Here is a 144,179-nt window from a genome sequence, read left to right as displayed (position 1 = left end):
AGTTCCTTGGTCACATTGTCTCAGTGAAAGGAGTGGAAGTTGATAGGGAAAAGACTCTTGCTGTTTAAGTTATCCGTATGAAAGCAGCGACAGTACAGTTTCTCAAACGCGTCCTAATTAAATCTAATGTGACCACACCCACGCGTGCAAGAGCTGTTCAGATGCTAATGATCCACGCGAACGCGGAGCTGTTAACTTCACCTCAAAACAAAGAATTGGAGACTTGGTCAGTAACTTACTCCTATCTGCTTTTCATCGAGTTTGGATGTGTTTGTGCTGTGTTGTTTCACTTGGATTTATTTACCTCAGAAGAATTAGAAGAACGCGATTTGAAGATGAGAAGATTTTTAAGGTAAGACATTTTAAACTTGTGCCAGACTAAAATGTACGTAATGAAATGAAATTTGAGTAAAAAGCCTAATGTCGTACATGTATGTGTATCTATATGTAGACAGAAACATATTGAAATGTGAACTAGACTGGTCGGCAACCTTTCAATGCTAAATGTAGCCTATACATGTACCACACGAGGATATTTTTATGTTCGATAATAAAACAGCATGATAAAAGTAGGCTCGCGAGTGTTTACTCTAACATGGTGAATATTATAATGTTTAGACCCGTGTTTACTGTTAAATACTGTGTTTGTGGATATCTGCTCAAACCCCATATGTATTATGGTAACAATAATGTTTAATAGTTTGGAGCGACTCGATCGCTTCAGTAAATGTTCTCTGCACGCGCTGTGAGTTTAAGTCAGTTTGAAAGCAAAACGCGACAAACAGTAGGCTTTATGTTTTTACTCCAAATGTTTCCATTCGTTATAATGTTATGAAATGAGATGTGTATGTATGTGTGTGTGTGCATTTTGTACATTTTAAAAAGCAATTTTAACCAGATAATATCTAAAATGTATTCCCAAAATCGTGCAGCCCTATAGTTTCTCTGGAAATCAGCATGTTCACAGCTGGTGTTTTTTTTTATTTTATTTATTTTTTATACAGGGACCAGATGCCCCACTGATGAGTCCTGCTGACTTCAACATTCACATGAGTCTCTGTACATGAACATGGTAAAGTGAAAAATCAAACACCTTGGAAATGACAGGTATGTACTATGTTTCAATGTCACACAGGTGTGTGACTTTTCAAGTCTCTGTCTTTAGATCTGTCTCTGTTCAATAATGTGCTTTTTTTGTCATTTGTTGTGTTGTAAATAAATCCAAACAATCTAAAAGCCATTCTTTTTTAAGTCTCCTCATTCTTTGTGCAAGGCTCCTCATGATGACAGCACCCAATAGGGCCATTAGGGGAGGGTCTTTGTCTTTCTCAGGTGTGAAACACTATATATTAATGGATGGTTAACAGTGTTGGGAGTAACGCGTTACAAAAGTAATGCATTACAGTAACATATTACTTTTTGCTGTAACGCAGTAGTGTAAGGCATTACTAATCAATTTTCAGTAATATTTTACTCGGTACATGTTCAGTAAGGCTTGCGTTACAACAGACTTTTAGTTTTAATTGTAAAAAAAAAACAAAAAAAAAAACAACAACAGCAAGACCGCGAGACATTAACGAATGAAAAATGCAAGTAGGCTAAATTACCTGTTCGTGGTCAGTCAATAGCCGCGTGTGGTGTCCAAGTCTGTAAATAAAGACTAAATGGCAGCATCTGATATATTTGTATAGCGATTTATTTTTTACAGGAGTGCCGTGAAGTATTTCGGCCTCTGTCCTTGCGCTGGCCAGTGGAAAAGCGGTTAATGGTGAAGATGGCATGAACGTCCATCTCGCGAATGTATAGTCTTCTTCATCATGAAGAAGACTATACATTCGCGAGATGGACGTATGCGCATTATGCTATTCGTTCTGTGTTTCCTTTCTAAACAGTTAGGCTATGTTTATGTGGTATTTTTCATGTTTTTATCACGCAATCATGTTTTTGATGCGGTGGTGACGCGTTCATGTAAGGGCGGCGGCGCTGCCGATAAAGCACCTAAAAGCTGTCACAAAGAACCGGCAAAAGCAATGATTATGAATATGTCAAATATAGCAAGGAGACATTTTAATTGTTTATTAATAAAGTCAAGATGAAGTTGACGATGCTGACTCGCGATCTTCGCAGCTAGTGAATGCACCAGAGAGAAATGCACATTTCATTTCATAAGCAGAGTCTGTTTTCTTTCGTTTTGAATTGTTCTGTTTACAAGTAGACATTTCAATATAGATATATTTTTCAGGTCCGTGAATAGGCTACCTTATACGCTGAGTTTCGGTTCATTTATGAGACGCGCTCCAGTTCACCTCCGTGTCGTGATGGCCTATCTATAATTGTCTGCTATTTAGCCTACTTCTTATTTATTAAATCCAACTTATCCAAGTAATTGGTTGATGAAACATTGATTACAATTAAGATACAATTAATACAAAACGAAATTCACTTTAAAGAAAGGCTTTTGTGTCTTCTGTGTAAGGTCTCTGTGAAAGTTTTAAAGCAGTCTTTTAGTGCCGCTTCAGCGGTCGCGTCCGTAATGGAGAACTGTCACGTCTGTAACATTGTTTTTTCCTCATAAATGCGAACACGAAAATAAAATAAAATGAATATTTTATGTTCTGTGGAGAGCCAACCCTTCTTCATCCGATTTGCGCAGTGAAAAAATCGTTGCCTCCTAGAAGTTTTGTCACGCATGACTGTCTATTTCCCTAATATTAAATATAAAACGCATGTGTAGACTGATATTTTTCTAATGTCTGGACTCCTTTCAGGGAGGAGCCTATGGATAAACAGACGTTTCAATATTTTGGTATTAATGCATTTTCTGAGAATTTATATTTCAAGTTTTGACTGCAAATGTCATGTCCATAACGCTGGAATTCCCAAATTTTAAATAATTTATCCTCAACTAGTTTTGTGGTGTAGGTCTACGTATTTTATAATGTTAAGTTAACTTCAAATAATACTAATAGTAATTTAAAGATGTGGTAGCATTGGATCTGGAAGGTATGGATAACGCTGGGAGTTGGAAGAGTGTCGCGATTTCTGTTTCATATCGCATAAATATTGTCAGGGCAGATCACACAGCCTTGCGGGGGAGGCTCTAAATTTTGAAAATGCAAATCGTTTATGCATCTCTGTTCCAACAACTCACTCAAAACGATTGCCAAACTCCTGTCACAGTGTTTGCATTTATTTTTATAAATAACTTGTGTAAAGGTGAGGGAGACACTGATAGACTGGTTCTGCTTCTTTGTTTACTCATACCTTCAACGACCAGGTGAGAAAGATTTTTTTTCCTATGATTAAATCAAAATACCGGCTTACAGTAAATGCATGATTTAATTTAAATACTGTAAATTCTTTTTCTTTTTTTTCCAAACCAAACACAGGGTAAAAGAGTGGATAATAAGAATGGAAATAAGAATGGAAGTTTAACTACATGGTTATTTTGTGAATTTATTGGACAACATTCACTTTTATATGGTGACATTATAAATGTGTGTTGGCATTGTGTGTACACCACCACACTATAATGGTAAAAATCCAGCAACTCCTCTTTTATCCCCATAAATCATAAGTAGTGTCTCAAAATAAGCCATTTGCAGTTTCTATGTCTTAGTTTTTCACAGAGTTGTACAGGCTCCGCCCTCTTCTGGAAAGCAGGGAGCAGCAGCTCATTTGCATTTAAACATACATGCATGAAAACAGCATGTTTTTCCTTCCACTCAAAAATGAAAAAGAAAAAAGCGCGTGGCGAATGGAGTTTTATAACACGTTTTTTTTAGTCTCCTCAAGCTGCCTTTTGTTTTTGTTTAATATACCTGTCAATATACCAGTTTGCCCTAAGTTTTATAACACTGTTTATCGTTTAATTGTTGCTGATTGCAGCAGTGTGTTTAAAGCTCTCATTTTTACACATTTAAAGTAATAATGACTTCCAAGAACCACTCGAAGGCCACGCAGCAGAGCAAAGATGGCGACGTCACGGGTGATTCCCTCCACTCAGCTACCGCCAGTGCTATACTTGCTGCTATCGAGACACAAGGCAATGATTTGAAGCGGCTGATTGAGGACACCAAGTTATCCATCAACACTCGTCTTGATGCGTTGGATGCCGTGCTGGCTAATGTTCAGGCTGAACAGTCGGGTGTCAAGAAAAAGGTTGAGGAGTTGGAATTAGTCGTGATCGGCTATGATTCGTATTTGGAAGTAGAGAGAATCTGTGAGGAATTGTGTTCTGACAACAAATTTCTCCGCACTAAGGTGAATGACCTCGAGGGCCGTTCTCGTAGGCTTAATTTGAAATTTGTGGGGATAAAAGAAGGAGCAGAGCAGGGTCATCCTACTGCATTTGTTACTGAGCTGATCTCCACGCTATTCGACCAAGACAAATTTCCTAAACCTGTCAAAGTGGATTCCGCCCACAGGTCGCTGCGTCCGAAGCCTACAGATGATGAGAGTCCGCGTCCGATTATTGCGAAACTACATCACGACCACGACAAAGACCTAATCCTCTGTCTGAGCTGCGACAAAGCTTTGTTGTATTAAATGGGGAAACCGATTATACAGCGGAGGTGGCCTCGAAACGACACGCATTCAGATCAGCACTGAAAGCTTTCAGGGAAATGTCCAGGGTGTCCTGCTCTCTTCTTTTTCCTGCAAGATTGCGAGTTAAACACAAGGATTCCATCTCAATGTTCGACTCGCCAGAGGAAGCACGAAAATTTGTGGACTCTTTATCTTCCAAATTACTTCTTCAGTGAATCTGGACTGCTGCGTTGGTCTGATTAGGGCGGACTGCAAGGGCTCCAGCTAAGATACTCTGATTTATTTTTGAACTTGATGGCATTTTTGTCTATGTTTTGTATATTGTTATCAGCAGGGGAGCTTGATTGAGATTTTTTTTCTCCACTGTTTTTGGAAGCAATATTCTTTGTTTTCTCTCCCTGAGTCCGCTACCTTCCTGGTGATGGGTGAGTTTTGCTGAATAACACTTGTAATAGATCAAAAGCAATACACACTTAGATACAAATAGTCTGGCAAACCCCATCAAGACGTACCCCCCACCCCTTATCGTTTCCCCAACCGAAACGGTAAGGGGTGGGGGGTAAGTTTTAATGGGGTTTGCCAGACTATTTGTATTTAAGTGTGTGAATTGCTTTTGATCTATTACAAGTGTTATTCAGTTTCAATGACAATGGTTGATGCATATAATTCTGTTGGGTGGACAAATATCACATTCGTTTCCTGGAATGTTAGTGGTATGGGACACCAGATTAAAAGAGGCAAAGTATTTGCACATCTTAAGTCTCTCTCTGCTGATATAATTTTCTTTCAAGAGACCCATATTACAAGTATGGGTATAAGTACAAGTATATCAGTCCTCTTTTTCTTCAAAGGCTAGGGGTGTTGCCATTTTATTTCGGAAATATATCCCATTTCGTTTGTCGACTGTTATCGCCGATCCTGCTGGTACACTCTCAGAAATAAAGGTACAGTGAGGGTACAATTAAGTACTGTAAGGTACAAAATTCACAAATGTGCCAGCAAAGGTACAAACATGTATCCAGCTGAGTACCAAAAAGTACCTTTCCAAAGAAAAGGGGTACACAATGAAATATGCATGGTGAAAGGTACATATAGGTTCCCTTTGAAAAGGTACATTGTCATATATAAAGTAATAGTTAAGGTACAACATTCACAAATGTACCATTTAAGGTCATATCGTGTTGCCATGGGGTACTAAGAAGTACCTGTCAGGTACACATCCTGTAGGGTACAAAAAAAGTACCTTATTCAAGTCATAGGGTACACTTCATGTGGGTACTAAGAAGTACTTTTCAAGTGACAGGGTACACAATCCTCTGAGCTTATGCGTGCCTTTTCTAAGACTGATAGAGCCTTTGTCATAATTTGTAAACAAGTCTGCCGAAGAGAAACGGGTATTTCTCTCTCCCCCACCTCTGCCTGCTGCTCTGTGGCCGTGTGTGTGTGTGTGTGTGTGTGTGTGACGATCGGCCAACTTGAGGAGTTTAATTCCGAGAAGACAGTTAACCACAGGTTCCCGTTAATATGTGTTGTGATATTTAAACAAACGAACCGTCAACGGTGAAATAAAAGGTACAAAGCAAAAACTCCAGTGTTAAATGAACTCTTCTGTGTTCAAGTGTGTTAAAGTTAATGAGCTAATTAAGTGATTCATTGAGTGATGATTGACAATTATTGAAGACACCTTATGTTAACAAGCAGAATCAATGAAGGAGAAAATCTCATTTTTTAAGACACCGTTATGGTGATCAGTGTTTGCTTTAGTTGGGCTCTTGACTTTTAAAGTGATTACTTTAAATTTTGTTCAGCTGTTATAACTGAGTTATAACTGCCAAATGAACAAAGAGAATTGTTGATCAGATGGTGATGGTAGATGTTTTGACATAACCATAATTTGATCTGAATCACAAATCTCATTTAGAGAGTTTTTACCTTGTTAATTACAGTAGTCTTTGGTTCTACAGCAAATGGTTTTTAGCATTTTCAATATAATCATTTTTTTTTCTGATTACATGACTTTGAAAATGTCTTTATTTAGACACATTGACATCAATAATCAGCCTGTGATTCTCAACAATGGTGACAATAATAAAGCATGTTGCAGTGCATTCTGGGTGCCACCAATCAAAACTCATTCATGGCTCCCATCATGCATTGCGGTATGAATAAATTATTATCTGAATTGGCTTAGTAATTTCCTTTCCCTAATTGAATATTCTGTTTGTCACCATTGTTGAGACTCATACAGTGATTATTGATGTCTGTGTGTGCCTAAAAGGAAGATTTTGTTTTAGAAATCTTTTAGATTATTTTTAGATCATAAGGTTTTACTGTTTAGTGGTATACATACCACAGTTCGGGAACCACTGTGATTTACTTTAACTCTATCTGTGAAGAGTGGGGATAGTGAGAGCTTGTGTGTGTGTGTGTGTGTGTGTGTGTGTGTGTGTGTGTGTGGTGTGAGGGGGTGCATGATGTGAATGAGTGTGAGTGCGTGCGTTGAGGTTTTTCTTGTATCTTGTATTTTGTATCTACTCTGTTGTTTTGCTTTTCTATATTGTTTGGACATGATCCTGAGGACCACCATGAAAACGAGATGTTTCATCTCATGGGGCTGATCCTCTAATAAATGTTCATAAATAAATAAATAAATAAATAAATATTTAGAAATTTCTGGATCTTATGCTGTAGATCACAGTGATGCTGGAACAGGGGCGGCTGGCCAATAGAGGGCGCAAGGGCACCGCCCCCCCCCCCCCCCCCCCACATACATAAATAAATATATTAATAAATAATATATACAAATTGTCAATATTTGTGTGTTTGAGATATTAAATGCACCCAGTATATGTGGAAAAATATGATAGAAATTCAAAATCTCTGTTTTTTCTACACGTCCCCTCCAGCTCTGTGCACGTGATCAGCTCTGGGGCGCTGGAGAAATCGCCCCAGAAAGGCGGGTCTCTGGAGCAGTTTAGCCAATTGCTGATTTAAGATATAAATGTTTGACATAAACTGTAGCCAATCAGCGTGCTCAAATCAGGTCAGCTATGGGCGATTCTTCTAGCGCCCCAAGCTGCGCGCGCATCTCTATCAGACTGCGGACTATCGGAGCTGTACACTAGAAAGGCCTGGCTAGCTGGACGCGGTCATGCTAATGCCTTGTTTTGGTTATTAATTTTTAAAACAACAGTGACAGATCCAGCATGGACAGTTACCGGAGTGAGGGAAGCAGCACCTATCTGAAAAAGTAACTAAACAGTTTGAGTTAAATTTCAAAAGCAAATGGAAAGTTTGTGCAATTTGTTTGTTTTTGTGCAAGAATGCCTCAGCCTTGTAATATGGCATTAAATAATTACTGACTTTATCATAAAGCACTGGTATCATGCAGTTTGTGTTAAAATGTGTTTGGGTGGTTATTAATAATAATAATTATTATTATTATTTGTATTTAGTGTCTTTCCAACACCCAAGGTCGCTTTACAAATATATGTAAAGGCAGTGGTTCTCAAACTGGAGTATGTGAGGAGGTGACAGAAGGGGGAACGGGAACAAAATGCTGAATTTTGCCGTTCATTTAATTCTATACCTCACCTTAAAATAAGATTTAAACTGAGCATGTTTTTCTATCAGGTAAAATTCTGTACATAATATATGACATCCTTGTGCAGATTGCTGCCATGGCAAATCACACTATACTACTTTTCTAGACAATGTACCTTTGTTAAATAAGGGATTTAGCACTAACATGCAGAACAAATATAGACACAGGCTGTGCATGGAGATCGATATAAGATTCAAACTCTCTTCGATACAGACACATTCCCTGTGTGAATGGCGGTTTTAATTAAATATTTAAAAGAATCACTTAGTTTTTACCATCATTTCACATTTCTCTACTGATTTTTTTATTTTATTTAAAGCATTATTTATTTTATAAAGGTATTTGTAAAGATGAAAAAAATACTGGAAAAATCGATTTAAGGGGGCAAATATGGTCCCTTACTGAAAAAGGTGTGACTGAAGAGTTGGGGGTACGCAGAAGGATGTCAAAAGCCTCATGGGGTACAACTCTAAAAAGATTGAGAACCACTGGGACTGGGTTAAGGAATGGAACAATCAACATCAAAGCACAATACACATACCAAGGGCAGAAAGTAGGCCTAATATACAGAGGTCACTTATAAAGTTAGGTTAAAGATACGAACAAAGAGGGATTCAAACAAATAGCATATCAATAACAATGTATAATTTACAGACGAGCTGAAGAGTAATATACAGATAAAATATGTGTTTTTGAAGGAGAGAAGGGTGGATGTTGGCCGGATGTCTTGATCGAGGAAGAGCATTCCACAACCTTGAAGCCACTACACTAAATGTAGACTATTATACTACACTCCCATGTAGACTATTGAAACCGACAGAATATGACACAGCCCCACCTAAGATATTTTTTACCAGCCGCCACTGTGCTGGAATCAACAATATACATTTAAGTAAGAGATTAGACTCTAAATGAGTTGATGAGGGATTACGGTCAAATTATGATTATGTCAAACTATAACCAACAGATCAACTTTTCTCTTTCTTCATCTGGCAGTTATTACTCAGATACAACAGACAAACTAAATCTAATGTTAACAGTTTAAGGTCCAACTAAAGCAAACACTGATCACTACAACGGTCTCTTACAAAATTAGATTTCTCCTTCATGTGTCTTCAATCATGGTCAATCTTCACTCAATGAATCACTTAATGAGCTCATTAACTTTAACACTCTTGAGTCTGGAGCCATATTTAACACTGGAGTTTTTGCTGTGTACAAAATAAAGAGACAGCCTCTGCTAAGCCAATTTTTGTGCCTAAAAGGCACAAACCGTAGGGGTACTTCTTTGTACCCATTAATATGGTACAAGTTTGTTCCCCTTGTGGGTACTGCCCCAGCGACGAGCATTTGTACCTTTTTTTACTTTTCTGTACCTTTATTTCTGAGAGTGTATTTGGCGCGCATGCGCGCAGCAGCGGTCGTTCAATATGAAGATTAGCAGCAAAATGGATACATTTGCACGACTTTCTAACATTTACAGATGGAGAATATAACTGTAAAATGTAATTTTTGGCCTGAGCGGGAAAAACATGTCACAAACGCATAAAACAGCACAAAATATACGCTGTTTGATGGTGGATCGATTTGATCCACGATCGACCTCTAGGGCTGCTTCAGAAACGCGTGCACACGCAATTATCTAGACTAGATAAACCTGGATCAAATTAGTGAGATTGCGTGAACTTCTATTACCTTTTATGGAACCACTTTAGCCCAAACTTATTTGTTAGGCTCATTCAAGTCCGGTTTTGGAGTTTAATCCCCACTTTTCTAAGCTTCATTTATGGAACAGCCCCCTGGTGTCTACTACAGAGGACATTCTCTAAACAATGTAATGACATGACAATATTAATAAATAAATAAAAAATTGTATTCTGGTTCTAAGGAGGATATTTTTTTAATATTTATTTTAGTTTATATGCTAACAGTGTTTTCACTGTAGCATTTTCACTCTGTTTTAATTTACATATTTTTTTCTGAGAGTACTTGTTATTTTTTTGTTTTGTTGTTTATAGTTTAAAACAACCCAAATCTTGACAGTATTGTAAAGTAATAGGGAAAAGATCTTTTATGTATGGTTCTTTTGCGTTGCACTCAAATAGAAAACAAGTTTATAAAATTTGCGTCCTGATTGGCTGTGTAAGGGTGGATTTCCTGCAGGGGTTCAAGCTGCAAGACTGCCGAATGACTAAAGAAATGTTGTCAGCAAGATGGTAGAAAACTCTACATTTCTTGTGTATTCCACCCACTGCTACTTATACCAATGACGGAAATAAGCGCAGTTACAATAGCTTAATATCTGGGAGAGTGTTGCTATAGAGAGTGACAATATTGTATTGCAATAAGTAGAACTTTGAAATCAATACCAAATCAGAACTAGTTAGCACATTATTTGTAATTGAAAAGGTTTAAACTACCTTGACGATTTGTTGGTTATAGCCCAATCAGAGGAACAATTGATAACTCACAGATCCTGGCTCCTCGACCATTTAGAATACCTAGGGCTGAGGATCAACGCTTCCAAAAGCACACTGTCTCCCAGCCAGAATATTTCTTTCCTGGGAACAGTGATAGACTCCATACAAATGAAAGCTCGCCTCACATCAGAGCGTGTGCTCACTATTCAGCGTCTAGCGGCATCCTTCAGAGCTGTCAATAAGTGCTTCCTGCCTTGAGTTTGGTCCTAACGACTCCAGGGTCGTACTTAAGTCAAGACATGGTTATGTTCCTAAAGTGCTCTCAACTCTGAAACTGAAAAAAGCACAAAATGTCAGAGCAAGTCAACACTTTACCAAGGCCCAGAAACATCCTCAGACCCCAGAGGGTTAAGTGTATTTTATTAACTATGTACTAAAATATTAATTTATCAAGGCGTATCACTGAAACCCACAACTGTATTGTAGGCAGATATCAAAATTCTTCCTACACTCTAAAAAAAGATGGTTCTTTAAAGGTTTAAAGGTTCGCAGTAACAGTTCTATTTAGTACCGTATCGTCCTGACGAACCCTTTATATGCTGAAATGGTTCTTTGTGTTAGAGTTTAGGGTTCTTTATCCCGCCTTTTTGTTTTTTAAATCTGTAACTGTCAAAGCCTCCTCATTACTGATTTTCTGGAGCTCAGCTAACATGGTCAAGGGCTCATTCGGTCCATTTTTGCTCATTTTGGCCTTGTGAGAATGTAAGGGAATGCAACTCTAAACTTAATTGTTATTTCAGATGCTGTCACGTACCATAACCTCATCATCTGCAGAGAGAAGCTACCATTCAGAATACACATACAACGAAGGACGTAAAGACATCATAGGGGATTGTGAAGATATTTCACTGGAACTGGGTCTTCATTACATCTAAACCGTGTTCAATGTCAATAACACCATTAAGGTCCTATATAGCACTTTCAAAGCATGGTTCTTTATGGAACCTTATAAAATGGGTTCTATTTAGCACAAAAAAGGGTTCTTCTATTGTTACAAGCCGAAGAACCCTAATTTGGTACTGTTTAGAGCCATTTTTCTTAAGAGTGTAGTTTACTTCCTTGTTCTGGAAATATAGAAATATATATATTTATTTATAGAAATATAGTCCATATAGAACACTTACTGTTGACCCACATTCCAGTACACTGAGGGTCCTTTCACACAGAACATGATTTTTCATTCCTCTGCGTTGTTTCCATGGTTTTTCAGTGGAAACAAGAGACTTACTGTTACGAGTTCCTCTTTTTGTGTAATGTTAATCAGATTTCAAATGTAACCAAGACACATTTCTGCTCCCCACATGGTGAACACAAGACATGAACAAGTCACCTGTTAAACACTAGAGGTCAGTGTTGCCCGATTTTAACAGTCACATTACCTGTTTGTATTGTAATACAATTGTTATCATTAAATAATTAGCATGCATGTTTTACATTTTAATTTAATTCAAATTTCATGAAAAAGTACATGTTGATGGCAATCATGAAAATGTCATTAAACCATTCAATAGCCAACACAAGACCTGACTGGGGAGAAGTGAGCTGTAAAAGACACACACATTTACTTAGCTCTCTAAATTGGGACATTCCATAAACAACTAATGTTTTCATATACAGCTATAAATACGTTAACTTAACCATAACCCTAATCCTAACAGAAGACTTTATGCATTTTTACAATAAAAAACCTTTCATTTTATCTTAATAAAATCTTACAAAACCTCTCCCATGTCACGTAGTTGGTGTGTGAAGAGCGCACAAATGCAGGAAATTAGAAATAAAGGAGTATTTAATATAATCCACCAACATAAACTTTAATATGCAGATGAAACAACGTGTAACATTGACGTGGCATATTGACATATATTCTATCCCCTAACCCTAACACAATCCCTAAACATAACCCTCATGGAACACTTTAGGGATTTTTTTAATTTCCATAAAGCATTCCTTAGTAGGCCTATGTTAGTTTCAAGATGTTTGAATTATGTAGTAATATTGAAATAATAATATGTAGTATTATTACAGAGTAATAATGCCATGGAACTATAGCCTATATGCAATTGTCCTTGTAAACCATGCATACGTACAAGCACACACACACGTTACATTACATTTACATTTGAAGACTTCAGATGCAAAAGCCTCTAAATCCGTCTAACGTTTTTCTTTAAAACCCATAAGAACCCGCTGTGACGTGGGTGTCACAAACACTGGTGATTATCTGGAAAGGTTTTTTTTAAAGCATTATACCTCACTTTCAACCCAGGAAGTCCCTAAGGGACATTTAAGGAACATCCAGGTTCAGTCATGTGACAATGTGTGCATTTTTGTTGCCATGGAAACATTTCCAAAATGGTGGCCTGTCTGGTGTGCACATGTTGCAGTGTCAGCAATTTTTAAAAACAGTTGTTTTTGTTATTAAAGGTATGTTTCAACCCATGTTTACTGATGGGTCTGCACCTGTATCATTATACACCTGCGCCTCGTTGGAGTCGTTTCGGATCCACTATAATAAGGACGCTGAAGCGGAGTATGGCAGGAGAGAGGAGAACCAGCAAACAAGTTTATATTCTTTCTTTGCGTTTATTTTATTTGAATTACTTTGTTGACCGTCCTGTTAAGATTTGTTACCTTCATATTATTTGAAGTGTATTATTTTCCTTTATTTGTGATACGTGTTTCTTGAGTTTTAATAAAGTAGTAAATGTCAACGCAGCGCACTCGAGTCTCACGTGTCCTTCTTTATGTTGTGAAACCCTTACGTAGCCACTTTTAACAAAAAGGGTTCGTAACATAATTTGGGGGCTCGTCCGAGATTTCGGATTAATTTAATTTTGTTTGATGAGCAGATAAAGATAGTGCATACCTGCCAACCTAAAAGAAATTTTATGAGTACAACCGCGCGCCCTTTTATTAGGGCCCAAGCCTTGAAAAGGCGAAGATTTATTGTTCAACATTACTTGAGTATTTTATCATTTGCATGGCTGAATGTCTTCCTCTTATCTGAGTTACCATGAATGAATTACGGAGTATTTTTTTAAATAATCCATGCGATCACTCCCGTCCCGTCTGATGACCAATCCATTTTAAAATGAACTCAAATACAATATTTCAACTTTCCACATCCACCCCAGCCCGTTTACCTTCAGGAGTTAGAAGTACCGTGACTGTAGGCCGACTGTCCTCGCTTAAATCAGTCAGATGGCGGGCGCGTGCGAGTGGAGCGTGGATCGAGAGGGATTCTTTATTGGTGTCGATTTTCAGTCTCTTTTTAATTACGCATCTGTCAATCATCTCCGCTTGCAATGTGGGGAATGAACCCAGCGCTATGATTGGTCGAACTCTTCTTCTTTTGCTGTTGCTTGATTTGAGGACTGCGCATGCAAAGAGGCGTCACCAGGTTTTTGCGTAGTTTAGAGTGACAAATCGTACCAGCGTACTTTGAGGTCAAAATGCGTGCCCGCTACGCAAAATGCGTACATGTTGGCAGGTATGATAGTGGTGCTGGGCGATCTCCGGGTAGGTAGAGTAAACCAGGGGGGCAGTGCTTAGCACCGGTTCTCACTACGGTTTACTATTTATTGTTTTCTTTATTATTTTAGTTTGTTGTGTTTGGAGGTACTCCGGGGGAGGCTTGCCTCTCAACTGGTAGGCCTACCCTCTGAAGACTAGAGAGGTTTTAGTTAGTCTTGGTTAGATAGGTTTAGGTCCGGAGTCGTTTGTAGCCTACTAATTTATTATATTTGTGTTTTTGCTCGTCAATTTATTATGGCGTCGTTTGATTTAAAGGAGTTTATAAGTCAACCTAGCGTTGCAGTGTTAGAAACATGTAGAAAGGACGATTTGTTCCTTATTGCTCGACATTTTGAAATATCTGTTTCTAAAACATTGCTTAAGAAAGACTTGAAAGCTTGTTTGTTAACTGGTTTAATTAATGTTGGGGTGTTGCCTTCGTTGGAGGATGTTCCTGAATCAGCAGAATCAGTTGCAGCTGTTATGAATGAGGAACAACTCCCGCTGCATTCTTCGACCTCACTGCGTCCTCTCGCTGGCAATCCAGTTACGCCGGATGCCGGTGGTGGGGCGAAGGTAGGACCACCTTTTTCTTTGCCTAAGTTTGAGCCTTTATCTCTCTCTACCGAAGAATCACCTGTACATCAGGGAGGTGTGCGGTTGAAAGTACGATTAGCTCGCTTACAGCTTGAGACGCAAGACAGAGCTCAAGCACGGAAGGATGAGTTTCACCATCAGCTTGAATTGCACCATATTGATGCGGAGATGAAAGTTAAAATGCGCCAGTTAGAGTTACAATCTGTTCGAGATGATCCAAAAAGAGTTAAAAAATTTGCATGTGAAGATAGACCTAGTTCGGAGGTTGAAGCTGCTGTATTAGTGTAAAATATTCCTGTGATACCTACAGTTAACTCTCTACCTGTGTTAACGGATTCTCTTGATCATTCGACTTCATTTAATGTAGCGAAAAATATTGTAATTGTTCCACCTTTTCAGGAGAAAGAGGGTGAAGCTTATTTTCAGGCATTTGAAAGAATAGCATCTGCTTTGAAGTAGCCAACAGAGGTCTGGTCATTAATGTTACAATGTAATTTAACAGGGAAAGCGCAAGAAGTTTGTGCATCTCTTCCGTTAGAGGAAAGTGTTCAATATGAGACCGTAAAAAATGCGATTCTCCGTGCCTATGAGTTAGTACCTGAACATTACCAGCAACGTTTTCACTCAACGAAAAAATCCGCTTCTCAGACATATGTCGAATTTGCCCGTGAGAAGGGTATACTTTTTGATCGATGGATAAAGGCGTGTAAAGTCGCGGATTATCAATCTTTGTGTGAACTTTTGCTCATTGAAGAGTTTAGAAATTGTGTTCCTGAGCGTACTGCTTTATATTTAAACGAACAAAAGGTTACTACTGTGCAGAAAGCAGCTGTTTTAGCAGACGAGTACGCACTTATACATAAACCTGTGTTCTTAAAGCGTGCGAGTGATTCAGGTTACACTCCACAAAGAGAGAATGAAGTTAATTCTTCTGATTTTAAAATCAGGCCTGGTCCATCTAGCCCGAAAATGCATAAAGAGTGTGGCTATTGTCACAAGGTTGGACACATTATTGCTGAGTGTCGAATTTTAAAACGAAAACATGAATGTCAGGATTTTCCCGCTCAACCTCTCGGTTCAGTTTTAGTGAAAACTGTGTCTCCACAGACCATGATTTCAGTAGCTCCTGATGAGTGTTTTCAGCCTTTCGTGTTTGACGGTTATGTGTCATTGACTGGTCGTGTTGAGGACCAGAAGGCTGTGAAGATCTTACGTGATACGGGAGGATCTCAGTCTTTTATACTGTCTGACACTTTGCCTTTCTGTGCAGACTCCGAATGTGATACTAGCACAATCGTGCAGGGCATAGAAATGGGTTTCATCACTGTACCTCTTCATCGCGTCTGGGTGATGTCTGAATTAGTTTCTGAATGTTTTAATGTAGCAGCTCGTTCTTCCCTATTGTGAAAGGTATTCATTTTATCATGGGAAATGATCTTGCTGGAGGGAAAGTAATGCCAGTTGTACATGTTATTAATATTCCAGTTACTGATCAACAACCAGATGTACTCGCCCAACATTTTCCAAATGTTTTTGCTTCTAGTGCAGTTACGACACGCGCTCAGGCGAAAAGTCTCACTAAAGAGAATGAAGTGAATCTAGGTGAGTCTATTTTTGCAGAGGTGTTCGAGGAAAAAAATCTTGACAGAGCATATGGATGTTAATTCGATCCAGGAATCTGTTTGTCCCGATCCTGACGTGTTTTTGCCTATTTCGTGCGATGTTCTTACTGCGGCTCAGCAAAGTGATCATACGTTAGAGAAATGTCGTTTAAGTGCTGACAGTAAAATGTCACCTTTGTACAACCATCAGTTCTATTGGAACAACACTGTGTTGATGCGTTGCTGGAATGCTTGGTTATCGAATGATGAAAATTCGGATGACTGGAACGTGGTCCATCAGATTGTGGTGCCCTTGAAATTTCGACAGCATATTTTAAGCTTGGCACATGATCATCCTTGGTCTGGGCATCTTGGTATAAATAAAACTTACTATCAGGTGCTCCAGCATTTCTTTTGGCCTGGGTTGAAAGCTGATGTGTCTCGATATTGTAAGTCTTGTCATATGTGTCAAGTAGTAGGAAAGCCCAATCAGATCGTGCCACCTGCTCCACTTCACCCTATTCCGGCTGTAGGAGTACCGTTTGAACGTGTCTTGGAAGATTGTGTCGGGCCGTTGCCGCGAACTAAATACGGTTCTCAGTATATTTTGACAATTATGTGTGCTGTCACACGGTTTCCAGAAGCAATTCCGTTACGGAATATAACTGCCAAAAGTGTCACCAAAGCTCTAATAAAGTTTTTCACCACATTCGGATTGCCGAGAACTGTTCAAACAGATCAAGGTACTAATTTCTTGTCTAAAATATTCCGAAATGTGCTGAAAGGTTTGAGTGTGTCGCATGTCACATCCAGTGCCTATCATCCTGAATCGCAGGGGGCACTGGAGAGGTGGCACCAGACATTGAAATCTGAAATTACATTTTTTTTTAAATTACGTTGAAATTACATTTTAATTATGCATTGATATATACAGAAAGTTTAAACAAATTTGGAAAAGAGTTTTTTTTAATAAAAATCCTACCTACAATACCTTTAATTAATATTGTTTAAGAAATAACAAGAGCAATAGATGAAAAGAAATTCACAATAGAAGTGTTTATTGATTTGAAAAAAGCATTTGATACTTTGGATCATGATATTTTACTTTCTAAATTAAGTTTGTATGGAATGAGAGGAATGGCCCTTAATTGGTTGAGAAGTTATCTGAATAACAGGAAACAATATGTACAGTTAATCTGTACAAATACAAATCTGAATTTATGGAAATTAAATGTGGGGGACCACAGGGTTCTATTTTGGGAACTAAACTTTTTCTTTTATATATTAATGACATTTGTGATGTTTCCAAACTATTACAGTTTGTTTTATTTGCAGATGATACTAATTTCTTCAGCTCTGGAAATAATATACAGAAATTAGCAGAATCTATTGAACATGAATGATAAAACTGAAGAAATGGTTTGATGTAAATAAGTTGTCATGGAGTTTAGAAAAGATAAAATTTATGGTCTTTGGAAATAGGAAAATAATCGAATCTGTAGCATTATCCATAGATGGAGTTGATATTGAGAGAGTGTTTGAGTTTCGTTTCCTTGGTGTAATTATGGATGATAAACTGCATGGGAACCTCACATAGCACACATTAAAATAAAAATTTCCCAAAATATTTTGGTTTTAAACAGAGTGAAGGAGGTATTAAATAAGGAAACAATGAAAATACTTTATAGTTCACTCATCGTACCATATTTGATTTATTGCAAGTCTGGGGGAACACATATCAGACAAATATAGAACCTTTATCTATTCTACAGAAGAGAGCTATAAGAATTATTCATAAGGTTAATTATCAAGAACATACAAGCAAATTATTTGCTAAATCCAGAATATTAAAGCTAGAAGATTTGGCTAAGTTTCAAACACTAATAATATTGTTTAAAGTAAGACTTAAAATCTTACCAGAGAAAAAACAACATTATTATCAGATAGAAAAAGAGTACAGTAGGAGAAGATATAATTTTAAACATCAATTTGCACGTACAACAACAAAACAAATGTGCCCCTCAGTTATGGGAGTAAAATGATGAAACTCATTGCATGATAATCTTAAAAGTTGTAGCAATATTGGTCAGTTTAAGTATAAGTATAAACAGAGTATATTCAGTCAGTATTAATATGGTGAGGTTTATGTTGCTTTTGGATTTGTTTGGTTTGGTTTTGTTTTGTTGTTGTTTTTTGTTTTGTGTTTTTTTTTTCTTTTTTTTCTATATTCGGTCTAATAATATCGGTTAGTATAAGAAGAGATATAAACAGAGTAAATTCGGTTAGTATTAATATGGTGAGATCTATTTTGTTGGTTTTTTTTTTTTTTTTTTTATATGTATTGGATTATTTGTTGTTTTGCTGTCTGGGCATTGCCTGATTTATTATACTGTATGAATGATGTTATTTTAAACCAACATTGTTATTTTTGTCAGTGAAATTTTTGCTGTAATCTGCTTAAGAAAGGTTATTTTGTTTTTTGGAATAGGGGACAGATATTATAAGATTTTATCTTCTTTCTGCTCCCTTTTGCACATGGGAATTTAAATTATCTAAAGAAGAAAATGAAATGTTTTGTGTTTTACCATGGAGCAATAAAATAAATGAAATGAAATGAAATGAAAATTAAATTTGCAATGAGCGGAACCAATAAGTGGAATCGTTAAGCAGGCATGTTAACGGTTCTAAGGAATTGGTTCACTGGGCACCGGTTCTGAAGAAGATCCGGTTCTCGGTTCCCATCCCTAATTACAATAGTCCAGTCTGGATAGAACAAGTGCTTGGACAAGGAGTTGTGTAGCATTCTTTGATATGAAGGGTCTGATCCTCCTAATGTTGTATAAGGCAAATTTGCAGGACCGGGCAGTTTCTAGCAATGTGGTCTGTTAACCCTTTGATGCACAACATGGGTCTAAATAGACCCGACTGAGTTTTAATTGTCTATATCTTTGCAAGAAATTAATTTCATCATTCAGTATTCCAGGTATTCCTCAATTAACTTGTTTTTGATCATCACAAATCCTTATTTTTATTTTTACTTTCTTACTTTTTGAATAAAAATAGTTTTTGTATCACAACCCTTCTAATGCGCAACATGGGTCTAAAAAGACCCGTATTCATTTCCTATGTTATTTCAGTGATGGCTGAGTGTTTTCTTTGCTGAATCTTTAAAATATATGTATTTTATCATTTGTTATTCCAGGTATTCATTAAATATCTTGTTTTTGATTTCCACAAATCATTATGTTTATGTTTCCTTTCTTACTTTATAAACAAACACAGTTTTTGTATTTCTACATCAATTTTACATACACGGGTCTAAAAAGACCCGTATTCATTTCCTATGTTATTTCAATCATGGCTGAGTGTTTCTTTGCTGAATCTTTAAAATATATGCATTTTATCATTTGTTATTCCAGATATTCATTAAATATTGATATTTATGTTTTCTTTCTTACTTTATATACAAACAGAGTTTTTGTATTTCTACATACATTTTACATACATGGGTCAAAAATGACCCATATAGAAACCTTTGATATTTGCACATATTTGCAAGTAGGAACATATTTACTGCATAAATACTATTACTATAGTATTATTACATAATACTATTCACCTGCCACACATTTCACAACTCAACACTGCTGCTTTTGTATATTTGATGCAAGTCTTATTTTATTTTAACCACAGAAAATATTTGATATTTTGTAAAAGATAACTGGACATAATATTTGAATATTAGGTTACTTGACCATGAAATCCTAGTGAGAAATTACTTGTGAGAAAGAGAAACATATCCAATACTATTAGCTAGCTAGCTGTCGACCTATTCTATTCTAGCTAGCTAATGTTAGCTACACTAAAAAAAGATGGGTTTTTAAAGGGGAACTCAGCAACTCTAGCTATTTCTTCGCTGATCTTCACTTTTGTTGTCGCATGTTTTCTCAACGAGCTCCCCCTACAGCTGTGGGACGTATATTTCACAACAATGTTGTAAAAAAAACTCACTTGCGGCCCCTCCTCCCCCTTTCTACCGCTGCTCATGTGCATTTGTTATTATCGGAGCCGGCCAACTTTATCGTGTGGAGCTATACCGAGGTGGGTAATACATCATACACAGTGAGGGCGGCGTGTGTGTTTATGTCGAATTGCCATAAAGCATTTAGCGTTTCTCACTCGTTCTCGCTTCTCACAAGACTTCCTGTTTCCAACTTACTGGGACGTTAGTCCCCATGTTGCAAGGTTGGTTTTCCGCCTAGGAACGTTGGGGGGAGCAGAGAAAGTCACCATTTTCACCAGAACAGGTTATTAAACCATCCAAATGATTTCTAAACGGTTTTATTAAGTTGAAATAGTTGCCAAATGCCCCTTTAAAGCTTATTTACATGTAATAGGCCTAAAAGTTCTATTAAGAACCGTATAGTCTTGAATAAGCCATTATGCTGAAATGGTTCGATGTGTTAAGAGTTTAGGGTCCTTTTTTCCCCGCCTTTTGATTTTAAAATCTGTAACTGTCAAAGCCACCTGAAATAACATAGGAAATGAATACGGTCATTTTAGACCCGTGTATGTAAAATTGATGTAGAAATACAAAAACTGTGTTTGTTTATAAAGTAAGAAAGAAAACATAAACATAATGATTTGTGGAAATCAAAAACAAAGATATTTAATGAATACCTGGAATAACAAATGATAAAATGCATATATTTTAAAGATTCAGCAAAGAAACACTCAGCCATGATTGAAATAACATAGGAAATGAATACGGGTCTTTTTAGACCCGTGTATGTAAAATTGATGTAGAAATACAAAAACTGTGTTTGTTTATAAAGTAAGAAAGGAAACATAAACATAATGATTTGTGGAAATCAAAAACAAGATATTTAATCAATACCTGGAATAACAAATGATAAAATACATATATTTTAAAGATTCAGCAAAGAAACATTCAGCCATCACTGAAATAACATAGGAAATGAATACGGGTCTTTTTAGACCCATGTTGCGCATTAGAAGGGGTATCCATAGCTTGCGCATCAAAGGGTTAAGGTCAATTGATCAGTTATGGAGTAATCAGTAATGGATAACGAACCTAGCTGAATGGAGAAGTTGTGGTGTTTTGGGTTGGCCGGGAGACATGGTCAATTGGTTCGTTTTTGTCTATCTCGACGATATCTTGATCTTTTCTCAAAATATACTTGATAGTGTCCAGCACATCAGGTATAGAGCCTCTAAAGGCAAGGCAAGGCAAGTTTATTTATATAGCACATTTCATTCACAATGGTAATTCAAAGTGATTTACATAGAAGAAATTAATATAATCAGAACAAATAAGAATAATTAAAACAGTTTAGAAAAAAATATAAAATAAAGTACAGTAAAAACAGTCAGACGAACAGTGGCACAATGCTCATTCAGTAAATGCATAGCTAAACAGATGTGTTTAAAGTCTGGATTTGAATGTGATGACTGTAGGAGCACATCTGATCTCCTCTGGAAGCTGGTTCCAGCATAATAGCTAAAAGCAGACTCTCCTTGCTTAGAGTGAACCCTTGGTATTTCTAGCTGATGTGATCCTAATGATCTGAGTGATCTGTTAGGTTTATATTCAGTGAGCATATCTGCAATATATTGAGGTCCTAGCCCATTGAATGATTTATATACCAGTAATAATACTTTAAAATCAATACTATAAAATCAATCCTAAATGTAACTGGGAGCCAGTGTAAAGACCTGAGGACTGGTGTGATGTGTTCATATGTTCTGGTTCTGCTCAGCGTTCTGTATGAGCTGCAACTGTCCTATTGTCTTTTTAGGAAGGCCAGTGAGGAGTCCATTACAGTAATCCACCCTGCTGGTGATAAAGGCGTGCACAAGTTTCTCCAAATCTTGATTGGAAACAAAGCATCTAATTCTTGCAATATTTTTCAGATGATAGTATGCTGATTTAGTTATTGCTTTGACATGATTACTGAAACTAAGGTCTGACTCTAGAGACACACCAAGATTCCTGATTTGATTTTTAGTTGTTAGACCCCCTAGCGTCAAGGTATTCATTCACCTTGAGATCTTCATCTTTGTTTCCAAATGCAATGACTTCAGTTTTGTCTTTGTTTAACTGAAGAAAGTTTTGGCACATCCAACTGTTTACTTCATCAATGCATTGGCACAGGGAGTCAACGGGGCTGTAGTCGTTAGGCGATAGGGCTAAGTAGAGCTGTGTGTCGTCTGCATAGCTGTGGTATAAATTTGGTTCTTTCTCATTATTTGGCTCATTGGGAGCTTATACAGGTTGAAAAGGAGTGGCGCAAGAATTGAGCCTTGAGGGACTCCGCATGTCATGGATGTCCACTCAGACTTATGGTCTCCCATACCAGACTGATCTCATGAAATGGCGTATGTATGACACGCCAATTCGTATTTCCATTTTTGGCGTGCTATCAACACGCATAATCGCTTTTCAGCGTGTTTATCAACGCCTTTGACTTAACGTTATATTACTGTATTATGTATATATAGATATATGACCTACCCCAACCCCGTCCCTAAACCTACCCGTCACTGGGGTTAATACCATTTATGAGTGTTCCCCTACCATCCTAGGAAAAGAAATATCGCTCCACAGATTTAGGTATAGATTTTGCTTCGTTTCGCTCGGACATTTAACGGCGTACACATACACACGGAATCACTCGGACGTTTAATGGCGTAGACATACACGCAAAAGATTTCGGCGTGGACATACACGCGGATAGCTCAAATTGCGTATAGATAACACGCCACTTGACTTGAAAGTGGCGTGTATGTTTACGCAAAGTCATGATGTCATGTTGCCCATACTCACATAATAACCTCTCCCTTCTAAGTATGACCTGAACCATTTTAGGACTATCCCAGAAAGTTTTCCAGCCTGTCAAGAAGTATGTCGTGATCGACAGTGTCAAATGCAGCACTGAGGTCGAGTAGTACCAGCACTGATAATTTGGCTGTATCAGTATTTAAGCGAATATCGTTTATTATTTTTATGAGCGCTGTCTCTGTGCTGTGATGTGATCGGAAACCAGATTGAAAATTGTCAAAGTATCCATTCAAGCTTAAGAATGTGTTCAGCTAATTGAAGACAACTTTTTCAATGATCTTACGTATGAAAGGAAGGTTTGAGATCGGTCTATAGTTGCTTAATATGGTCTTGTCCAGATTGCTCTTTTTAAGGAGGGGCTTGACAACTGCAGTTTTTAAGGGAGTTTGGAAACCTCCCAGAGAAAAGTGAGGCATTTACCACTTCTAGGAGATCTGCTTCTAAGCTTTTTAACACACTTTTGAAAAAAGATGTGGGAAGTGCGTTAAGGGGCGCAGGTTGATGTTTTAAGGTGCTGTACGGTTTCTTCCAAAATGTTGCCTTCAATTTCTTCGAAAACAGACATAGTAACTACTTTCTCAGGTTGTGGGCTGATCTGTCTGACCCCAGCGCAACTCAAGGATGTGCTGATCACCTTTCTGATATCTGTCCTTCGGATGAGACGTTAAACCGAGGCCCTGACTCACTGTGGTCACAAAAAATCCCAGGATGTCTTTCGAAAGAGTAGGGGTGTAACCCCGTTAATATCCTGGCCAAATTTGCCCAGTGGCCTCTGTCCATCATGGCCTCCTAATCATCCCCATGTGTATATATACCAATTGGCTTCATCACTCTGTCTCCTCTCCACCAGTAAGCTGGTGTGTGGTGGGCGTTCTGGCGCAATATGGCTGCCGTCGCATCATCCAGGTGGATGCTGCACATTGGTGGTGGTTGAGGAGATTCCCCCTTCTATGTGAAGCGCTTTGAGTGTCCAGAAAAGTGCTATATAAATGTGATGAATTATTATTATTATTATTATTATATTATGGATTTTCTCAGAGAAGAAAGAAGCAAACTCACAGCACTTGCTGTCTGAGAGCATTTCATTGGGAATATGGCTTGGGGGGTTTGTCAGTCTCTCTACAGTAGCAAAAAGAGTGCGTGTGTTGTTTAAGTTTCTGTTTATAATATTCGAGAAGAAAGTCTGTCTAGTTTTCCCTAGTTCCATATTAAAAGCATGGATGCTGTCTTTGTAGATGTTATAATGGACTGCAAGTTTTGTCTTCCGCCACAAGCACTCTGCTTTTCTGCATTGTCTTTTCATATTTTGCACTGCTGTTAAGTTTCTCCAAGATGCTTTTTGTCTACCACTCTTCTTCCTGACTTTCACAGGAGCAATATCATCAATTACACTTTTAACTTTTGAGTTAAAAGAATCAAGGAGAAAATCAACAGAGTCAGCAGATATACTTGGTGTAAAAGATATAGCCTTCATAAATAGCACACTAGTGTTCTCATTTAAGCATCTCTTCTTGACAGACACAGATCTAGCTTCAATGGCAGGAGAGATCAATATATCAAAGAAAATACAGAAATGATCAGACAGTGCTACATCCTTAATAACATGTAATGTTATTACTTTTTTGCTTTCATTATCAACAAAGCGAACAAACACATTGGCCCTCATTTATCAAAAGTGCGTACACCAAATTTCCAGCGTACACCCAAAACCACGGTGACTTTGAGATTTATCAATATGGACGTTGGCGTACAGCACGCTAAAATCCTACGCAAGCTCAGGAGGTGGTGTACGCACGTTTTGAGTTAGTGCGGAAATGCACAGAAAAACAATTCCTAACACCACAAAACGCACTGACAAACTAAAAGATATGGTATATTATGACCAACAACAACAACATAGTAATTATAAACTTCAGTGTTTATTTTTGTGCAACATGGACTTCAATGTTTAATTTGTGTGACTTTACCAAAGCATTTGATTTGTAGCCATATGTATTCTTTCAGTTGCGAGCCTGTGCGCTTTACCCTGACGTTTCATGGTTAGACCCGGCAGGTGCGCACGGACTGGGTTCAGTAATGAAAGGCTTTCAATGACCAAAAAATAATTCAGACTGACAAAATAATAAAAAATACATTCTTCTTCTTTTAAATAATAATAATAATACAAATAATAATAACGACGTTCTTCTTCTAAATAACAATAAGCGTCATTAATAATAAAAATCATAATAATAAGAAGAATATTACAAATTGTCATGCAATTATTAATGTGAATGAATGGTACTCCACATCACATAATCATCATCACTATTGTACACCCCAATACATGTGACGTGATTCGAAATTGAATGCTAATTGTTTCAAAAGACGTGCTGTAAAATAATGCATTGTGATAGGTCATTTCGCCTCCACATCGGAGAAGTTTCTTTTCTGTGCCGTCTTCCGTGTGTACATGGCGTAAAATGAGGGCGTGGGGGAAGCGGAGACTTGAATATATAGGGGCGTGTTATTGTAATGACAAAGCCGTGGGATTTATACTGTGGTATTTCGTACACCTAGTTCCCTTTCGAGGGAACTCTACACTGCGTCGAGAATCAACACTTTGGGGACGCTCCCTAAGCGTGCGCCTCTGAAGTATGAATGAAACTAATCCAATCCTGATTGGTGTTGCGTCGTGACGTAACATGTGACGGCATATCCGGAAGTATAAAAGTGACGCTGTCACAACACACACTAGCTTTCGCTCTTCAGCAAGCGCTCTGTGTTGAAACTGTCTGTATTATTTGGTGTTGTTTGTCTCAGTTTGATTCAGAAAATGCCCAGCGAACAATTTAAAGGATGTGTGCACCCCTGCCCTCGTTATATCACGGGTGGGGACACACATGCTCGTGCTGTGGCCAGACTTAACATCAGCTGGCCACATGATGAGCAAGGAACGCAAGTGAGAAGCAAACTTGATGAGCGTTTCCTGCAGCACGTCACAACCTCAGCGCCGGGGTTTGCCGTTTTTTCCCGATCTCCAAGAGATCTCGAGATCGTGGGATAAACCGCACTCGTCCCGTGTCTCCAATCCCAGTGTGGTGGATTACAGTAATGTTATGGGGGCACGGGACATGGGTTATGGGAAGATGCCTAAAGTGGAGGAGGCTCTAGCGGGTTATCTTTACCCTGAGTCGGCATCTTCCCTAAAAACCCGGCGCTGAGAGATACATCTGCATTAATAGGCAGGGCTTACATGGCGGCAGATCGGGCTGGTTCATGTCTGCACTCTATGGCTATCTTGCAGGCATACCAGGCCGACCTCCTGAAAGATTTAGACGAGGGGGAGGGGCCAACTCCTGAAGATATTGCAGAGTTGAGGAAAGCCACAGATCTGTCTCTCCGGGCCACAAAAGAGACGGCCCGCGCCATTGGCCGCTCTATGGCAGCTATGGTGGCCACGGAGAGACATCTTTGGCTGAATCTATCTGGTATCAAGGAGAAGGATAGATCTTTTCTGCTGGATGCGCCGCTTTCGCCTTTTGGCCTGTTCGGCGACGCCGTTACATCGGTCGTCGACAGGTTTCAGGAGGCAAAGAAACAATCTGTGGCGTTCCAGCAGTACCTCCCCGTAAGGCGAAGTCTAAATCGAGTAGGGTGGGGCCAAGAGATAAGCCCCAGCCATCATCCAGCTCCTCACACCGAGCAGAGCAGAGAGAGAGCGTTTCCTCTAGAGCCCCTCCTCCTGGAGCTTGGCAACAGAGGTAGCGCTCTCAGAAATCGAAGTCCTCCAGCCAGAGAGGCGACCTGAGGGACGTCATTCAGGCTAGGAGGGATTCGGGGAAGAGGTCCTAACCAAAGTGGTAGGATCTCTGAGGGCTGTCCCCTCCCCTGCAGGGCAACCGAGGTTGTTCTCGCAGCGGAGCCCTCTAGGAAACGATGTATGTTTCCCACCGTCAACGACGCTTCGGGCCGCATCTCTTTCCAGCGAAAATATTCTAACAAAGAAAAAGCATCAATTATGGTCACAAGAACCGTATCGACTACAGCCTGCCGGTATTCCGCTTCAGGGAGTCGAGAAAGATGCTCGAAAAACACCAGAGGCCAGTCTCGAGAGGCTGGTACCCCTAGTAGATTTTGTAGAGGCATGGTATCATCTTCCCAACATATCTGCATGGGTCCTGCATATAATAGAATCAGGTTACAGACTGCAGTTCGCGCACCGCCCCCCTAAGTTCTCTGGGGTGGTGCAGACTACAGTGGTTCCAGAGCAGGCTCAGGTGATGGAACAAGAAGTACAGACTCTGCTCCTAAAGGAAGCCATAGAACGTGTTCATCCTTTAGACAGGGAGTCCAGGTTTTACAGCTGGTACTTAATAGTTCCAAAGAAGGATGGGGGGTTAAGGCCAATTCTAGATCTCAGGGTTTTGAACCGATCTCTGAGGAGGTTCAGGTTCAAAATGTTGACCATTCCTGCAATCGTGAGTCAGATCAGATCCGAGGACTGGTTTGTCACGATAGATCTAAAGGACGCATATTTTCACATCTCCATCCTTCCATGTCACAGACATACCTGAGGTTCGCTTTCGGGGGCGAAGCTTACCAATATCGGGTTCTTCCGTTCGGCCTAGCACTCTCTCCCCGCACATTCACCAAATGTTTGGACGTAGCTCTTGCTCCACTGAGACTTCAAGGCATTCGTATATTGAATTATCTCGACGACTGGCTCATTTTGGCTCAGTCTCAAGAAATGGCAGTTCGGCATCGAGATGTCGTCCTTGGCCACATTCAGAAATTGGGGTTGAGACTCAATACAAAGAAGAGTGTGCTAGAACCATCCCAGTGCACGATATTTTTGGGAGTCGTGTGGAACTCGATTACGATGCAGGCACGAATGTCTCCTGCACGTATCGAGTCAATTCTGGCGATGGTATCCGGGTTAAAGCTAGGCCAGGCCATCACTGTAAAGCTATTTCAAAGAATGCTGGGCCTCATGGCAGCGGCATCCAACATCATTCCTTTGGGCCTTCTACACATGAGGCCCCTTCAGTGGTGGTTAAAAACCAAGGGGTTTTCTCCCAAGGGAAATCCGTTTCGTATAATCAGAGTAACGCGCAGATGCCTTCGTTCTCTACAAATATGGAAGAAACCTTGGTTCCTATCCCAAGGGCCAGTGTTGGGAGTGTCATGTCGTCGGAAAACCGTTTCGACAGACGCCTCCCTCACTGGCTGGGGCGCGGTCATGGACGGCCGCTTTGCCAGGGGTCTGTGGCAGGACCATCATCATTCTTGGCATATAAACTGCCTAGAGATGATGGCTGTGTTCAGGGCTTTGAGGGGCTTCCTCCCAGACATCAAAGGTTACCATGTCTTAGTACGATCAGACAATACGTCAGTGGTAGCCTATCTGAACCGACAAGGGGGACTCAGATCGCGCCCTCTGTGCAGACTGGCGCATCAGATTATTATTTGGTCCCAGGGGAAAATACTGTCTATCAGAGCAATGTATATTCCGGGGGTTCAGAATCAGGGAGCAGACATCCTATCGAGGCAGGGGCTGAGGCCTGGGGAATGGAGACTTCATCCAGAGGTGGTGAATTTAATTTGGGAGAGGTTTGGACCGATGGAAGTGGATCTATTTGTGTCTCAAGAGACATCCCACTGTCCACTTTGGTTCTCCCTCTTACATCCAGCCCCACTGGGGTTGGATGCCATGGTACAGGCCTGGCCGAGGCTTCGCCTGTACGCATTTCCCCCGATCGCTCTGCTCCCGGGAGTCCTGGAGAGGGTCCGTCAAGAGGGCATTAGTCTACTTCTGGTTGCCCCAATGTGGCCGACCCGAGTATGGTTTTCAGACATAATATCACTCCTGATAGCTCCGCCATGGCAGATTCCTCTGAGGAGGGATCTGTTGTCTCAGGCGGAGGGCACAAAGAAGGGGGTAAGGAAAGCGCAATGAAAATGGTTGACCATCCTGTCAAACATTTGGACATGTTTCTTATGCTCTAAAGGTTCTAAATGCTTCTAAATTAATAATGATAAAGAATGAGTAGATGTGTCCAATCCTCTGATTAGTAGTGTATGTTGAAAGAAGCATAAAATCACCTGGTTGATGACAACAGCAAGGTTGTTGCTCAGGTAAGCCGCATTGCCGTAAAAAGCACTTGATCTGATACTCGATCGCTGCTTAAAAAAAAACAGATTATGATGTAAGAAAGGCTGAGCTGAGCTGATGTTTGCATATGTTATTATAATTACTGTCACTTCATTCTTACTTTGAAATTTTCTCTGTATGAACTTGTGGAACTCTAGAAAACACACATAGCAGAAACAGTCCATCACAAAACCAATGGAATGACCAAAACTTTGGAAACTTGCTGTGGTTGTAATACTCACTCTATGTATTGAGCGTCTGAACATCTGGTCGGTGAAGACTGGCTGTGCAGCTTCCTGTTTTTTTATGTATCACCTGGATATTTTGAAGCAACAAGAACGAGAAAAGTTACATCTTCTGTACAGTATATGATAGCAAACAGGATGCAGAATTTCACTTTAAAGGAGTAGAAATAAAATTGAACTGCTTTTAACTGTATTTTGACCTGAATTTTTCAGTTTGAATTACTCATGAACAATTAATCATAAACATAACATACAGAAACATTTCCAGAAATATTATTTATGTTTGAAATAATTTTGAAAGATAAATATTATTTCCCAGAATGCTCTAATTAACCCCAAAGTCAAACATGAAGAGCTTAATTGTTACTCACGGTTTGTGATGTGACCTTCTGGCTTGAATTTACATTTGTAGACACATTTATTCTAGTATTTACGTTGGAAGAATCTGTGGTAACACTTTAAAATGCGGGTGCACTAATATGCATTAATTCATGTTTAACTAATGCATAGATAATCATGAGTTAATGTATGATTCATGAAGAACTAAACCATTAATTAATGATTACTGCATCAGCAACTAATAAAGAGTCTATATGGTTAATAGATTAAGTAATACATGAATTGCTATTAATTCAATGTGTCATTGTGTATTAATTCCTTAATAACATATTTTATTAACTAATAGTGTAAATTAATGTGTTAATTACCACAATTAGTCAAAGCTATGCACTTCAACTTCCAGTTGTCTGCTTTAATTAATCATTAGCTAATGATTTGCAATACTTTACTCTTTAAAATAAGGTTCGCTTTATTATTTGTTAATGAATTAGGTAGCATGTACTATGAACAATAGTTTTTACAGCATTTTCAAATCTATAAGGTTAATGTTGTAACATTTTATTTTACAGTGTTTCTTATACATCACATTACTGTAATTATATTATACAAATAACATAATTTCAATCTTGTCAAAAAATGTCACATCAAGTAGTAATTCTTGAGCATCAAATCAGCATATTAGAATGATTTCTGAAGGATCATGTGACACTGAAGACTGGAGTAATGATGCTGAAAATTCAGCTTTGATCACAGGAATAAATTACATTGTAAAGTATATTACAATAGAAAAGAGAAATTACCATTAAATGAACAAATGCTGTAGAAGAACTGTTCATTATTTCATGTTATTACATGATGTTGACATATGTAACCTTGTTATAAAGTGTTGCCTAAAACTGAATAAAATGCACCAATTCAAATATTACTGAAGGACCGCTACTGTGGGTTGTGTAATGAAATTACCATGCAGTCTGTTCCTGGATTTTCCGTATTTGTTTTGATGAGACGACCAAAGCCATCATCCATTTCAATAAGTTGTAAGGGTTAACAGGAGACTGAACAAAAACATTGTTGGACAGTAGGAAGCTATTAGTATTAGCATGTGCAAGTGGAAGAGGAAGAGGAGGGTAAGCATATAGCAGGAGTTCTGGCCACATGTGAGCAAGGGCTTGTACTTGAATTAGTACTTGATTCTGCTCAACCATAGGCAACAATGTGTTATTGTCCCGCTGGCAAGGAGGTCAACTGACACCATCCCATACCTCTCCCAAACTGATCAAACCACTGCTCTGTGGAGACACCCATCCACTTAGCTCAGGCTGCAGCGAGAAAGGGAATCCACCACACTCTTGCTCTGACCAGGAATATGCATTTCTCTAATTGACAGGTGGTGTCTGTCTGCAAGAAGCAACAATGCTGACGATTGATGAGAAACACTAATATGGTTTTGTCTGTTTTCACTAGTACCTGCCTTCTGCAAGTCCCTGTCTGAAAAGATAAAGGGTAAGAAATACCACCCATAACTCAAACAGATTGATATGACATACCCTCAGCCGTGAACTAAACCTCCCCTGTATGCCACAATTCTGCCACAGTTCTCCCCATCCTGTCAGAAAAGCATCTGTGGTTTCCACTTCTCTGCATGTGGGAGGCGGCCCCACCTACACACTACGCCAGAGAAACCGCGACTGTGAACGGCTGACAATCACCTGGCTATTAACCAGCATTGAAATGGCTGCAGGTGTAACTGTAGCAGATGAATAACTGCTGAGGCAGCAGTTCAGTCATGGGAATCTGATATAGTTAGTATAGCCTTAGTATAGTATAGCCTTTTGTTCACTGCGTGAGTTGCCCTCATTGATCTGGAATCCAGGTGCATACCCAGAAAATACATTGACTGATAAAGAACAAGACAGCTTTTCTGCAGATTCATCTTCAGCCCTAAGGCTGCAACATGCTTCAGTAGGTGCAGTGTGTTGTTGTTGGCTGCTTGTCGATGTGTAGAATCCCACTCGTCCCACTGCAATGGTAACTTCCAATGCTACCTGAATACATTGTGTGAACGCACATAGGGAGAGAGAAAGTCCAAAGGGAAGGACCCAGTATTGGTATGTTCTGCCATGTAATCTGGATGTGCAAATATGCATCGTTTAGGTTTACGAAGGTGAACCACATGCCGGGTTCAACAGCAAGCAATACATCTACCACACAACATAACATGCAGAAAGGAAGATGTTTGAGGTGACTGTTCAAGCATCTGAGGCCAAGGATTGGTCTGAAATTCCCATCCTGTTACTGAACAATAAAGTATTTTGAATGGAAGCCCCTGGGGTGGATCTGAAGCAAGAGCCTGGCAAAGGTAACAAACTACTTTCGGCCAATACAGGTACACAACAAGAGTCTGTTACTGACTTGAAGACAATAACCGTTTTCTATGTGTATCGAGGAGCTGCACAATGTTTGTAATGTTTTCCTGTAGCTGTATAGTTTTCCTGTATTGCTACTGTAGCTTTCCTGTAGCTCAAACAGTAGAGCATTGGCACTTGCAACGCCAAGGTCATGTGTTCGATTCCCAGGGAAAGCAAGAACTGATAAGAATGTAACTGTGTGTAGCTTATAATGCATTGTAAGTTGCTTTGGATAAAAGCGTCTGCCAAATGCAAAAATGTAAATGTAATGTCCCTCCAATGTTGCATCTGAGAGACTGAAAAATGGACTGTCACAGACCCTGCGGCATCAACGGTGGTGAGGGGCATTTCTCCTATATACATGAACACATGTATTAGAAGGAACAAAAAACAAGAATCACCACTTGACAGGGAGGTCCAAATGTTATCACAGCAACCAAACACAATACTCTGGTAAACCAGTCACATACAAACACCACTAGACCCAGTAAGATGGTAATGAGAACTAATAAGTTCTACTAACATTCACCTCAATACTGTTGGATATTCCCCTGACCAGAGACCCTAAATAACCAATGAGTCCTTTAAGTCAAATAAATCCGTGCACATAAATCCCCTGCGGGGATTGCTGAACAATCTGTGCACATTCGAGCAAGATCATTTTGTGAGAATGACAAAGCAGACCATGATAAACGGTAGCATATATGGATTCCAGTATGTCATTGATTAGAGTCACGTGTGACTGGATCGACATGAGATTCTCATAAGTGTACACTAGTGCACACACTTTTCCACTATGATTCACCATCTTTGGCAGTCTGGAACAATAAAATAGATGTGTATTTCTCAAAAGCATATGTCATTCAAAAACCGGTTTCTACAGGTTTCCACAGCATTTTTGTTGTTGTTTTACCACACCTTTAACCCTCTGGGGTCCTTCGGCCCAAATGGACCCGAAGCATTTAAATATATATATTTTTTTTAAATCATTGCTTTATCGGAATGGTCAGAAATTTGGTGACTTTGTTGGTACTTGGCATATGAACACCCCAAAAAATTGGGGACAGGATTTGAATAGTCTAAGTGGTTGTAAAAAAAATAGTCACACTCAGGACCTTCGGGTCCAAATGGACCCGCATAGGAAATGAATGGGAAATTGGCAAAAATGTGAAAATACAGAGTTATTTTGTGCGTACAAACTACAAATCAGCCACGATCCAGAAAAAAAGCACACAACAGTGAAGGGATGAATCTATAAAACATCAAGAGTGCAAAACAGACACATCCACACACACACACACACACACACACACACACACACACACACACACACACAAACACACTTTTATACACATACACACTAATAAATTCAGATTACATATGGGTTTTGAATTTTTAAAATGCTCAGTTTGTCCACCAGATGGCATCCATCTCATTTCAAAAATTGCTTTCATGAGGCCTAGGCTTGACTCTAAAATGAAATACAGCTTTAAAAAAAAAAAAAAAAAAAAAAAATATATTTTTTTAATTTCTATTATATTCAATGGGGAAAAAATGGGTCATAATTATTGCATTGATATTAATTATAAATCATTTTTATTTTTGAAATTATCTCAAAACACCAAAAAAGAAAAGAAAAAATATTATAAAAAACAAGTAAAAAAAAAAAAAAGATGATTTTTTTAAAAATAAATATTAATCCCACCCTTCCGCCCCATTTGGACCCGAAGGTCCTGAGTGTGACTCTGAAATGAAGGACCCCAGAGGGTTAATGGTTGGATTGATTTGTACAGAAGAATGGGTTTTTAATATGTTATGAAACTGTTTGCGAAATCTTTCATCACCTATTAGGACTGTTAATACCATCAAAACATTTTAAATCACTGCATTACCAATGAAGATCAGAACTGTAAGAACAACGATCCAGGCTGTAGCAGGTCCCATTTGAGCCATCCGAGCCATCCTGACATGGCAGTTGGGAGCGATAGAGCAGTCACACACTGTGACCGACAGGTTTTGGATGGAGGACAATCCCTGCTGGTCTAATATTTTGAATAGATAAGAAAAACTAGGAAGCCGGGTGTATTTAAGGCGCTGCCGTTACTGTTTACATTGCGTGGAATGGTGCGTTGTGATTGTTTGAGAGTGGATATGTCGCATTCTGCAGAGAAGGTAGACTGGCGTTTGTCGCGGTTTGGAAAGAAAGGGAGAAAACATGACAGAATAACACGGCGGATATCGCATTTTACTTAAATTTAAACATTGACTTTTCAATACCAACCAGATACAATACTGATTTTTGCAGTAACTATTTTTTTTTTTTTTTAAATGGCGTTTATCGCGTTTTGGAACCAAACTCTTATAAAGTATTATTTTTTTAAAGTAGGCCAATACATTTTATTATACATATTTCAAAGTAAAAGGGACACTTCACCCATTTGCATTAAGCTTTCCCATGTGAAAAAAAGTGCACTTTAGTGTACTTTTATAAAGTGTACTTATTACACAAATAATATACTTTAAAGGTGTACACTTAAGGGTGAATTAAATGCAATGTTTTCGCCGCACTGAATGCACATTAAGTATAATTAATTTCAAATATATCATATATTAAGTTCAAATAAAATGCAATAAGTTATCATTTAGTGTGCCAAGGTCAGACTGGAAATGACTTTAGTAGAGTCACGCGACAAATGTGTAAGGGAGGCAGCTCCTGTGTTAAAAACTGATAGAAAGTGGTCAGCAAAGAAATCTGTAGTAGAGGCAAAGGCTGACCTTCAAATTGGGGGTATCGTGGGACAGGTACAGCATGAAAGAGGGGGTTTTGGGCTCAGTTTAGCTCTTCCTAAATGGCACAAGGCAGGCCCAGCTCAAAGGAGGAAGCTGGCAGTCAACTAGGTGCGAAAGCAGGAGGAGAGGATGAGATGGGACAGTGTGGAACAATGCAAAATGGGCTGGCAAGACCTTTGGTCAATGGAAGAGAGTAGGATCAGTGTCCTTATTAGGTCAACATATGACGTTCTCCCATCACCGCACAACCTAAATCTCTGGGTAGGAGTATGTCTGTAAGCGTAGTATGACCAATAAGTTGCCGCCTGTTCTAGCAAAACATTATACGCAGAAGACAATATTCCTCCGCCCAGGAGCAACCACCAAGAAAAGGTTCTAACACCAATTCTCGCCCAGGACAACTGGAAGCTGCTAGGGACTGGAAGATGCTGGCTGATCTTGATCAACGGCTTATTTTTTCCACCTGAGATTGCCACCACTAACCTATGACCAGATATTGTTTTGTGGTCTGGATCAGCACGCATTGTTCAACTGATAGTTAACAGTGCCATGGGAGGATGCGGTAGATGAGGCATATGAGAGGAAGAAACTGCGGTATGCTCATCTGGCCACTGAAGCAGAACAGCGAGGATGGAGAGTCCAGGTTTATCCAGTGGAAGTGGGTTGTCGAGGTTTTGTGGCCCACTCTACGACCCAGTTCCTCAGAGACGTCGGATTCAGCGGCCAAGAGTTGCGTCGCACAGTAAAGAACTTATCTGAAGCAGCAGAAAGGAGCAGCAACTGGCTGTGATTGAGACGGAAAGATTCTAGCTGGCTGCGTACAGGCCGCCACGCTACGGTTTCGTAGAATTCTTGAAAACTTGAAGAGTCTGTTGGTTTATTTGTATAGGTTGTATAGTATTTACAGTCATTACGTTCCTGTGTATATTGCGTGAATGACGGGTTGTTGGGCAGATATTGTGTTTTGCGGTAGGTGGTATGCCATACGGAACTGTTGCCACTGAAACTGCATATTAACGCACCAGTGGGGCTCGACAGCCTTAGTCAAACGGGTTGGCGCGTATGGTCGGGTTGCGGAGAGATTGTGAGATTGTGGTTAGGTCTCAGCAGCAGGAGGGATGTAGAGGTCAGTAAGCTGGGCTGAGTTGAGTGGGGGACGGAGGGGGGTGACTCGGGGACGCCAGAGTCACTGTCGAGCCCTCTTGAGGTGTCGTGGGCTAGTCGACGAAACACTGAGGACGTAAGGTGCCCACTTGAAGACCCTAGAGATGTCCCCTACTTGGCTCAATCCAGACGGTTGTCGTGCTGGTCCACTAGGGAGACCACACGGTAGTTGCAGCCGTCGTGTGCGCTGACGCGCCAAGTACACTGCAGTCGTTAACGCCGGACAGAAGGGGAGTCACACCACCATATGGAAAGAAGCGTAAATGGGTGAAGCATAGTTTACTGTAAAGCTAAGTCTTAGTGTTGCTTATCTTGGCGAAAGCCAAGTACAAATCAGCATGACGTTTTAACATCTACTCTCGTGTAATGGAAATCATAATTACACATTCTTATGGTTCGTTTAACCTGTTAAGCTTCACCAGAGCGTGGGCGCTCTGAAGCGTTTTTTTTTTTTAACCCTCTGGGGAAAGATTGGGCGGTACCGCCCAAAATGGCATACTTTTACAAATGTGTAATTATCTTAAAAACTATTAGTGATAGAGAGGTGCGGTCTTTTTTACCATCTTCCTCAGATTCCGCTGAAAACAGTGATAACTTACCCGGCTTGTAAATATACACACTTCCTTGTTGCGCAATACCACTATGTAAAAGGCCAATGAAATCGATGTTGTTTGGCAGATTGCGCGAACAACAACCAATGGAAAAATTGCCAATGGAGAAATATTTTTCTTACCCAATCAGAGGAAGGTTACCATGACGTTTCTAGCAAATCAGAGGACTCTGTAGCCTTGCAAGGGGTGGTACTATACAGTTAGGGATATGACGCAAACAGCGTTGAATGGAGAGAAGGAGAGATAGCGAACGGAGGCTTACGGAGCGGATTATCAGAGATTTATGAGAGAGAGACAGAACAATTATAATATAAATATATATATATATAGGTATATATATTAGTGCTGGGCCGTTATCGGCGTTAACGTGCTGCGTTAACGTGAGACTCTTATCGGGCGATAAAAAAAATATCGCCGTTAATCAAAGTTGGGTTGGGATCATAAATAGCTTTTTCGAATATCGTTATATTTTCGCGCAATTCTAATGTGTAGTAGGCTATGACGCCGCACCTACTGTCACAGATCGCGCAGTAGGGTATTTTCCTGTCAGGGACACTAGGTGTACTTTTACTTTGTTACGTTGGGGCGACGTTCCTCTCGTTACTTTATTTTAATGCAATACGTTGTTAAATGAGTTTATTCCAAGCGCGGTGTGTCCTTTGTATGGGCATGAGCGATGCTCATTTACAAATGAATCACTCTTTTGAGTCGATTCTGTTCAAAGACTTTATCAAACAAGTTGTCAGATGATCTGTCTAAATCGGTTCGCGAATCAGTTGATCTGTTCAGTTCCTCGCGCATTGAATCGTCTGAAGCGCTTTCAATTCACACTCGGAGTCGAAACAGGAAGATTTAAGAGCATCAAGAGCGTTGGATGAAGTGGCCGATCTACAGTACAGTCTAGTGAATGCAAATCTGCAAATGCATCATATTTTTGCCAGCGATGAAGATCTTTATTAGTTGAACATCTTCGTAAGCTGTCTGTGAATGAATGATTCCACAGGACGATACATTCGATTTCATTTCATTCAGGTAATACATTGTGTGTGTGTGTTGCGCGTGTATTGCGCAGTGGCATAATCACACGAATAGTTTACATTGATTGAAACTAATTTGTTTAAAAATGAGGCTATTGCAGTAACAAGGCAGGTTCACATAAAATTCTTATGACATATGATGACATTATTTTTTGATCTAACGAGCATTGGCGATGCAAAAACGGACTTTCGTGCGTATTGTTTTTTTTTCTTCTTCCAATTAGCCTACTATGTTAAAAAAAAGGACGAAAACATGTTACTTGTTCAATTAATAAACAGTTTGTTTGATGACAAATCGCTAAAGATGAAATTGGCCTCCCTTTCTGTCATTGCGTTTTTTTTTTTTTTTTTACGATATTCGACTTTTGCTCCTCGATTGTCGAATGGCATTTTTGGCAGAAATGCACATCCCTACGTGAGGCAAACTATTCTCAAAGACTTACTTTTAGTCATTATTTGGGTAGCACACATATTCTGAATGCCTTCGGGAAAATTCAAATGAGCCATTTTAATCTAGATTAATCTAGATTAATTTCAATATTAATCTAGATTAATCTAGATTAAGAAAATTAATCTATGCCCACCTCTAATATATATATATATATATATATATATACAATTATAGCATTATTTATTGTTTTAGCACTTTTATGATGGCAAGCAGTAAACGATTTACGGTGGAACAAGCTCTGGAACAATTACTGGAGAGTGACGAGGAGATCACATTGCTTAGAAAATTCTAAGCATTCCTAAGAAAAACGCCTAGGACTATTTGTAAATAAAGTTACATTTTTCATTGTTCTATACACATTTTATTTAACAATTACACATGTCTGTCAAGCAAAGGCTTTCACAAATATATTTTTTGTTCAAAAACTGTTCACTATTGTTGTGTGATGTGTGATTTTCAGAAATAAATGACTAAAATCTAATTTCCGTTTTTGAAATTCTCTAGTTTATAGTACATTTTTCACTCATACTTCCTTTATAAACACATTGCATGCATGCTTATGTTAGCTTAGGGTCTTCTTAATCCATAGATACCAAACACAAAGTGTTCCATCTCCATTACATATGGTTTATAAGCCCAAATGTAAAAATAGAGAAAACGGACCAAAAAGGGCTTAGTCCCCAAAGGGTTAAATAGTTCAAAGTTACTATCATAATTAATGTTATTAACTTGACAAATTTTACATCATTAAAAAGATATAAGACTCAAGTTTCAGTATTTGACCACTATTGTATTCTGAGAAACTTATAGTGACAGTTATGTCTTAATTTGTGTCAGGAGTTATGAAATTAAAAAATGAGCTGTTACCTTTAATATGAATTCCCGTGCGATCGTCATGACAGCGCTTGACAAAACAACGTCCCTCAGGGGTTTTAGCTTTTAAAAATATTGATAGATTCTCATAGGTTTACATCAGATTTCTATAGACAGGTATAATGTTTATTGAATTTATACCCAAATGCGTCGATGTAATCATTATGAGCGCTGGATAGTCTGATGTACTGTGTTTTCAATTCATACTGGCAGTCTGAGGGCGCTGTGTGTTCAGTAAAGTCCATAGCAGTTCCGCATCACAATCCGTACACGAAAACTCGCTTCCGGGCACGTAAAACGTCAGTGCGATCCTTACCGGATTAGACCAATGAACTTTTGATGTGTCATTTACTGGGGGAGGGTCTTATCTTCGTTTCTTAGCTTTGATTGGTTTATTTTTGGCCTATGAAATGCTCATTAAATGGTGATTTGCTTGAGGCTGTGCTGGGTGGGGAACTATGTTACACGTCACAAGATTCCGTACAGTCATTGTTGGGAGCGTAACATGAAACCGCACAACGGGGCATCATGGTTGCCTCATCGTGCAGGGTGTCTTATAGTAGTTAGATTTCATTATGACACAATTTACTTCACATTTGACTCTTTGGTTGACTTTAAAGTCCTTACATCGCTGATTTGCTAAATATTGTTCATTACGAAAAATGGCGCGTTCAGTCACCACAGGTCGTTTCCAAGACCTCGTGAACATAGTTTTTAAACGCCGTTTAAAATGGGGTTTTATTAACCTTATAACACACATTTTAGGTTAAAAATGTTCAACACCAATAACCATTACGTTTAACTTCAATACTATAGACCACATGACCAAAACTTCTTTCATTTCATTTGCTGACTCTTTTCCCTCCTTCACCGGAGTCTACACGAGATCCCTGCCCACCGCCATTTTTAAATATCACTCGGGTGTCATTGTAAGTTCCGCTGAAATGTCGTCTTCAAAGGGCGTGGACTTCGACAATGCGTGAAGAAGATCAAAGATGACAAAACACAGTTTCCAAAGGTATATATAACTTTATTTGACCTGGAAGTGATTCATTGTACATTTGATTCAAAGGGTCACTGTACGGATTCATGTTACGGAAGCGCCGCTGTACGGATTGTGATGCGGAACTGCTATATGGATCACATGAAGAAGAGCCATAATCATGTGACAAGGAAGTCTTGCTACAACAAAGCTTCCAGAGATCGCTGTAAAGTGCAGATAAAGATGTTTTGAAGACAATAAACATGATTGCAATGATATTTGAGTTACCTGTGTTCTTCAAGCCATGCCAGGTATTTCATGATAATATATTATATTTATAATGTAATGCTAATCGATATAGATTTCATCATCGTGCAGAACACTATAAATAATACATTTTCTGTCGGATTTTTTTTTTTATCTGAAGCCAAATCAGATCACAGACGATTATTTAAAACACTCGACTTGCGTTATAAAGTAAGTTTGGAGAACAGACATGGTTTTAATCTCATAAATGGTCGTGTATTGATGGTGTGCTAAGCTAACATGCTAGCTAGCCCAGGTGCACCTGCTATACCAGCCGTTATTGTTTTATGATTTTTTTTCTAAATAGGAATGCTTACTGAAATGTTTCAGTGCATTTGATACCAGTTTCAAATATTTAGTGAGAACTTTGATAAAAGAAATTAGGGTTTGAAACCCTATGAATAGCCTGTGAATAGCCAGTCGTTAGTAGCTATAATGCAGACAAAAGAAATGCATATTTAGAGCCATAACCAGGCTGGAGAGGTGTAAATGTGTGCAGGGGAGACTGACACTGAATGGGGCTCGTTTTGGACCACAAAAACAATAGAGGCAATAGACTTAATAGATGACTAAACATCAGTTTGCATTGAAGATACTAAATCAGTCTAATCAAAATAAAGTAATTTGACATGATCTTGAAAAACATTTAACTAAATACAGAGTTTTATACTTATCATTTTCAGATTTTAAATATAAAATGGTCACACATATGGCTTTAGCTGCAGTGCATTTCTAGATTGCTCCAGGGCCAACTTCAATTTTATATTCATGAAGATGTTTCATAAAAATACATTTCTAATAACTTTACAAAACTTTGAAGCTATTTAAAAAAAAAAATCATTATGACAATAATTAATTCTACATTTACAATAAACTACCAGGTGTAAGCTTTCAAATGAGATCATACTTGTGCTTTTAGTGCAAAGGGTTCATGAACTGTATCCGTTTCAGTTTGGGAATGCCATTTCTAGGGATTTTTCGAAAGTGGGCTTGCAGTTTAACAGGTTAATACTACGATAAAATCACAGATATCCCACTATGACGGGAGCAAGCAGGTCCACCTAAAAACATATCAAATATATCTCGGTAAAGTCTCTAGTCTATATGAAGGAGGTAATGACAGATTCACGTGTGTGCGTTTTTGGAGTGAGCTTTCTGGCCGCCTGGCTCTGAGATACTCTCTTTGAGGCTCGGACCCCTGGCTGTGAGTGTGTGTGTGTATGTTTGAGTCTTTGTTTTAAAGGAGAACTCCGGCGCAAAATGAACCTTTGGTCTAATTACACATTGTTACCTAGTCAACCGTTATCTGAGATTTGTTTTCATGATTATCGAATGTAAATAGTTGTATCTCTAAAAACAGTTTAGCCTATAAAGCTAGTATAACGCTAGTATATTGGGCATAGTGTAATGACAAATGAAAATCGCTTGTTAATACCACTAACAAGGCTCAAAATAGCCCCACACTAACACGGCAGCATAATGAGGGTCACTACCTTCAAACCGAAGCATTGAGAACTTTGTCAGTGTCCAGACAGTTTAATAAGAAGATATTTTAAACATACAGTCAACTTCGCGTATACAGGCAGAAGCCATCTTTGAAATACAGCCTTTACCAGTCGATCTACGAAAGCCGATCCAAGCCTGCTGTTTGCGCTCACCTTATCACAACTTATAGCTCGTTCACATCTCACCAGCGCACTTGGATCGGCGTTCGTAGATCAACTGGTAAAGGCTGTATTTCAAAGATGGCTTCCGCCTGTATACGCGAAGTTGACTGTATGTTTAAAATATCTTCTTATTAAACTGTCTGGACACTGACAAAGTTCTCAATGCTTCGGTTTGAAGGTAGGGACCCTCATTATGCTACCGTGTTAGTGTGGGTCTATTTTCAGCCTTGTTAGTGGTATTAACAAGCGATTTTTTTTGTCATTACACTATGCCCAATATACTAGCGTTATACTAGTGTGGCGATCGGCTTTCAGAGAACAGGTACACTAAATAATTAAACCAACTACGCCACCCTGGGGGCTCACTACCAGGGAATTGCCCTAGACACTTGGGAGCGCACAAGGCTCACAGGTTCGTTTCAGTTGGAGTCAGGCATGAGACATGGGTGAAAGGTACAAACAGTAAAATCAATTTTATTAAATAGAATGATTCAAGCAATCACAAAAAAAACCAACGTCAAAGATAGTCGATGTTAAACAGCCCGGACGACGGAATATTGGGGGTCGACAGCCGAAAGCACTCAACCCATAGGGGCCTCTCTATTCTCCTGAGAAAAGAAACAAAGAGAACCACACACACACGTGCACTCACACTGCACTCAGTCAAACACCTCCGTGTGGCACAGCAAGCACTCCAAAGACACCACCACCAAGATGAGGAGGGCTGCCGCCCCTTCTTTTCCTTGCCGCCCAGGCCTACAATGAAGAACACACAAACACATAAAACTCAGGCACCACAATACACAATTTACAAAGTAAATTATATATATATATATAAAAAAAGAAAAAAAAGAAAAGTTACACAACCACAATCGCTGGGTCCAAATGCACAGTGTTATCTCAGAATAGTCAAACATGCATAACAAACATTCTCACAGATATATGCACCACTTATATTCAGGATACTCCTAGAGAATCCAGTTGGATAACCACATCTGGAACAAAGTCAGAAACATACAGACCAGGTGCTGGTGTACATCGACGAGGCCACAAAAAGCGCACTTGAGTCCAAAAAAAAAAGAAACCAACAAAAAAAAGAAAAGAAATTAACATTCACATGACACAGACATAAACAATACCACACAGAGTGACAGCTTAAATCAACAACTACTATAAACAGTGGTGACAGAGCAATGAGCATCAAAAGGTCCCACTAAGCACATCGTTACATTCTAGGCAACCCATGTCGAACCCAGGACAATGAAAGCATCCCCAGCAGTTACGGTTAGTGGTATCGTAATCAGGTGACGTCGTAGAGCCGTTTAAGGCTAACTTGCATAGCACCGCAGCGCCGTAGCGTCACAGTATCTATAAAAGCGAGTCAGAAGAATAGCAGTCACAGAATAAATTTGGAGTCAGACAGCAGCTTATGTTGGATCGGGATCTCAGTTTCCAGTGTCTCGTAGCTGACCACAGCAACAAACAACCCACCACAACGTTAAACAGGTATATGGAAGACACCTGAAACGCCGTCTTAACGCACCGCCGAACTCATCCACTTTACCGGAAGTTTCGCACTAGGAGCGCAGCCGAGTGTATACCGGTTAATTCCCCCGTCCACTCTCTAGCTCTTGCACACCACACCGGAATGACAACCATGACATGACGTCACGTGTGATGCCCTCACAGCTGACGTGCACTAAGCATATTTAAAGTCCTCGTAACTAGCGTTAGATCACCCTCCAGCCGGGCGTCAATAGGTAGCGCAGATGCATACTGCTACAGTCTACCCCCTCAACCTCTCATCGTTGTCCCGACGGTGAAACAAATACCTAAAACTCCTCAGGGGACTTACTGCCATGGTCGAAACAAAGCCACAATGGCATGGGACCCTGATATTGGGATCTCAGCCACCCCAGGGTTCACCCTTCCAACTCCTCGTGGGAGGTGATACCTATTGGAATGTTCTCCAGCCCCCAAACGTCCCGTTCGACGTGGGACTGTAACATCAAGTGACGTCGGAGGTCCAACCAGTGGCAGCGATACTTGACTCGTATCCTGACCACCACTACCCTCCTCAAGCGGTATACTGGTGAAGGTGTCATCAGGTGGGGCAGCAGCAGTCAATACTCCCCCCACTAGAGTACCTGCCGTAGTCCATCCACGGGCCACTGGAGGAACTACAGGCACCACACAACCCAAATCGACATCCTCCAACTCTTCCTCGGCCACTATTTTAACTGGTGACTCTATCAAAAGGTCAGATAGTTCCCCAGACACTTCGTTACAAATCTGAGGTTTCAATAATGACCGGTGAACATGACGGATCTTACTCAGATCCTCCACCGGAGCCACTGTATAAACAGTGCCCCCAGCTTCTCGGGGTGCCCTTATGACTTGGTAGATAGTCGAACTCCATAAGTCCTGAATCTTGTGACGGCCCCGTACTGAATGATCACGAAGGTATACCCGTCGCCCCTCCTGCAACGGTAACTCCCGCACCCGCTGATCATGTGTCGCTTTACGCCGAGTAGCCGCCACCTTCAAACGGTCGCGAGCACCCTCAAATGCCACTTGTAACCGAGCCCGATGCTCCTCAACCCAATGATGCACCCCACCCGCAGCTGGCTCATGCACACTCCCCAGCAAGAAATCTATCGGCAATCTTGGCTCCTGTCCGAACATTAAAAAGTAAGGGCTCTCACCGGTGGCTTGATGGGGAGTTGTATTATAACAGAACAAGACCTGTGATAAACAGGACGCCCAGTCTCTCTTCCTTCCAGTATACAAGGTTCGTAGCAAGTTGTGTAAAGTACGATTGAATCGTTCGCACTGGCCATTACCGGCCGGATGGTAAGGAGTGCTGCGGGACTTGGTCACTTGGTAAAGACTACACAACTGCTGAATCAAGATGGCCTCAAAGTTGCGGCCCTGGTCGGAATGAATCCGGCCAGGAACCCCAAACTTAAAGAACCATTCCTCCACCAGAACTCGGGCAACAGTTTCTGCCCTCTGGTCGAAGGTAGGAATAGCCACAGTGAACTTACTGAAGACATCAGTTAGTACCAATACGTTCTCTTGCCCTGAACGTGACGGCTCCAAGACAGTAAAATCCATGGCCACAATTTCATTAGGCCGAGAAGCCAAAAGGTGCCCCATGAAACTTCGAGCAATCGGGGGAGCCGCCTTGGCCAACTGACACCGCTCGCATCTCTGGACCCAGTGAGCCACATCAGCGGCCAGGCCTGGCCAGTAGCATCGCTGTCGCACCAATTCCAAAGTGCGTTCAATGCCCTGGTGCCCATGCTGTTGATGGAGCTGTGTCAGTACCTCTGATCTCAAAACTCTTGGCACCACTAACTGCAGTACTTCCTCTCCGCCATCTGGACGAAACACTCTTCGGTATAACAGGCCCTTTTCCTCCACCAGTCGGTCCCATTGCTGGAGAAAGGTTAACGTGGACTTGGACAACCGTCGTCGCTCGTTAGGCCCTGGACGGCGTTGCTGTCGCCATAAACGCCACACCTGCTCGATGTCGGGGTCCGCCTCCTGCAGTGCACTTATATCTGCACCGGAGCGGCTAGGCAAGGCCTGAATAGCCCCAGACTGAACCACCCCTATAGGTTCCGACTGTGCAGCTCGCCTCAACAGCTCTGGTACTACCAAACCTGGAGACCAGCCGTGTCCTCCCTCCTGGGTAGCAGAGTGCTGGCGGGACAACGCATCTGCGTTCTGATTGGTTCGGCCAGATCGATATTGGATCTCAAAATCGAACACCGCTAATTCAGCTGCCCACCGCTGCTCGGTAGCGCCAAGCTTAGCGGTGGCCAAATGGCTCAGCGGATTGTTATCAGTTCGTACTACACACTTGTTTCCTAAAAGGTACTCGCGAAACTTCTCAGTCATCGCCCACTTAAGGGCCACGAATTCCAATCGCATAGAACTATACGTGGCTGTATTACGTTCAGCAGGCCTAAGAGAACGGCTCGCATACGCGACAGGGCGAACCTTGCCATCCACTTCTTGCGAGAGTATCGCACCCAATCCCATATGGCTGGCATCCACCTCTACGATAAATGGTTTTGTAAAATCAGCATACGCTAACACGGGTACTGTTGTAAGCCGGTGTTTAAGGTTCTCAAACGCCTCCTCGCACTGCGCAGGCCAAACCTCGATACCTCCTCGCTTATTTTTCTTACCTGACTTCCCCCCAGTCGCTTCAGCTACCAATTTATGCAAGGGCGCCGCTAACTTCGCGAACCCTTCCACGAAGCGCCTATAATAGCTCACAAAGCCCAAAAAGGTCCGCAGCTCAGATACAGTGGATGGACGAGGCCATTGAGCTACAGCCTCAATCTTACCCGGGTCCGTCGCCACCCCCTGGGCAGAAATAACATGCCCCAGATATTTAACTTCTTCACGAAAGAACGCACACTTGTCCAATTTGGCCTTCAAATTCTCAGCCTGTAGACGACTCAGCACTACGCTCAACCGCTGCAGATGTTGCTGCACTGATGAAGAAAATACAATTATATCATCAAGATACAATAAAACTGTTTGATGTCTCTGATCCCCAAAAAGTCGCTCCATCAAGCGCTGAAATGTACTCGGGGCGTTGCACAGGCCAAAAGGCATGCGATTCCACTCAAAGAGCCCGAATGGAGTACAAAAAGCGGTCTTTGGTCGATCGGATTCAGAGACAGGGACCTGATTGTACCCGCTGGCTAAGTCCAACGTGGAGAACCAGCGAGCCCCTGTCAACGAATCCAACGTCTCCTCGATCCTTGGCAGTGGAAAAGCATCCTTACGCGTCTTAGAGTTAAGTTGCCGGTAGTCGACACACATGCGGAGGCTGCCATCCTTTTTTTTAACTAACACGATGGGTGACGCGTAAGGGCTACAACTCTCTCGGATGATTTGGGAGTCCAGCAACTGGTTAATATGAGTTTTTACTAACTCATACTCCGAAGGTGGAATTCGCCTATAGCGCTGTCGGACGGGAACGTCATCAGTTAGTGGGATCTCATGGGACAATAATCTAGTACAACCCAGATCTCCCTCATGCATTGAAAACACATTCTGGTATTCTAGAAGTAGGGCCTTAACTTGTAACTGTTCCTCGACCAATAACCCCCCCAAATCAACAGCTTCAATTTGGTCGAGTATGGGAGTACCTGAAACGCCACCAGCAGCAACCTGTGCGACCACTGAGGGAACCTCAGCCACTCCAACAGGCAAGTCTGTCAAATACACTTCCCTCAACTCGCCTATGACAGTGGTGGGGTAAAGCACCACATCCGCAGTGCCTACATTGACCAAAGGCACATAAACCGTACCTGCGACCACCTGTACCAAGGCGGGAGAGGCCAACAGGCCCGCAGGAAGACCAGTCTCTGGGGGCTCGAACAACACAGTGCTACCCCCATACAACGACGAACATGTTGCTGCAACTAGCTTCATGGTGCCCCCTGGAACGCGACACACCTTGTGCCCCCGCACCCTTACGTCACCCCCATGGTTGGAAACTCGAGTTGCCCTTTGGCAGTCTTGAAATGCCTGCACAATACTAGGGTCACGTGTTACAAACGGTAATTCGAACAAGGCGGATCCGTGCTGTCCGAAAAGCTCCCTATAGCAGCGACTGAGTACATTCATCCCCAAAATGCCGGGAACGTCGGCACTCCAGCCACTAGGGGGATTTCGGACTACCAGCACCCCGCAGTTAGAAAGTACCCTACCACAAAACTCAACATCTATTTCCATATAACCGATATATGGAATGTCAAGCCCATTAGCCGCTCGGAGCTGCAGCCAACGACACGATTGCAAGTGATCCTGACCCCATGGTTCGAACTGCTGCTGAAAGCAACGCTCTGTAATCGTCGACACCATGGAGCCAGTATCAATTAAACAAGACACCGGGACTCCCCCAATCTTAACAATGGAATGTGGACATGCGGAAACCAACCGGGACACCGACTCGTTACTACATGGGAATTGAGAGCCAAACGCACCCCCAACCGAGCTGTGGCTCTGCAGCCCAGTGGGTACTAGTTTCCCGAAGGTGGCAATACCTGCGACGACCTCGACTCAACAGCCGAAGGGACAGCAAGGGGCCTCGACGGAGGGCAAGGGGGACGACGTTCCCCATTGCACTCCCGAGCAAAATGGCCCGGTTGCTGACAACGCCTACAAATCAACTGATCGGAACGAGGATATTGACGATGAAAACGGGGTAATTGGTTATGGGCGAGGGCTTGCGTGAGTTGATTTATCTGCTGTTGTTGATGCTGCAACATTTCTCGTAGCTCCCTCAACTCAACCGATGGGTTCCCATGACTCGAACCTGAGCTAGCCCCCCCTTGTACCCCAAACTGAATTCCACCCAATGATGGAACTGAATGACTCCGACCTCTCGCACCGCCCGGCGTTCCCTCTCGTTCCCATCGAATTGCCTCCCCCCGAACCTCTAACAACGTCATGGTGGGTTGTCTTCGAATAAGCTGCTTGAGCTCCCTACGAAGAGCATTATCGGACACATACTCAACGAATTGATCCCGTACAACAACGTCAGCATTTGCAAACAGGTGTGGGGACCGATCTTTTACTTTCTCTAGGAGGCTCATCAAGGCTAGGGAAAACTCTAACAATGTCTCACCAGCCTGCTGCCTCCGAGAAAAAAAGGCTTCCTGTAAAGCAACGTACGACTCAGAACATCCGTACACTTCACGCAACGCTGAAATAATTTTAGTAGGATCATTTCTTTCAATTTCTGGCCGAAACTTTATCTCTTCGCGAGCTTCACCTTCAAGATGGTCAAATAGAAAGAAAGCTTGATCAGCAAGAGAAAGGTTACGTACGCGCATACATGCTTGGGCTTCTTCTACCCACTCGTTAATACGAACACCAACGGTACCACTAAACTTAGGACAGCGTCTATCTCGTGGTATAAACACTAGTCTCTCCGTCACCCCAGTCCCGACCAACTGTGGTATAACCGGTGGTACCACGCTAGAAGAGGCTGCTCCAGGATCAGGCAACCCAACTGGCTGCCGCTCCTGCAACAGTCTCTCATTATCGGCCTTCAATTGGGCTATTAAATCCCTCATTACTTGTAACTCGTCCTCCATAATTCAACAGAGGATGTACTTACCATGGGGGGCCAAGAAAATACTCACAAACCGGTCACCACCGTTCTACAAAAGAAACAAACCAAAAAACAAAAAAAACTTACACCCTTGTCTCAACCTTTGACCACACAACCGAACCCTGCCGACTGCGCCAGCTTGTGGCGATCGGCTTTCAGAGAACAGGTACACTAAATAATTAAACCAACTACGCCACCCTGGGGGCTCACTACCAGGGAATTGCCCTAGACACTTGGGAGCGCACAAGGCTCACAGGTTCGTTTCAGTTGGAGTCAGGCATGAGACATGGGTGAAAGGTACAAACAGTAAAATCAATTTTATTAAATAGAATGATTCAAGCAATCACAAAAAAAACCAACGTCAAAGATAGTCGATGTTAAACAGCCCGGACGACGGAATATTGGGGGTCGACAGCCGAAAGCACTCAACCCATAGGGGCCTCTCTATTCTCCTGAGAAAAGAAACAAAGAGAACCACACACACACGTGCACTCACACTGCACTCAGTCAAACACCTCCGTGTGGCACAGCAAGCACTCCAAAGACACCACCACCAAGATGAGGAGGGCTGCCGCCCCTTCTTTTCCTTGCCGCCCAGGCCTACAATGAAGAACACACAAACACATAAAACTCAGGCACCACAATACACAATTTACAAAGTAAATTATATATATATATATAAAAAAAGAAAAAAAAGAAAAGTTACACAACCACAATCGCTGGGTCCAAATGCACAGTGTTATCTCAGAATAGTCAAACATGCATAACAAACATTCTCACAGATATATGCACCACTTATATTCAGGATACTCCTAGAGAATCCAGTTGGATAACCACATCTGGAACAAAGTCAGAAACATACAGACCAGGTGCTGGTGTACATCGACGAGGCCACAAAAAGCGCACTTGAGTCCAAAAAAAAAAGAAACCAACAAAAAAAAGAAAAGAAATTAACATTCACATGACACAGACATAAACAATACCACACAGAGTGACAGCTTAAATCAACAACTACTATAAACAGTGGTGACAGAGCAATGAGCATCAAAAGGTCCCACTAAGCACATCGTTACATTCTAGGCAACCCATGTCGAACCCAGGACAATGAAAGCATCCCCAGCAGTTACGGTTAGTGGTATCGTAATCAGGTGACGTCGTAGAGCCGTTTAAGGCTAACTTGCATAGCACCGCAGCGCCGTAGCGTCACAGTATCTATAAAAGCGAGTCAGAAGAATAGCAGTCACAGAATAAATTTGGAGTCAGACAGCAGCTTATGTTGGATCGGGATCTCAGTTTCCAGTGTCTCGTAGCTGACCACAGCAACAAACAACCCACCACAACGTTAAACAGGTATATGGAAGACACCTGAAACGCCGTCTTAACGCACCGCCGAACTCATCCACTTTACCGGAAGTTTCGCACTAGGAGCGCAGCCGAGTGTATACCGGTTAATTCCCCCGTCCACTCTCTAGCTCTTGCACACCACACCGGAATGACAACCATGACATGACGTCACGTGTGATGCCCTCACAGCTGACGTGCACTAAGCATATTTAAAGTCCTCGTAACTAGCGTTAGATCACCCTCCAGCCGGGCGTCAATAGGTAGCGCAGATGCATACTGCTACACTAGCTTTATAGGCTAAACTGTTTTTAGAGATAAAACTATTTACATTCGATAATCATGAAAACAAATCTCAGATAACGGTTGACTAGGTAACAATGTGTAATTAGACCAAAGGTTCATTTTGCGCTGGAGTTCTCCTTTAACTCACGTTCGCAATGAAAGTGTCAATGAACGCTATTAGGAACAGACTCTGTGGTGCCAGGCCTGAGTTACGGATAGGAGTCAAATGTTAAAAGCATTTTCACATGTTGGACTGCATGAGTCACGCTGACACGGTCTAGAGACCCTACATCAAACTCACAACAGGTTTTGCAAGAGAACTCAAAAGTTTTGCGAGAGAATGCAGTTTCTCGGGGGAACGCAAAAATACCATATTTTTTTCACCACCATGTCCCTTTAGGGTCTCTGTACATCAGGAAAGAGCACTTCAACGGCTACTAGATAACTGTTTGTCAAGGCAAAGAAGTGTGAGTTTCATGTACAGTCAGTTCCGTTCCCGGGGTTCTTTCTCTCACCTGATGGTCTCCGAATTGACACGGCCAATGTTATGGCAGTTGCTGATTGGACAACTCCAGATACACGAAAAGTGGTCCAGTGCTTTCTGGGGTTTGCCAATTTTTACTGGTGGTTCATTCAGAATCAGTTTGTCACTTTGTTTCAGCCCCATTCTTTCTAATCCTGACCCCTCTCTCGTGAGTTCATGGTGGAGGTTGATGCATCAGAGGTGGTGGTAGGGGCCATTTTGTCCCAGAGATCTCCCTCGGATAGGAGGATGCACCCCTGAGTTTTTTTTTTTTTTTTTTTGCTTTATGTAATATTTCTATCCCTGCAAAGTGCCCAAAGGCCTGTTATATGTTTGTGATCCAGTCCAAACATTGGATGCACTGGATGTTATAAAACATTATTTTTCATGAATAGTATTTTTTTCATAGGTCATTAAATTAAGTGTCTTAAACTACTATGTGGTTGCATTTAACTTAATCATTTGATAAAATGCACTTGTTGTGTGCATACATGTTTTACATTATACTTATATATTATAAAATACCTGCATGTATTTACAGCTGTAATTCATTTCTGTTTGTACATCTATTATTATGTTGTCCCTTACACCTTAACTCACCCCTAAATAGAAGAATAGAATAGAATCTTTAATTGTCATTGTACAGTAGAACCATACAACGAAATTTGCTTGTGCAACCTTTAAAACAACACTCACTTTCATAAACACACTCATACAATAAATAAAATAAAATAAGAAAATATATTAAAAAACCGAAGTCCCATTGCATAAAGTCCCTATCTAGAAAGTGCAGCTGTGCGACTGGGGGGTGGAGGAGCATGATTGTTCTGTAATGGCCCTGAGGATAAAACTGTTCTTCAACCTGGAGGTGCGTGCTCCAAGAGCCCGATACCGCCTGCCAGATGGAAGCAGGGAGAAGAGATGGTTTGAGGGGTGTGTCTCATCCTGCAGAATATTATGCGCTCTGCGTAGGCAGCGGATTTTAAAGATGTCGGCCAGTGGATGCAGTGGAAGTCCAATGATTTTTTTCTGCAGATCTTATAATTCGGTTGAGGGATTTCCTGTCCTTCTCTGTGCAGTTGGCATACCATGCAGTCATACAGTATGTTAGAACACTCTCGATGGAACATTGATAGAAGGTCTTGAGCAGCTCAGCAGACAGGTTGCTCCTTTTGAGTATTCGTAAAAAGTAGAGCCGCTGTTGCGCCTTTTTGACCATGGAGTTTGTATTTATCTCCCATTTTAGGTCCTCTGAGATCATGATCCCCAAGAATTTAAAACAGGAGACCTTTTCCACTTCCTCGCCATTCATGATGAGGGGTTGAGGTTCCTTCTTACACCTTCTGAAGTCAACTATAATCTCCTTTGTTTTCTTGACATTCAGGGTCAGATTGTTGTCTTTACACCATCCTGTCAGTCTATCAACTTCATCTCTGTAGGCGTTCTCGTCGCTGTTCGAGATTTCTCCCACCACAGTTGTGTCATCTGCGAATTTTATCATTGTATTCGAGGGGTGGGTGGGGATGCAGTCATACGTGTAGATGGAATAGAGCAACGGGCTCAACACGCAGCCTTGAGGTGCTCCAGTGCTGAGGGACAGGCTCGAGGATTGGTGTGGGCCCATTCTCACTGTCTGTGGGCGATCTGTCAGGAAATCCTTGATCCACATACACAGGTTGCTGCTGAGGCCCAAGTCAAGGAGTTTGGTGACCAGCTGGTTAGGAATGATGGTGTTAAACGCCGAGCTATGGTCTATGAAGAGAAGTCTCACATATGTTTTTCCCTTGTCAAGATGAGTCAGCGCTTTATGGAGGGCTGTAACGATAGCATCCTCAGTGGACCTGTTTTCCCTATAGGCATACTGATGCTGGTCCAGGTTGAGGGGGAGGGCAGATTTAACATGCTTCATCACCAGCCTCTCAAAACACTTGGCAACAATGGGGGTATGCGCCACAGGTCTGTAGTCGTTCAAAGTGCTAATATGGCTTTGCTTGGGCACTGGAATGATGGTTGTTGTTTTGAAGCAGGTCGGTACAGTTGCTATGGCCATAGACATATTAAAGATGTCTGTAAAGACATCTGCAAGTTGATGGGCACATTCTCTGAACACTCTTCCTGGAATCGCGTCAGGTCCCTCTGCCTTTCTAGTGTTCACAGACCTAAAGGTGCGTCTCACTTCCTCTGGTGTTACCATAAGTGTGAGGTCTGTATCAGCAAGGGGAGGAGCGGCTCCGTTATCTGGTCCAGGTGTTTCAAAGCGGGCGTAGAAACGGTTGAGCTCCTCTACCAAGGAGGCATTGATGTTTGTAGGTGGTTCACGGCTGTTCTTGTAATTGGTGATTTGTTGTATTCCTTGCCACACCCGTGTTGGGTCTTTGTTGGTGAAGTAGCCCTCAACCTTTTCCTTGTACACAGCTTTTGCCTGCTTGATGCCATTTTTCAAGTTGTGCCTGGCTGTGCTATATACTACTCTATCCCCAGATTTAAAAGCTATGTTGCTCTCCCTCAGGAGGGCATATACCTCCGCAGTCATCCAAGGTTTCTTGTTAGGGTGAATTCTGATGCGTGTGTTGATAGTAATGTTTTCAACACAGGTTCTAATGTAACAGAGAACAGTAAAGGCATATTCATTCACATCCTGATTAAAAAACAAGGTCCAGTTTGTTCGTTCAAAGCAGTCTTGTAGCTGTAGAGATGCATCAGTTGGCCCAGTTGTGCAAGGGGGAAGGCTCTGTATCCCTTTTTAATATTAGAGTATACACAGTCCAGTATATTATTCCCTCGTGTTGCGCACTTGACATGCTGATCAAAGCTGGGTAGCACAGTTTTAAGATTAACATGATTAAAATCACCAGCCACAATAAACATGCCCTCAGGGTAATTGTTTTGCTGTTTGTCTATAGCTGCTAGTACATGGCCCAGTGCTAAATTAGCGTTGGCGTCTGGTGGAATGTAGACCGCTGTTACCACAGCAACAGTGAATTCGCGTGGCAAATAGAAAGGTCTGCATTTAACTACTAGCAGCTCCAGGTCAGGTGAGCAATGCTTATTGATAACAGTAGAATTTGTACACCAGTCCTCGTTCACATGAATGCAAAGTCCACCTCCACGGCTCTTACCAGAGTCCTCTGTTCTGTCGCTTCGATGTAATGAGCGACCCGCTAGCTCAACTGCTGCGTCTGGGATCCCCGGGTGTAGCCAGCTTTCAGTGATAATTATCATGGAGCTATCTCGTATGGTTGACCGGCTTGCTATATCTAGATGTAGTTCGTCCATCTTATTCCCAAGGGATCGGGCATTCGCGACGAAAAGACTAGGCAGTGGTGGTCTGTTTGGAGCCCTCTTTAGCCTAGCCAGGACGCCTGATCTGCAGCCCCGCTTTTGTTTACGTTCCCTCCTCCGTCTCCGGCGCTTGTCGCTCGGTGAAGCGATCCATGGAGACGCCGGTGCTCTGGCTATTCCCGGTGGAATGCTGTGCGAGTGTTGGAAGGCACTCGTTATAGGTACTTCGCATGTTCTCCCGATATACAATAATTCCGTTTCTTTGTAAAAGATATATGGTTTACCCCAGCTGGTCTTAAAAACAAAGAATAATACAAACAGCAACCACATACAGCATTGTTTTAGGGAGCACTGAGCCGCTGCGACTATGCGCGCCGCCATAAACATACCCACATCAACAAACTTGTACCTAACATTACCCGTATCCCACCTCAATTTCAGCACAAGTGTTCTGCAATACAATAAAGCAATAAGTACTTTAAACTGAACAATTTTTTTCATGTACTGAAAGTGTGACCATTGCATAGGTTTTAATTGAAGATGTTATGACATAAAAAAATAAAAAATAAAATTCAGAGACAAACACTTTTCACAGCACTGTATATCCAGCTGTTTTTTTTTTTTTTTTTTAGGTTTTTTACGTTTTCATTGACATGATTTCAACCCATGGCTGAATTGTCTTCCTGCAAAATGTCTGATACACACTTTGTTTTGTTAATGGGCCTTAGTATGAGACTGGATTGAACCTGGTTAAGTGGCACTCTAAAGCTAGCACTAGATTATGTGAAGTGTTGTCAGTTTAGTGGTTCAAACACACCCCTAAAGGTTAACAAGTGACAGGTAGGAAACTAGCTGTATGACAGCAAAGACGTGCAAATATGTGTGGCAAGTAAAAGTGCTGCATGTTGGGAATAAATAGGTTGAAAAACAGGTTGAACAGTTCAAGGGACATGTCAAAATAAAACATAACTTTTGCAGTTCCCAAAGAATGAAACCATTCATTCTGCTTTTAGTAGATTTTTATTAAGGATTTATTGTCTCGCATATGTCTATGTACATATAAAAAAAAAAGTGTCACAGTTAAACATTTGGTAACACTTTATATTACGACCCGCAAACAACTGCGTAAGTAAACTGAAATTACGGTGTACGTTTCTGTAATTATAGTGTACTTCCGTGTATGTATAAGGTAACGATATGTTAAGTTTTGGGTAATAAATGGGTAACAAGCAGATATACAACCTGCAAAGAACTTCGTAAGTAAACCAAAATTATGGTGTACGTTTCTGTATAGTGTACCTCCATGTAGGTATAAGGGAACAATATGTTAAGTTTTGGGTAATAAAGGGGTAATAAAGGGGTACAACCAGATATACAAGCAAATTATATATGTAATTATTTTAAAACTAACAGGTGCCTATTCTGTTAATATATTACAGGCAAAAATCGTACGTCTGTTGTATATAAAAGTTTTATCACATTCCTGGCAAAATATGTTCTTGTGCAATGTAGTTACAGGGTAATTTTGACATCTGTGGGTTGTAAATTAAATGTGTGTGTATATGGCTGTATGTAAGCACAGTATGATAAAAAAATTAATTTATTGGCTTTTCTTACTAAACTACTTAACATTAAGCCAAAAAAAAAAAAAGTTTCTGCTATGATTTTAATTCAGAACGTACCATGTAGTACTTAGTACTTCCCTTATCACATTGTATTGCAATGACATTTAAAAGTCAGGGCAAATGTGTCAGGGTTCTGTCACTTCTGTCTAGTCTATTTCTTGGTTTTGTGACAGAGCCCTGACACACCTGTTTTATCTTGTCTGTGCCTTGTTTCATGTGCTTTCGTGTCTTGTGCTGTGTAGCACACAGCTTGTGTTTTACACTAGCTGTGTGCTTTCATGTTGTCATGTTTTGTGTGAACACGTGGCTTATGAGTGTTTTCATTAGCTGCGTGTTCATGTCTCATTTTGTGTGAGCACATGGCTGGTGATTGGTTTTACTGGCCATGTGCTTGTGTTCAAGTCACGTTTGGTGTGAGCACATGGCTTGTCATGTATGTTTCCTTGTGCCATGTGCTCTCCTGTTGATTGTCTAGCCCCTCCCATCTTGTTACCTGATTATTGATTTGTTTGCCCCACCTGTCCTCCCTCATTACCTGATTGATTAATTTGCCCCACCTGTCCTCCCTCGTTACCTCCTTTGTTTGGTCTCCCTATTTATTCTCCCTGTGTTTGCAGTCCTGTGCTGTTTCGTTGTCGTATGTACCTGGTGTGTTACCCCTTGTGTCAAGTCAGCCAAGTCAAGTCAGTCAAGTCATTTGTTTCCCCTACGGGGTAGTTTTGTTTGTATTTTTGTTTTGTTATTATCATTAAAGAACCCATCATCTCTGCACCTCGCTCCTTTCACCTCCACCACACCTGACAAAATTAAATTAAAATCACTGTGTAATTAAAAGTTTTTTTTCCGTTTTTTTCTTTTCATAATAAGAGTACATTTTCTCTGTAATTACTGTGCAAATAGTGTTGTTTCCTATTGTTACATGTAAGTAGTGTTTGTTACCCCTTTCAACTGTGTATTTACAGGGTAAGTGTAACTCCTGCGGGCTGTAAATTAAAGTGGTTTGTTACCCTCTTGTTCTGTGTAGTTACAGGGTAAATACAACATTAAACCAGTATGCTGAAACAGACAAACCTAGCTTCACCATTAGCATTATCAAACAAATTTCTAAATTAGTACTTGTAAAAGAACAGTAGCACAATTAAACCAAAAATATTTATTAAAACAAGTTTAACAATAAACAATCACAATGTCGAAATGACATTAACACCGTACAAACTGTAAACAGAACAGAACTAATCTTAGTACTTTTTTGGGTATCACATAAACAGTGACGGCCCTATCATACACCCGATAAAAGCATTACTGAATTTTTTTATTTTTATGTTAAATGTCTGCAATTATTAAAACACATTTAACGTACGGACTCCATTCAAATGTATGATTTATACAATAAAATTCAAGTTTTTAAAAATTCAACATATGTAAAACATTCAAAAACAGCGAAGACATCATCATAATATTTCAGATCATAATATTTCTTTCTGAATTATATATGTTCTCCTGCAGCCGACAGAAAACAAGACGTGACGCTGAGAGTCACAACAAAACATTTATTTACACTGACCCAAAACGTTTAATCCCACCGGTCACAATAGTGAACGCATCTTTTTTATTATTTCTGGAAGCTCAAAAAATTTTGGTATTGACTTTGGGCAATAAATTCAACTTGATGATGAATTATAAAATAGATTGTCTTGAATAAAATCTATTAATGTCATGTGACTAGTGTGAAAGCTCACATGACCAGATCAGTTTAATTCCTGCTTGCACATCTACAAGAAGATGTCTTCCTCAGACTACTACAAAAAGAAGTGTGTAAAACATCTTAATTAACAGATAGAACTATCATATTTTGTACATATATTCTTTTAAGGGTCTACTACTAATATATTTTGAGAATTATACTCCTGCATATACAGTATATTTTGCTCGTAAGACGTGTACATTTGTTAACGGTCACAATTGTGACCAGTAACACAGTGCTTCAATTGAAAACACAGTTATTGGCTGTTAATCCTACACTGAACGTATGCCACACCTGTGAGTAGGGCCGGAGTGGGACTAATTTTCAGCCCTGGAGTTTCATACCTTAGACCGCCCCACTTTAGTTCCCGATCGACTATATTAAAATAATGTAATTAAACCCTCAGTATATAAGTCTGCAATAGTGCACTGTTCTGTACAGCCTTGTAATTCATTGTATTTTTCAAAAATATAATTTTCTATTCAGTGCAATAGCCGTACACAGGGTTTTATAAATACAAAGGTCCCAAAAGTGATCTGGGTTCGGGGGCATATTATTTTTCCACTGTCATTGGCAAAGAACATGTATATTTGTGTTAAAAAGGAATCCATTGTAATAAAATTATTCTCCTTCTGGGCACAGTATGCAATGGGCTATTGCTCTTCCTGCTCTCCTCTCTCATCTCCATCTCCTTCTCTCATTCTTCTTCTCTCAATCTCTTTATCTTTAGGTTACCTGTAAATCTCCCCTTCCCGAGGCTGAGCTTTAATTGATACAGTCTTTGCAAACTGATTATTTATTTTGGTCGTTTAAAACTTCTATCGTAAAACAGCTTTTTAGTTGAGTTCCACTTGCTAATCTCTTGAAGTGTCGCGTTAGGATTCGCGCGCGGCCGCGGCTCGTGCTTCTGTTAACATAAATCCCGCTTGCTTTGATCGGTCATCTCAAACATTTTGCCATTGCCGACGAGCGGTGTTGAGTAGCAAAGGAGAAGTGCTCACTAACATAGATTTAGACAGATTTGTGAACAATATTTGAGAGAAATAGGCCTTTTGTGTACATAGAAAAGGTCTTAGATCTTTGAGTTCAGCTCATGAAAAAAAAACAAAAGTGTTGCGTTTTTAATTTTGTTCAGTGTAGTTATCGGTATCCCAGAAACTTTCAATGTGTTGGACCTTCTAGACATACGTACGTGACTATGGTGTTTCCCTGTTTTTTAAAGTCAAAGTTTGAGTGTTGGGGATCAGGTCTAAGGAGTAAAATGAATGTACTCAAATTGCAAGAAAAAAATTGGGATTAAACGGGTTAACACTATTATACAGTAGACAAATCTTTGAAGACCCTCGTTCCATTTGTCCTGAATGTTTGACCCAGCATCCCTTATCTTCCAATATTCTGTATCAATATTTCATGTTTTCGTTCAGTATCTCGTTTTCAAAAAAATCTGCTACACTTCTTGAGATAACTGTTACCTTTGCATCAGGTCAGGTCTGGAAATTATTGCTAGTTGACTGAACCTGTTGTCCAGATTTATAAGCATCTTTGATTCAAAGTCATTCTCTGGAATAGAGAGTGCATCCAGTTCGGCATTGTCCATAGCTTGTCCTTCATCTGCGTAGCAGTGCGGCTCATAGACAACAAACTCCTCATCACGGGTTTGGAGAGCAAGTAGTTTCTGAAGAGAAGAAGGGGGGAAGGAAAGCCCATGGTTGACCATCCTGTCAAACATTTGGACATGTTTCTTATGCTCTAAAGGTTCTAAATGCTTCTAAATGAATAATGATAAAGAATGAGTAGATGTGTCCAATCCTCTGATTAGTAGTGTATGTTGAAAGAAGCATAAAATCACCTCGTTGATGACAACAGCAAGGTTGTTGCTCAGGTAAGCCACATTGCCGTAATAAGCACTTGATCTGATACTCGATCGCTGCTTAAAAAAAACACAGATTATGATGTAAGAAAGGCTGAGCTGAGCTGATGTTTGCATATGTTATTATAATTACTGTCACTTCATTCTTACTTTGAAATTTTCTCTGTATGAACTTGTGGAACTCTAGAAAACACACATAGCAGAAACAGTCCATCACAAAACCAATGAAATGACCAAAACTTTGGAAACTTGCTGTGGATGTAATACTCACCCTATGTATTGAGCGTCTGAACATCTGGTCGGTGAAGACTGGCTGTGCAGCCACCTGTTTGTTATGTATCACCTGGATATTTTGAAGATAATATAAAAGATAATAAAACAAAAAAAGTTACATCTCCTGTATATGATAGCTAACAGGATGCAGAATTTCACTTATAAAATTGAACTGCTTTTAGCTGTATTTTGACTTGAATTTTTCAGTTTGAATTACTCATAAACAAATAATCATACACATAACATACAGAAACATTTCCAGAAATGTTAGATGATATTATTTATGTTTGAAATCATTTTAAAAAAAAAAAATTATTTCCCAGAATGCTCTAATTAACCCCAAAGTCAAACATGAAGAGCTTTATTGTTACTCACGGTTTGTGATGTGACCTTCTGGCTTGAAATTACATTTGTAGACTCATTTATGCCAGTATTTACGTTGGAAGAATCTGTTTTCTGAATGCCTATACTGGAAGGAACCTTTATGAAGACATCCTGATGATTTAAATTAAAACAATCATTCAAGGCAACAATGAATGTTTTATATAAACATGAGTTACCAATACTTTACACTTTACAATAAGGTTTGGTTAATTATTATTTGTTAATGAATTAGGTAGCATGTACTATAAACAATAGTTTTTACAGCATTTACAAATCTATAAAGTTAATGTGGTAACATTTTATTTTACAGTGTTTCTTACACATATCACATTACTGTAATTATATTCTACAAATAACAAGCTTTGCATAATTTCAATCTTGTCAAAAAATGTCACATCCAGTACATTACTAGTTTTATTCAGCAAGGACATATTAAATTGACCATTCGTATCATATTAGAATGATTTCTGAAGGATCATGTGACACTGAAGACTAATGACTAAGAAGATTTATGATGTAATGATGCTAAAAAATCAGCTTTGATCACAGGAATAAATTACATTGTAAAGTATATTGCAATCGAAAATAGAAATTACCATTAAATGAACAAATGCTGTAAAAGAACTGTTCATTATTTCATGTTATTACATAATGTTGACATATAGTTGTAAAGTGTTGGCTAAAACTGAAAAAAATGCACCAATTCAAATATTACTGAAGGACCGCTACTGTGGGTTGTGTAATGAAATTACCATGCAGTCTGTTCCTGGATTTTCCGTATTTGTTTTGATGAGACGACCAACGCCATCGTCCATTTCAATCGTTATTTTATCTGCCTTGCAGGAGATCAGAAGGACCATCAAGCATATTGCTGAAAAAAGAGAGAATTTATGTTTACCTTGATACAACCGTGGTTGGATTAACAGCGGAAGACTGCCAGAGATGGTTAGTCATAGTGGAAAGGTTGAGTGTTTATGTACCATACAGAGAATCTTGCATTGATTCAATCAGTACCGGAGCCGCATGGGGTCCAGACACACAACTTCAATCTCTCCGGAAATGGGTGCCATATTGTCCCATCCATCTGAGTCAATAGGTCTCTCTGAAGGGGCAACAGATGAGGTGGAGCAGTTGTAAGGGTTAACAGGAGACTGAACAAAATCATTGTTGGACAGTAGGAAGCTATTAGTATTAGCATGTGCTGTCTCTCCTGCACACGTCTCAGAACCGCCCAGATCAGTGGAAGAGGAGGGTAAGCATATAGCAGGAGATCTGGCCACATGTGAGCAAGGGCTTGTACTAGTTCACTTTTTTGAACTAGTACTTGATTCTGCTTAGCCATAGGGAACAATGTGTTGTTGTCCTGCTAACAAAGAGGTCCACTGACACCATCCCATACCTCTCCCAAATTGATCAAACCACTGCTCTGTGGAGACACCCATCCACTGAGCTCAGGCTGCAGCGAGAAAGGGAATCCACCACACTCTTGCTCTGACCAGGAATATGCATTTCTCTAATTGACAGGAGGTGTCTGTCTGCAAGAAGCAACAATGCTGACGATTAATGAGAAACACTAATGTGGCATTGTCTGTTTTCACTAGTACCTGCCTCCTGCAAGTCCCTGTCTGAAAAGATAAAGGGTAAGAAATACCACCCATAATTCAAACGGATTGATATGACATACCCTCAGCCATGAACTGAACCTCCCCTGTATGCCACAATTCTGCCACAGTTCTCCCCATCCTGTCAGAAAAGCATCTGTGGTTTCCACTTTTCTGCATATGGGAGGCGGCCCCACCTACACACTACGCCAGAGAAACCGCGACTGTGAACGGCTAACAATCACCTGGCTATTAACCAGCATTGAAATGGCTGCAGGTGTAACTGTAGCAGATGAATAACTGCTGAGGCAGCAGTTCAGTCATGGGAATTCGATATAGAGTTTCTGGGAACTTGGAACCTTGCTACCACCTTTTGTTCACTGCGTGAGTTGGCCTCATTAATCTGGAAACCAGGTGCATACCCAGAAAAAAACATTGAAAAGACAGCTTTTCTGCAGATTCATCTTCAGCCCTACGGCTGCAACATGCTTCAGTAGGCGCAGTGTGTTGTTGTAGGCTGCTTGTCGACGGGCGGCAGTGGCTCAGTGGTTCATGTAGGTTCTCTACAAACCGGAAGGTTGGTGGTTCAATCCCCGGTTCCACCTGACCAAGTGTCGAGGTGTCCATGAGCAAGACACCTAAGCCCAGCTGCTCCCGACGAGCATAAATGCATATAAATGCAGTCCACTACAATGTTAACTTCCAATACATTGTGTGAACACACATAGGTAGAGTAAGGACACAGTATTGGTATGTTCTGCCCTGGAATGCCTGAATTAAATCTGGATGTGCAAATATGCATCCTTTAGGTTTACGAAGGTGAACCACATGCCGGGTTCAACAGCATACAATACATCTACCACACAACATAACATGCAGAAAGGAAGATGTTTGAGGTGACTGTTCAAGCATCTGAGGCCAAGGATTGGTCTGAAATTCCCATCCTGTTACTGAACAATAAAGTATTTTGAATGGAAGCCCCTGGGGTGGATCTGAAGCAAGAGCCTGGCAAAGGTCCCAAACTACTTTGGGCCAATACAGGTACACAACAAGAGTCTGTTACTGGCTTGAAGACAATAACCATTTTCTAGTCTATCGAGGAGCCACACATTGTTTGTAATGTCCCTCCAATGTTGCATCTGAGAGACTGAAAAATGGACTGTCACAGACCCTGCGGGATCAACGGTGGTGAGGGGCAGTTCTCTTATTTACATGAACACATTTATTAGAAGGAACAAAAAACAAGAATCACCACTTGACAGGGAGGTCCAAATGTTATCACAGCAGCCAAACACAATACTCTGGTAAACCAGTGAGCGTTCTTTAGATCAGGCCTAGAAATCACATACAAACACTACTAGACCCGGTAAGATGGTAATGAGTACCCTGGTTAACTTATAAGTTCTACTAATATTCACCTCAATAGTGTTGGATATTCCCCTGACGAGAGACCCTGAATAACCAATGAGTCCTTTAAGTCAGATAAATCCATGCAGATATATCCCCTGCGGCGATTGCCGAACAATCTGTGCACATTCGAGCAAGTTAATTTTGATAGAATGACAAAGCAGACCATGATAACCGGTAGCATATATGGATTCCGGTATGTCATTGATTAGAGTCACGTGTGACTGGATCAACATGAGATTCTCATAAGTGTACGTTAGTGCACAAACCTTTCCACTATGATTCACCATCTTTGGCAGTCTGGAACAATAAAATGGAAGTGTAATTCTCAAAAGCATATGTCATTCAAAAACCGTTTTTTACAGGTTTCCACAGCATTTTTTTTTGTTGTTGTTGTTGTTGTTGTTGTTTTACCACACCTTTAATGGTTGGATTGACTTGTACAGAAGATGTGTTTTTAGTATTATGAAACTGTTTGTGAAATCCTTCATCACCTATTAGGACTGTTAGTACCATCAAAACATTGTAAATCACTGCATTACCAATGAAGATCAGAACTGTAAGAACAACGATCCAGGCTGCAGCAGGTCCCATTTGAGCCATCCGAGCCATCCTGACATGGCAGCTGGGAGTGATAGAGCAGTCACACACTGTGACTGATAGGTTTTGGATCGAGGAAAATCCCTGCTGGTCTAATATTTTGATCTGGAGGAGGTGATGACCTGAATACACACTGTGTTCTTTTACAAGACTCACTGTTGTGCCTTCAAGAGAAAAGATGTGTTAGTATTACTGCTAAAAGATATAGAAACACAACCTTAAAGAGGTGGTGGAAGAGTGCTGTCTTTCTAAGAGATCTCTTGCATTATTTGCCTAGAGTAATGTAACATAACACTGTTCATAACTTATTTTACTTAGATGGTGTAAAGTAGATGGTGGCATTACCATGGGTGGGTTCAACTCTCCATTTGTCTTTAACATCTCCTAAAAGCTCATAGTGAAAAGGTGAACTGTATGGAGGAAGGTCCAGGTCTACAGCTGTGATGTTGGCCACTGTGGGCTCTGTATCCAGGCACATGTTGAGTGCGGTCACTTCCAGCATTGGTACATTATCATTTTGATCATTCAGGTGAATAAATAGAGTTCCAGTGCCTGTCAGCGGTGGGACACCTGCCAATCGGAGACATGGGGAAAAAACAGAAAATCATTTGGAGTACAAAACATGATAATGTCATCCATGATCATTCATGAGATTAGCTTTCTTCATGATGATAAGAGGACAGTTGTATCACCCTAACATTTCTGACACTGACTGCTACATAATGTCCTGCAATTGGCGACAGACCTTGTGCAGCACATTAAGTCTGGTTACACAAGACTAACTGGATAGATAATTTTTTCATTCATTTTCTGCTAGATAGATGTTAATGTTGGACCCTGTGTGGTTAATTACATAATTGGATTTATAATGTTGTATAAATAATGTTAAAATAATGTTGTAAATAAAATAACTTCTTTGTCCAGGTATACTTCAGAATATGAGAATATCTGTAATAGTTAGAAGTACACTACTGTTCAAAAGTTTGTGGTCAGTCTGTTTTCTTTTAAGTCTGTCATGCTCACCAAAGGTACGTTTATCAGAAATACAGTAAAAGCAGTAGCATTGTGAAATAATATTCCAATTTATCCCTGTATTCAGTGTCACATGGTCCTTCAGAAATCATTCTAATATGAATATTTGATGATCCAGAAACATTTATGATTATTATCAATGTTGAAAACCGTTTGTTACAGTTTGACTCTTTGTTCCCCCTTTTCTTAGTATTTTGGTTTAGTCCTGTTCAGTTTTCCCGCTCCTCATTATCCCTCAGTTAAATCACCTGTGTCTAGTTAATTATCTTCATCTGTGTCACCTGTGCCCCAATTATGTTCCTTTGTCTCCCTGTGTTATTTAAGCCCTCTGTTTCTCCCTATTCCTTGTCCGTTCTCGTTTATGTAAAGTGTGGTTCCTGAGTTCTAGATAATAAATTCCTGTCTGCAGTTATTCCTATTTACCACGTACCATGACACCGTTAATAAACTGCCTACTATTTTTGTGGGAACAATGATAACTTTTTCATTATTCTTTGATGAAAAGTTAAAAAGAACAGCATTTATTTGAAATAGAAATATGTTGTAACAGAAATGTCTTTACTGTCATGTTGGATCAATTGAATGCATCTTTGCTGAATAAAAGTATTAATTTCTTTAAAAAACATCATCTTACCATCATCCACAACATATAGGGTTGCTCTATATGTGCTGTTTATCCCAAATGGCGACTCTCTGTCCAGAATTTTATTTGTGGATACTAGTCCAGTCTTTGCATCAACAGTTATCCATCCATCAATATCTTCACCTTTAACAAATCTGAGAATCGAAGAAACACCAGATGAATTCACCTTTGTTTATATGTGATCCTGTACATCCAATAAACTACAGTGGCATTAGTTTTACACATATTATTAGCTTCTCGTACTTAAATGTGTTTATATGGCTTCCGTCCATGTCTTTAGCAGTGAAGGTTGTAAGACTTGTTCCTGCTGCTATGTTCTCCATTATGTGGACATGTTTAACAGAGGGTATAAATACCGGAGGGTCGTTGACATCTTCAACATAAATGGTCACTGGAATGGTATTATAGAGGTTTTCAACACTCATGCCAGAGTTTGGGGGTATTTTGTCGAGCTCCCACATAGCATTCGGTACTTGCTTTTTGACCTTACATGAAAAGTAAGGAATTTCGTTCTGCACCCTGATGGATAGATTTTGGTATGGTTGCTCCTCATAGTCCATTTGCTAGGTGTTGGAATGTAGGAATGAGCCAAAAAATTAAGATAGTTTAGAGAAGTGTCAACGTGAATGTATTCATAATATTTTTCATATCTTTTTTTAATAGTTCCTATCCCAGCAGAGTCAACAATATAACGACAAGGTCTTTCAGTGCAAACTCTGATTCTAACACGATGAAAACATTTTGCCTACCTTAACAACTGTTAAAATCCCCTCGTTTGTATTAGGGTCTGTTTCAATTTTGAACTGCTCTTTTTTATCTCCATGGATAGTGTATTGGGCTTTCCAGGCTTTTGAACCACGGGTGTCTTTGTCTGTTACTTGCAGTCGCAGAACTTCAACACCAGTTTCTCGCTCCTTGACCTTCCCAGGTCCCTGAAACACAAGTCAAATATTTGGTTGGGTTTTATAGAACAATCTGTAAAAAAAAAAAAAAAAAAAAAAAAAAAAACATTTAACAAGAATATCACAAGCATTAAAACTTGGAAACTTCCAGTCCAAAATGAAACCTACTGTTTTGCCAGAGAACCCTGGAAGATTGTTGTTTTCGTCCAAAATATTGATTATCACTGTACTTGTACTTGACAATTGTATCTTTTCCCCTTTGTCCTTTGCTTCAACAAGGATTGTATATTTCTGAGCTTTCTGGAAAAGTTTAATTTAGTAGATTTATTGTGTAGGAATGGAGAAATATGTATAAAGCACAAAAAGGAATGCATGTTATCTGAATGTAATAACAGGTAAATCATTGTTACCAATGAAAGAAATTAGTTTCATACCTCATAGTTCAAACACCCTCTAAAATAAACTGTCCCGGCAGTTTGTCCTTTTTGCTGCTGAATATAAAATTCAACATTATCTGGTTTTGGTGTGAAAGACTTGATTGTTAAATCAAACGTTCCATTGTTTGTACTTGAATCATCTTCATCAGATGCCAGTACTGTCAGTACATCTTTACCTAGGAAAAAAATGTGCTACATGAATGTAAAGTTATTTCTTTTCCCTCAAAGTATTTATTTAATATTGAAGAATATTTCACCCAGTCCTTATTTATTCTCCCTTATGTTGTTTCACACCTGTATGCTGTTATTAATGCTATACTACAGAATCCAATCCTTTCTGTGCATACATGATTTTACAATTTACATGTATGTATATTATTGCATACAATTGCATAATATTAGTTGTTCATAACAACGTATATTTAAATAAGTTGTTTATTCATTGAAAATCCTCCTCACATATATTGTAATAACCATGTTACAATGCCTCAAATTAATTAGTAAATAGTTGTGTTGTGTGTAACAATTCTAATAATTTATAAATGTTTCCTTTTTTTTAATGAGAAAATATATATAGTGGTCTGCAACGACATTACATTTTTTGTGTATTGTTGTGAACTAATCATTCAATTTTACAATTTCATAAATAAAAGAGTGAAGTGCAAACTATACTGGGTTACCTTGAGCATGTGACTCATCCACATTCACTTGATAGACCGGCTGCTGAAATTTTGGAGCGTGATCATTTATGTCCAATATTTGGATATGGACCCCGAGTCTTGTATCCACTTCATTGTTTGAATTGTTTATTGCTTCAAATGTCGACTGTAATTGAGTCCAGCGCATGTCAATATACAAGCCTTTTTTTGCAGTGTATTTACAAAAATTTCAATGCTATTATGAAATGTGTGATTTGTTTATTAGGGAGTACTTACTTTGAGAACTTTAATTCCTTGCTTATTTTCAAAGTCCACCTTTCTATATACTGAAACCTTACCATCTCCATCAATACTGAGAATACCCTTTGGCTCTTCATCCACACCCTGACCCTTTAGCTCGTATCTGACTAAATAAGACTTTTCAAGTTTAATCTGAAACACAAACAACATGCACACTTAAATGTTCACATAATCATGATCATCCAGTACTTGTACACATATGTAATGTGAAAAAAGCTATACAAATGAAATGGAATTGAACAACAAAACAGCTAAATGTTTCTAACTCCGCTCACCTTGCCTAGTGTATATGGAAATGGACCAGGGTGTTCTTCCTCAATAGTGAAAGACTCGATGATCCATGCGCGCTTCTGTCTTCCCCTGTCAGCCCACACACACACGGTCCAAGTAAACTGAGATAAAAAAGAAATCGTCATGTTATGAAAGTTGTTATCAAGGTTATGTCAATGCGTGAATCTCACGGATTCCGGCCATTGCATGTCCTATTTTATCTACATTTTCATTACCTTCAGTGCTGGGTAGATTACTTACAAATCGTAGTCCTATCACTAAATACAAATTACATAAAAAAATGTTTAATTAGTAACGTAATCACATTACACGTAATATAATCTGATTACTTTTAGATTACTTTTGACCTAACTCATTTATCACATTGATTTGAGTAAAATCCTTTATCATGTTGATATAAAAAAATATATATACAAAGAGTGCATTAAATACAACATTAAGTGCATTAAACATTACATTATGTCAGGGTTTCCTAAACTAGGGTTTGTGAAGAAACGTCCTGGTTGCGTATGAAGGAGGGAACGGAGGACGTAGTCTGCGTCGACTGAAATGGAATCACGCTAGGGAGCCTATTGTCTTCGAGTATCTTAGAACGAGCCAATGCACATTGGCGTGCAAGATATGCATCTCCCACTCCACCCCGCGGCGCGGGTATAAATACGGAAGTAGATGCACGAACCATTTGCTTTTCGCTGAGGAGCTGAGCATAACTCGGAGTCAGCGGTGGTCCAGCGGTAGTGGCAAGAGGACTATGTCCTCCGTTCCCTCCTTCAGGGAACGGTGGGTTGCATACGCAACCATGACGTTCCCTTTCAGTCAAGAACATCAGACATAGTCGATGTCGACTGAAATGGGATCAACCTTTGAAATCGCCACTAAAGCTGCCACCTTCCAGAGCTTAGACAAAAGCCTCCTGATCCCCCTGCAATTTAAGGCGGAGAAGGGACAGGGCTTTAGGCCAGGGAAGTCATTGCTGTTCCTACAGGCTCACTGGGAAAGCTCTCTGACATGGAAGGAAGGGAAGCTGCGGAAGCCACATTCTGCCCGAAGGGAGGTAACACTAATGAGAATACACTAATGTACTGGGCGGAGACCGGGCAGTACAACATATGTAAGGTCACTGGGGGGGCTCCAGCCTATGACAGGGGGAGACTCAGTGCTCTGCCGAGGGAAGACACGGGCTCACCGTAGGGAGCCGTACCGTGGAAAAATACACATATGGGATCACTGTAGGGATCACAACATATGTACCCAGCCTAACACAGGTTCCACACTGCTTACGAGTGGTAGGCCTAACACTGGGCGTTCCGCCACGTCTGATGTCGGAGGGGTCCGGAGGAACTCAACAGGGTTTGGTTAAGGAAACTCTACTGGAGCAAAATGGCGCAAGTATCCACTCCGTAGGAGGGGAATGGTGCAGCAAGCCGACACTTAGAACCGGGCTCGCAGTGAAACTGGCTTCATGAGAAGGGAGCCCACGGGAAGCCGCGGTTCGACTAAGGTGTCACCCAGCCCCCAACTCTAGAATATCTGTCAGCAAAGCACTCTATGTCAACGCCTAGGTGGGAGCACACACTCATTTAAGAGGAGCTCACCACCTAAGTGGATATGTGCATCTCGGGATTTTCACCAAGATGAAGGCAACCACATTCAGTGAGCCAACATCGCTTGGAAACAGGCTTCCCTTTTTGCTGACTTCCTTAACAGGTAAGAGTTGGTCTGAGGTCAGGGATTAAAGTGAAAAAAATTCTTCTGACTGAATTTTTTTTCAGGCCAAGTCATATTCCTGTAACTTTATTTAAATAGTCGAGACTAATAGCGTTTTAAGGGGAGTTGTTTTAAACCGCTTTAATATTGCCAGTGTGCGTATTTTAAAAGCTATTTTAATCTATGAAAAACAATTACTTATCTTGACAAATAATCAACCATCTACATAACTTTTCAGTGCATGTTTTTATTTATCTTATAAGACCAAACAATGCTAAACTATGTTAATATATAGTTTGTTCCATGGCAAATCGTTTTGGCTGAGGGCAAAGTGAAGTTTCATAACTTTATATATTTAGGCTATTTAACTTTGTAGCCTATTAGAGAGCTGACTTATGTTTGACTGAATTGTTTGCTTTTATTTCTCATTGTATAGCTTATTATAGCCTACCTATTAGGCTACTTATACTTTTGAACGGGATATTATTGATCATTAAAACTGACATTTAACAAAAAGAGACAGGGTTGTGTAATTTTATATATTCTAAAATATTCTTTATATATATATATATATATATATATATATATATATTTACTATGCATTACTTTCACTGTATGTGTACATGCATAATACAATAAAACGATACAACCCTGTCTGTTTGTTAAATGTCAGTTTTAATGATCAATAATGTTTCATATTTTTTAAATGAAAACAAAAAGAAGCAGGGTTGTGTTTTATATTTCGTGTTGTTATAAATATATGAAGTGTGAAGATAATCAATGTGCGTTGCCTGAACCACATTTGTGTGGCCATTAATATGTTTATGATAATATGTTCATTTATAAATGAAAAGAGGCAGAGTTGTATTTTATACCATATTTCGTTTTATGGTTGCCTAAAATATACATAAAGAGATAACCGGAGTAGCCAGAGCGAGCTGAGTGACGCGATCAAGAACGCACTGTTCCATTTGCAGAATAACCGGACTCGCGTCCTCTCGTCCTCGGGAGTTCGTTCTCCTGAGTCGAACTTGGCAAGTCCGAACTACCAGGACGCAAGTCCGAAGTTTGCGTAGGCTACTTGGTAGGCTATTGAGAAACGGACAATATTGACCCGCGTTCTGTTTTCTATCATGCGCCGTGCACGTTTGCGCGCTCGGGCTCGGACCGCAGCAAACGAGCTGTAGCCTGACATGCACTTCTCCAAAGATTAATTGAGTGAACACGGAGCAGTTTTTCCCGTGAGCGGGAATTGAAAACCCGGAGTGGACCGTAAGCGAAGTGATAACAGAATGCTTAGAGTGGAGAGAGGAACGTGCTTTCGCTCCACTCCAGGCTTTGATCACATCCCCCTCAGCAAGGTGAATACACCTCGTCTCTCCTTAATTTAAGACCTATTCAAACTGTTCAAACTAAAATTAAGACATTTATCACACTATTTGAGAAATGAAAGCCTATTTACGGCCTTAAAATTATGAAAAGTTAATTTAAGACATAAGGACAGACGGGAACCCTGCAATTGACGGAAATCCGTCATAGACTCGCTGCAATTAACGGAAATCCGTCGTAGCGACAGAGAACTTTAATCCCTGTCTGAGGTCCTATGGCTTGCGTTCTGTACACGTATAACCGCAATGAAGCGGACGGACAGAGAAAGCCAGAGAGAAAGCTGGGTCTGCCTCGTCTGGGGCAGCACTTGCAGGCTCACCACCTGGTCCCAGTTTAAGGGAGAGGTAGGTACCTTGGGCACATATCCAGGCCAGGGTCTCAACTTGTGAGAGTAGCCGGCCCAAATTCCAGGCATAACTCATTGACCTAAAGCGAGCAAGTCCCTACCATCTAGTAGAGACCATGCGAGCAGGAGAACTGAATTTTTTTTATTTTTTTTACTCACTGCCTGCAGTGGCTCAGGGGCGGTCTCTGCAGTGCAATGGCACCAGAGATAAGGCCCAAGAGGATAAAGAGGGGCGCAAGGCTTTTTTTTATATCATTGTTCCCTCAGGAACCTGACGATCAGGATGTGCTTCCCATGCTTCTGCATCATGATGTGCGTCAAGTAATAACAGAGGCACATCACTTTGAGGGTGGAGGAAAACAGCCTACTCCAACCCATCTTGCAGGAAAGAGAGCACTGAAATGACCGAACGCTCTCAGGATCTTCTCAATGGAGAGAAGACTCACTCAACTAATAGGTTCCACTTCTATTTGGGCATAAGCAGTGGTGTAGTCTAGTTTTTTGTAGTGAGTATACTGTGAGTATACCCACACGCCCGCCGCCGCTGCCACCACCACCAGCCATTTTCTACTGTTTAGTGTTAATCGCCATCTAACTCAGCCAGTAAAGAGGTACATTTAGCCTTAGATGTTATATGAATATGGTCCCTGAAGCACAGGTTTTATCAGCTGACAATTAAAAGACATAAACATTATAAGCACAAATAAAAATTTACTTTTTAAAAACTTGTGTGATATTCCTTTAAAATTATGTTTTATTAGATTTGATTATTATTATTTTAAAAAGTAAATCTTACTATGCAATTTCTTTCATAATTCCCTCGAGTTACTTTACAAACTTTTATTTTGGTGGGTTGTAAATTAAAGACATTTGAGCTTCTGTGTCTTTTAATAAACTATTATTATTATTATTATTATTAGGCCTACTTGAAATATACTCTACTGTGCAATAGTAATATATTTCTGTTATATTTTCTTCAAGTTATACAAAACTTTGATTTTGACAGGTTGTCATGAGGACTTTAAAGTTTGTGAGTGTGTATATGATACGAATGAATGACGATAGTTTTATCAAATGAAAGGGTAAAATTCTTGTGAAGTGACTCTCATAAAAGCTCTGCAATGAAGTTAAAATGTGTGCATGTCCTCCTCATAGACGCTGAAAACACCACGAGTGTCACGCGCGCGTCAGTGTGTAGTAGAGCACACATCGAGCGCTCATTCACAGAAACACGCAGACCACCACACTCACTAATGCATACAGTGTGCAACTACATGTGATTGAGAGCATTCTGAAAGATTCTGCTTATGTGTATATATCAACATGTCAGCCAATGACATTTACAGCTGGGGAGACTGGACTGATTTTCTATTTTACTGTTTGCATAAATTAACCAGTTAAAATTTGTAACTTGATCTTCCTTTTATATTAGCCATTGACTTCCATAGTAGGAAAAAAATATATTATGGGAGTCAATGGGTGCCATCAACTGTCTGGTTACCAACATTCTTTAAAATTTCTTCTTTTGTGTTCAACAGAAGAAAGAAATGTATACAGGTTTGAAACAACATAAGTGTCAGTAAATGACAACAAAATTTTCGTTTTTTGGGTGAACTACGCCTTTAAATGCATGAGAAAGCATCCAGGAACTGCTACAAGACAAATAAGCTTCAAATAAGAAAACACAAACAAGGTTAATTGAGTCACTGACTTTATGAATTCAATTCAATTTAATTCAAATTTAATTGTATAGCGCTTTTCACAATACATATTGTGAAAAGCAACTTTACAGAAAGTGCATTGCAATTGTTTATATCAGCTTTGCATGTGTGCTGATATCTACCTAACTTTCTGTCCCTCCACTCTAACCAAGGATGCTTGTTTTTAAATTCCCTAGCCTGACTTTCAGTCCACAAGGCTGGCCAGGAGTTCTCACCAATCTCATCATCTGTAACAAGGAGATATAAACATTGTATTCTGTTTAGTGTTTACTGCACACACACACACACACACACACACACACACACACACACACACACACACACACACACAGTCTATCTCTCCCCTAGTGAAGTAAGCTCAATCTAGATACAATTCAATATACCAACAATCCCCTGCTGTTACAGTTACGTTAATGATAATGTTAATGATAACGTAAATGCTATTTTTACTTACCAGGTAACGTTACAGTACCATCAGGCTCGTTTTCTGTACCACGTAGGATAGCATCTGGCTCATTGTTAATGTTCGTGTCATCTGCTGCAGCCGCTGCAGTGTCACCCGAGGCGACAGTAGCTTCAGGGGCAGGCTTACGAAAACACTCAAATAGTGTGGTTTGAGTTTGCTTTCGTTTCATATCTCTTTTAGTGATTCACATTAGATTAGCAAATTTCAAACTTGCACCAAAAATGACTGCCAACCAACTGTGTTGTTGCTGCTCTGTGGTAGGTGACGTCAGATCCAGATCACAGGCCACGGAAGCCCCAATGGTCCAAAATTCAGTGCTTCGCAAAACAGATAGGGAGGATTTATGAATGAAAGTGTGAAAGATCTGTCATTAATCGATGTTGTTAAGTATCCTAGTGCTTTTTTTAAGTGGGTACGGAAATCCTTGACATTTCCTAGTGGGTATACGGCGTATACCTGCGTATCATGTAGACTACACCACTTGGTATACGGTAATCCTTGACAATTCCTAGTGGGCATACGGAAATCCTTGACATTTTCTAGTGGGTATACGGCGTATACCTGCGTATCACGTAGACTACACCACTGGGCATAAGCACCTGATTCCTATTTTCAGGGAGTGCTCGCCGAAGTGATGGTAACTACCACATATTCCTGCAGAAGCCACCTGAACCTCCACATCCAGTTAGGACCGGCCTAGAATCTCTCCAGGGGTAGAACGCGGGTGCCATCATGCCCCAACCCTGAAATGTACTCAGGGGAAGTATGGAAAGCTGTCGAGGGGAACTAGGTCTGGTTGGTATCAAGACCTGTTCCACTCCTGACTTTAGCACAGTAGGTGCATGCGCGCACAAGACAGGAGCACTGCTCAACACTACATGTGAATATCACTGAGCCTCAGGGGCATCTCTGCTCAACACTTGAGTGTGATAAGTTCACTGAGCTCAGGGCCATTTTTGCTCAACACGTGAGTGTGACGAAAATCACTGAACTTGAGCCTGCGCACAGCGATAATGAACCACATAGCCGCTTTCTTAGAAGGCTCACTGGGGAACACATTTCAGAAGCTTCTGACTCCAAGGAGAAGGTGACGGGTGAGTTGTGACATGCGAGGGAAGCTTAGTTGTGATCTGCACACAACGGTCGCGATGTTGTCTTTTCAGACCAGTACCAGCTCGCTGAGCAGCGGTGGCTCAAAGCGAGGTGGACTGCAACAACTCAAGGCACGAATGCCCACGCAGTCGGAGGTCGCCCAGGCCTCCGTTAAAGCAAGCCCTTTATACATGGCCCCTCAGTCGGTGAGGGTTTGGCAGCAGGCCGGGGTGAACTGTTGTCACACAGGGCGTGCTGCTCTGCCACAGTTACCTCGGAACTCAATCATGAAGCTAGTGCTGAAGAGGTCTTCATATGGAGGAAGCCAAGCGGCTGCGGCTGCGTCTGCCATATGCCCCAGGAGCCTCTGAAAGTTATTTCAGTGGGACCCTTTCTCACTTCTAAATAGCACCAGCCAACACACTCTCTTTTTGAAGAGACGTGTTGGACCGCGTCCTTCTCCAAACTGAAAAAGAGATACTCAGCACGTGGGCGTGATAGCTCTCTCCCAGTTGACCTGAGGACACAACTGGCTAGGGAGCACTGGAAGGGTAGGACTTTGTACTGATACTTCGAACCCTTGCACGCAACACACAGGATGGCCCGTGGTGCGGAAGGTAGAGATCTGAAGTACAAGCTCAGGTCAGATGCTGCAGACCAACTTGGGCTAAGATGGTCACGACCCACCACATACTGGGTACCATGAAGGACGAGTTTAAACAACTGGCCTTCATATCGGCTGGAAGGAACGGCTATATCAAGTCCTTCGCCAGTAGGACATAGATAAGCACGCATAGGAGCACTGCTCAACACTAGGTGTGATGAATATCACTGAATTTTCAGGAGCACGTCTGCTCAACACGTAGTGTGATGATAATCACTGACTTGAGCGGAGCCGAGCAATAGCCGAGTCTGATGGTCACAGACTGGTCTGGATTGGTCAGAAGCTCTTTCTGCTTCTACAACCAGACCAGGCCCAGACCAGGCCCAGACGTACCCAAGGTGGGGCAGCAAAGTGGAGAACAATGGTGTTAGTGTGCAGTGCAACACTTACCTGTCTCCACTGGCGGCAGGGGATGCGTGAGAAGGCGGATGACCGGGTCCTCGAACCGCACCAAGCTGCCTGCTGGCAACCAAGAGGGGGCTGAGGGGTGTAAGGCTTTTATACAGGGTCACACACTGCCAGACTGGCCCTCTTGGGGACCCAGGAAAAGAGAAGTTGGCTCCTTTTATAAAAATGTGGGTACAGACACACATAATTAAAAAACTCCAACCGGCCCTCCAACCAGCTGGAGGGATGGGATCGGTGGCCACTCCAAGAGCAACTTCTCCATCCACCGAACCTTGTCCGCATCCGCCATCTCAACCAGGCTGAGCCAACGATGGCGCTCCTGGACCATTAATGTGGACATCGCTAGACCGACCGCGCATGCTGCAACACTCGTGCCCCGGAGGGCGAGGTCGGTAGCAGTGCGGAGCTCACTCATGAGCGCACGGTCTAGACTACCCTTGTGCATGTCCATGAGTGTTTTGGCCTGATAGACCTGCAACAACACCATGGTATGCAAAGAGGAGGCGGCCAGCCCGCAGGCCTTCTAAGCTCTGACCACCAAACCAGACGCGAGCTTACAGGCCTGCGAGGGGAGAAAAGGATCCCCCATATGCAGCGACCGTCGGGCACAGGTGCACCTGTGTCACGACAGAACGCTCCACTGGAGGGATAGCCTCATAACCCTTCACCGCTCCTCCCTCAAGGGTAGCGAGGGGGAAAAGCTATTCAGGCAGTTTCTGGCAGAGAAAGGTGCCGTCCACAACCTGGTAAGCTCTCCATGCACTTCGGGAAAGAAAGGCACTGGGGAGGCGAGCTGAGAACCAGCACAGCCCGCCCCGTGATACCAATCCTCCAACCGAGACTGGAGGATTCCATCGAGCCCGGCAGCCTCGGCGGCCCGTTTCAGCATAGCTGATATTTCTGGATCTGGCTCGGGCAATGTTACACTCCCAGAGGGAACACAACCGAGTCGTCATCTCCAGAGGCCAGCTCACCCTCCGATGCTGCTATCGACATCTTATCCTCTAGGGGAACCCCAATTAAAACGGCTGATCGGTCCATTACAGACTGATCAGCACGTTCAACAGGAATTCCATCGGCTGCAGTGTGATGGAGGAGTGAGGAGCCCACAGGGAATAGTTACCGGGCTAGACATCCATCACTATCCTCCTATCACCCATCTCACGCGGCACCCGAGGGCGGGGCGTGGTAATGGGGACTCGCGCTTCTGATACAACACTGATACAGGAATGGTGCAGCCTGTATCAGTGAAGCACTCACTTTCTCCGGCCTCAAACGGCCGTCAGACAAACAAACACAAACAGAAATTTGGTTGCTGTGACAACAGCAGTTGGGAGCTCGGAAGCTCGAGATCACCGCTGCACTCCGCTGTAAACACCGACAACAGGAGAGACTTCCAGAAGAAGCACGACACACTCGCTTGTTGTATAATAACACTCTTCAGAAGACCTGAACATGAAGCTCGGCTCCGAAGTGAAAGGCAAATGGTGCGTGCATCTACTTCTGTATTTATACCCACGTCGCAGGGCAGAGTGTAAGATGCATATCTCGCACGCCAATGTGCATTGGCTCGTTCTAAGATACTCGAAGACAATAGGCTCCCTAGCGTGATTCCATTTCAGTCGACATCGACTACGTCTGACGTTCTCGACTGAAAGGGAACTGCAGGGGGTTCGTAAACTGATGATAAGTTAATAACAAATTAAATCTAAAACATGTTAAATTAAAACATAAAAAGAACAATTAAGGAGAATAATGAATTTTGAATAATTTACTGCCATCTTGTGAATATTAAGTAATCATGTAATCAATAAAAAAGTAACTAGTATTTTAAAAAGCATATAATCTAATTCTCTACAAGGATTTCAATTTTGGAATGACATAAACCTTAATACATTCTCTCTCTCTCTCTCTCTCTCTCTCTCTCTCTCTCTCTCTCTCTCTCTCTCTCTCTCTCTCTCTCTCTCTCTCTCTCTCTCTCTCTATCAATTTCAATTCAATTCAAAATTGCTTTATTGGCATGACTGTATATCATACAATATTGCCAAAGCTTGGAATACATAGAATAATTATAAAGACATCAAAATAGTAAAATATTATAACATACTTAAATCTAAATGTACAAATTAAATTAATTGTACAAATTAACAGTGTAATATATATATATATATATATATATATATATATATATATATATATATATATAACAGTTTATGAACATTTAAAAATTCTGTGAAGAATTTAGAATTCAGTGTGCAAGTTTTTGTGTTTGGTGTATGAGCGTGTGTTAGCCTGGATGCCAGCCCGAACCCCGCCCACAACATTTTTTGGACTGGAAGTTCGGTCGGGACTCGATCCACTGAGGAGTAATTATGATCGGTTCAGAAATCGTCGGGCCAATCAACTATGCGTAGCTCAACATACGTCACTTACTGCGTTGCTCTGATTGGTTGTAGGTCTATCCAATTGAGTGCAGAGGTTTTTTCTTTCCTGGTTGGGTTCAGACACGAAGTCAGACTAAGCGTGTGTGTGGGCGCATCACTGATTAGTCGTCGACTCTCTCTTTTTGTGACAAGCATCAATGTATCTGGCTGCTAGTATGATAGAATCTCTTTTTTTTCACATAATAGATGTTGAAATTGTGTTTTGTTGTTTAATTTTATGAAGTTAGGGCAAAGTATTTCAAATTTTGTATTAACCCTCATGTGGTGTTCGGGTCAATTTGACCCGGAGAAGATTTTCTTATTCCCGAAAATACTAGTTAATGTTATCGCTTTGGACTGAAACTTAGTGACTTTGTTCCCAAACGGTATAACTAAATCTCAGTGTTTTTTTGAAAATTTTCTTATTTTTTTGTGGGAGTATTGTTACCTTGTTACACTTGTGGTGTACACTTGTGGTGGCCTGTGTGTGTGTGTGTGTGTGTGTGTGTGTGTGTGTGTGTGGTAATGTCAGATGGATAAATGTATATTAGATGCAGGTTAGGGTAGGATCAAATTTCTCTCTGTGGAAAAGAATGTGTGTAATATTTAAAAAAGTTTGTGTGTTTTAACATGTGTGTGTCTGGGTAGCGTGTGTATAAATGTATCGATACATGCACAGGTCCAAGGGCTCGATGTTTGCAAGCACACATGCTCATATGTGTACATGAAAATAATTAACATGCTCCTGAAAACTAAATTGTTCTGTTATTTTCAGTCTCTCCCATTCACTTTCAATGGTCGGCCATTGTGACCATTTTTGACCATGCCTACTCTCAGATGAATGAGGCCCACGATTAATCAGATGCAAACAGAAATATAAAACCAGTCCTAATTGAAAGAGAACAAGTTGCCAAAAAGATTGAATCCAAGATTGGGTGAAAATATGGTATAATGAGTGACTTATAAGCGATTTTTTATAGGCCGGTCATTTTTGACCGGGAACACCACAAGTGTGACTATGTGCCATATTTTTTACAAAACAAAAGTTTCAAAACAAAATTCCTGGTCAAACATTAGAGTAGACAAGTGTGATCAACAGTAGCCATTTTTTTCATTTTTTTTTTTTCATATTGCCAAATGTACTCATAAATTATTTGTTTTTTACTCAAAAAATTAGATGCCCACTCTCAGATAAATGAGGCCCACGATTAATCAGATGCAAACAGAAATATAAAACCAGTCCTAATTGAAAGCGAACAAGTTGACAAAAAGATTGAATCAAAGATTGGGTGAAAATATGGTATAATGAGTGACTTATAAGCTATTTTTTAGAGGCCGGTCATTTTTGACCGGGAACACCACAAGTGTGACTATGTGCCATATTTTTTACAAAACAAAAGTTTCAAAACAAAATTCCTGGTGAAAATGTTAAGTTGACTAGTGTGATCAACAATACCAATTTTCTTCAGATTTTATTTAATATTTCCAAAATTATTCAAAAATTAAAAAAAAAAAATACTCAAAAAATGAAATGCCTACTCTCAAATAAATGAGGCCTATGATTATTCAGATGCAAATCAAAATATAAAACCAGTCCTAATTGAAAGAGAACATGTTGACAAAAAGATTGAATCCAAGATTGGGTGAAAATATGGTATAATGAGTGATTTATAAGGTTTTTTTTATGGCCCGGTCATTTTTGACCGGGAACACCACAGGTGTTATAGGGTTTTGAACACCACATGAGGGTTAAAAGTCCCTCTAATGTCCTCATAGTTGGGGCAGCTGGTGAGGAAGTGTTGGTGTAGTCTCTATTTAGGGCTAAATAACATTCAAGTTTACTTTGGTTTTCTGTTGTTTCAGTCCAAAGGTCAGGTCAATCTCTCGTTGTGCTTTTATAATGTGATTGGGCCGGATTGTGTGGATGAGGGTGTCAGTGTCCTGAGGCTGATTATTGTTAGTCTCGTTAGTCTGGAGTTAGAAACTCTGGGTTTTTTTCTAAAATCACTTTATTTATGTTGTTCTGTCGGATTATAATGTCGATTTCACTGAATATGATAAAAAATGTTTCCGACGGCAGCTTTAATTCTAATTTAATTCTAATCTAATTCTCTTTTGATTTGAGGTGCTTTTCAATGCCATACTGAAAGGCCTATATTTTATTTTGCCATTGTTGTCACGGTTATGCTGTGCTTGGATGATTTACACTAGTTTGTCTTTCTTCAGTTTTCTGTTTCCTTTGTGGATTGTTTGTTTTATTTAATAATTAATATTGTTATTTCAACCTTTTGCGAAACTTATTCAACTTATTCATTCTAGAGTGACAGTTATTTTACATGCAGGAAATCGTCTCAGGTTACGTATGTAACCATGGTTCCCTGAGAGGGAACGAGACGCTGCGTATAGCACTGCGGGAACGCCCCTGCGTGATTGCGTCATGAAGCACTCGTGAAATCAGTCCAATGGCGTGACGGGACGTCCTAGGCGGGTGACGTCATTGACCAGGAACCTATAAAGCACCCCTGGACCGAACAAACACTAGCTTCTGATAGGTCGAACAAGTTGGTCACAGGCATGCTGGGAGTATGGCAAAGCGACGCAGCGTCTCGTTCCCTCTCAGGGAACCATGGTTACATACGTAACCTGAGACGTTCCCTTTCAAGGGAACTCAATGCTGCGTATAGCGCTGCGGGAACTGAATACCCACGTCGCCATAATCTTTAAGTGCCTGTATATGTGAAATCGTCATGCACATTATACTAGAAACACCCGAGAACCTGGAGTAGAAGCCACATCCAGGTTATAAAATTTGACAAAGGTGTGTGGAGAGGACCACCCTGCCGCATCACATACCTCCTGAAGTGAAACCCCTGACAATAGGGCCATAGAAGCAGCCATACTCCTAGTTGAGTGGGCTCGGATCTTTAGTGGTGATGGATGACCGGCCGACTCATATGCAAGTGATATAGCCTCAACTATCCACTTACTCAAAGTCTGCTTGGATGCGGGCTTCCCTTTACTCGGGGACCCAAAACACACAAACAGTTGATCAGATTTGCGCCACAGGGCAGCTCTGTGGACATATGCATCTAAAGCCCTAACTGGGCAAAGTAAGTTCAATTTCTCCTGGTCCTGGTCTTGGAACGGAGGCGGAGAAAAGGCCTGCAACATTATTGGACCCGCCACATTAGTGGGGACCTTCGGCACATAACCTTCCTTCGGAAACAGGAACGCTTTCACCATACCAGGCGCAAACTCAAGACACGAGGGAGCAACTGACAATGCTTGTAAATCCCCGATTCTTTTAAGAGAAGAGATAGAAAGAAGAAACAAAGTTTTTAATGTGAGAAACTTCTCTGGAACCTCTTCAATGGGCTCAAAGGGGGCCAGGGCTAGACCTTCCAATACAAAGGCCAAATCCCAAGTCGGCACCCTCGAGCGTGCCGCAGGCCTTAGCCTCAAAGTACCACGGAGGAAGCGAGTTACCCACGGGTGTCTTCCCACTGACGCACCCTCTATAGGAACGTGATAGACGGATATAGCTGACACGTATACTTTCAAGGTGGAGGGAGACAACCCCGAAGAAAACTTTTCTTGAAGAAAATCTAGTACTGAACCAACTGGGCAGTCAACTGGATTCACAGACTGGCCTGTACACCAGGCAACAAAAACTCTCCATTTTAGGGCATAGAGCCTCCTCGTGGAAGGACCTCTAGAGTGTAACATGGTCTCCACTACCTCAGTAGAAAGACCTGAGTCTATGAGCTGATCCCCCTCAGAGGCCAGGCCCACAGTTTCCATAGCTCCGGACGCGGGTGTAACACCGACCCTGCCGCCTGGGAGAGAAGGTCTCTCCTGACCGGAATTTCCCATGGAGGACCTTCGACGAGAGACACAATGTCTGAGAGCCACACTCGGCCCGGCCAGAACGGGGCTATCAATAAGAGCCGAACCCCGTCCCGGCGAACTCTCTCCAGAACTCCTGGTAGTAATGCCAGGGGGGGAAAGGCATACAGACGTAATCTCGGCCACGTCTGTACCATGGCATCCAACCCCAAAGGGGCTTGATGCGTTAGGGAATAATATAGGGGACAGTGCGTTGTCTCTCGAGACGCAAACAGATCCACCTGAGCTTGCCCGAATCGACTCCAAAGGAGCTCCACCACCTCGGGGTGGAGTCTCCATTCCCCCGGCACCACTCCCTGCCTCGACAGAGAGTCTGCCGTCTTGTTCATGTAACCCGGAATATACAGTGCTCGAACTGATAGCAACTTCCCCTGGGCCCAAACCAGAACTCGATGTGCCAATTTCCAAAGTCGGCGAGATCGTAAACCCCCCTGACGATTTATGTAGGAGACCACCGCTGTGTTGTCCGTGCGAACCAACACATGGTGGCCCCTGAGGTCTGGGAGAAAGTGTCTGAGTGCCAGAAACACGGCCATCATCTCCAACTGGTTTATGTGCCAGGAAAGATGATGGTCGCTCCACAGACCCCGAGCTGAGTGACCACTCATGGTCGCCCCCCAACCGATGAGGGAAGCATCCGTCGTTAGCGTTAAGCGACGACAGGGAGCTCCCAGCACCAGACCCTGGGACAAGAACCAAGGATCTTTCCACATAACTAAGGCACGTAGGCATCGCCGCGTGACCTTGATCATGCGAAAAGGATTTCCCCTCGGGGAGAACCCCCTGGTCCTGAGCCACCACTGTAAGGCTCTCATGTACAGCAGGCCAAAAGGAATCACGTTGGACGCTGCTGCCATCAAACCCAAAATTCTCTGAAACTGTACTACAGTGAGTGACTGGCCTAGTCTTATCCTGCGCATGGCTTCCAGGATCGATTTTATCCTGGCGGGCGCCAAACATGCTCTCATGGTCTTTGTGTCCCATATTACGCCCAGAAAAGTGGTGTTCTGTTGTGGAACTAACACGCTTTTCTTTACATTTAGCCTTAACCCCAACTTCTTCATATGAGCTAGCACAGCATCTCGATGCTGGACCGCCTGATGTTCTGACTGTGCCAGGATGAGCCAGTCGTCTATATAGTTCAGCACGCGGATGCCCTGGAGTCTCAAAGGAGCCAGAGCTGCATCCACGCACTTTGTGAACGTGCGGGGTGACAGTGCTAGGCCAAACGGAAGAACCCGATACTGGTACGCTTCGCCCCCGAAAGCGAACCTGAGGAACTTCCTGTGTTGCGGAAGGATGGAGATGTGAAAATATGCATCTTTTAGGTCTATTGTGACACACCAGTCCTCGGACCTGATCTGACACACAATCTGTTTCAACGTGAGCATTTTGAATTTTAACTTCTTGACTGCTCGACACAGATCTTTAGTCGACGCAGATCTAAGATGGGCCGCAGCCCCCCACCCTTCTTCGGAACTATGAAGTATGGGCTGTAAAACCCTGACTCTCTGCTGTGGGCAGGAACCCTTTCTATAGCCTCTTTTTGCAGAAGTGTCCTTCCATCACCAAAGCCTGCTCGGAGTTTACTACCGTGTGTACTACCCCGTTGAACCTGGGCGGGCATGACCCGAACTGAATTCTGTACCCTTTTTTTACTGTGTGCAGGACCCAATCTGAGACATTTGGCAGAAGTTTCCACGCTGCCAGATACTCTACTAAGGGAACCAGCCTCTCGAGGCTAGTCTCTGGTGTTATTTGAGCGGCCAGCTCGGTGACCTGAGACGGCGCACCGGCAGGAAGCAACCGAACTGACCCACTTCGAACTCTCCTCGGAGGGTGCGAGCTTCCCCACGCCGCAACGTTTCCGGGCGGACATGGAGATAAGAACTCGCTGGGGACCGCTGCGTCCTGAAACACCAGAGGTGGCAGGGTTGGCAGCACGGCCCCCTGATGGCAGCGAGAGGAAACGGGTGCCTCGACACACCGATTCCCCTCGGAGGGGGCTACCATCAGAATCCTGGCGCCCTTGGCGTCAGGACTTCTTCGCCAAAGCCTTCCTGGAGATAATCACAGTCCTCAGATCTGCTCTACCTCGGGAAGACCTTGGCTGAGCGCGTTGTCCCGACCCCCAGTCTCTCTGTGGGGGGGCACGGACAGCCACGCTCACCTTTTGCTGGGCTCTATGAGAGGAGGACATACTCGGCTGGGGCTGCTCCCGCCCAGCAGCCCCAGAGACATAGACCTTACGGGGAAGAAACTTTTGAAATGCAGCTGCCTGCTTTTTCGCTTCTTGAAATCTTTCGACGACCGAATTTACTGAATCGCCAAAAAGACCGGTAGAGGAGACAGGAGCATCTAACAAAAATCTTTTATCTCTCTCTTTAATGTCAGAGAGATTTAGCCAGAGATGCCTCTCCGTGGCCACCAGAGCTGCCATAGAGCGGCCGATAAATTTTGCCGCTTCCCTGGTGGCCCGAAGAGATAGATCAGCTGCCTTCCTGACCTCCGCTATTGTATCTCTCCCCACTTCCTCACATTCATCGTCTATGTCTTTTAATAAGTCAGCCTGATATGCCTGTAGGACCGCCATAGTATGTAAACTGGCAGCCGCCTGACCTGCTGCCGAATATGCCCTACCCACTAAAACCGATGTTGTTCTTACTGGTTTAGTGGGCAGCTGCGGGGCTTTCAGCGACAATGCAGACTCGGGGGAGAGATAGCTCGCAAGCGTCTCTTCCACCTGAGGCATCGCCGCATAACCATGTTTCTTTAACCCTACTATATTCGAATATTCAGATGTCGCTGGGTTAAAAACTCTGAATGATGCCGGTCTAATCCATGACCTCGATACCTCAGTATGGAGGTCAGGAAAGAACGGTAAGCCCCGCTTTGGAGGTTGCGATCTAGATGGCAAAAATCGTTCATCTAATTTACTCTTTGATCGACATGACTCCTGTTCACCGGCTGGCCAGTCAATATTTAATCTAGCAACAGCGCGAGTGACAACCTCCAAAAGCTCCTCTTGTGTGTGTGTGACTGTGTGTGATGCAAAATCCTCATCTCCCAAGCTCACAACATCCAGTTCCTCGGAACTGGAGTGCTGCTGCACTTGCGCTTCAGCGCGAGCAGAAGAAACCGCAGCGCGTGCTTCTGACTCGTGAACTGAAGCGTCGGATTCAACGGTTAAGGGAAGAGATAGGGGATCACCCGTCTCTAACCCCGCCGTTAAATCCATTTGCGAACCCCAGGACGAGCGTCTTCGCCGTGCCTCAGCAGCAGCGGGACCCGAGCCCTGGGGAACGCGAACCGAAGCACCCTCCTCGAAGAGTGCTCGGCGGGACCGGAGAGTTTTCATTGCCAGCTTCTCACAATGCTCACAGCCAACTCCCTCAAGAGCTGACTGGGCATGCTCCAATCCCAAACACATCACACAAAGCTCGTGTGTATCCCCACCCGTGATGAAACGAGGACAGGGAGTGACACACTGCTTAAATTGCTGCTTTTCCATAATATATAGAGAGACAAACACACATCAAATAGACAGATACGATTTCTCATAGAGCGCTTGTGAAGACACAGAAGCTAGTGTTTGTTCGGTCCAGGGGTGCTTTATAGGTTCCTGGTCAATGACGTCACCCGCCTAGGACGTCCCGTCACGCCATTGGACTGATTTCACGAGTGCTTCATGACGCAATCACGCAGGGGCGTTCCCGCCGCAGCGCTATACGCAGCGTTGAGTTCCCTTGAAAGTGAATCTCATTTTAGTAGTAAGTCAGTATGATTCTTATAGAGGGGTGATTTAGTCTAGCAGCTAAACATGTGGGTTATTAGCCAAAAAATGTCTTGGATTAAAAAAGGTTTAAAGGCCCTAAGAAACAAACACGTAACTACCACGTTCTTCCCCTTGAAAAAAGACAATATCCCAAGGTTGCTTGAGGAGGATTGTTTCTGTGACTTAAGGTTGTAATGTCGTGTAAAAGTCAAAGAAACAAATTTGAATGTTTTTTTGGAAATAGAAACACAGTAATAAATTGTTGAGGATTTACTTTGCAACAATATTCACAACAAAATGCAATAAAATGCAATAAATTTCACAAATAATGACAAAGAAACGGTAAGTAACATTGAATTAAATGTGAATTTAAGTTAAAAATACTGAAATAGTATTATCTTTGTTTTATTTACAACTTTGATTTTTATTTTACAGTGCAGTTGGTTTTAAATTTGTAATGCAGTCCCCAAATTGCATTGACTTTAAAAATAACCGTTTTGCTGAGAAGATTTTGACAAGCTTATTAAAATCATTTAAATGTATTGCCATAGTCAGGACAATTAATATATATTTTGCACCAAAGGACAACTTGTGAAGAGTAAATTATGTTGCATAAAGGATTCTTTATTATGTCAAGTTAAAAGTCCCTTCATTTAGTCTGGGAGGGATATTATTATTTTTGGCCAGCATTCACATTAACAAATCAAACTTTCTGTGATGTTTCCCTTTCTAACATTGCTTGAGGGCATACGCTTGCACTGCTTGACATTCCCTTATAATGTCAAGCAAAAATTAAGCTCACAACTGTACAGATTATATAGAATACTATATTTAACGAGCCCGTTCTCATTCCAAGGCGTCATATACTGACGCTTTTGCCAAAGCGTCTACATCCAACGCACATGGCACCCTTTAGCGTCAATATGAGACGCAGATATATGTGCCTCCTAGTGGTCTAACCCTAACCCTACCCCAGACCTAAACCTACCCATAACCGAAGCGTGTTATATTGACGCTAAAGGGTGCCATCTGCGTTGGATGTAGACACTTTGGCAAAAGCGTCAGTATATGACGCCTTGGGATGAGAATGCGTTGTATTTAACAGATAGCTACAGCCAATGCACATTTGACTGAATTCACATAATTATTAGTTTTACTAATAAGCATATTTGAGAGTACCTTAAGGCGTGAACGTACAATTCAAACCATTCTTAAAGTGCATGCTCATGTTCATGTGTCATGAACTCAAAGACGTACAGGAATGAAAGACACTTTCATCCACACCCAATAGTGTGTAGCTACTACGGAGGTGACTATGTCACCTGTGGGAGAGAAAAAAAAAACAATCCGTGCCGACGGTTTTGCAATCCGTTCGTTCAGTTTATAAACCGCACTCACGAATTCTCAAACTGTTAACTGTAAAAAATCGTGCCCACAAATTAATAAACTGTGCCCACGCTTTCGCAATGCGTTCCCACGGGTTTGTAAACTGTACTCATGGATTTGTGGCCCGCCCTCATTTTAGAAGAAAAGCAGGAGGTACGTTGTTAACAAATCTTATATTGTAGGCCTATATTGTTTTCTTGTGTAGCTATTAAGTGGAATACATCAAATTGTCTCTTAACTGCGTCTGCATGCTTAAAGTGATTCTCAATTGTATGGGGTGAAATAATAATAAAGTGCTCAGATTATCACAAATAAACAAAAGATTTTGATGCACGTCATTCATATTAAATCTTTTTTTTTTTCTTTTTTTTTTCACAGGTGACTTCCCGGGCTCCAAGTTGCGAGAACTAATTAAATAAACATGCCGTTTTTACTTTAAGAGACATGGCAAATAATCGCATCAGCTAATCATTCAATGGAAACCAAACATTAATCGTCTGATTGTACATAAACCTGGATTTCACCTGACTTTATACAGTGTGATAGACTTAGTTTCTGCAACATTTTTTTTTTTATATATATATATATATATATATATATATATATATATTATGCAGTAATAACAAAAACAAATTAGGACAATAATAAACAATAAACGATACACAATACAAAGGGTTACATTACATAAACATAAATAGCATTAAACTAGCTTAAATTATTGACAACATTTCAAAGTCTTACATGCAGTGGAGTTTTTAGAGTTCTTCAAAGAATTTAGATACATATCAAAATCTTTCTTAAAAATGAAAAAAATAGTTTTCTTTGAAAATGTACACTTGTGAATATAAAATTTGGCAAGAAAAAGTAGCAAGTTAAGAACAAATTTAAAATGAAAGGGGTCTAATTTCAGAGAGTCACCAAAAAACAAAAAATAATTGGCTTATACAGAAGTTTAAAGATATATATCTTTTAACAAAATTTGAGAAGTCAACCCAAAAGATTTTGCAATACACACATTCCCAAAACAAATGAATAATTGGAGCACAAGGGGGAAATACTATTATTAAATTTAGCAAATTTATAATTAACTGGGTAGCAAGAATAATTTTAATAGACTTCAACCACTTTTTTAGATAAAAATAATGTTTGCTGAAGGAGCCAGAAGTTCTCCCATACTATGTCATCAAATGTATTATTCCAAAAGCTTACAAGCAGGTATAGAAATCTGATCTCTGTTAAGAATAGAGCGAATTTTCTTGTTTGACAAGCTGCTGAGAAGATATTGATCAACAAATAGATTAGTGTTGTCAAAATAGGTGGAGAGCATAAAGGACCTTTAGGGCCAGGTGTAACTAAAGGTTTCACACAATCAGGAATTGCACCAAAAACATATTCTCTTGGGGGGACTGGAAAAGAGTATTCTTGCATATTGCATAAAGTGTTCATAAGAGAGCAAGACACCCCTTTCATCCAAAAGTTGACTCACTAAAAGTATATTTTTATCAAACCATTTTTTTTTTTTAAGAGATTTATTTTTTTATTTAATATTTTGGTTGTTCCAAATAAAATAGCTATGTGGAGAAAAAATATAATTATATATTAGGGACCAGCATATTAAAGCCTGTTTATGAAAACTAGAAAGAGTTAAAGGTATTTTAGAGATGTCATAGTTGCAGCGCAACAAAAAAATGCAAATCTCCAACTGAACTGAAAATATAATTTGGATAATATTCCAAAGAGATGTAGGGTTGTTCAAAAAAGATTGTATTATCCACTTAATCTTGAAAGCATTATTAAGAGTAGAGTTTCTGCAACATGAACACTATCTGTCTAGGAATATGTAGGATAGTTGTATCACATCACACAGGTCTTGAACTCACCAGCACCAGGAGCAAACTGACAGGAAGGGTCTTCATGTTGAAGCAGATCGTCAAGCAATCCAGTGTGAATGAGTCTGAGTTTCCTTCTTTCTCATAGAGCAATAGTGTTGGCCGCTGCTCATATAACAGATGGGAGAGGGGAGGGGATATTCAAATCAGGGAGGGCAGGGATTGGCTCAGTGCTATTTTACTATCATTGATACAGTATTATAGATTTAGTTGTGTGTGTGTGTGTGTGTGTGTGTGTGTGTGTGTGTTTATCTTAAACTAAACTAAAATGCAAATAAAATACGCTTAATTCTAAAGTATGTAATCGAATAAAATTCTTAGCAAGACAGGCTGCTTATTTAGATAAACAAACCTTAAAAATGTTAGTTGGGGCATTAGTGCAAGCACATTTTGATTATGCAGCAACTTTCTGGTATAGTGGCTCTACGAATCGAGTTAAAAGTAAATTGTGTAGAGTTATTCTGAGGCTTCATCCACGAATTCATTTAAATAATAATCATTTTAGGGAAATAGGGTTTTTACAAGTGGACAAAATGGTAATTTTTCTTAAGTTGATGATGGTGAACAAAATACTACAGAGAAATGTTCCAAAATACTTGTATGAATAATATGTTTTCGTATATGTTCATGGTTTTTCTACAAGGGCAAGGATACATAATACGTACTTGTCGGTTTAAGAGTTTAATTGGGAATAATTCTTTTTGTATTCTAGCGCTGATGTTTGGAATGAATTGCCTGATTGCTTAAAACAAATTCAAGAAGAAGGTCCTTTTAGAAGAGAAGATAAGAAATGGCTTTTTTAACTATGTTTCTAGAAGTTATTATGTGATATGTTGATGTGTGTTGTTTTGATTTCCCATTATGAACTGCTTGTCTATTTTTGAATATAGAGGACCACAATGGAAATAAGCCTGTGGCTTTTTTGTGTATCTTATCCTCGACAGTTTTTTTTTTTAAAAATGTGTATGAATTGGGTCTTTTGGGATTGATTGTACTTGTTTTAACTTTTATTGTCAAATAAATCAAATAAAAGAAAGCGAAAAAAACAAACAATCCTCTGACGTATATAATGACTAAACCGAAGCTTGATGCCGGTGTACAGCGCTGGGTTGCGAAGCTCGCACCTTATACCTTTGAGATAGGTAGGTATACCGTTTTCCCTCACCCCGCTCATTCACATACAGCCAGAAAATTCCATGATGGCAAATCGTCAATGCTCTTGCTGTTGCTCTCCTATACTGGAGACGCAAGCAGAAAAGGAAGAGATCTAATCTCTCCACCATTTTTGTTCTACTCGCTTCCGACGCTTTTCAACGGTGTAGTATGACGTCCACTGGGGGCGTATTGCGTATTACGGAGCTGATTTCAACTGCCAGTGTGAAGGTGGCGTAACATCAGGTTACGTTCCTAAGGTTCCTACTAATACTGTAAGACCTAGAGTACTGCAGGCCTTCTGTCCTGCTCCAGACGTCAGACCTAGAGTAACTTTATCTGCTCTGACCAGCTAGGGCCTTAGATGCTTACTTCCACAGAACTGTGGAGAAAGTCCATCTAAGCAGAGGATAAGCAAGTGGGTGGTCGAGGCCATCTCACTTGCTTATGAGTCAGCAAGTCAGGTTTCCCCTTTTGGTTGTACGGGCCCACTCCACTAGGAGTATGGCTGTTTCCAAAGCATTACTGTCAGGAGTTTCTTTCCAAGAATATACATATGCGGTAAGGCTAGTCCTTACCGCATCCAATCCAGGGGCGCAGGTGCTTTCGCCTAGATGTGCGCATTGATTTCACACAGACACTTGCTCTTATGGCGTGGGTATTAGCGTTCCAACAGCGTTTCGACGCAGCTTGAGTTCCCTTGTAAGGGAACGCCTCGGTTACGTATGTAACCCTAGTTCCCTGAAGAGGGAACGAGACGCTGCGTCAGTCATTTAGCCATATTCCCGGCATGCCCGTGATCGACTTGCTTCAGCCGTCACATGACATTCCGCCATTGGACTGGTTTCATACATGCTTCATGACGCAATCACGCAGAGGCGTTCCCACAGTGTTTCGCCGCCTCTTCAGGGAACTAGGTTTACATATGTAACCGAGACGTTTCTTCCAGCTGAGACTGTTGGCTAAAGTCGAGCCCTACCTGCCGTGCAAGGATTTTGAAAGAGTAATTCATGCTTTTATTACGTCTAGACTAGACTACTGTAACGCTTTATATGTTGTATTGGATCAGTCATCTCTTCATCGCTTACAGTTATTCCAGAATGCAGCAGCTAGGCTTAAAAAGCGTGAGCACATTACCCCAATTTTAGCCTTGACCCACTGGATTTCTATCCGCTTCAGGATTGCTTTTAAAATTGTATTGCTTGTTTTTAAGATTTTAAATGGGTTCGCTTTGTTAACACTAGGTCAGTACTTCCGCCTACTTCCGACCTTTCTAGCGTAATGCGTGAAGTCATGGACGTGCATCGCCGAGCTAATGCAAGACGAGCATTTTTTGTTTTGTTTTTAGAAAATGACCGATGGTTTCGCTAGATTAGACCCTTGATTCCTCGGCTGGGATCATGTAGAGCCTTTGAAGCTGCATTGAAACTAAATGCAGTGTCATGACATCCCAGGGGTGCAGAAAGAACCTAACATGTGCTAATACTGACATAAACAAAAACACACAGCAAGTATAAGATGAGTTCTGTATGACCGACAAATCACATGGCAAATAACTGAAAGCAACAGCATGCAACATTCCGTTCTTAGAAACCTGAATTATTTATTCAACATTATTACAGGATTAATTTAATAGCTAACATGAAAAACTGTAACGAAAAACTTTTACAGCATATATTAATCTAAGTTAATGTTCATTTCTTTGTGTACTTATATTTTAAAATTGAAGATATATATTTTTAAATTACATTAATGTATTATGAATATACATGAGTGAACAACAAACAAATATATTAAAAGTGTTTTAGTAATTAACATTAAACTAGATTAATAAATGCTGTAAAAAAATTGTGATACCAATAACACATTCACTAATGTTAACATATCATTGTAATCATATTTATTCAGATAATTTTAAAAATACATTTTTAGAGGTTGTTCCTTAAGGAAAAAGTGAACATTGCAGACAACATCTCTGGCCCTCAGCACCTCTGAACCAAAACCATCCAGATAACGTTTTTAAAAATATATCATTAATCCTTACTTAAAAACATGTTTGGATGAAACAAATAAAACCTATTTACAATACAATGAGAAATATAAAAGAAATAGATTAACACTGCACTCTTACAAAATGTAAATATAGCATAACAATAATAATAAAAAAAATTCCAGCCACTCTTCATTAAGCCTAACAACAATGAAAAACCCAGGTGAACAAAAGCACTTTAAGAAGAGGGAACACAAATACGGAAGAGATATGTAATAATTACTGATGGTGCATTACTGCCACATGCCAGACTCTCTGTTGAAGTGATAACCCATCTTCATCTTCATTTTTTCTCTCTCATTGCTCTCACCGAAATGGTTTCTGCTTTTATTGTCATTCACTTTTGCTGTTTTTTTAACTGTCAGTATTTAAAGGGAAAGTTCACTCAAAAATGAATATTCAATTATTCAGTTGTTTATAATTGACCTCATGTCCTTCAAAAACTGTACTTTTTGTCCATACGTCAATGGGCTCCAATGTTTTTTTGGGTCCCAGTGTCCTTCAAAGTATCTTATTTTATGGTCCACAGAAGAAACTCATGCAGGTTTGTGTTTAAGCTTATTTTCGTCACAGAATAAAAATATAAAAAAATTATATTGTGACTTTTTATTCACAATTCTGACTTTTTTCTCAGAATTGCAAGTTTGCATCTCGCAATTGCGAGTTTATATTTCAGAATTTCCCAGAATTCTGCATGTGCATACGGACAGGTCAGGTGTATAAAAATTAAAAATAAAATAAAAAATATTGCATATTGAATGAACTCAAAAAATCAGACCTGCCAGATGTAAACTCAGCATTCTGAAAGGATTGTCAGAATATCTTGATAAAAAGTCACAATTACCTGGAAATAAGCTTCATATGTTTTGAACAACGTGAAGGACAAAGGAGAATTCTCATTTTCGGCTGGACTATCCCTTTAAATACTCAAGAGATTCTGCAATGCAAAGTCATCCTAGCAAAGTGCGCAAAACAATACAGTACCTAAAGTCAGCGTCCCAATAGCATCATGTAAGTGCAGGACAACCCCAGACAAAAACTCGCTTACACAATCAGCATGGCTAAGTGTGGTTGGGAAAGTGTGGCTTTACAATTGCTGAGGAAAAAAGATGAAACAGGCAGGCACAAGCTGAGGTAAAGTTAGCAGTTTTCAATTCAAGCACTCAACATGCTTCCTTATGCATATATTCCTTATATATCATGAGCACAAACGCATACTGTATCAGTATCACTTAGTTCCTTGAGGCCAGTCTTGGCACTGAAGACGTAATGTTCACAGCTTATCCCTGATCACCCTGCTCCTGTGCAGGTTTCATGGTGCTCAAAATCAAGGCTTGCCTTGTCCTAGAGCACTCTCTCAAAAAAAATAAAACAATCAATGCACAAAAAATCCCTGGTACCCCTTTGCAGCTGAGCTGAAAGCATTATAGAAATGTGGAGCAATCATTAAACGATATAAAGCTGAAGGCTTGAAGCTCTCTCAAGTCTCAAGTCATCATCCATTTTCACAGTCGGACATTCCTGCGCTCCACTGGCCGTTGACAAATCTCTCCCAGAGTGCTGAACTTTGGCCCAAGGTCCTGAAGGAAGTCCAGGTTATCACCAAGGTTGCTGACAGTCAGCTGATCCAGTGACTGGCAATCACTGCCCTTCCCCTCATATTCATATAGATATGGGGAATATTCAGGATAGTCCTTCTTTGCTTCCGGAAGTCCGCTGATTTTCTATAAAATAACGTAATGGAAAGAGAAAAAACAATCTTAAAGCTTTTGATAGCTGATAGAATGTGATTTCATAGGTGACTACACGGTCTGCAGATCTTCGTACATTAATATTACATTGTGCAATGAAGGATCTAGCAGACAGTGCACTTGATTTTCAACTCGGAACAAGTTGAAGCAAGGTCTCTTCTCCACCAGTAGTGTGCCAAAGGCAAGTCATGCAGTGCAAATAATAGTTCAACTGTTCTTGTTTCCACAACAACTGACACGCAAATCAAATTAACCTGTGTGTTGTTTCACATTTACCTACATTTAAGCATACTTTAAACTAATATAACCCTTGTGAAAAAGAAGTGCACTTAATTACACTGAATGTGCATTTCTTCAAATTTTAGAAGCATATTTTATGTATTTGCAGATAATATAATGAAATAAAAGGCACTTAAGTGCACTTAAAGAGAGTATATTTGCATGACTGTTTCTTGAAATACTGAAGTACACTTTTAAAAAGTTCACTTTGTAATCATGTCATAATGTTTTAATAATCTTAATTATTAAAACATGGATTATAATTTTAATTTTGTTATTCAGTATTTTATTTAAAGTTAATATATTTTAAATGTACTAAATTGCAGCTTTGTCATTACACATGAGTAATTAGAAATATATTTTTGAAATACATGACATACAACTTTTAATAGTCACATTTTAACCCCAACATTTCAAAGAAATTAAAATTTTAGATAAATATGTACATACATACTACTTAAATGGGTCAAAAAGTAGCCTAAAATATCATATAGTTGCATTTAATATAAATTTAAAATTCCGTTCCGTTTACACTTAAGTATCTTCTTTATACATATATTTCCGTAATATGTACTATTTTTAAAAGTATGCTAAAGTCTACTTCTTTTCACACAGGACTATAAACAGTTTTATAATATAAGTGGTTATTGTGAATGAATCATTGTGAAATATCATCTCACTGGTGAAATGATAATAGACATTCTCAGCAGCTCATGAGATTTTCCCTCTCTCTCTCTCTCTCTCTCTCTCTCTCTCTCTCTCTCTCTCTCTCTCTCTCTCTCTCTCTCTCTCTCTCTCTCTCTCTCTCTCTCTCTCTCTCTCTCTCTCTCTCTCTCTCTCTCTCTCTCTCTCTCTCTCTCTCTCTCTCTTTCCCTTTCCTTCTCCTCTATTTTAATACACTATTTTACTTTCTTAAAGGTATTTGTTGGCTTTTTTTTTGCCTTTGTCAGAGGACTGCCCACATAGACTCTGACCTTGAAGTGTAGTTTTAAAAAAAAATTAAAATAAAATTACTTTAAATGTAATTTCTAACACACTGAAGTTGACATAATCCACTACAACGTTCAATACTCTTTAGTACAGTATGTCAGACAGTGAATTGCATTTTTAAAGTACACTAAAACATTATTTAAAATGGATTTAAAATGGAAATAATATTCTTAAATTTACAGAAAAACTGAGTGCGTTTATGTTTTTATATCAGTATAAATTATAGGCTACCTGAAAATTATAATTTTTCTTCCTCTCTCATATTTTCTACAGGTTTCCTGAAAATCATGCCAGTTTAGTGTTTAGTGTAGTGGACTCACCCTCTCGATGCGTCCTGACAGATTTCTTTGTGTTTGAGTGTAGGTGAGTGACCGGGACATCTGGCTGCCTCCACTCTTAAAAACAAGTGTGATATTTCATTTAGACTTTAGTTGAAACAGGTACTTATCTTTTTTGTTTTTAAATTTTAATTTTAATTGTATATGTTATTTCTGTATTTAACAAGTTTAGCTATTACTACAATGAAAATGGTCTAAAAAATGATGCCTATGTAACATTAACAAGTTTCAAAACCTTTGGTTGACAAGTGTTAAAAATTATTTTCTTAAAAATACATATTTTTTTGTAATTTATAAGAATCATTTGAAAAGCTTACCATAAACCTTCCCCTTTCCCCTCGGTACATTGACTGAGAGAGGAGAAAAAACAACAATATTATTAAATATCCATTTTAATCAAATATGACCCATATACATTTACTGTATATACATTACTGTTTAAAAGATTGGGGTCAGTAAGATTTTTTAAATCAATATCTAGTTCAGCCATGAAACTCTAGAGGGCACAGAATGATCTGCGGTCCTTTACATGCAATCTGCAAGCAATCACATCATTACTGCATGCCACAAGCTGATTGGCCTCTGCTGATCCTACAGCCAATGAGGTTGCTTGCTCAACATTTAAATTTCATTGTTTGTGGTAGGCTAGTCCTGCTATTAGAGTTCCTCTGAACCCCTCGTCCTCCCCAGCTCCACCTGCCTATATCTGCTTCGGGATTTATGTATGTATATTTATGCAGCAGCAGCAGCAGCAGCAGCATATCTTACATGCTCACAGCATCTGTGAGTCTATTAGCAGTAGCAAGTCCATACTGTGTCTGCCAAGACCAAATACATTAACATTGCCATATTTAATAGGCTTATTTCACGCAGCCGTTATTTTGAAATCGAAAGCAAGGCTCCGTCTGCGTGATAGAAGTGAATAACCTGCTAAAATTATTTTGAGAGTTGTCATGACTGAAATAGATTTATTCAGCAAGGACACATTACACAGATTTTTTTTTATAATTTTTTTTTTTAAATCAATTTCAATATTGATAAGAATAAAAAAATTTACTTGACCACCAAATCAGAATATTAGAATGATTAGAGTAATTATGAAGTTCAGATAGACTGACAAACTCGATTGTACAATGGATTGCTATGGTCTGTAAATCAGACTTATGTTCAATGGTATAATGAATGCAAGAAAATCTACCATTTATTTGCATTTGATTAACAATAAAAAAAAAGTTTTCATTTTTATATAGTTTTACCCTAAACTTATTTAGCAGAGTTTGTGCTCTCAGACATTTGAACCCCACTGTGACTCATGTCAAGGTACAAGGTACAAAAATCCCAAATTTCTTTGTTTTCTTTAAGAACTCTTCCCCTCCCAGTCTGTCCCAGTCAGTCACCCATATCTCAGTTTGATGTATGCGGTCACTCACCACGCTCCTCGCACCTCCAACATTGGAAATAATGGAGTTATACTGATAGTGTGAGAGATGGGATAAATTAGTTAATATTTCACATTACCAAAAGAACACTGTTACTTATGAACATGACATATGATATTTACTTAGCATTTTTACATTTTTGAATTGTTAGAACAAAGAAAAAAGTCACATGTGTCTAGCAAAAGCCATTCAGTTTTAGTTATGCCTCTATAGTCGTGCCAACACAATCTCACAGCAATTCGCAACTATTTTACATTTTGTCAAATTGGTGGCTAATTTGTATGAATTCCTTCTCATTTGTTAGTTTTTGTATGATCTTCTTACGCCCTACTGGTGGTTAGGTTTAGGTTTCTTGCTTTTTTTTGAAGTGAAATAACTAGGAAACCTAACCAGTCTCAACTTGCCTTTTCATTTGAGATCTTTTGGATGCTTTATCATGTATTTTTTTCTTTCCCACACTCCCACTCTGTTAGGCAAATAGCTATTGGATAAAAGTTTAAGGTCGGCCAATGTGTGGCATCTGTGAGCTGCGGTAACCTTAAGTACCAGAAGATGGCAGACTCGTTCCTCACTGTTTCCATAGACGTAGTTACCCCCGGACTACATTTTCAAGTGTCCTCTCTGCTCATTAGTTCATTACCCTGTCTATTTAAATGCCTTTTGCCCTGCATTCATTACGAAGTCTTGTTCGTTTTGGTTTACATTCTCCGTTGGCATTTCGAGCAGGGGAATTACAAACTAAATTTTTTCCTGAATGATCAAAAATGTGTCGCATATAAAGAATGAAATATTTGAACTAATCTCATTTCATAATGTAACCATATGTAATCCATTTAACAGATTTGTGTACTGTAGTCAACTTTCCCATGCATGCCAACAGAATGATCCAAGCTTAATTCTTGGCAGTCGACGCATTGACTTGATTTGACACTAACCCTTCCAGGGATTCTCAGCATACTACTATCAGCCATCCTGTATCCGTCAGTTGTAACCAGGGACTCAGACTGTAAAAACAGTAATATGCAGGTTGTTAGTAGCTTGTTATTAACTTACAGTATGAGATTTGAAGGGCCATGTCACATTACTTTCTTTTAGGTCCTGTTGTTACTTTTACAGTTAAAATCCGAGCAGTTACAGATCTCATGCTTATGCACATACAGTATATTTATTATGATATATTGTAAAATGCAATTTATTCATGTGATCATATCTAAATTTTCAGCATCATTACTCCAGTTTTCAGTCTCACATGATCCTTCAGAAATCACTTTAATATGATGATTTAAAGCTGAAGAAACATTTATTTACAATATATATTTTATTGTGGAAATCGTGATATTTCTTTTCAGGATTCTTTGATTCAAAGTTCAAAAGAACAGCATTGATTTGAAATAGTAAAGACCTTTATAATGTTACAAAAGGTTTCTGTAAATTTTGATCAGTTTTGCATTAGAATTGTACATTTTAAAAGACATGGAGTAAAAGTCACCTCAAAACTGTGAGAAAAACGTGCTATTGGTGCCAGTCATAAAAAGGTGCTTGGTGCCGTATAACTGCATATGATTATGATATTTTGCCATAACAGGTCCTAACATGTAAAAGAAGCTTGACAGCCCAGCAAGTGTTTATCACTAACATGCAGTTGAGCTAACAACCTGCTTTCAAGTGTCAGTCTTACAGAGTGCATGTAGCGACATGAAGCTCTTTACTTTTCAGTGCAACTCATCTTGGGATTCTGTTCACTGTGCCAAAATGTGATACAACATAATCCTATTCCTATGGCTGCCCCCAATATTACCCCTCGAAAGGAATAATTATGAAATCAAAGCTAGAAAAAATAAATGAAATTATATTTTACATATATTTAAGGCTAAAATCATTTTCCAAAATTAGTTTTTAAAATCCAACCTTTTTTTTTAGGGTTGTGTCATTTATAACTGACTTTGTCCTGGCTATTAGGGTAAATTATTTTGGGCAAATTGTCTGAAACTTCACACACATTCAAATGCATTTTTTAACTACCTGAAAAGGTCTTAGTGTCTAAAAAAAAAGAAAAGAAAAGAAAAGAAGAAAATGTGTCATTTATAAATGAGAATAATGTATAAAAGTTAAAAACTGAGGGGAAAAAGACATGTATGTACCGGTGCAGATCCAATTTTCATGCTTTCCATCAGACCAAAATTGGAAGTAAGTGTGGACTCGGGCTGAGGAGAAAAAAAATACAGGCAAAATTATTCATCACAGTTAGACCACAGATGTTGCTCCTCGTAAAACTGCACCAAATATTCTCAGGCAAACAAGTTCAGACTATATAACTGCCGATACTTTGGAATGCACCCAAACACAGAACTTGCTTTCACCAAATGCAACATGTTCCTGGAACAACAACTTTGTTGATCCTGGAACAACATTCCAATCAACCAATCAGATTTGAGTGACAGTTTATGTTTACAGTTTATGTCTTACAACATCAGATGCTTCTACATCAGTGTTATACGCTGATTTTAGGGATAGTGTATGGGTAGGGGTAGGGATGATTAGTATTACATTTTCGGGCAAGAATGTGTTGACCCAGGAGCGCATCTAACTCTGAAAACAGGGCGTGCGTCCTCAAACTCGCTGTGGTTACATACAAATAACCTGTTTATTTGTAGTCGGAGAGTGCATTAATATAATGAGCTTGCGTATTAATCTTAATAAAAATAATTATTAATAATAATAAAAAAAAATACTTATTAGATTTGTTCTAAAATAAGTATCTTAAATACTCTTTTAAAAGAATTACCATATAAGCTTTGAATCCGAAACACATTCACAAATCAGTCTAATTCAAAAATGCCACAAGTTATATTTTTCAAAATGTTTAAAAGCATGCAATCAGATTACATTTAATTCAAACTGATGAATATGAGTGTATGTAAACAGTGAAAAAATAATTTTGTCATATCTATATACACATATTAATGCAGTTTGTAGCACAAGCCACATAAATAAGGGACAACAAATACTAAATTATACTTCTTATTAAGACATATAAGTCAGGAACATATAATAGTTTTTACTTCCTTCTAAATTCATAACTTTGAACTCTGAACAAGACCAGTTTCACATACTTTATAGACTGAGCCTCCTCCCTCCTCGTTGTATTTGACAATGGTTTGGTTGCCCTCGTCCACCATGTTCAGAGGTATGTGTTGAAAGCTCGTGCTTCGGCAGTCACAGCAGAAAGAAAGGAGTAGAAGAACTGCAGAACAACAAACAAACAAGGTGTGTCATTGTATTATATATTACATTAATCTGCATACATTGAAAATATTTCAGATTTAAAAGTAAGTGATATTATATGAACTGCACATTGTTTAAATGATCAAATAAGAGGACTATGGGTATGTTTACAAGAAAACAATGTACTAAAAATGGTGACGTTTTTCCTCTGTACAGACAACAACATTTTCAAAACAATCCCCATTCACAAGGATCTGTGAAAACGATTAAAAGCGGTGTATTATTCATGCCAGGCCAGTAGATGGCGATGTAAAGAAACACTACGCGCCTATAGACTAAACACGCAATGCGCATGACGTCACAATTTTCATAAATTCACATTTTTGCTTCTTTACATGGAGATGATAATGGTATCGTTTTCAAAAACGTACACAAAACCCGTTTTTAAAAGCTTGTGTTTTCAGGCCCACACAACGCTGCTGTCGTATAAATGAACGGCCAAAATGCATAAAAAGTAAAATGGTGTTGTGTAAACGGCACCTATAACTGTTGTAGTTGGCTGTGTTTGATTATTTTGTCTGTTGAAGATGCACATTTGATGTTGTTATTTAGTCTGAAAACTCACGGAGCAAAAGGAGAAGTCCGGCAAGCAGGAGACCGATGGCTGCTGGACCCAGCCTTGAGGAGGAAGGAAGAGCCCCACGACACACGGTTCCTTCTCCCACACATTCACACACAACTACCTGCAGAACCTCTTCTGACTCCAGCCCTTGCTGGTCCTGAATCTTCAAAGGAATCGAGTAGTTTCCATATGGTAGAGACGTCAAACTTATCAGAGAGGTGTTTACTCCTATATGGAATAAACCCAGCAGAACTTTAATGATAGTGTGGAACAGGGTTATTACAGTGTAAAAAAAAAAAGTTGAATGTTGTTTATATGTCTATGTGGTGTTTTTAGTATGCTTTAAGACAAACCATGTGCAAATTCATAAGAAAAATTCATCAAAAACACGGTTTGAAATCGCTGGTGTTTCTGACGTCACAAACTACCTTGTAACCAACCAGATCAACGTGTGATCGTCAACGAGTGGATCTCTGAGCTGAGTGAGTGAGTGGAGGCGGGGCTCATTTGCATATTCATAGAACCACATATAACTGAGGCAAGGGTGTAGAGTTACATTCAAGCTATTTTAAGGCATTAATTATTATTTCTTCAAGGAAAAAACTTTGAAATATCTAATTTTAGAGATCAAAGATTTAAGGGATAAAATGATTGACTATAGGGGGACTTTAAGCTTATTTTATTTCAGCTAGTTTCCAATGAAACATTTCTCATTTTTATTTAGTTTAGCTTGATGTACCTACTAAAATAACTAAAAAAAAATGAAAAATGACAAAAACACAGCAAAATTACTAAGACTTTAACTAAAACTAGATATGTTTTTTTCAACACATTTTCAAGTGCTTGTCGTGGCAAAACTCAGTACTAGGCAGCTACTAGGGTCTTCTGCGTGATTGCTAGAGAGCCAACTCCCATGTGTATACAATGTTCTGATGCTGAGATTTGGCTTGTTTATGTTGCTATGCAGTTGCTAGGGTCCGTAAAATCATTGCTTGGCAGGGTGACATTTAAAGACTGCATGGCAGTCTGTGGCAAAAGAGCCCACCCCCATGTCTTTATGTTGTTTTGATCCAGAGATATGAACCATTTGATTTACTATACGGTTGCTAGGGTGCTATAAATGTTGCATTGTGGTCTAACATCTGCCTGAAGTGTACATGAATAGACTCACTCCTTCTTTCAAAATCAAGAAGTCGAGGGTCTGTCGCAATAAACTTCCCTCGCCCACTTGACGAAGTTGAATCTGCACCTCAAAATGGAGGCAGGGATTCGCCGAGGGAAAGTGATTAGGGAAGTTTGCGAGTGTATGTCTAGAAGTCGCAAGGACTGTTCTAGCACACCACACATGCACGTTCAAGCTCTCGTGTTTAGCATATTTAATGCGCACTTTTGCAAGGAATTACCCGAAAGTGATTTATTTACTGTTATTTTTATCTGCCGTCAGACGTTTTGAGACATCATTGGCATAGTGCATTGCTATATGGTAACACATGTTTACATCTACAAAGTATCAGATAAGGACTCTGTATCGACAGATACTCAATATTCAATGACTCGGATTGGCGCTTCAAAATACTCAATTGGGACGTCCCTAAAATAAAGTAAATGCATGTGACTGACCTGTGGCGGGCTCCGGCTTCCAGAGTTTCCTAAGCGCTTCTCCTCCTCCCAGAGAGAAGGTAAAAGGAGTTGAAAATGGAGGTCCATCAAGGTCTGCTGGAATCACATTGACACGGTCGACCTTGTTCCCGCACATGATCATGTTTTTGGAGGTGAGATAGGGGGCATTATCATTCACGTCACCCAGGAAGACCACAACAGTGCATGTCCCTGTAGCTGGAGGCTGTCCTGTGAACAGCATTTAGACAAAAAGTTGTGTGCAGAGATTAAATTAGGATTTTTAAGAACAACAAAATACGTCTTCATAAAAAAATAATATATTTTCACGTTTAAAGGGGAGCGCAACCAAAAAAAAAAGTTTGAGAAACACTGGTTTATGTACTCCTCATTTTTTCTTAGTCTCTTGATTAGTTTTGCTATTGTAACCTGCTGTTTTGTGAAGACTTTTTATGGTCACATTGAAGTCTGTTCAAGTTAAATCAGGTGCTCATATTTGTCATGTTTTAGTTTGGTTTATTATGTATTTGTTTATCTTGGTTGTGGTTATCAATAGAACTGCACATGGGTTCTCAACTCTACTCGCCTTCAACGTAATAACGTTACAGGAAGCTAGACCAGCGATGAACCCAGCAGTTGTTCCCCTGTGTTTACGCCAGGGGAATCGCCCCATATCGCCCCAAATCCATATGTTATGGATTTCTGTGAGCTTCATGGCCGGATTCACAAAACATTCTTTAGAATAAAGTTCTTCTTAACTGCCAATTTCTTCATATTTTATAACTTAAGAAAAACGATAGAAACAAAAATGTTCTTAGGAATGTTCTTATCTTTTTCTTTTTTTTTTTAAGATTATTCTTAAGACAAAAAAATCTAATTCTTAAACAAATTCATTTTACATATGAGTTTGAATTTCTTGCATCTTTGGACTCATGTTTTCTGTGCTTTTAGTAAACTTCCAAGTGTCTTCTTTCAAATAAGAACACAATAATAATGATAAATATAGCTGCAAGAAAAAAAAAACATTTTCGTAAACTGAAATAAAATAGAAAGTTCAACATAAATGAAAAACTAAACGAAACTAACAACAGTTACTGAAAACCTAACTGAAATAAAATAATGATTAGCAAAAATAAATAATCGTTTTCGTAATTAATAAGCTCTCATCCTGTACCGGATAATCATGTTTTTCCATTCCACTGCACTACTTTATTTTTCAATGTAAACATGCGCTAGATGGACATGCATGACACAACATTCTAAAAACGGGGTACTCAAGTTAACCCTCTGGGGTTCTTCGTTTTCCAGTCACACTCAGGACCTTCGCGGTCAAAAGTGACCGGACCCCTGAAATCAATGTTTATTTTTTTTTCAGTAAAATCAATGAAATTTATTTTTGTTCAATAATATTTTTTCTCTTTTTTTGTGTGTGTTTTGAGAGAATTTTATGAAAATAATTAATATTTATGCAATAATTATGATACATTTTTTCCCATTGAATAAAATAGAAAATGTATGTATATATATATATATATATATATATATATATATATATATATTATTTGTATTATTTTTTAATTAATGCTGTATTTCAGGTTAAAGTGGATCCTTGGCCTATAGAAAACATTTTTTAAAATCACATTGGAGCCATCTGGTGGATATAGTGAGCATAATTATCATGCAATATCATATTTTAACCACTAGATGGATTTACAGCCTCTGTAGAAAGGCTTGTGAATTCTAGTTGTTTTTGCACATATTTGCCTATTTTTTTTTTCAGGTTGTGGATTTTCATTTATAATAAGTGATTCTCAAATACTATTTTTGTCAAGTTTTTTGTTTGTTTGGTTGTTTTATTTTATTAAAAAAAAAAAAAAAAAAAATATATATTATTTTCGCATAGACATGAAAATCACTATCCAAACTTAAATGGTTGTAAGTCAAGAATGCTTTGGAATATAGACCTATGGTTGGTCTTGTTTTAAAGAAGACATTTGCCAGATTATTGTAGAAGTGACATAAATTATGAAAGTGAAACAGAAAAAAAGTTATGTAAGTTTGAGTTGATGAAAATGAACAATGTAAAACTTTAATTATTTATATTTTATATAAAATATATATATTACAAAATATATTTTACTCTAAAACTGCAAGAAAATTAAAGCCAAAAATCTTAAGAAGTTGTGTTCCAAATTTTAGGTTGATATCTCAAAAAATAAGCTTTCAGTCAAGATTTTATTTTGGCGCATTCCAAACTTTTTCACTAGATGGAAAGCCAAGCTTCCTTACTGACCATATAAGGGCGCCTCCATTTCCATATATGTTTTGAGTGATCTGAACCATGTATTTCCATAATTTTCATACAATTTATGAAGTAGACATCCTATTTAGAAGTAGTATGGGTGGTTTGACAGTATTTGATTTGAATTCAACCTCTAATAAACGCATAAAAAGAGCACATATTGCTGCAATAGGAATAAGGAAGAATTCCATCGTTTGATCTTACACTGTGTGTGTGTGTGTGTGTGCATGTGTTCAAGAGAGAGAGACATAGTGTGTGACCTTTGCATTTTGGACCTAATGTCTCCCCTTTATTTGATTCATTGATTTTATTTCATATATTCTCACATTTCTCTGTTACAGTTTCACCAGTCTCATATTTCCCTATGTGTGTGTGTGTGTGTGTGTGTGTGTGTGTGTGTGTATTATGCAACCTTGATTGTTTACAGTCTCATGCGTTCATTGCTGTGCGCTTTATTTCTTACATTGATGAATAATTGCTTTTATTTCACACGTTTCCCAAAATTAGCTTTTGCAATTGACACGCGTTAATTTGTGTACATGTGTGTGTTTTTGTGTGTATAAGTGTGTGTGTGTGTGTGTGAGTGTATTTGTCTGTTTTGCACTCTTGATGTTTTAGAGATTCCCCCCTTCACTGTTGAGTGCTTTTTTTCCTGCATCGTGGCTGATTTGTAGATTGTACGCACAAATAAACTCTGTATTTTCATATTTTTGCCAATTTCCCATTCATTTCCTATGGCCGGTCATTTTTGACCGAAGGTCCTGAGTTACCCCTTTTCCACCAAGGCAGAGCTGGTGCTGGTTCAGAGCCAGAGCCTAGTTTCAATTCGGTTCTTTGTTTTTCCACACGCAAAGCACCAGCTCCGAACCAGGAAAAGTGTTTCTTAAGTAGCACCAAATCATTGCTGGTCTAGAACAGAGCCAAGTAAGAACCGCTTGCGTCAGGGGCTGGGGGCGGGGTTACCGTGACCAACAAGACGAATAGAAACTTGTGACCGCCATTTTTAAATAGCAGCTAGTCGAGCTAATAGCGGCTTGATTATAATATGCGTCTATGTAAGTTACGGCGAGCTGCACAAACACGTTGGATTCCGATGTATTTTTGCAAACCCATGAGCATCCATAGTAACGCAACGTCCGTTATTGTTGATGGCTTGTTCGAGATGCATCGGAGCGGCGCGGACCGATCGGAGCTGCGGGAGTGTTCGGAGATCATACGACTCCTTGTGCTTTTGGATCGCTTTCGCAGTGCTTTGATGTCATGCGGCGATCGATCTGCGAGAAGCCGATGCATCTCGAACAAGCCTAGCGTGTTTGTGTTTGGCGCTACCGCACTAGCGTTGCTGGGCAACATGAGACGTATGCAGTGACGAAAGATCTGGCTCTGTTGTGGCTCTCTAGCCGGTGGAAAGGCAAACCGGTTCTTAGTAAGCTTGTCAGTCGAACCAACTCCGAACCAGCTCTGGCTCTGAACCAGCACCCGGTTCTTGTTGGTGGAAAAGGGGTAAGTGTGACTATTTTTTTATGACCACTTAGACTTTTCAAATCCTGTCCCCAATTTTTTTGTGTGCTCGTATACCAAGAACCATAAAAGTCACCAAGTTTCGTACCATTCCGACGAAGCTACGATTTTTAACGTTTTTTTATTTTAAAAAATCCGGTCACAAATGACCGAAGTACCCCAGAGGGTTAAAATAAGTTCAACTTTTAAAAGACAAGTTTTTCAAAGCAAAACCGCTTTCTGTGTGAACCAGCCCTAAGAAGCAGAAATGGCAAAATACGTTTTTGTCAAGTCATGTTTTCTCTCCCTTGTCATATTTCCATTTCAAAATTTTATGAGCGAATACGTTTCTCGGGGGATTGCAAAGTTTTGCAAGGGAATCCCATTTTGTTTTATCATCACCGACAGATGTGTACCCTACTGTGCAGTATTCTGTAAGTTAGTAAAGAAGTTTGTTTTCTATTCTTGTGTCTTTCTTTTTTACCTCGTTCCTTGCACATATCCTGTTTACCCAATTAATTGGCATCACTTTGAATAAAAACATCTGTATATCTTATGGATATATTCTCGATGTTTTCATAGTTCACATTTGGAATAGTGTTCGAATTGTTTAGACATACTGAGAACAGATTTTGGTGCTTACCGTCATCTATAGCATGGACTACAACAGTGTAGGTGCCATTCTTGATGAATGGAGATTCCCGGTCCATCTTCTGAACTGTGGTGATCTTTCCTGTCTTCCGGTCAACACTCACCCATTTGGCTGGGTCTTGTACTAACTCATACCTACACACATATACACAGATGTTATGATACTTTTACTTTCTGCTATGTGATCATCCAAGAATCTAGTTTCCCATCTCTAAATAAGCCTCTATGTTTATACAGTGTATGTGTGTGATTATATATTGTATAATATCTATATATATATATATATATATATATATATATATATATATATATATATATATTGTCATATACAGTGCATTAAACATTTTGGTGTCAGTAAGATTTATTTAAAGAAATGAATACTTTTATTCATCGAGGTTGCATGAAATGTATCAAAAGTGACAGTAAACACTTTTACATTGTCACAAAATAATTTTTTTTTTGAATTAATCATTTTAAAAATGCATCAAAGTTTCCACAAAAAAATATGAAGCAGCTCAGCTGTTTTCATCAATTGATAATAATCATAAATGTTTCTTGAGCATCAAATCATCATTAGAGTGATTTCTGAATGATCATGTGACACTGAAGCCTGGAGTATTGATGCTGAAAATTCAGCTTTGATCACAGGAATAAATTACATTTTACAAAATATTACAATAGAAAACAGCTATTTGTAATATTTTTGTACAGTTTTTAGAGTGGTTTTGATGAGATGAATGCAGCCTTGGTGAGCACAAGAGACTTAACATTTAAAATCATTAAAACACAAAAAATCTTACGAACCACAAACATTTGCACAATTACATTATAGTATGATGAAAGTGAAATGAAAGCAGGATAAAACCATTCAAAAATTAAATCTGTGTGTAATTTGATGTTGCACAGCTCAATCACACCTGATTTTGCTCAAGTCCGAGTCTTCATCTTTGACTTCAGGTACAAACAACACATCTCCTGGATATCCATTTTCATTTCGGTAAATTACTTCAGTAGTCTTCTTAAATTGAGGGGGATCATTCTCGTCAATGACTTTCACTGCCACTTTGACAGAGTTTAGCTTTGGTGTGGAACCTGTTAGGGCCTTTCCATTGACACACTGAAATAATTTCTCCTCGTTCTCGACACCTATTTCCACCTCTGTGAGCTCAGATTTCTCAAAATTCTTCCCCTGTGAAATACAATTATATTGAGAGGACACATCGGCTGTCTTTTTTTTTCCTAATTCAATAATTGAATTCTGTTCGCATAATTGATCGGTTTTGATGTCTCTTTGAATACACCTGATAAACTTTTCTTAGAAGTTAATGAAATGTTAAAGTGAACAGTGGCATTTACCTTGATAACAGACAGCACACCTTCATTGGTTGCGGGGTCTGTCTCGATCTTATAATTCCCATCTTCGTTGCCCTTCAGGATGGAGAACACCGCTCTTGATGCAGCCGTGTTCGGTGTGTCCTTGTCTGTGACGCCAATTCTTAGGATCTCCTTGTTTGATTCCATTTCCTTCACTTCAGTGTTGTACTGTTTCACACATATACATTCATGTATATCATATCACACAAGCTTTGAGACCAAATTACTCAATAAAGCCATCTATTTAGTAAGGGTAAAGTGTGTAATTTCTGCACCACAAGCAGCATCAATTGGAACTGTAAAAAAAAAAACGATTTGCTTGATTTGCCCAGACAAAAACCCCACGAGTGTGATGCGGTTGTTGAGGAATTGTGATTGGTTTTGAGTTGCTATGCTGCCTTGCCTTAACAAGCAACAAGTTGACTGTTTACAAACAGGTTTCCTTAACACACTGCCCTTCTCTCATTGGTCAGCCAAACAGACTATTCATTGGCTGACCCGGGGCCTATACTATGAAGCCAGTTTAGGTACCTAGTCTGTTTCAATTTAGTTTGTGCCAACTCTTGGTTTTAGGCATGTAAGACTTGAACATTTTGAAAATGGCAGGCAGTCTGGTTGAAGAACAACCACTCCCTGAGAAGACAAAGGACCTTTCAGGTAATTAATATTTGAAGTCTCTCTTGTCAAATTAGCATCACCATTCGAGATGCAAGTCTCACCTATGCAATCTACATCTCTTTCCCTTGACGCCCCATTCCCCCGTTCCTTCTCTCTCTCTCATGTTGAGATCACCTGAAATTCACCCAAAAATCTATATGGTTTAATGTGAACAATTATCATAAAACACTATTATGTCTGGGATCATTTGAAATGTCTCAGTGCGACTGGCACTCTCATTCTCCACAGAAGTAAACCAACAGGTAATAAAGTTTTTAAGAGTTGTCACAACCCGGCTCAGAGTTAGTGACAAGGAAGCGGGACGCAAAAACTTAATCAAAAGATAATCAATTTATTTACCAAACAAAACTATAATAAACACAAAATTAATGATAACTTGCTTACAGAGTGTGTCTTCCAGGCAAATGGCATCCTGCTCTCAAAAGGTGTAAACTCTGAATGCAAATTCCCATTGTTAGCAAATGCCTTTCAGACACTCAGCATTATATATTTTTTAGAGTCAGGTACATCTTTTACTCTTTATTTCTGAGCATTTGATGGTATTGTATTGATTTTTTTTTACTGATTAGTGACAAGTTTACAAATTTCCGTTTAAGACAGCAAACTGCTGATCGACCAACCTAAATAGGGTGAGTCTTACCTCTGTTTAATGTAATGTTACTTTAGTCAAGTGTATATGGGAAACCATGGCATGACCAAAGCAAAGCTATGTATAATTGGTCGGCTTATATCTGTGGTAGTGGTCATGACCTCTGTCTAAAGAAAATGTTACTTTAATTCAAGTATATACAACCAAGGGGGCTATACAAAAATATATTTGATTGTGTAACCTGAAGTTTGTGATCGTGAGATCCGCGTTATAAACGGCTGGCGTGAGGACCTCAAAGCGACATAGTTTCCTAATCTGAATGGGTAAAATATAAAGTAAACAGTTAAATAGAACAAACGTATTTCTAAACTATCTATCTATAAATTACAGGAATGTCTGTCTGTCTGTCCAACTGTCTGTCTGTCTGTTAATCAAATATCTCTCGAACCGTTAGTCTGATGGATTTCAAACTTGACAGGTGTCTTGCTATGGGCACAAGCTTGGCAGTGCCAAGCTTGACGTTGTTTGAATTAGAAATGCAAAAGATATCGGTAAATATATCGGTAAAAGAATCACACATTGGCTTTTGAGGCTCTAGTCGCTGGCGACTCGCCCTCTCACACTGCACACTGAGTGGCCACTCCCCCTCTCACACTGCATATTGAGTGGCCACTCCCCCTCTCACACTGCATACTGAGTGGCCACTCCCCCTCCACACTGCACACTGAGTGGCCCCTCCCCCTCTCACACTGCATATTGAGTGGCCACTCCCCCTCTCACACTGCATACTGAGATGCCACTCCCCCTCCACACTGCACACTGAGTGGCAACTCCCCCTCCACACTGCACACTGAGTAGCCACTCCCCCTCTCACACTGCACACTGAGTGGCCACTCCCCCTCCACACTGCACACTGAGTGGCCACTCCCCCTCCACACTGCACACTGAATGGCCACTCCCCCTATCACACTGCATATTGAGTGGCCACTCCCCCTCCCCCTCTCACACTGCACACTGAGTGGCCACTCCCCCTCCACACTGCACACTGAATGGCCACTCCCCCTATCACACTGCATATTGAGTAGCCACTCCCCCCACACTGCACACTGAGTGGCCACTCCCCCTCACACACTGCACACTGAATGGCCACTCCCCCTATCACACTGCATATTGAGTAGCCACTCCCCCCACACTGCACACTGAGTGGCCACTCCCCCTCACACACTGCACACTGAGTGGCCACTCCCCCTCCACACTTCACACTGAGTGGCCAATCCCCCTCTCACACTGCATACTGAGATGCCACTCCCCCTCTCACACTGCACACTGAGTGGCAACTCCCCCTCCACACTGCACACTGAGTAGCCACTCCCCCTCTCACACTGCACACTGAGTGGCCACTCCCCCTCCACACTGCACACTGAATGGCCACTCCCCCATCACACTGCATATTGAGTGGCCACTCCCCCTCCCCCTCTCACACTGCACACTGAGTGGCCACTCCCCCTCACACACTACACACTGAGTGGCCACTCCCCCCACACTGCACACTGAGTGGCCACTCCCCCTCACACACTGCACACTGAGTGGCCACTCCCCCTCCACACTTCACACTGAGTGGCCAATCCCCCTCTCACACTGCATACTGAGATGCCACTCCCCCTCTCACACTGCACACTGAGTGGCCACTCCCCCTCACACACTGCACACTGAGTGGCCACTCCCCCTCCACACTGCACACTGAGTGGCCACTCCCCAAAATAAACATTCTGACATTACAGGCTTGTGGTTTAAAAATATCTGAATATTATATTTTATTCACGGCCATCATTTGTAGTAGCCTATTCACAAACTGTTTGCTCAAGCGTAGCGTTTTCACTGAGTTCACTGTGTGCTCCCCTGAATCGTTGCGCTTATTCATTTGTGGATGTTAACTGAATCTGTAACTCAGCTACACTGTATAATTCTGAACATTATATTTTATTCTGGTGTGCTTAACGTTATTGTTTTCTCAGAGTTTAGAACTCAAACATACCAAACCAACAATTACTAAAAACACGCAAAAACAGATTTTACACGGGCATTGCACTAGTTGTAAAAATGACCAATAACAAATTTTCCTTCCAATCTAAATTCGAGGTTGTGAGAAAATGTAGTCAGATAAACGCTTAATTGGAATCAAATTACTTTTCCACACGGAAAAGACAGTAACACGCAGTAACCTTCACCTGCTTATCGGAAACTGTCGTTGGACCGATTGGGCAGGCCTTACAGGCACCATGAAAGTGGTTTGGCTTTTAGCAGTGTTCATCGCCATATTAACTTACGTTCCATGGCTAAGCTGGGGCCTATACCATGAAGCCGGCTCAGGGGGATAGCCAGGTATGTTTCAGTTTAGTTTGCGCCAACCCTGTGTTTTAGGTACCATGAAAGTGGCTCAGATTTTAGTGGTGTTCATTGCAACAGTAACTTACGCTCCACGTCTAAAGCCTGGTTCACACGGCAGGATAATTAGGCCGATTTTAGCCCCGATTTACCCCTTCCGACAATCTTATAGATGCTCCGATTATCGTAAAATAATCTGATCAGATATTCCTGCCATGTGTGGTGTGGTAAGAGTCCTCTCGTCTGCTCGGAAGGACGTCGGGACCGCTCCGATCTCAAATCGGGGATATCCAACATGTTGGATTATTTTGGCCCGATTTCTCCTCTTGTGTGGTGTCACCCGGGGACAAACGAGCACACAGCCTGTGGACTGTGGCGTGTAGCCAATCAGAAAGCGAGGTGACGAGGCGCAGAGGAAGCACCGGGAAACAAAATCAAAACAGCTGGCGGCATGGCACAGCAGAATGGATGGATTCGTCAGAGATGGATTCGGTTGAAAACAAACTACAAACTATCGCCACTGCATCCTCTTCGTCCGCCATGATTGTTTACTCTGAAGTCACGTTTGATCTCGAGGGATTTTGCAAGATTTTCCGTCTGACCTGAGAATTGCTCGGGAGTCAAATCGGTTCGTGTGTGATGTGTTGATTTTGCTGTGTGGCTGAGCACCACACACTGTACGACCAAAACTGTTTGACCCGTGATTTTTTATCGCCGTGTGTGGGGTCTCTCAGGTTTGGAAAATCGGCCGACAATTTTAAAATCGTCCCATGTGAACCAGGCTTAACCTGCTCCGGGGCAGGATATGTTCTGGGTAAGTGAACTCAAAACCGGACCAATCAGCTGTGAGCAAAGTGACACATTTATGACGTAATAAATTGCTCCCCCAGTTTATCTCGATCCAAATTAAAGGTCACTACAGAGTAAAAAAAATTTAAAGACACTATTGTCTGGCTTTTAGTGATGATTATTCAATTATTTATAGGATTTATAGGATTATTATTATATCCTTAATCCATTACACACTGGCTAAATAGTTTAACAATTATTATTAAGCATTTAGTTTAAATGAATATAAATATTTAGCTACTGATAATATATAAAATAAGATGTGGAATCGATAGAAAAAAGCTTTAAAAATTACTACATGTGTGCTTTTCGAGTCTCTGCATACCCTTATATTATCAACTATATAAACTAACTATGCAAATTTCACTTGCACTGATATAACAAAATATTTTCTTCCATGAATGGATTGGTTTGGTTTGGTTCTGCAACTCGAAACTAATCCCGTAACCCTTTGTTACAGAGTGTGTTCAACTAACATCATGGTGCATGGTTACACTTTTTTTTTGGCACATCAATCTACAAAGACTGTCCAGCCTGACTCACCGTGGCAGATTTGAATTCTGGTAGATGGGTGTTGGTATCTCTGATGTCCAGAAAAATAGTTCCAGTTGAAGACATTGCAGGTGTCCCATTATCCTTCGCTTCAACTAGCACTTTATATGTTTTTACGATCTAAAATACAAGAGACAGAAAAGATCAAAAATACTGAAAAATGCTCAAAACATGCATTTGCCTTTCCGTTAGTTACTCACATCATAGTCAAAGCATCCCGTGAAGGTGAGCTGTTTGATTTTAGTGGTCCCAGGTATGTCCTTCAGGGAAATTTTTGGTAATGCAGGTTCTTGTGACACCACCCTCATGGTGAACTGTGAATTAGGAGTATCCGGCTGATCATTGTCATGAGCTTGTAATGTTGCTTGCAGAATGCCTGTTCAAAGTCAAACAAGGATGATTAAAAAAGAGAACATACTGTATCTATGCTTGGCATTTAATGCTAACAGTTTAGTTTCAATAACTGCTCCTTTATGAACTGGGGAGGAAGTTTTGACTTTTAAGTTTGTCTTCAGTTGCAAATATCAGTGAATTATTTTATCTGAAATGAAAAGATCAAGAACAATAAGACTATAAAGGTCTATTAAGAAAAGTCTGAGAGAAAATTCTCATTGGCCAGCAAAATAGTTCATTCCTCCACCACAATCACGCCGTAGGTTTAATCAGTGTTGTTGTATTGAGCTGGTCTGGATACTCAAACACATAGAGCAATGTTCTGTCCATGTTTACACTTTTCAGGAGAAGTAAACTTACAAATGGCTAACTTATAATAGTTTCTTTATAGAAAGCATTTTAACAGAACAAATATATGCATATATGCAGTAATACGTGTTCTCTGAACCTTCAGGAGTGTTCTCCTGAACTGGTACACGGATCATTTCCGGCGAGAACTTGGGACTGTTGTCATTCAAGTCCTTTATGTCCACGTTGAATGACAGCGTTTTGTCCAACTCTTTATCAGTCTGCCTGTCCAGCACGTCAAAGTCCACCTACAAAAGAATCAAAATGTCACTCTGAACTACATCAACATAAACTAAATCAGTCCATTCTTAGTCCAATTCATTCGCTGTATTATTTTGTTAGAATTAATGTCATTTCAAATCCCGCCTTGAAATCGTGCTTTGCCACAGGTGAGATCTTACATGGAAGATGGGATTCACTTCCCGGTCGATGGGCCGGTGTACGAATACAACACCAGTGTTTTCGTTAATGGAAAACAAACCAAATGGTTCTCTTGTCACCCCGTCTCCTTGGAGGCGGAACTTGACGGAGTTGTCCTTTTTGTCATTGTACATCTAGTATCAATAAAAAAAAAACACAAATTAGATTCATGTACCATTTATGATTATATATGTGTTCACTTTTTAGCCAAAACATGCATTATTCAAAATAAATCCATTTTGAATTCACGCAGACTAAAATAAAAACAGATATTGCCAACTGGCTGTATCATTGTTTGTCAGAGAAACAAGTTTGTATACTAAGCATGCTTCCTAAATCTCTGCAAACAAACATATATGGTATTTTTATGCTTTAGTACAGTCAAATACATGGAATTGTATGGTTGTATGGCTTTTAGTTCATGTCTGTTTGGTTTAAGGTCATAGTATTAACATTAGGATCACTAGAAACTTCCAGCCGAGTGTGTTTGTGCTAAACTGTGCAGGAAATTGGCCCTCCCGGAGCTAATTTAAGTTAATTTCAATATGATAACCTTTCCACAGTCCCAGCTTTTTATACTTTTTTTTTAGAATTGATAATTTTCCTACTTTCATGTAGTAGAATTATTTTTGAAAAATACACAAACGTCCAATACCATAATAACAGTTATCTAATATTAATACCACGCAAACTAAAATATTCAAACTAAAGATATCAGCATAATAAAGCCGATATCATTAAATTCACACTGATATTTTGTTGTTTTGAGTTGTAAAAAATATAAAAGAAAAGAAAAATAACATGTATTGTCGACTCTATACTGTCTGCCATTGGAAAGTCATAAAATGTACGATTTGTTCTTAATTTTTGTATAATATATTTGAATAAGTTTTGTTATCAGGTTCATGTGGACTGTATTAGGTAACAGCTTTGTAACACAAGAAAATAAGAAACGTTGAATTTCAGGTAGATATTAACAAATATACCCAGAAACCCCATTTTATTCCAAAATCGGTGTTTATCTTGGTCACAACCTTCATTGCTATTATATTATGCCGTTTTCTAACCACAAAATAAACACACAGCTCTGATGTCAATCTAAAAGATTAACTACCGGACAGCTCGCGGTCATTCGGCAAACAGTCGCGGACATTGGATCCATTGTGATATTTTAGCTTTGTGCACAAACTTGCACACCGACAGGCCTTCACCTACACTTGCATAAGTTGTTTCTTCCAGTGGATGCAGTCAACCAGACCATTGAGGAGACCATCAACAAGGACACACAGACACCAGGAGGAACAAAGGGCTTCAGCCTCAAGGCTGTCCCGAAGTACTACCTGACAGCAGAGTACCGCAGCGCATACATAAGAAAGCTGAGAGAGGTGTTTGGTTGCGGTGATTCTCAGCTGAATCATCCATAACTACAGCCGCCCAGGTTCAGAAGAAACAGACTGCGTGACTGCGCGCAGGACATCACAGCCAAGAAAGCACAAGAGATAGTAGTGCAGTTCCTAAAAGCACATTACTGGCTTTGCAAACAGTGGCACAAAACTTAAAATACCCGGCAGGCATGTAAACAAATAAACAAATAAAAATTTGTTTATTTGTTTTGCCTGCGGGTATTTTAAGTTGACTTTGAGTTGGACTTTTTTTATATTTACTGTTGCATTAAAGTCCAAAAGTGAAGAATTTATGTTATTTATTTCTTGATTGTTCAAGTAGAAGCTGTTTTTGACCAGGTCAAATGTGTGTTTTCTTAAAATACTAATGAGAATAAAAAAAAATTACAAAGTTTTCATTTAGACCCTAAACATTCATATTAACTTTTACAAAAATAGCATTATATGACCCCTTTAAGAGTTAAGAGCCCAACTAATGGAATCACTAATCACTGTTATGGTGACTTCAAATGAAACACATTAGAGTTAAAACTCTAACTCTCAATAAGAACTTCTCTAGAAGTCTGACAGAAATAAAGTCAGTCTGGTTAGTAATAAGTGAAGCTGGACTGGTAATGCTATTAGTGGAGTTGTTTAATCCTCCTCTGCTGAGATCTTCAGAGATTTAATGTCTTCTTTATTCTTCCTACCCCTAACCCCGCCCCTAAACCTACCAGTCACTGGGGTTAAGACCAATCAGGGATTAGTTCCCTAATGAATATTCATGAGTATTCCCCTACCATCCTGTGAAAAAAAATTATCGCTGCCCGGACTCATCCAAGGGAGCCAGGTGGCACAAAGCTAAAACGCTCGGAAATGCAGTGCAACAACAAAACTTTGCAGTGAGTGAATGAGTGAACAAGGTTGAAATAGGCTGAAATATGTTGCTGTAATTTATAGTAATTCTTTCAAAATTACTAAGAAGGTCTAGTTTCAAATAAAATTATTTTGAAGTGTTGGTGCTTAATGCAACAACATCGAGTGTAAATGATAAATCACATTTGAATCACATTCTCCGTGGGCGTGTCACATTAGCGGAATAATGAGATGCGAGAACGATAATGAGAACGGCTGACACCTCTCTCTTTTTATATAGATTACATAAACAGGGAATATTTATTTTAGTTTTAAATTAGATCATTTAAAAGTTCAAACCTAAATGATCATAAACATATATTGCTCATATCTGGGTGAATAGTATTAGCTGAGTTTTTTTTTTAAGTTTAGAGACGTGCTCCAGAAAAAAAGTTCACGGACACGGAGAGGCCGCACACCCTGTTTACTTTCTTTATTTTACAAAAGCACAATATTTTATTTCGATTGTAGGTGGGCACATTAAAAAAGTAGACATTTAACTTTTTTTTTTTTAATTTATCTTTCGTATGACCAGAAATGATGGAGTAGTGTAAAGGGTAACTAAACCCCTGGTCAGAGCCTGACTCCACCCACTGGCAATATTTGAAAAATGCTGGAAAAGTGGGCGGAGCCATAGAGGGGATGAACGGATACTCTATCCTGATCGTTTTCAATACTCGCAATTCCAACTCCTGACTCGCTACAGTGGTTTTGACGAAACAAGATGGTTCCCTTTCAAGGGAACTTGAGCTGCGTTTGAGACGCGGTGGGAACGCTCTGCGTGATTACGTCGTGAAGCACATGTAAAATCAGTCCAATGGAAGCCCGAAACGTCATGGGTGACGTCATAGACCAGGAAACTATAAAGCACCCCTGAAATCAGACCGCGCCAGCTTCTGTAACCTTCAGCAAGCGCTCTCTGTGAATCTGTCCTTGTCTATTTATTGTTGTTTGTCAAGCCCTATATATATCACTATCTATCATTATGACGAGCAAGCAAGATTATAGACGTTGTGTTGTTCCCTGCCCTCGTTACATCACGGGTGGGGACACACATCAGCTTTTTGTTGCTGTTTGGGAGGGGAGCATGCTAACAGTCAGTTCTCGAGGGAGCTGACTGTGAGCATTGCGAGAGGCTGTCCGTGAGGACGTTCCGCTCCCGCCGGGCGTTCTCCGAGGAGGACAGTTCGGTTCGCGTTCCCCGCGCGGGTCTCTCTGTTGCCGAGGCACGGAGACGGCTAGCATTTTGGGGTTCGCAAACGGATCTGACAGCGTGGGTTGGGACGGGCTCCGCCCTTTCTCAGCTTTCACATGCCAGATCTAGTGTGCTGCGATTTCCAGTTCCGAGGAATTGGTATCGTTAGTGTTTTGTTTAAAAAGAAAGAGAACAAAACAAATATAAATCTTAAAAAGGCAGATGTTTGAGTTTTCAATGAATAAATAAGTCAGCTCATAACTCTGCTGAATAAAGAGGAGCTTGTTTTAAAATAAGGAGGTTTTATCTAGTGCTGTTGCCAGTTAAATATTTACTGGCCAGCTGAGCATTATGAGATTGAAAATAAAGAAGAGTTTGTAAGATGAACTGTATCTTAAAACAGGAAAACTCTGTATCTCAGCCTCCTCGTCGGGGACTGTGGTTTTTTCCCTATCTCCACACTGAGGTGTCGAGATCGTGGAATAAACCGGTTTGTATTTTATGTGTTTAATCCCCAGATGTCTAACTATAGTAAAGTTTGGGTATTAAGTATCATAGTATGACAGTGCCTCGGGTTTAAGAGACGCTTGCGAGCTTTCTCTCTCCCGAGTCGGCGTCATCATTATTAACCCCGACGTTACCCACCAGCCATCTTAAATAATTCATTTTTTTTTTTTTTAGGCAGCGCTGGTGGGTAAAGTATATAAGGACATGGATGAATGTGAGGGGCGACTCTCTGAGGAGGGTCGCAGTGCTGCCAGTTCGGTTGTTTCCCTCTGGTGGCCACAGCGTGATATATATGTATATATAAGTTTTTCTGATATAAAGATAAAGGAAAATAAACATATAATTATGTCTGTTCTTCTGGACGCTCCGCTTTCAAGAAAACTAAGAAATAAACCATTCAGCGGTGTTCCAGAGGTTTCTTCCTCACCAATCTAATGTTCCTGAGACTGCTGGGCGGGAGCAGTCTCGGCCTATTAAGCTCCTCTCAGCACAAAGTGCAAAACAGAGCGTCGCCATTCGGGCTCCTCCGCAATTGAGGGGTACCTGCGTGGCGGTCGCAGTCTAGCCAGTTAGAGACATGCAAGATCTGAAAACTGTTTTATCTCTAAAATAGCTTGGACAAAGAAGAAGCCCTGACGCCGAGGCGATCAGGCTTCTAAGGGTGATCCCCTCTGGGGTAGGGACGGTTTTGAGACATCGTTTCTCCTCAGCGCCCTTTGGGGTGCGACTCTCTGAGGAGGGTCGCAGCACTGCCAGTTCGGTTTCCCTGCCGGTTCGCCGTTTCAGGGCACCAAGGTGTCAGTGTCCCCAAACGAGCCTTCAAATAAGAAAAAAGAAGAGCAGTCAGTTCGGTTTCCCTGCCGGTCCGCCGTTTCAGGGCGCCGAAGTGCCTGCTTTTTCCAACGATCCTCCGAGGAGGGTCGTAGGAACTAAGCTAGTTAGAGGTAGGCAAGATCTGAGGACTGTCATCATCTCTAATAAAGCTTAAACAAAAAGTCCTGTCGCAAAAAACGAGACTATCAGGCTTCTGAGGGCTCCTCCGGGGCAGGGACGGTTTTGAGAAATCGTTTCTCCTCGGCGACCTCTGGGGTGTGACTCTCTGAGGAGGGTCGCAGCGCTGCCAGTTCGGTTGTTCCCTGCCGGTTCGCCGTTCAGGGCACCGAGGTGTCAGCGTCCCCATACGATCCTCCGAGGAGGATCATAGAACGGTCAGTTCGGTTGTTCCCTGCCGGTTCGCCGCTTCAGGGCACCGTAGTGACTGTTCAACCAAGGGACGGTTTTGAGAAATCGTTTTTCCTCTGCGCTCTCTGGGGTGCAACTCTCTGAGGAGGGTTGCAGCGCTGCCAGTTCGGTTGTTCCCTGCCGGTTCGCCGTTCAGGGCACCGAGGTGTCAGCGTCCCCATGCGATCCTCCGAGGAGGGTCGTAGAATGGTCAGTTCGGTTGTTCCCTGCCGGTTCGCCGCTTCAGGGCGCCGTAGTGACTGTTCAACCAAATCCAGAGGCCAGTCTTGAGAGACTGGTTCCCCTAGTAGAATTTCTGGCAGCGTGGAAACTACTGCCACATATTTCTCAGTGGGTCCTGCACATTATAGAAAAGGGTTTTAGAATTCAGTTTGGTTCTCATCCACCCAGATTTCTAGGGGTCCTCCTCTCTTGGTGGCCCCCGAGCAGGCTTTGGTTATGGAGCAGGAAGTACTGACACTTCTGCAAAAGGAGCTGTAGAAGGGGTTCCTCCTCCCAGCAGACAGCCATTACTTCATTGTTTCCGAAAGAGGATGAGGGAGACTCCTGAGGTTTGCTTTCGGGGGCAAAGCATACCATTATCGGGTTCTCCCATTCGGCCTAGGTTCATTACCCCACACCTTTACAGTATGCGTGGATGCAGCTCTGGCTCCTCTGAGACTCCAGGGCATTTGCGTATTATACTACATCAATGATTGGTTGATCCTAGCTCAATCTGAGTTTATGGCAGTTCGGCATCGAGATGTCGTTCTGTCTCATTTAAGGATGTTAGGGTTGCCTCTCAACGCCAAGAAGAGTGTGCTCTGAGGACCACTTTTCTAGGTGTAGCGATTCTTACAGCCGTAATGGGGTATATCTAGGCCAGTCACTCACTGTGAAACAGTTTCAGACTGGTGGGTCTCATGGCAGCTGCGTCCAACGTATTACTTTTGGCCTTCTGTTCATGAGACCCCTGCAGTGGTGGCTCAGGACCCAAGGGGTTTTCTCCGAGGAGAAATACGTTTTCGCATGATCAAGGTCACGCGGCTATGCCTTCGTGCCCCGGTCATGTGGAAGAACCTTGGTTCCTCGCCCAGGCCCAGTGTTGGGGGCTTCTTGTCGACGCATATTGCTATCGACGGACGCTTCCCTCACAAGTGGGGGCGATCATGAGAGGTTGCTCGGCGAATGGCGGACAACACACTGATGGTCTCGTATTTTAGAGCAGATATCCTGTTGAGGCAGGGGCTGAGGCCCAGGGGATTGGAGACTTCACCCCGAGGTGGTGGAGCTTCTTAGGGAGAACTTTGGTCAAACTAAAGTCAAGTCGACCTTTCACTTCGTTTGTACAACGCATTGCTCTATATGGTTCCCCCTCACGCAGCCAGCTCTTCTCGGACTGGATGCGATGGTGCAGGTGTGGCCGAGGCTGCACCTGTACGCTTTTCCCCCGATATCTATGCTCCCTGGGGTTCTGGAGAGGGTTCGCCGGGAAGGGGCTCATCTGCTACTAGTAGCCCCATACTGGCCGACTCGAGTTTGGTTCTCGGACTTTGTCTCTTCTGGACGGCTCTCCCATGGAGATTCAGCTCAGGAGGGACCTGCTGTCCCAGGCAGGGGGCACGATATTTCACCCTCGACCGGAGTTGTGGAAACTGTGGGCCTGGCCTCTGAGGGGGCCAGGCTCATAGAATCCGGTCTCTCGACTAAGGTCGTTGAGACCATTCTCTATTCCAGAGCCCCTTCCACGAGAAGACTGTATGCACTGAAATGGGAATTATTCTCCACCTGGTGTGGTGAGCGTCAGTTAGATCCTGTTAACTGCCCTGTTGGTTCAGTTCTCGATTTTCTGCAAGACCGTTTCTCTGCTGGATTATCTCCTTCCACTTTAAAAATTTATGTGGCGGCTATATCGGCCTATCATACCCCCCTGGGGGGTACTTCTATTGGGAGAGATCTTCTGATTACTCGTTTTCTCCGTGGTACATTGAGGTTGAGACCTGCACTGCACTCTAGAGCACCGGCTTGGGATTTAGCCATTGTACTTGAGGGTCTGGCTCTGGCTCCCTTTGAGCCTATTGAAGAGGTTTCAGAAAAATTCCTCACTTTTAAGCTTTATTTCTCCTTGCTATTTCATCTGTCAAGAGAATTGGAGATTTGCATGCCCTGTCGGTTGCTCCTTCATGTCTGGAATTTGCACCTGGTATGGTGAAAGCATTTCTATACCCTAGACCGGGTTATATTCCTAAGGTCCCAGTTAATGTTGGGGGCCCAATAGTGCTGCAGGCCTTTTATCCTCCACCTTTTAATACCCCAGATCAGGAACAACTGAACCTGTTATGTCCTGTTCGGGCATTGGATGCCTACGTTCACAGAGCTGCCCTGTGGCGTAAGTCAGAGCAATTATTTGTATGTTTTGGGTCACTTAGAAGAAGGTGCCCTGCATCTAAACAGGTTATAAGCAAATGGATAGTCGAGGCTATTTCATTAGCATATGAAGCGGCCGGTCAGCCTTCACCTATGGCTGTACGGGCCCATTCTACTAGGAGTATGGCGGCCTCTACGGCCTTAATTTCGGGGGTTTCCGCATACATTTGTCAGGTTTTATGACCTTGACTTCTCCACTCCAGGGGCGAGGTTGCTTGCTTCTTAGTGTGCGGCAAGGACTTCACACAGAACGGGCATTTGTCACTATGGCGTAGTGGGTATGGGGTTCCCACCGCGTCTCAAACGCAGCTCGAGTTCCCTTGAAAGGGACGTACGTTACGTATGTAACCCTGGTTCCCTGAGAGGGAACGAGACGCTGCGTTTGCCTGCCATACTTCCTGCATGCTCTGATCGACTTGCTTCAGGTTTTTTCAGAAGCTGGCGCGGTCTGATTTCAGGGGTGCTTTATAGTTTCCTGGTCTATGACGTCACCCATGACGTTTCGGGCTTCCATTGGACTGATTTTACATGTGCTTCACGACGTAATCACGCAGAGCGTTCCCACCGCGTCTCAAACGCAGCGTCTCGTTCCCTCTCAGGGAACCAGGGTTACATACGTAACCTGAGACGTTTTTATACTGCCATGGACGTGGTAGCTCGTACCGAGGGCGTGGTAAGCTGAAACCTGCTTACGTCAGCTCTCACCGCTACTGTCACGAACTACCGCAAACATCCAATAAGAAAATTCAACTGCAGTAGCCACCGTTCAACCTGAAGAGGGCAGCACTCAGACGTTTTTACACCATATATTGTAGAATTAAAACACTTTATACCCAAATGTCAAAAAAAGTTGCTCGAATCAATGAACAGCACTAATAAAGCCCCAGTCTTACAGATCATTAATTAAAAAAAGTTGGTTTAGTGTTTAGTTACCCTTTAAGTCTATTTTTCTGCTATGTGAAAAAAAATCTGCCAAAACGCACGGGTGCGTTCTTGGTCCCCAGAGGGTTAATAATCTTCCTGATCAGTTCCATCATTTCAGCATCCCAGATATTGTAGAAATTGACCATACAGTGCAAAATATCTGGTGAAAATGGACGATTAAGCTAATAATGCTAATTATGCTAATCATGCAAATTGGTCAACATATGCAAATTAGCATCCGGCAGTTTCTGTATGCTGGGGACCCATACTTCACATTTCTGCAATACAACTTTGGTGTACTCAACATTTCCAGGTTCACAGTTGGCTACTAGACTATTTCATGATATTGGGGTATTACTGGTTGACATGCTAAAACTCCCAAATTTAGCCATTTTTAGCCATTTATTTTGGAATTATTGCCTTTATCTCATTATTTCACTAATTTGGAACCTACTTTATTTGTGATGAATGAACCACTTGATGAATTATCAACTGGATGAACCAGATTATGTCCATGGAAGGTACTTTTGCCATTTTTTCCGCTTACAGGGGTCAGTCACTTCAAGCGGTCATAACCACTACTAAGCTGCCAGTTGGCAAGCGTTATCATGTCAAAACAGTATCTAGGGATGCATAGGATGTAAAAAATCGCAACTCCCCAGGTGGTACCAATACGTGAAATTTTGGGTCTTGGCCCAAGGACTAAATGTCTTACCCAAACCCTCCAACATGCATGGTAGCACAGAAAAGAAAACTGCTATCATCAAGCGATTTCATGAGGTCTTTACGTTTTCGTGAACAGGCTGAACTCACCACACTGGAATCAGTGACTGTGTAAAGTTACCTGTGTTAGCTCAATTGGATACGGTCCAGGCCTGTTCTCCTCAAGATCAACGGTGGACAGAACCCATCTTCTCTTTGAACGAATAAGAACAGCTTCCTTTGAGATAGAAAGAGATATATTGAGTGATGATCAGTTTCCTTTCTGATTTTGCACTGTAAAGCTTAATAAGTCTAGTCTACTCATATTAATTGAGGAGACGCATTCCCCCATTTTAATTTAGTAATAGTGCCTAACAAAACTTGTTTTACTAAGTTCGCCTAATGTGATCTTCCCATTGAATTAACTTAAATATTTAAGGACAGATAACTTAAAAGGCAAGTAGACTTAACTAAAATTGTATGCTACATAGTAATAACAATAATAATAAAATAATAATAATAATAAGGAAATTAAAAATACATGTAAAAACATTTAAATAAAATTCCATTCTTTTGATGGTTGAAAATATGTGTTTGTTTTTGTACAGGGCAATTACTTTAAATTATTAGGAAAACATAAAGCTCAACAGATCCTGAGTGACCTTGTATAACTCATTGGACCCAATATGGGAAGACATTATGGATGAAGTCTGATGATTTTGTCTGATTTTCTAAATCTCCAGTTTGAATGTGTCTTTCCAAAATACATATTTCTAGCTCTACGTTTCTGTATACGTCTCTGTAGTAATGTTACATGATGTAATACATATGTATTCTATTCTAAACGAAGTCTTGTTTTATGGTCTGGCGACAGGTGGGAATTAGTTGTTTTAAGGTTGTGTCAAGACAGTAAGCTGAGACATAACTTTCGAATTAGTTTTTTTAGATTACCTACCCGCTTTTCACGATTGCCGGCATCATTTTTGCTGGAAGCGGTCACTTCAACAAGCTGATGAATAGACAAAAAAAAAAACAGGATAATACTAAGTGAAAAACATACAATCAATAGTGATAGAACATCCCTCTCAATGTCTGAGGTTTTATTGGTGTGTAAATATTTTTACATAATACACTGTTAACATCCACTTAACCGTTCTATGTCCAAAAAAAGAAATAAAAAGAATTGTTTGTCTGATTCAAATGAGATTACTTTTTTCTGTTTTCTTTTAATACTGTGTCACGTTGTCTAGCTTGTTTTAAGTCTGAGAATCAGGACCAACACGAGAAACAACAATACATAAACAACCTCATGCCAAATGCCTTACTCACATAGGTGGCATTATAAAGAAAATGCTCACACCCATTGTTTAACATTTATACATGGTTCAAATGTGGCTGTTGTCATCAAAAAAGCATTACCAATTTTGTTGTACATAATGTGATTGAAAAATTATGGCAATACAGTATGTACTTGTTTTGGGTGACTTTGACTCAGGTTAGTGTCAGGCCGATATAACGTCAATATGTGAACACCCCAAATGGTCTCAGACCCCCCAATATGGTTGATGGGCTGATGTCCCGGTTCATTAGTTTGCCAGATTGGTTCGTATGATGTTCCACTTACATTGTGAACACCAAAAGCACTGAGGTCACTTGCAGCTCATTCCGTTTTTGATTCACTTTGACTGAACTGGATTTGATTCATTTAAATTGGAGCTTTTAGAAATCTCACATATCAAAACCATAACAAATCAGGTAAATAATGGACCTTACAAGCTGCAAAGTTTTGGAAGTGACATCCACATATAAATGCGTGATTCACTCTCGAAATTGCAATTGACGTAGTGATAATAACCATAGCATGGGACAAAAATATGGCATGTTAAAATACGCGCAATGTAACTGCAGACTCATAGATTACTAGGAAAAAATATCCGTATCAATACCTTTTTGAAATTTCATTCAAATGAATTGTAAAAGTAATGACTTGTAAATAATTTTAAATGTTTCACGTATACATTGCTATTCTTGTTATGGTGGAGCCTTTGGTTATACATTATATCTGCACTTTACTAGAGAACCCGCACTAATGTCAGATACTCAGTGATTTGTCCATCTCACAGTAAAATTTAAATCTGAAGTTTTAGTAAATTTGAAGCTTAAGTTCTTTTGCGGCCTCGAGATTTCACGTAGTGAAACTGCGCAGCGCTTCTGTGTTGTACGTCACACGTAGGCTCACTATTGGCCAACTCTGGCGTACAACACAGAAGCGCTGCGCAGTTTCACTATGTGAAATCTAGAGGCCCACAGAGAAGGAAATGAATAAAGTCGTTATTTTTGTTTGTTTTTTTGCGCACAAAAAGTATTCTCGTCGCTTGATAAACTTAAGATTGAGCCACTGTAGTCACTCTGACTATTTTAAAGATGTTTTTCATAACTTTTCTGGGCCGGCCAGTTTCGATCCCTTAGAAGCCTATGGATGAGTGATCCAGCTCTCAGATTTAATCAAAAATATCTTAATTTGTGTTCCGAAGATGAACGAAAGTCTTACGGGGTTGGAACAACACGAGGGTGAGTAATTACAGACTCATTTTGGGGTGAACTAACCCTTTACACATAGGTGACACAATGAGAATGGTGTTTGTGCATGCAAGACAACAACACCACTCTGCTTCCCTCAGATTAAATACTATTGTTTATACTTTCTGCTAAAGACGAACTATAGAAGTCTTTAGAAAAACGTATGGTTGCTAATTCATAAAAACTAACCACTCAAAGAAAGACTTACACTACACTAACTATCTACAGTATGCAAAACACATGAAAGCAACATCACAGTAAAACAAATCACCTAAGAATGTCATCTGTCACTATAGAAATGTCACTTGATAAGAACAACAAATGTGTTTTATAAACTACGGATTAATCTGTGTTTCATACTGTACATAATTTAGTTTCTCTTTAATATGTTTATGACACTTTTATGACACACTTTAACTGCTGCATGCTGTAGGCTACTAAAGCACGAAATACTACCTTTTGGATCACCAATATTATATTTCACACAGATCACAATGTGAATTTCGATGCAAAGTTACTTATAGTCAGTAGATTGTCTGTTGGAGGATCATCACAATAAAGAGTTAAGCAGACAGTCTACTAATACTCTAATGAGAGTCAGTTGACATGGAGTAAAATTACTTATATTCATCAGAATGTTCAAAAGGGACCCTCAAAAAAAAGTGTTACCAATTACTCTAATACCTTGTCATATTTGTAAAGTCATATTATTTATCTGGTTTATTATATGTGAGATTTGTAAAAGCTCGAATTACACAGTGCTCAAAACTTTATCAATAAGAGAAGAAATAATGACTTTTAAAAAAGATTAGATTAAGTCCAGTAGTCACCACTATCAAATAAAACGATTAAGTATGATGTTAATCATTCATTACAGCTGATTATCATGATTAAAGTTGACTCAGGTTTACTCACTGCAAGTAGAAACAGGAAAAAGGTGCCCGTCATGTTGCTGCACTCCTGTTGGCCGGCGCTCTCAAAATGTCAGATCAGCACCTGTGGCAATCACCTTTACTTGGCTTAAGTGTAAAGCTAGACAGCCATCTCACACCTTTTGTGTCCGTTTGTGCAATTTAGAGTGTCTATGGGGATGTTCGTGTGCTTATGTGTGTGTGTGTGTAAAGAGTGTCTTTGAATACAATGAGTCATCTGCCAACACAAAAGCCCTTGAGGCAGAAGCCTGGGAGTGGCTATTCAGCAGAAAAAAGGCAGTGACGTTCCACCTCATTTTTACCTTCAGCTAAAAGAGGACAAACAGGTTGCTTGGCTTGCCATCTGCCAAGAGAAAATAAGCAGTGCTTTTGGAAGTAAGCCACTGTTTAAATGTGTGTGCAGATATCCGTGCATATCCGCCATGTTTTGTAGTTTTTTAACACTTTTTACTCGTGTTTGTAGTTCCTCCTACAATATTAGCCTTTATAGTGAGCACGGATCCACACTTCGAAAATCGACCGGAAATAGTAGACCATCCGCACTTCGGATCCACACTTCGAAAATCGACCGGAAATAGTAGACCATCCGCTAGTGCTGCCGCGATTAGTCGACTTAGTCAACGTAATCGACCGTGCAAATTAGTCGACGGCAATTTTTTTAGTCGACGTGTCGTTTTACTATTGACCCCTATTTATTTTTGGTCTCCCGTCACAAACGGCTCACTGTAATTCACCTCCACACACCAGTCTGTGCGCCGTGCGCGCCCTGCTGGTTTATCTGCTATCATTTTCCTTCACGTTCCCGCCGGCCTTCACTGCTTTGATATGAAAAAATGCGGAGGCAGGTGACGGAGCTTTCACAGTGGGCTCGTTTGCTGCGGTCCGAGTCCGAGCGCGATTGTTCCCGGCGCCCCCCGCAGCGTTGGTCTGGTTTCACACTCAACTCTATCGAACCCTGTTGAGTTTGCGTGCATCTTATGCCATCGCAAACGTGCACGGCGCATGATAGAAAACAGAACGCGGGTCAATATATTGTGTTTTTCAAACGGACTCTTTTGAGGAGACAGTGGATTTCCAAATGTGTTGCCCTGATTGCACGCGCAATGCGCGAATACACTGCAGACTCAACTCTCGCGTATCCAAGATAAATCATCAACAATGCATCATAATCAGCTAAAACGCATGGGCATAAGGTTACTTAACTTCCTGAACAAGCGCTCCCGAGTCCGTGTTGCTTTCACATTCACACGAACGGCGGCACGGGCCCGCCATGCACGCAAGTGTAAACGCGAGCTACATAACTGCGTGCGTGCCTGCCTGCTTTCAGCGCGACTCATAGTGGGCTAGTCCAGACTCTTTCAATTCAATTCCAATTTATTTGTATAGCGCTTTTCACAGAAAATGCATTGCATCTACTTTACTATTCAGAGTGATGTTATCAGTTATGCTTTTCAGAAATGTACATAAATTAATCATTATTAGCTTACTGTACATTTTTTAAGGCAGAACAAAGAGCTAATTTAAGTAATACATACATGTTTGTTATTAGAGGATTAGATTAGGACTCTGACTAATATGGTATAGCCTAATGGAAATGCAGATACTTAATGCTTAGATTGTTAATACATAATGTTTTTGAACAGGTGACATTTTATGTTTTGGCCCTTCAGTTGAGTTCAAAATAAAATGGACACAACGAAATAAAAACTTGATTTTTTTTTATTAGTCGTTTAGATTAGTCGACTAATCGAAAAATTAGTCGAAAGATTAGTCGTTAGAAAATTAGTCGTTAGTGGCAGCACTACCATCCGCACTTCGGATCCACACTTCGAAAGTTGACCGGAAATAGTAGACCATCCGGGGACTTCTGGCATACTCTTTTCAACATACTATGCTTTGGGACACACTTATTTTAAATCTCACATACTGTTTAGGATGGATAGTATGGACATTGAAACGCAGGGATACTCTGGGTTGACTGAACAGAGACCCGGACACATTTTTGGAACTGACATATCCCGAGTAAACAAGGTTCGGGGTATATGTGTCCAGACATGGCAATGTGATGGATGTTGATGTAGCGTAGCACATCACCGAGTCCATAGATGCCAAAAAATGCGCGTCACACAGCTTCTTTGTCTTCAGAAGCAATATGTTTATTGAGCGCCTGTCTGCTTTCAATCCAGTCTGTGTGTGAAAGATATATAAAGTTAGTCTGTATCATGTCAGAAAGCGTGACGCCATGCCCCCGCTTTATTGCGGCGAATGACTCGCATCAAATGTGCAGTATGTGCATGGATAAGAAGCAAGCAAGGTCAGTCCTTGAGGGGGATGAATGTAAGCATTATAATCATCTATCTCTCTTCAATCTCTGATTGGCCCATTTCTCAACTTCGGTCATAGTTCGCAGGTTGATTTGGCGTAAATTTCATTATTTATGAAATTTGTGATGCGCTACGTCACCACATCCATACGTTCAGCCAATCATATTGGTGTTTGTAGACCTGCTTCGGACACTGGCTCACGCGGAAGCGTTCCCATAGCATGAAAGCCATGACGCAGCGTCTCGGGTTTACATACGTAACCTGACACATTCTGGGAGGTAATTTTATCCAAACCATTTTGATGATAAGACTTTGGCCTGCTGGTTAGTCCAGTTATACAATCACATCCTCTGTTGATGCAAAGTTTTTTGTTGTGGATCAAGGGAATTATTGGGTGAATTTCCATCATAGTTTTTGTGCATGCGCTAATCGAATAAAACAATTATGCTCCTCAATTGAGAACTTAAGTTTTTTTTAGAATTGATGCGCATCTTTGTGTGTCCACCTTGCATTTTTTTAGGCAATAACCCAAAAATTGCATAACAATTGTTTATTTGTGCTTTGAGGAAATTTAAAAGCATGATTCCTAGACCTAGAAAAGTCATAGTAAAATTGTAAAACCCCATGGGCATTTTTATACACTTTATGAATAAAATATTTTGTAGTTATGCCAAAGAATTTTATCAGTTAGAAATTGTGAGTAAAATAGTATCCTTATCCTTAAGTCTCATCCAGTAAATCACAAACAAGTGAAAAGGTCATGCCATGGGGCCTTCGAATATTGCTATGGACAACGGGGGGGCTTCAAGGTTGAGAACAAAGGTTGACAACAACTAGTTTGAGATTAACTGCTATGCTAATTTTTTTTTAAAGGCAAACAAACAAACAAACAAAAATACACCTGTATTTCTGATCACGTGGGTTCAATTGAGTTTGTTTTTTTATAGTCATATTGTTTACTGGATAGATGTTTGGCAGTTAACCTCGGCCATATGACCCTAATCACTCTAATGCTGAGATTGTTTTTTACCACTCTACTTTCACATACACCTTTCCTGCACTGCTACACAAGTAATTATATCTGTACACACCTTAGCACTGACAAAAGAGTGATTATAACAATTACAAACTTTTTTTAAGGATGGCACATACAGACATTGTGAATCATCATCGAAACCCAGATGATCAGATTCTTCTGAAAAAAGGTAATGCAATGTGCTGTACTCCTTGGAACTTAGTGTGTTTAGGGCAAGTTAGTGCTAACCTCCGCAAGATATTCACCCTTCACTAGCAGGATTGGACCCTCGGCTTTAAATGATGTGATTAACAGTGTGTAACAGAGCTACATCCTCAGGCATTGCTTTTTTCCATATAACCTAATAACCCATCAACTCCATTCAAAAGTATTTGTAGTGTGGATCATGATTCATAATTTCCCATTAAACTGGCCAAAGACAACAGTGAAAACTGATTACTTGAGATGTTACAGTAGATTGGAAGAAACCTTGGGAGGAGACTCGGCTTGGAAAGCCCATCTCATCAGTCTGGCATCCCTAACAAATAAAGTAACATGTATTATTGCAATTATGGCACTAATTAAATTGTCAATCAAAATATGTCATGAAGTATTGTATTCTGGAATATTTTGGTAAAATAGGAATCTGCCCAACAGTGATATGAGGGATTTAAGCTGTGGTGAGGGATTAAAAGATCACACTGGATGAGTAGATGTTGCAAATGTAATGTACAGTGAATGGTAAATGTGCTAAGTGTCCCAAGGTGTTGCTAGGAAAATATATTGAGTTGAGTTAACCAGTCATAAAAAAGGTCACATCCACAACGTGTGAAAAAAGGTGTGGGTGGTACCAGGGTGTTGCTATGTCATTGCTAAGGTCTTTTGAGTGGTTTTAGTGTGTTACACATTGTATAATTTTGGTCTGTCCCAGACGAAAGATGACCAATCGTGGCGATTTCTGTGGTCGTGGCTCCTAAACGGTAGTCCTACGTCGTACAGTGAGCCGGCATTTACTTACAGGTCTTAAAGGTGCCCTAGAATGTTTATTTTTATTTTTTTATAATGTTTCCTGGGTTACCCTTATAATGTTAGTATGTTTTTTAGATAAAAAATAATCATAATTTAGAAATAAATGGCATTTTTCCTAGCCTGCTTTTAGCCTCTGATTTGAACACTCTGTTTGAAGGGGCGTGTCTGCTGTGGGATTCAGTGTAACCGCGGCCACTGCTGTGATTGGCTGACATGCTTGCATATGAAAGAGCTACGCATTACATGTGAAACTCTCTCCCGAATACTTTTACTACTGCTATTATACGTTTTTACTATAACAGCTATCGAGATTAACGAATCGTGAGATGTTTTTAAAGTATTTAGATCTATTCCCATCACATAAAATGTTGCCGTGATGAGCATTGAGCAGATGACAGTGTTGATCGCGAGAATGAAGATCTTATCATTGCAAAGCAGTTTCTGCACTCTCTCTGCTTTCACCAATGCAAACACGATGATGTAAATACAGTAAGAGCTTCGTTCTGCAGTAACGTGCGTCATTGATTTCATAACGAGTTTGGCAAGTGTCCAGATAAACTCGCGCTGTGTGGAAAGATTGTTCTTTGATCGCTTTCTGTATATAATTTGTTCACAAATTAAATACGATTATTTTCATCCTACTAAAAGAAACGATGTGAAGCTGATATTTTAGTCACTGGCTTGACTTACTGATGCATAAACAGTATTGAACGATTTTGAGAGAAATCTTCTGATGAGTGCGGTGCGAGAAAGTGCGAAACTTTCTGATGAGTAATTGTTCAAGTTCAGACAGGTAATAACCTGTCTGAACTTGAACAATTACTCATCAGAAAGTGTTGCTTGGTAGCTCAATCCGAGGCCAGCTCTGTATTGGCCCAAGTTGGAAAACACTCGGTGAAATGTTTGGAAATTTCCAGAGAAAATAAAATTAACCCATTGTTTCTTCAGAGGCCCAGATGAAGGAACTAAAAAATACTTTTGTGTTCATGTGTACATCCACACTGAGCAACTGCCATGCTTCGGCTGCGCAGTTCCGCCTGGCATTGAGGGCTGGCATTATGCAAATATTTGGAGGCGTACATATTAATGATCCCGACTATTGCGTCACAGTCGGTATTGTGTGGAGAACCGACCGTTTTTCAGGGGTGTTTTTCATAAACGTGAATTAAATGAGAACGCGAAAACAGTCCAGTTTGAGATTCACTCTATGTCATGTCCATGCACTGAACTCTTGTTATTTGACTATACCAAGGTAAATTCAATTTTGAACTATAGGTCACCTTTAAAGCACAGATCCGATCTTTTGACCATTTCCGATTTTTTGGCCCGACCAATCCCTTTATTCTGTTTCCGCATGTGTTGTGTCCTATTTATTCTCCTTGCGTTTGCAGTCCTGTTCCAGTTCATTGTCAACATTCACAGTGTTCCTGTCGTGCCTTGTTCTGCACTACCCTGCTGGTTTTCTGGATCCTGAATTTTTCCCTACAGGGTAGTTTTTGTTTATTTTCATCACCTCATCCCTCACCTCATCCCTCACCTCATCCCTCAACCCCAACCCAGACAAAAAGGATGAGTCTTCCATCTTGAGTTAAACAGAGAAAGAGTAAATCCCACACATGAGGCTATTTCAAACATTATGATCTGGAAAAACGTATACCCCCTCTTGATATTAAAGGACTACACCATTAAAGGAGTAAAAAATAAAAGAATAGTTTGTATGTAACTAAAACCTTGAACCATTTTCCATAATTTCTGAAACACATTGACAAACATCAAGTCTGCCTTTACATGGACAACACTAAGCTGCTCAGCAGTGTCATGCATGACCTTTATTCTACTATGCACAATCCAAACATTAACATTCATTAGTTATCTCCTTTGACAGCAGCGTCATTCAAGATGAATATGAATGAAACTATCACTCCCTGGGAGGGGGAAGAAACTTGACTTTTGCCTTGTTGAAATTTTCCATGTGTCTATCAATCTAAAATAACGGAAAATTGTATTCTGCTGATGATCGAATGCGATTTAGCTACTTAAAATGGGCTACATTGATTCAAAGGCCAAAATATTTACATTTTTTTGCCTGTTTAAATACACCACCGCTTCTGCATTTAGCCTCAGTGGCCACCGCAGCTTCCGGTGCAGTGCAGTGTATGGAAACTGTGAAAAAATTAATCACTAAGTTAAATAAATACCTGAGGATGATTTACACAACAGGACAAAGATATGATCCACCGTACTGTATTTAGAGCTTCTGGAATTCATTACTAACCTTTTATTTTTTAAATTAATTAATACAAATGTTATGTTAAATATTGATTTGAAAACTTCTTAATGGTCTTATTGTGTTGTACTAGTTTATTTTAGTTGCTTCTCTGATAGGGGTCCTTCCACTAAAGGGCCTGTTAACTGACTGATGTTGGCCTAGCAGCATAATTGATCTAAAATATGGGGTTATGGGTGTGCTACTTATTGTTCTTAAGCTTGCACAGAATTAAATGTCAATTTCTTCAATGCTAAAAAAAAAGAACATTGGCTTGACATTGACACGATTGGCTTTATCAAATACTTTTACTTGGCATCAGAAGTTTGAAGAAGCACTCCTGTAAGGCATCCGACAGAATCCATCATATACTCGTGCTACTGACAGTTATTGAGGTGTGGTTACTAGTCTTCACAGTTGACTAAAGGAAAACAGGCTTAAAGCATGTCGTTCGTCTGATTTAGCACTGCTGACATTTGTCCATAATAATTTAACTATAATATGTAAAATACGTATAACATATTTGTGGGTGTAGTCAACACCACCACCACCCTGTCCTCACCCCTAACAGACATTTCATTTACAGCATTTCCTGAAGATAATATTAGTTACTGTTAACACTTGCCACAATCCAGACCATTACACAAGCTCTCTTCTCCAATCTTCTTCCATGGAATCCAAATGGCATTTCTCTGCTTTTCATCAGACTATTAGGGTGCAAAGAGCTGTGCTTTGTGGATATCTATACCCAGAAAAAATTATAATTAATTAAACATATGTAAATTTTGACCATTTATTCCTAAATAATGATTACTGTCAGTGTTGGGCAAACTACTCATAAACCTAACCATGCTGGCAGTTCTTCTCGTGTCCCACTTCTTGATCGATTGCCTCTCCAGTAGGATGAGGATATTTGCACTTTGAGATAGAATCACATTCATCTGAATCCAAAGGAACTATACTACATTTAATGCACTTTCCGAGGAGAAGGGCAGTATTTATCCGACGCCCCCTACATGAGAGTTGAAGGGTTGCATTAGTGTGCTTCCCCATGTGTTCACAGGTGAATGGTAGGTACATGCGAGTAGGTTGGGCAGTACCCGCCACTGGTGTCTCATCCCCACTTTTCTGTCCCAGTTTTGGGAAGAACCTCTTTGGTTACAGCCTTAACTGTAGCCTCAGGTTGGTCCTCGACACTGCCATCTGCATGTCCTGGCAAAATACTAGCTTTCACAAGTTTTCCAAACAAGTCCGCTTTAATGATTTGCTTTGTCAGAATATTGACCTTAAAGAAGTCGCAATCAAAAGCAGTTCTCTCTTTTTACAACGATCAAAAAACCAAAGTGGAAGGAGAAAGGGTAAATGATTTTAAATCAAAATCTATTTCACTCTTCCTCACCCAAGCCGAAAACCATCACCGAGTTATGGAAATAATAAGAGAAAAGTACTTACCGAATTTCAAGATTTATGATAAACATTTTGCATTACACAACAATTAGTTTACAGTGGGACGAGCCCCAAATTGTTACGTTGCTCCCCAGTCTAGGGGTATTAAGACTGACGTCCAAGTAAATGAACATGTAAAGTTTGGGGAATAAAGGGGTAACAACCAGGAGAATAAAAAAAATATATATTTACTGTAAGTATTATAGAACTAATGGGTACTTATTCTACTATTATGATACAACAATCACATTTGGGACCAATTTAGCAAGAACATACACTGCGTACCTTTTTGAAATAATGGTGTACGAATACATACTGTATAGGCTTTTTAAAAATTACAGGGTACATACAGTATCTATGTATTTATACAGTAATCTTTTTAACAAAAGTGCACTGAAAACTAAAACAATTGCAACCTTTGCTTAAATATTGGGGAAAGATACTCTTGTTTCATGTAGTGGTGCTTGTTACCCTCTTGTTCCATGTAGTTACAGGTACAATACAAATACATACACACAATCTAATATCACTGACTTGTTTTAACTTGTAATAGTTTTAGCAATCATGTAATATAACAAATTCAGTCAACAACAATCATCATCATCATCATCATCATCATCATCATCATTATCATCAGAAAGGAACCCTTTCCACCCAACAAGCTTTATTCATTCCCTCTCCTCTTCTCAATGAGCACTGAAGCTTTATACCACTTCCTTCACTCATCAGCCAATCACAACCGGTAGAGAAACCAACAAGGTAATTGGGATCAGGTGGCAGTCGTTAATACATGTTATTACACGGCTCTATTGAATACTTGATTCTGATTGGTCTATCGCGCCATCCAGCGGTATGTTATTCCCAGATAACAACCGAGGCTCATCCGGGTTACTGAAGTCATCAGCGCTATATGCTTGATAGGAACGTTTTTTCTTCATGGAAGTTTTGTGTTTGGGGAGCTAATAAAATATAAACTCAGTCAAATCAATAGTTTGTGTACAGTTATTTAATTCTTTCAGCCAGTATCGTGGACTCGCTCTCTCTTGTTACATACAAACGCAGCTGCTGCCGTTTTGCAACTATTGTTCTGAACACTGGATTATAAAATAACAAACAGGTGCGATTTAAAAAAAAGTTTCATCTCAAATTAATCTCTTATCCCCATAATTATTTATGTGTCGACATGCTGTGTAATAAGTGGTATGACTGTATACCGTATCTCTTAAATGTCCGTCTAGTTTGCCGCTTGCTAGCGACTGCTCTCTCCGTTGAAGCTAGACATTAGGGATGCCACAATTCTCAATATAATATTGAACCGTTCGGTACGACATTCACGGTTCAATACGCACTTGTGAATTGCGTTTTTTCGGTTTTACGTTTAAATAATTTATGTGCGTTTTATTTCTCTCCGAATTGACTGTTTGTGTGTGCCTGTAACGAGCTAAGATGAGGAAACTCCTCCCCGCGACGGCTGCGAGTAAGTTAGGGGGCGCGCTCGCGGCTTAACCATGATTCCACACTTTAACATGGCGAGCGGCGGTGAAGGGAGGCTACAGTACGAGGAAGCGCCGGCGTCTTTCAAATCCGTGGTGTGGGGACATTTCGGTTTGTTGAGTATAATACCGAGGAAGAAAAAAAACGGTAAACAAATAAATTACTGTGTGCAAGCATTGTTTTACACGTGTAGCCTACTCAAACGGAAACCTCAAAATACAGGAATAGATAGCTGACCTAAGTGAAATTGCACTTTACATTCTAAATGAAGGACACTGTAGCTACTGGATTACTGTTAAGTTTAATTAAGATGGTTTATTTATGTTTACTGAAGTGCAAGTATATTTATTTGAAATGGTCAATTTATGTTTACCAACTTCACATGTATGTTTATTTTCAAAATTTAGGAATTTATGTGTTCCCCAGTTTGTACATGGGCTACCAGCAGCTGTGAAATGTCAGTGTTAATTTTATATTATACAATACACTAGGAACTAGTGGACTTTTCTTAGCCTTTAAGTAAAATAAAGGAGTATTGCAATAAATCGTTTTTATTGTTTTCTCCTTAACCTCTAACTGTTCCTATTGGCTAAGCATAGAATAACAAAAAAACACTCTTATGTGTCAAGCCATCAGAAGCGAACCGAACCGAACCGAAAACCGTGGTTAAAAAACCGAGGTATGTATTGAACCATTGGCTAACTGTATTGTTGCATCCCTATTAGACATTAGGGCTGTCACGATGTTAGATTTTTCACACCACGGTTATTGTGGCCAAAATAATTCACGATATCGATATATCGCGATATCTATAGAAACCTTGGGGGAAAAAATGTCAAATCAGTCAAATTAATTTTTACTTTGTTTATTTAATTTTTCTTGTTTTGCATTTTTACTTCTTGCTTTCTTATATTTGAATGCATATTTTTGTGAAGTAAGACAAGCATGTGAAGTATATTTGGTTTCAAACTGGAGCGAAACACTGTCTGAATGTTTCCTGAAGAATTGAAAAGCTCTTAAACCTATTGTTGCGCCGGTGCAAGTCATGCAGATTTGAACAAAACAAATCAAGTGCAAATACAAAAATAAGACGAGTAAAGAAAACGGGGTACTTAATAATCACCCTTTATTTAAACATATGAAAACAAAAACCCGCTGTTAACAGGTTAATGTCACATTTCCCATTCCATGACTAGTAAAATAATCGCAATTTACTCTCTGTAAAATAGCGTAATCCGCAGGGTGATGGACACGGAGATGGGTAAAAAGGTTGGTGGCTACACATTCTGCAGATTGGGCTTAAGGGGGGTCGCACACCGGACGAGAAGCGCAGCTCCGCCCCGCGCCGCGTGCAGCACACCTGACGCGCACTTTCTCAGTTCATGGCCAGCAATATTGTTATGTTTAAGGACATTATGAAATTAAGATCATGTCTGTACTATGTTAGGATTGTACTGTACAATTAAATACAATCGTTGCTAAGTCTGCAGTCTGAACACTTTACCTCAGTCAGAGCGCATCCGTTTACTGAATGATTTGAGAATCTCACCTGAAAATCCGAGCCATTGCTGGGCGTCGCGGACAGACGCCGGTGGTGTGTGTAAACTCCTAGAAAATAATGTGTTCGAATTTTTAAGAATTCTCTGCGCTTCTCATCCGGTGTGCGACCCCCTTTAAAGTGCTGTTTTCTTTGAAGCCGAAGAACTCCCATACCAGAGTGGCTGCGCGGGCGCGCGCTGCGTCTTCTTCTCATTTGATGTCAGCGGGTGCAATACTGCCACCTCAACTGGCGCTGGAGTATACGTGTCATGTTATCATAAAAGTCCTATTCATTTTAAACATCGTGGTTATCGCCAATACCTGTATATTGCCACACTCTAAATTAACACGATGTCGATATTTCAAGCTTTGAATATCACGATTATCGTCAATACCGGTATATTGCGACACCCCTAATAGACATAATAAAATATTTAAACTCAGATCAATATTTCGTGTCTAGTTATTTACGTATGTGGCAAGTAGCCGTGTAATAAGCGGGATAATGTACATCCAGCCGGTTGTTATCGCAGAATAAACCCCTTCACCCCGCTTCACATTGGGATCCTGATCATCCTGTCAGGGGTTATTCTGAGATAACAACCGGCTGGATGTACATTATCCCTTACTTAGCCGAAAGCATAGATGAATAAGAAACACACACACACAAAAACCCAGCAATACACATAGCAATAACCTTAATCACATCTCTAAATATAATACACAAATAGAAACAATATGTCCTGGGATGTAACAAATTACTATCCTGAAACAATGTGCAGCTAGTTTTTTGTTTGGTGTGGGCACTTCAATAAAGGAATAAAAAAGAGGAAAATTCATAAATGTGGGGACTTCCGAAATTACTCTTAGCATAGGAAAAAACTGAACAGGATAGAAAATGTCTTGGTTACGTATGTAACCCTCGTTCCCTGAGTAGGGAACAGAAACGTTCTGTCATGACGACGAATGGGGTTTAGCTTAGAAAGTTTAACGACTTCGAGTATACAAAACGAGCCAATGGCAAAGAAATGCCATGGGTCTGCGGAATTTGCATGGTGCAACTCCACCCAACCTCGTGGGTATAAAAGGAGGACGCCGGCAATATGCAGGTATGTTTCTTCGCTGAGGAGCCGAGAGTGAACTCAGGCGGTCCCCGTGATACAGCGGAAGTGGCAGGAAGACGGAACGTTTCCGTTCCCTACTCAGGGAACGAGGGTTACATACGTAACCGAGACGTTCCCCCTTTCGTTGTCACTACGAGTTCCGTCGTGACGACGAATGGGGTTTCAGTCTAATCACGCCACCTTCACAGCTGTCTTCCAGTGTCCTGCGTAAGTCTGAGCTCCCTGTCGTGAGACTAGCACAGACGAAGGACTCCTAGTTAACACAGGAATACCAAGGTACACTGGGAAGCATATCTCAGTGGAAATATGCAATCAGTGCCTGCCCGAAAGGAGGACTTACAGAATACACAAGGAGGGTTTTCTTACCTGACATCCTCCTAAATCGCTGCTTCATCGCTGGCCTCAAGGTTCCCCCACCTCTGGCTGAACGAGAGAGGCTGGTTCACTGCCCGTTCCGGGACATGGTCGACTGTCTGTGTCGAAAGGAGCTGCAGGGTCCCTCCGTGTTGTCGCCACCAGCCAGTCGGGTCCTGACTGTCGTTTCTCAAGGGGAGCAGACCCACTCCACTTCTCCCGAGGTCTCATCCACACCCGTTGATCTTCGTGGCAAACGAGGGAGACGGACTTTGTGGGATTCTCCGTCGGAGTCATCCTCGACCGACCCCATAGAGCTTCTCCGACCGGTCACTAGTCCGTCTACGATTTCCGCACCGCAACCTAGGAAGAAGAGGAGGAAGGGAGTCTCTCGTCCTTCATCTCTTCCTGTCCCAGAGCACGCTCCCACTGCTAGCGCTATCCCAGAGCACGCTCCCACTGCAAGCATTGTCCCTGAGCCCGTTTCAACTCAGGGTACTGTTACTGAACCAGCTGCTGAAGATGCGGTTCCCGAGCCTGCTGTCGTGCGCGCCACAGAGAGGGCCGCGGCTGATTCAGCTGCTGAGGCCGTTTTGCGGTCAGTGTCAGCTGATCGGGAGTTGCCTATCGTTGTTGCTGCAAGAACATTGTCTGAGTATCTGTCGAGTTTAGCCAAGATACTGGAAGTTCCTACCAGAACTGGCATGTTGTCTTGTCCCGAGTCCACTGCGTCAGAAGGCGCTATTCTGAAGTCAGCTGCCGTGAATGCCGTACCCCAGTCAGTTGCCATGAGCGCCGTACCCCAGTCAGCTGTCATGAGCGCCGTTCCCCAGTCAGCTGCCGTGAGCGCCATACACCAGTCAGCTGCAGACGACGATCTCCCCGATTCAGAGACGTGGAGCGTTGGTACTGAGCCGTCTTCGGGGAGCTCAGTTCTTACTTCTGCTCAACAGTTACCTGCAGCAAGGTTATTATAGTTTTACCTTTTTAAATTAGTTTTTATTTTAATATCTTTTCCAAATTTCCTATAAATTTCAGTTTAGTTTTAGTTAGTTTCATTCATGGTTTTGTTAGTTTTAGTTTAGTTTTTATTCTGTGAACACATTTCTATTTAGTTTTTATATATTTAGTTTCAGTTTTAGTTATATTATAGTTAATTATAGTTTAGCAGAGTTAATAGAACACTACCCGTTAAAGACATTTAATTCCAGCAGTTTAATGTTTGCAGTTTACAGTTAACTCTTGTGAAAAGCTCTTAATAATAAAAATAAAATAGCCTAATTGTTCGAGGATGAACAAAAAACTAAACAAATGCAACTAAAAAGTAAAAATTATTCATTCATACTCATTCATATTAAAAATGAAATCTTGTTAAACGTGGTGTATAAGAAAAACAAGAAAATATGCATATGATTTATATGATTAATCCTTTCAAACATTATTCTTGTATTGATCCATTTATACTTTTTGTCTTTTGCATATTTTAAAATCATATTCTCATAGTTATACTCTATTCAAATGTTCTATTCAGACTAGACATTTAGTATACTTCTACTCTGACATGTGGACATCTATTCGTGGGCTAGACATGCTATTTGTTTTTTCCGTTTTCTGCTCAGTGTGGTAGCCTATCTTGTCTAATATGTGTGGTGGTATCTTGTTTAGTTTCACATGAGATTGTTATCTTACATGGAATTAAGGTACAGCTGTATTTGCATAGAGTTTAGACATGATGGAAATATTTATTTGGCCATTTCTGCTTCTTAGGGCTGGTTCACACAGAAAGTGGTTTTACTTTGAAAAACGGAAAAAAGATGTGGGCGGTGGAATGGGGGAAAAGAGATGTGTCTTTTAAAAGTGGAACTTATTTTAACTTGAGTGTCGCGTTTTTAGAACGTCGCGTCATGCGCGAAACAATACAAAAGACGTGAGACTTGAGCGCAACGGTTATACACTCACCGGCCACTTTATTAGGTACCCCATGCTAGTAACGGGTTGGACCCCCTTTTGCCTTCAGAACTGCCTCAATTCTTCGTGGCATAGATTCAACAGGGTGCTGGAAGCATTCCTCAGGGAGTTTGGTCCATATTGACATGATGGCATCACACAGTTGCCGCAGATTTGTCGGCTGCACATCCATGATGCGAATCTCCCGTTCCACCACATCCCAAAGATGCTCTATTGGGTTGAGATCTGGTGACTGTGGAGGCCATTTTAGTACAGTGAACTCATTGTCATGTTCAAGAAACCAATTTGAAATGATTAGAGCTTTGTGACATGGTGGAAGTAGCCATCAGAGGATGGGTACATGGTGGCCATAAAGGGATGGACATGGTCAGAAACAATGCTCAGGTAGGCCGTGGCATTTAAACGATGCCCAATTGGCACTAAGGGGCCTAAAGTGTGCCAGGAAAACATCCCCCACACCATTACACCACCACCACCAGCCTGCACAGTGGTAACAAGGCATGATGGTTCCATGTTCTCATTCTGTTTACGCCAAATTCTGACTCTAACATCTGAATGTCTCAACAGAAATCGAGACTCATCAGACCAGGCAACATTTTTCCAGTCTTCAACTGTTCAATTTTGGTGAGCTCTTGCAAATTGTAGCCTCTTTTTCCTATTTGTAGTGGAGATGAGTGGTACCCGGTGGAGTCTTCTGCTGTTGTAGCCCATCCGCCTCAAGGTTGTGCGTGTTGTGGCTTCACAAATGCTTTGCTGCATACCTCGGTTGTAACGAGTGGTTATTTCAGTCACTGTTGCCCTTCTATCAGCTCGAACCAGTCTGGCCATTCTCCTCTGACCTCTGGCATCAACAAGGCATTTCCGCCCACAGAACTGCCGCTCACTGGATGTTTTTTCTTTTTCGGACCATTCTCTGTAAACCCTAGAGATGGTTGTGCGTGAAAATCCCAGTAGATTAGCAGTTTCTGAAATACTCAGACCAGCCCTTCTGGCACCAACAATCATGCCACGTTCAAAGTCACTCAAATCACCTTTCTTCCCCATACTGATGCTCGGTTTGAACTGCAGGAGATTGTCTTGACCATGTCTACATGCCTAAATGCACTGAGTTGCCGCCATGTGATTGGCTGCTTAGAAATTAAGTGTTAACGAGCAGTTGGACAGGTGTACCTAATAAAGTGGCCGGTGAGTGTACATTGTAAAATAAAGTAGCGCAGTGGAATGGAAAAAAAAACGTATTTTCCGGTACAGGATGAAAGCTTATTAATTACGAAAACGATGATTTTTTTCTAATTATTATTTTATTTCAGTTAGTTTTTCAGTAACTGTTGTTAGTTTCGTTTAGTTTTAGTTTTTCATTTATGTTGAAATTTCTATTTTATTTCAGTTTACGAAAATGTTTCTTGACCAATAGTTTTAGTCTTAGTTTCAGTTTTCGTTTATGAAAATAACCTTGACCCGCAGCATCCCCTGTCTTGTTTCCTGTTGTGTCGCCTCCTGTGTCCCCTATCAAGAGTCCTGTCCCTCCGCTTGTTTCTGTTCCTGTGGCGGTTTCCACCCCTGTCAGGCTGCCTAGTGTTTCCCCTAGCACCTCTGTCA

The 144,179-nt window shown here is 40.4% G+C and overlaps 2 protein-coding genes across 2 annotated transcripts; both read right to left on the bottom strand.

The window, feature by feature from the left end:
- Positions 1-59,463: 59,463 nt before the first annotated feature.
- On the bottom strand, positions 59,464-89,937 carry LOC130104224 (cadherin-like protein 26). The gene is made up of 17 exons (XM_056270707.1): positions 89,724-89,937; positions 68,545-68,661; positions 68,246-68,401; positions 67,991-68,135; positions 67,308-67,486; positions 67,042-67,173; positions 66,721-66,903; positions 66,215-66,534; positions 65,963-66,105; positions 64,642-64,866; positions 64,239-64,460; positions 61,441-61,559; positions 60,680-60,799; positions 60,235-60,374; positions 60,182-60,203; positions 60,011-60,091; positions 59,464-59,836 (listed from the first exon to the last, which is right to left on the bottom strand). Exons 1-17 carry the CDS (start codon positions 89,757-89,759, stop codon positions 59,630-59,632), a joined length of 2,547 nt encoding a protein of 848 aa, XP_056126682.1. The 5' UTR covers positions 89,760-89,937; the 3' UTR covers positions 59,464-59,629.
- Positions 89,938-93,827: 3,890 nt separating this feature from the next.
- cdh26.1 (cadherin 26, tandem duplicate 1) lies at positions 93,828-128,218 on the bottom strand. The gene is made up of 19 exons (XM_056270683.1): positions 128,005-128,218; positions 125,465-125,518; positions 124,652-124,747; positions 115,218-115,370; positions 114,917-115,064; positions 114,276-114,451; positions 114,067-114,195; positions 109,005-109,190; positions 108,566-108,837; positions 107,641-107,783; positions 103,199-103,426; positions 101,582-101,806; positions 100,845-100,975; positions 99,873-99,935; positions 98,667-98,735; positions 97,723-97,764; positions 96,610-96,642; positions 96,275-96,349; positions 93,828-94,658 (listed from the first exon to the last, which is right to left on the bottom strand). The coding sequence occupies exons 1-19, from the start codon at positions 128,035-128,037 to the stop codon at positions 94,440-94,442; spliced, it is 2,475 nt and encodes an 824-aa protein (XP_056126658.1). The 5' UTR covers positions 128,038-128,218; the 3' UTR covers positions 93,828-94,439.
- Positions 128,219-144,179: the final 15,961 nt, after the last annotated feature.

The sequence above is a fragment of the Rhinichthys klamathensis genome, unplaced genomic scaffold, assembly GCF_029890125.1.
Source record: "Rhinichthys klamathensis goyatoka isolate OS25496 unplaced genomic scaffold, OSU_Roscu_1.1 h1tg000305l_1, whole genome shotgun sequence".
Lineage (NCBI taxonomy): Eukaryota > Metazoa > Chordata > Actinopteri > Cypriniformes > Leuciscidae > Rhinichthys > Rhinichthys klamathensis.
The sequence above is the reverse complement of the archived record's forward strand: the minus strand, read 5'-3'. Positions and strand labels throughout refer to the sequence as shown.

What these genes read in the sequence shown, in the direction of transcription:
- LOC130104224 (XM_056270707.1), bottom strand. Translation starts at nt 89,759, where the DNA reads ATGAAGACCCTTCCTGTCAGTTTGCTCCTGGTGCTG. An exon ending in TCAGTTTGCTCCTGGTGCTG is followed by an intron (nt 68,662 to 89,723) that starts GTGAGTTCAAGA and finishes TTTTTATCTCAG; the next exon opens with TTTACTTGGACCGTGTGTGT. An exon ending in AAGGAATTAAAGTTCTCAAA is followed by an intron (nt 68,136 to 68,245) that starts GTAAGTACTCCC and finishes ACTCAATTACAG; the next exon opens with TCGACATTTGAAGCAATAAA.
- cdh26.1 (XM_056270683.1), bottom strand. Translation starts at nt 128,037, where the DNA reads ATGACGGGCACCTTTTTCCTGTTTCTACTTGCA. An exon ending in AAGTGAATCCCATCTTCCAT is followed by an intron (nt 115,065 to 115,217) that starts GTAAGATCTCAC and finishes ATTCTTTTGTAG; the next exon opens with GTGGACTTTGACGTGCTGGA. An exon ending in TGTCAGGACGCATCGAGAGG is followed by an intron (nt 94,659 to 96,274) that starts GTGAGTCCACTA and finishes GTTATTTTATAG; the next exon opens with AAAATCAGCGGACTTCCGGA.